Source organism: Camelus ferus, chromosome 28 (assembly GCF_009834535.1).
Source record: "Camelus ferus isolate YT-003-E chromosome 28, BCGSAC_Cfer_1.0, whole genome shotgun sequence".
Taxonomy (NCBI): Eukaryota; Metazoa; Chordata; class Mammalia; order Artiodactyla; family Camelidae; genus Camelus; species Camelus ferus.
Window position 1 is genome coordinate 3,713,627 of NC_045723.1, and position 110,975 is coordinate 3,824,601.

The following is a 110,975-nucleotide window of genomic DNA, read 5'->3' on the forward strand; positions in this document are numbered from 1 at the left end:
GACATTTTGCCTTCCGGGTGCCCTCCCACCCCGGACTTGTATTTCCCCAAAGCAAAGACTGTGGCTCGTCCACCGTGGTCTCCCCACGTTGCCGCCCACGCCCGGTAGGTGGAAGCTGTTTACTAAATGTAGACTGACACCTCCCTTCTTGTGGACCTGGGCACTCGGAACTTGGAGGAGGATCATGGGGGTGTCACTGCCTGAGGGGAAGGAGGAGGCAGAAATCCCACCCAAAGCAGACACGCAATGACTAGAAGCCCTCGGAGAGCAAACAGCTCTTGGGAGCCTCTGAGGTAGCGGGGATCTTGGAAGGGCAAACAGTGTTGATGCCATTAGTGAGGGCTCCAGGCCGCCGAGTCGGAGACAGGATTGTTCCGGGAGATTGCAACAAGACGTGCGTCCTCAGGAGTGCAGAGGGGAGGGCGTGGTGATTTTACAGTTTGGTTCTGTGAGGCTCACGTCTCAGCTGTTTGAAGCCTGCTCTGCACACGCCTCCTTCCCAGAGGGTCTCCCACGGCCCAGGTGGCTGTCTGCTGTCTGGCCCTCTGGTCCCTACAGGGGCCTGGGAAGGATGTGTGTGGGGTTTTCAAGCTTTTTTTTTTTTCCGTTTTAGGATTTTCAAAAGCCTAATAGATAAGGCTAGGCCCTGTGAAACCAAACATGCACTTTATTTGCTTCAGGCTGGAATTAAGTCAGCCTTGTGTGGTAACAGCTGTGTCGTCTGATGACAGTTATGTGTGTCCTAGTTAACAAAATACAGCTGACAGTGTGGCCTCTCTGCCAGCGCCCAGCTCAGTGGACCCTGGGCGTGCCTGTGGAATTGTTACTTGATAAATGCAGTTTTCTGAGGGAAAGCCATGTGGAAAATGAGGCAGAAATATGAAAATGTCTTTGGGGCCGTGAAAGAAATAAGTAGCTTTGCTTCCAAGTAACTTCCTCGGGGACCTAAGGGCAGGAAATTGATGAGGAGGCCGGTGTGTGGTGCAGTCGCCCCCTGGTGGCCTTTGAGGAGCACAGCACCTAGAACCAATAGAACCTCAGGTGAAGAAGGAAGAGGAACCACGGACCTTCTAAATCGTAGACTTTGCTCTGGAAAGCTGTGCAGCAGAGCAGGGTGGGGAAGGGTACAGTTGCCTTACCCAATGTTTCTGGCCCTCACTTTTCCCAAACCCCTGCTAAAAAGGTAACAAGGGGCCTCCTCCATAGGTTGTGAGAGGGGAGGAGTCAAGCCAGGCCCCCGTGACGCTCAGCGCTTGCTCCAGGCCCCAGGCAGGTCAGCGTGGCCGCGCAGTGAAGGGTGGCAGGTGGGTGGGGTGTGTGGGCAGGAAGAGAAGATGTCTTCAGGCAAATTCTGCTTCTGCCCTGTGACCTTCACCCTCCAGCCAAGGGGAAACACAGAAATGACTTCCTGGAACTGGCAGAGAAAAATGATCTGGGAATGAAACACAAATGGCACCTCGAGGAGTCCCCCTACCTTGCAGATCTGTTCAGAGGCTGCCGGGCTGGCGCATCTCACAAAGGCTTCCCAACCATGGGAACCACGCATCTGAAAATTGGCAAATGCTACAATTCGGGGAATGTTAGACAGTTACCAGCACAGCACTGGGCAGCAGCCACGGTTAATAGCAGCGGGGATGGGAGGGGCTGGAAAACCAGAGTCGGGACAAAGCCAACAAGAGTCCCCCTCCTTTTGTCAAGTTTATTTTATTAAAATATACAGGACCGAATATTGGTGGGCGCTGAGAATAGAAACCACCCTCCCAGGCCGCACCCAAGGGAGACACTTCTGCCATGCAGACATGCGGCCAGTCCGTGTCCCAGCGCGGGAGACAGACCCCTCCTTGTTGGACGTACAGCCAGTCTGGCCCAAGGCCAAGGAGGGCAGGGCCATGATGGTGACCCTCTCTCCTTTGACCTTGGCCCCTTAGAAGCAAAGCCACACCAGCTGGGAGGGGGGAGAAGATCCCTGAGCCAGGGAAAGCTGATGCCCTCCTGGAGGAGGGGAGAGGGAGCCCCCAGTCAGACTGGACATGGGTGTCAGTGCAACTCCAAGGGGCAGGCCCACCTGTGTGTGGGTGCCAAGAGGTCCCCACCGCGGCCGAGCCAGGCTAATCTCCATGGCCTCTGCCACCCCCCTCTTCCTCTGAGGGCCCTGCTCACCCTTGGGCCAGGCCTGAGCAGAGGTGGGGCGGCGGCCGATGGAATGTATGGTTTGGGAATGTTCCTCGGAAGGGCCTGTGCTGCCGGGGACAGGGGTTCCATCTCAGGCGGCCTGGCGGTGGGACAGCCCCTCTCTCTCTCTGCAGAAGGTTTCTGTAGACCTGCCATCCAGCCGCAGGCCCCTCGGCCCTCACTGTTGGCGCTGGCTTCAAGCTGACATCAGCCTCCATCCCCAGAGCAGAACCCAGCCAAGCAGAATCCCCGGGGTTTGTGCTTTTGAATGTTAGTGAGATGGGCTGGGCCAGGGATTGGGGGGGGATGGGCTTTGAGCCCCCACGACTCTGAGGCACAGAACCGACCCCCATGCTTCTTCCCCAGGGCCACCAGATGGGGGTTGGTAGGACCCAGGCCTCAGCCCGCCAGGAGGGCCTTGCCTTGAGAAGCAGTGTCCTAGGCATCCCCCGGGGGCTGCAGCCTGAGCTGGTGGGGCCCTTGTGCTTTTTGTATGGGGTTGGGGTGAGCCTGCGTGGAGGGGCGGCCACATGGCTTCCAGACCCTAACCGGGAAGAGTGGGGCTCATCCAAGCTGCTGGGCAGAGGGAGATGGGCCCACAGCAAAGAGGGAGGGAGAAGCCCCTTCCCAGGCCTGCTCTGCCCCCCACACTCCCTGGCTGTGGGCCCTGAGTTGTGTGACCTCTTTTCAGGACCTAGGAAGGTATGGATGCTTGAGGGGGTGTGGGCAGCCCTACCCGCTGCACCCCACCGAGCCAGCCCTAGCAAGGGAAGGCTCCTCCGGTCCCAGTGAAGTTGGCAGAGAGTTCCCCTCAGGTTGTCCACCAAGAAACCCAGTCCCCTGCCTGAAGGGCCCTCTTCTGGGGATGGAGGAGACGGGAGCCCACTGGCCCCGCAGCAGCGGGGCTCACCAGCTCAGTGGGCTGGCAGGCGTCCTGGGACCCAGGGCAGCGCTTCCAGGAAGCAGCGGGCTTGTCTAATCACCACGTCTTTCCTGGGCTGAACTCCCCCGACCCCCAGCTGCCCTTCTGGGGTCCTAAGGTGAGGGCCATTCTGGAACTGTAGTCAGTGGGCGGGGAGTGGCTGGGGGGGACAGGAAGGCTGGAGCAGCCCCAAAACAGCCCAATGTGGTGGGAAAGGCTTGCAGATGGGAGGGGCCTTTGCTTTGGAGACTGGAACCTCCTCTGTAGGGGAGGCAACACTCAGAGGCCAGCGGCCTGAAGACACTGCCGTTTCAGCTGCCCGCCCAGAGGCGGCCTCACCCACTGGCCTGGGAGGGGGCTGGCTGGGGTGTGTGGCTCTCACCACCTGGACCCAGCCCCTCCCTCACCTCTGCCCCCCAACCTGCCAGCCCAGAGGAAGGGTGTTTGAGAGTGTGTGTGTGTGTGTGTGTGTGTGTGTGTGTGTGTGTGTGTGTCTGTCTGGAGCAAACTATTCACTTTTTGCAAATATATTAGAAAAAAGTTTCTCATGGAGGTGGCTCCTGGCAGGATTGAGGTTTCTATGGGGCAGAGGTGGCAACAGCCACTCAGGGACCCCTCCCCTCGCCCTCCCCAACAACACGTGCCCTAGATGACGTTCTCGAATAGCTGCATGGAGCTCATGATGTCCTTGTCCTGCGAGGAGAGAGGACGAGAGGCCTGGTCAGCCCTGGTGGGCAGTGCCTGAATCCGACCTCGCCCTGAGCAGAGTCTCGTCAGGGACTTGGAACCCCCCAGTCACTGGCCAGTCCCTCCGGGCGAAGGGGGAGCTGGTCAGGCACAGCCTGTCTCCAGCCCCACGGCCGGACTGCTGGCCCGTCCGGGAGCTGCTAACTCACTGATGGACAAACCCCCCACCCCGACTGGCTGTGCACTTGGATGGAGGTCGGGAGCAACCAAGGGGCCGCTCGGGGACTGAGGCAGGTGACCGAGGCCCATATCCTGCCCCCTGAAGGGCGCTCTGCAGAGGAGGGTCAGCAGCAAGGCTGGGGGGTGCTCCAGCCTCCTTCTCACTGCGTGACCCCGTCCCGAGGGCCCCAGGTCTCCCCACTGATGCGAGGCACTGAGGGACAGCGCGCTGGGCTGGGCTGGGCGGGGGGCTGGCAGGAGCGGGTTGGGGGGTGGGCTCAGGTGAAAGGGGGCAAGTGGAGACTGGAGGTGAGGAGGGGACGGGCAGGGGCAGGACATGAGGTGTCTTCAAGCCCTGATGTTGCCTACCTTCTGACAGGTTTCCAGGAACTCATCAATGGTCACCACCCCGTCCTGATTCCGGTCCATTTTCTGCAACCCAAGCCATGCCTTCAGTAAGGCTGTGGCCCACCAGGGCCGGCCCCTGCCCCCGGCTTGAGGACATGGCATTGAGTGGGTGGGTGGGCTCCCTCCGTCCCAGCCTGTCCCCTGCCCTGGATCCAGGCCGCGTAAAGTGCCCTCCTCAGCCACCCCCACCGCACAGTCTACCTCTCTGGCATCTCCCTAGTCGGCCCCTGACCTGCAGCCACTTCCCGGCAGCTTTCCTGGGCTCACGCCCCCCAGAACGCATCCCCGCTCGTTGGACCCCTGCACCTCCCTGACGGGCAGCCTGGCAGGTGGAGCGGCTGAGGCACAGGTGGCCGCATGTCTACAGGGCCCCCAGCAAGTGGGAGGAGGAGGCTTCAGCCCTGTCAGTCCCCATGGACACAGAGCAGTCACCCCAACCCACTCCTCTCGCAGGGAGGTCCCTCGTAGGACTGGGAGAGCTCTCGGAAGGCACCGGAACACTGGCCCAGGGTGTCAGCTGCCTCGGAATCCAGGCACCCCCACCTGCTCTGAGATGTGGTTCACAGACTGGGCAGTGGGGATGGTTGTGAATGGCTTCTCAGGATCCTGACCACCAGCAAGGTGAGTCTCCTTGTGGGAGGGGGAGGCTCAGAGGGGAATGGCAGGCCCAGGGCTGCCCGAAGGGCAGCAGCCCCTTCCCTGTGCAGCCGGGCTGCAGCGCTCACCCGGAAGAACCTCTCCACGTGCTCCAGGGGCGCGTCCTCCCGCAGGATGGGGTAGGTGTGGCGGCCCATCATGTCATAGATGGACTTTATGATGGCCAGCATCTCCTGCAGGGGGCCAGAGGGGCTGGCATGAGCCTGGCTGCAAAGAGGTGGGGTGGTGGGGACTGAAGGTCTGAGGGGCGGGGGTGGCATTAAAGGGGGGCACCTCCAGGGCAGTGGTGGGTAAGCAAGTGGGGCTGTGTGAGCTGGAAAGAGACAAGCTCTCCCCCATCCAGTCTGCCCAGCTAAGCTTCTGACTCTCCAAGAAGCTGGAGATAGATTCTTATGCGCAATCTCCAGAATTGGAAACAGTAGCAACCATTTCATGTACCAAAGTGTTTGGGCCAAACAAAATCAGACTGGGCCCGTGGGTGAGTGCCCCACACCCCCGTTTCACCCTGCCTTAAGGGACCACACTGCTCACCCGTAATTGGTGGGAGCCAAGACCAGCTCCACAACCCCTGCCCTCAGCTTCTCCACTGGTGTCTCCCCAAGGACCTCCCCGTGAGGAAGGATGAGCAGGGACACTGGTTGGATGGGACAGAGACATGTGGCGAGGAGCACACAAATTCCAGGCCCCCCGCACCCAGGAATGTAGGTCTGAGAGCCCAGGAGAGGAGGAGAGCCCCCTGGCCGGCTGCCCCTCCAGGCATCTCTGGATGGGGAGGGGAGGCAGGGAGCCAGGGCAGCAGGAGAGGGGAGGAGAGAGGTGGTGGGGGGCAGACAGGCGCCGGCCAACCCTCTACCTCTTTGGTGATGTAACCATCCTTGTTAATGTCGTAGAGGTTAAAGGCCCACTTGAGTTTCTCGTGGACTGTTCCTCGCAGGAGGATGGAGAGGCCGACCACAAAGTCCTGTGGAAAAAGAGGAGGGGGAGGAGTGACAATCCGGCGCCCAGAGTCTATTTCCAGTTCGCTGTGTGGCTTCCACTGAAATTCACACCTGTACAGGGGAGGCACCTCCATCACAGTGGGCGGATGGTGTCTGCCAGGTCGATGTTGCGTGAGTCTGCGGTGTGTCTGCATGTCTGTGCGTGTGCGAGCGTGTGTGTGTGGCGGGGATGGCATGGTGGCTGGTACTGATCTGCTCAAAGACATTCAGACATAATGCTGTCTTAGACCCACGTGTGTTGCCGCTGACAGAGGAGCCCGGGGCTGCTCTTTTATTGAAGGGGCGCTCTATTTTCAGTTTATCAAGTGTCTACATGTCAAGGTGCCTGAAAAGTTATAGCTTAAAAACTAACAGTGCTCAGCTCTGGAGTCACGCCGTACCTGGGTGTAATCCCCTCTGAGGTGTGACAGATAGTTTATCACTCATGTGACAAGACGTGAATGGTCAAATGGCTTCTGTGTGAAAACCTCAACTGTTGTAACAGTTGGTGGGAGGTTTGTAGGGTAAGCCCTCCCTGCCCCATGGGGTCCCCCCAGGCTGCTCTGACAGAAGAGAAGAGAAGGGGGTCTGGAAGTGGGGGTGGAGGGTGGCAGACGGTGGAGGGACAGGACCAAAGCATCAAGGGGCTTGGTCCCCACTCAAATTTTAGATTTTCTGGATCAGAGGAAGCCTGTATCAGAGAAAGATTAAGGGAAAGAGAGAAAAGCTGTTTTGGAAGAAACAAAAATTATTCCAGGAGGGGAAAAAAAAAAACTTAACCAAAACTCTTCAATTCAGAGGGTAGAAATCTGGCACCCCCCACACTAAGAATTGGATGCAATAAAAAAGGAATAATTGGGTACAAGACAGCGCTCCTGGGAATGAAAAATAAGAAAGCAAAATAACAGACTCAGAAGGGTTGGAAAAGCACGTAGAATCTTCCATCAAATAGTGCGAGAAGGCAGAGCTGGAAAATAGGAGACAAAAGCGGGTAACGAGAGGTCCACCCAAGAAGGACCAGCTGTTGGCCAGCAGGAGTTTCAGGAAGAGCCAGAGGGCAGGGAGGGGCGCGTGTCCAAGAGGGAATGAAGACTTTCCTGGAACAGAAGGCTGTGAGTACCCCAGTCCCATAAGGCCTAACAATGCGTGGAGATAGCCTGCAGTGTGGACTGCAGGCACATTATCATGATGACAGTTCAGAAAATTGGCTGCAAAGACAGGATCCTACAAGCTCCCAGAGAGAAAAGCAAAACCAAACAGAAAAAAAAAATCAGGTTCTGGACACAGGGTCGGGAATCAGGAGGCTTTGCCTTTTGATGGCAACACTGGGGGCAAGAGGCCAGTGGAGCGATGCGGCCAACGCTCTGAAGGAGAACAGCTTCCCACCGTAGCTCTGGTCCACACGACAGATCAAGCAAGAGTGAGGACAGAACGAAGGCACTCCCAGGCATCTGAAGACCCAGAAGTTACCCCATGTACTCATTCCTAGGAAACTCCAGGAAGACGTACTCCTGAAAAGAGAGAGTAAAGCAAGGAAGAAGAAGATGAAGGCCTGCAGGACCAGGAGACCCAACCCAGGAGAGAGGAGAAGAGGTCCCCAGAGGGCACGCAGTTCTGATGGATGATGGAGCCGGTCGGAGGCTGGAGAGGCGTCCTTAGGGAGATGCCCGTTCACACGACTGGAGAAGCGCCGGGGCTGAATTAACGATGAGGCCACAGACTGCAGGCAGATGACAACTCAGGACCACTGTTCACCGCAGGCAAAACAAAAACATGTGCAGGAAATGGAAACGTAATCATAGTTCCCTACCAGGCTCAGCTGGGGATCAAATTCACATCATGATAGTAAACCGAGAGTGCTTATCTAATCTGAATCCTTTAGTTCTGGAAAGCCAGGGGATGGGAAAAGTGTGTGTGTGCGCGGGACACTCAACTCCCGGCACCCACGCAGAGAGACAACAGGCAGCATCTAAAACTGGGCCATCGAGAAGGAGCAATAAATGGATGCTATTAGGTGACAAGGAGAAAAACAGTGACAATCGGCTAAAACAAGGATGTGGTTGCTTCCTCGGGCGTGTCTGGGGGCTGGTAACTCTGTTTTCCCAAAGCACACCCTGTAAGTCTCCTGGAGCCTTAAAATTGTGTGTGTGTCTTTATAAGTAAAGAAGATGAAGACACACAGAAGGAGAAACAGTGTGATAGTTCTTACGTGCCTGCATCTGGGGAGTGCTAACCACTGCGGCTCGCGTATGATTTATAGAGATAGTGGAGAGTCAGAGCATCCTTGAAGTCACGTCATGCCCTCTTCCCTGGGGTCTGATTTGGGCTTTCCCAGGGGGAAGAAAAGATGCAGGCTCCGACTCGGCACAGCAGGGAATGGTGGGTCCCAAACACCCTTCCTGTGTGGGCATGGGAGGGACCTGGCATCACTGTCCTCCCATCCAGCCTTCTCAGATGCTGCATAGAAGCCCTCGTGGTCAGCCACAATGGAGGAATGTCCCTACTCAGTGTCCTTTAGCATGTGTGTGTAGCATAGTAGTGACGGTGCTAGGAGAGGTGGGTGGGAATGTCCCCGCGAGGCCACTGGCCCGTCCTCAATAACTCACAGGTGACCCCAAGTCCAGCCAGCCCATGTCTGGGTGCTTGCTGTTTCTAAATATCCAGCCACTCGCTGGCTTTAAATTTCCAGGCGCACACGGCAGTTTCATGTGGGACCGTTGCTAGTTGGAGCTCCTTGCGCTCACTGCCGGGGGGTATGAAACCCATCATGCCCACAGCCCTGCTCTGCACTGTCCCTAAGGCAAGGCCCAGGGAGGATGCGGGGCTCCCCAGGGACACAGTGGCACTGGCTGGGACACCCCAGAGTGTACATGAGGGGCGCCCCGTAGAGTGCAGAGCAGGAGGTTGTGGGGGGTGGCAAGTGTGATTAGATCCGGAGCTGCAGGCCCTCGCTTGGGTCCTGAGGTCACCAGCTTGGCCAGGGGCACAGGGGGCGAGTCACTGTAGGAGGAGAGGGCAGCCAGCAGCGCGGAGGTTTGCTCGGTTTGCCATTTACTCTTCTAGGTGCAGGCAGGGAAGTTACAACGTTTCACCATATCAATAAACTCTAATTAATACATGTCTTATCTCAAGGATATACAGAAAGGAGGGCGATCATTGTAAGTATCAATAAGGTGACCTGACTCTGCTTTTAGGGCAGGCTGAGAGGTTCGGTCTGAGGCAGTGGGGAGGGCTGAGTGTCTCCCCAACACCCCCATCCTTCCTGGGAGATACATGCCCTCCTCCCTTCTTGTAAGTCTTCCCAGAGAGGAGCACTGATATCAAGGAGAGCTGAAGGCCTGAGATCCTGTAAGAGATTCACAGCCCCTGGGAAGGCGCCTGGCAGAGAGGCGACAGCACCTCCCCCTGCAAACCCTCTGCTGACCACCTTAAAGGGGCCACCAGACCCTCCCTTGGGGAGTGAGAACGATGACCACAGGAGAGTGACAGAGACCATCTGACACCTGCCACTGTGCAGGGAAGGGCCCTGCTAAGCCGATTGACCATCTGGTTTCTGAACAACAGACACCACCATCAGAGCCCTGGCTGGGCCCATCACACAACTGCTTCTCACTCACAGAGGCCTCAGGTGCCTCTTAAAGGACACCCAAGGAACTGGCCACAGGGGTGAGACCAGGGGAGGACGATGGATTTTCCCTGTTTACTCCTTCGTACTGACTGGCATTACTGAAAATAAAAAAGCTAAAAACACGGTAGGTTTACATACTCACACACACACTAGCCCTAAGAATGTGGCCCGGGGAGGGCGGGGACCCGGTGGTCCCAGAGCGAGGTGGCCTTGGGCTGCTCCCCCCGAGCCCCAGGCCCAGGTGTCAGTGAGCTGGGCTGGCTGGAGGCACAAGAAGTTAAGCATCTCACAGCATCGTGAGTTATTATTACCCCGGCGGGTCCAGGCAGGGGCTTTCTGAGCTGGCTGCCACCTCTGCCGATTTCCTGTCAGCCGCCCTTGGCCTTGGAAGCCAAGCTGGGCGGTTATCGATCAAGCCCGGCTATGAGCAAGGTTTTCCTCTCCGAAGAGGTTTCAGCTTTTCGCCTGCAGCTATTTTTAGGGGCCTGGGCTCCACAGCTGGGGCCTCTCTTCAAACGATCCCATGTGGCTGGCCCTCGGTGGAGCCCAGACGAGGCCCTGGTGTCGGTGGAGGTGGGGCCAGGCTTCTCTTTCCCGACAGCGGGGAGCACCAGGCTGGCTCACAGTGCCCGCTGGGAGGACCTGGCAGGCTGCGCAGGCCGGGCTGCTCTGCCTGTGTTCTGGCAAGGGGGTAAGTTCCGGGGCGGGCTGCCCAGATCCCATCAGCACAGACCTGTCGTTAAACCTTGCCTCCTTCTCAAATGCAAATTCACGCTGGGTCACTACCAGCCTCAATGTGCCTGAATAGCTCCCTTGGCTTGGCGGGGCTGGAATGGAAGGAAAGGCTGAGAATAGGGTGGCCAGACAGCAAAACCAAAGTTCGGTGATTTCAGTCAGGCCCAGGGCCAGCCAAGCACAGTCCACTCGTCTTGTTCCCTGGGTGACACGCTGGACCATTTAACCCAGGGTCATGTCTGAGCCTCTGGATGGCCCTGAGAGGGTGGCACCAGGGCCGAGAGATGCCCCTCACCCCACCCCCACAAGTTGCAGGACCAGGGGACATGGGAGGGGTCAACAGGGACCTACCTCAAAGTGGATGGCCCCATTCCCATCTGCGTCGAAGGCGTTGAAGAGGAAGTGCGCGTAGGTGGTGGCATCTGGGGAGACCAAGGGTGCGGGCTGGGAGGGTTGGGGCTGCCTGGCGCCTGAGCTCCAACCCCAAGCAGCCCCACTGGACATCCCAGCTGCATCCTGGGCTGGATTCCCCACTTCCTACTGGACAGAGGCAGCATCAGGCAAGGGGTGGTGGGGAGGATGGGGGGGTGAGGGTCCCCTCCCATAAAAGGGATGCCCACCCTCTGCAGGGCTGCCCCAGGGAAGCAGGAACTTTGGGGAGAAATGGGGTGGGGGGGAGGGACAGCCTCCGACTCACCTCCCTGAGGAAAGAACTGTGAGTAAATGAGTTTGAACGTATCTTCATCCACCAGGCCCGTGGGGCACTCCTGCAGCAGGAAGGCACCCCTCTCAGCGACCTCAGCCACCCCAGCACCACACCCAGACTCCACAGGGCCGGGCCCCTCTCAGCCCTCTGGGGGACACCTGCTGCCGAGGCACCACTGGCTCCACTGAGCCCCAGGCTGGGGAAATCCTGGTTGGGTGGGCATGGCAGGAGGGGCAGACAGGGGTGGAAATGATGGTAGCAGGTGGCCTCATACCAAGTTCATCCGTCCACATGCTCCTCCCAGCATAGAGACACACAGAAAGGAGCATGGTGCCTTCTGAACACTGATTCTGGGACCTGGCCCACCCCTCAGACAGCTCTCCCACAAAACTTCAGCCCCATAAATATTTACTGCCCCTGGGATATTTACTGTGCCCTGGAAATTTTCCAGAAGGTCTGCCTACACCAAAGTCCCTCCTTCCTGGAGCCAGGGACAGGAGGGCCGGCAGATCGGGGCCTCTCCCAGGGGAATGGGGAGCACTCACGTTCTTGAAGCCCCTGTAGAGGGACTGCAGCTCCTTCTTGGTGAACTTGGTCTGTGCCTGCAGCTGGTCCAGCCTCTCCGGCTGGTGGCGTACTGCGGACAGCTCCAGCTCACTGTCGCTGCTGTCTGGAGGAAGACACAGACCCAGGAAATGGAACATGTGCCCGGGCTCCCCCATCTCACTCCAGTGTGGGTGCTCGGCCATGGGCAGAAGTAGGGGGTGGAGAGACTCTCCTTGCATGACTACCATGTATGGCTGCACAGGCTGTGCACTGTACAAATGCACGGGCTCTAGTGGAACAGCACACTCAGCCATTGTGCCTCAGGGCCTCTCTGCTGCCTGGTTCCTTACACAGAGACCTCCCTATTTGCCTCACCACCCTGTGTGACCACCCTCTCAGCCACACAGATGGGGGTGAGGGTTGGGAGCTGGTCTTGTCCTGGGGAAACACTGAACAAGAAGAGGTGGAAGGGAAAAAAGACAGAAGACAGGCACAGGGGACCCTCAACCTTCAAGACCTAATTCCCGGACCACTCCTCCATGCAGCCCTCCCTGATTTCTCTCAGGAATGGAGAAGGCACTCCCTCTTGGCCCATCCAGCCTAACATGCCGCTGCGGCTACATTTGGTATGGGGGCTTTATTCACATCTGAATAGGAGGTCAAGGGCCTGGAGGGCACGGCCAGGTCTTTTCTTTCATAACATTTCATCAAAATGTTGACTAATCATGGCTAACTTTTCAGAGGTGGGGGAAGTTTCAGATGATCTTTACTTTTTTGCTTATGGTCTACATTTTCCTAACTTACTTTGGTACGGCACACATCAACTTTACAACGTCAAATAAAGCTCTAGGCAAACAGCGTGGAGTCCTACCCTTGCTGAGCAGCAGCCTCACGTTACAGAAATTCCCACTGAGATGGGCAGCACCATCCCCACTGCATTGTCATCACCCTGGCTGCCCTCGTGCCCCTCAGAACTGTGAGTCCATGGTTATCTGCACAGCTGTGTGCTTGCTCCCAGGGCAGGGGAGCCCTGCGGGGCGGCCTCCCTGCACGGCGCACTGTGTCCCTGCAGAGCCTTGCACAGCCGCCCCGAGCCTGCTGAGCCCTGTGCTGGGCCTGCTCGGCACCTGGGCCTTGACCGTGAGCACTGCCTGCTCTCACTAACCTCAAGAGCTCCCTGCAAACTGTCCAGCAATCAGGTTGTATCACCTTTGTCCATGCATGCACCCATTCCACATAACAGCTATTTCCTATCTCCCTTCTCTAAATTCCTAGTACCTCCTCCCCCATCCTCATCTCAAGTTACTTCCTACTTCACTGAGAACACAGAAGCCACAAAAGAAAAATTTCCCAAGCTCCCAACATCACACCTACTCACCCACCTGCATCTGGACCAGACATCCTCCTCCTCTGGGATCAACTGTCCCTGTTTTGGCCTAAGGCAAACACCTCCACTTGCTCAGTGGGTCCCAAGCCCTCTCACCTACTCAAGGATGTGGCTCCAGCAATTCTCCCCACTATTTCTTCATCATCTTTCTTCCCATCCTTCTGGATCGTCCCCATCTTATACAGACATACTGTTAAATCTGGCAACCCTTAATCAAATTAACTATAAGCAAATCTTGCAAGCTAGCAATTCTGCTCTGAGTAAACATCTCAGATAGAATCTTACCCAGCTAAGGGACCTGACAACAGTTGGAAGTTGGAAGCTTCCAGGGGTCCTTCACAGGCAGGACGGGCAGGCACGATACGGGGGATGCCCACCAGGGAGAACTGTGCAGAGGATTACAGAGGCACACAGCAGCATAGATGAGTATTAAAAATAAGGTACTTACTTCAGTTAAGAGGCAGACATTTTAGACTGAATATAAAAGCAGGACCCAACTATACGCTAGGTTACAAAAATGATATTCTTAATGCAAAGACACAGAAAAATTTAAAATAAAAGAGTAGGGGAGGGTGTAGCTCAGTGATGGAGCACATGCTTAGCATGCACGAGATCCTGGGTTCCATCCCCAGTACCTCCATTAAATTTTTAAAAAGTCAGACATAAAAGAGTTCATACTATAGGATTCCATTTATATGAAATTACAGGATGGGCAACACTAATCCAGGGCAATAGAAAGCAGTAGAGCCGGTGGTGGTTAAAAGAGTATACACAATTGTCAAAACTCACTGAACTGAACACTCAACATCTGTGCATTGTGTTGTATGTCAGTCGTACGTCAGTTAAAAAAAAATTCTGCTTAGACTTTTGCCTTTGGTCATGACAGGGTGGTGAGTGTCAGCCTTATCTCCTCACCACAAACAACTTGAAAACTGGAAGAACTATGTGGGACAAGGGTCTGCAGACTTTGGGCTACAGCACAAGACTACAATCTTTGGAAGAAGGGAAATACATCAAGTGAGCTCCACATTCACCCTGGATACTGGCTGGGGACACACTCTGGCCCCCGACATGGCGAAGTGCTGACGAGGTGGAGATCAGAGTTTGGGGCTGCTGAGACAGATTTGCAGAGCAGGGTCCTGGAGAGGAGGGAGCTGCACAGAGGGGTGACCCTGGAAGCCTGTGTGGGGGTTTCCCTTGGGGTCTTGGCCGAGGGCTGGGCCACGCGTGCTCTGAATGAGACTCTGTAAGGACCAGCTGTGCGCAGTTGTTGGGGCTAGTAGGGCAGAGAGCTGAAAAGATGTATCAGACTTCATGCAATGATGAAAAAAGTTGGAGTTCTGGCCCAGCTAGGATGGCTACCTCCCTAAGCACCCCAGGCACTCAGCTGAAACCCCAGAAAGGCCAAGCTTTAGGAGAAAGGACCATGCCCTGGGCTAAGGGCCATGCTCTAGTGCTAAAGCCAAAATCAAAACAAACCCAGTCTAACAAAGTTTAAAATAAAGTCTGTCCAGATCAAGGGATCTGCCAGTAATGTAACTGCATGCCAAACTAAAATCCGATGGCCTTATATTAAGATAATACAGTCCAGATTCCCTACCACATAGCACCCACAATTTCCACCGTATAATAAAGAATGAAAAGCCATGAGAAGGAGGATAATATGACCCATAATCAAGACATAAAGCAGTCAGCAGAATTATTTGTCTTTTATTATTAGAATTATTTTTTTTAAACTTTAAAACAATTACTACCAATTTGTTGAAAGCATAAAGGGAAAGAAAAGAGAAGAAATGGGATTCTCAGCAGAGAAGGAAAAGCATTAGAAAAGAACCAAATGGAACTTCTAAACCTGAAAAAAAAAAAACCTCAATATCTAAAATAAAAAATTCACATGATGAATGTAAGATTAGTTTAGACATTACAGAAAAAGAAGTCTGTGACCTTAAAGACAATTCAATAGAAATTACCCAAGCTGAAAACAAAGAGAAAAAGATCTTAATAAAACCATATAGAGTCTCAATGATAGGTCAAGATTGACAACATCTCATGAAGTTAATAAACAACTAATTTACTCCTCAGCCCCTGGGGGCCAAAAAATAAAATAAGAGAAAAATTCCAAACCAGCAGCTATTTCTTTCATTGAAAAATGAAAACCAAGAAAACAAAACTGTCTTAGCCCTACTTCCCCTTAAGCTGTTCTCTTTCTCTCTCCTTAAATTCACTCTCTCTACTTCCTCTCCTCTTATTCTCCCTTGAGCTCGCTCCCCTGGGGCATGTGCCCTGCTACTCCATACAAATGGCCTTTCAAAGATCACCAGTGATCTCCATACCACTAATCCAGTGATCAAGACAGTCATCTGGATTCCTAAATCACACAGGGCAATACAAGAATGAAAATGACAATGCGGGTAAACCCTGAGGGTATTATGCTAAGTGAGGTAAGTCAGACACAGGAAGACAAACACAGTATGATCTCATGTATATGTGGAATCTAAATAAAAGCCAAACTCATAGAAACAGAAGAGTAGACTGGTGGTTGCCAGGGGTTGGGGAGGTGGGGGAGATGGGGAGAGGTTGGTCAAAGGGTACAAACTTACAGCTGTAAGAAGAATACATTCTGGGGACCTAACGTACAGCGTGGAGATGACCCTTAGCAGTACGTACTGTACACGGGAAAGTTGCTGTGGGAGGAGATCTTAAACGTTCTCACCTCACCACAGTAACAAAAAGATGGTAATTATGTGAGTTGATGGATATTTCAACTCACCTTATTGTGCTGATCATTTCATAAACTTACACAAAGGGTTAATTATCTCAATACAGCTGGAAAAACAAACAAACAAAAAGAAAGAAAATTATATGCCCATTTCGCTTTTGAACATAGATGCAAAATCTTAAACCAAATGTTAAGTAACTGAATCCAATTGTATTTATTTCAAAAAACAAAACAAAAAGGGATACCAGGATCGAGAAGGTTTTATCTGTACGAGTAGGAGAGAAAATCATGAAAATCCTAATTCAGAAGAGAGAAACTTCTAAGTGAAGTAAGCAAGAAAGAGAAAGAAAAATACCATATGAGATCGCTCATATGTGGAATCTAAAAAAAAAAAAAAACAAAACATAAATACAAAACAGAAACAGACTCATAGACATAGAATACAAACTTATGGTTGCCAAGGGGGCGAGGGTTGGGAAGGGACAGACTGGGATTTTAAAATGTAGAATAGATAAACAAGATTATACTGTATAGCACAGGGAAATATACACAAGATCTTGTGGTAGCTCACAGCAAAAAAAATGACAATGAATATATGTACTTTCATGCATAACTGAAAAATTGTGCACTACACTGGAATTTGACACAACATAGTAAAATGACTATTACTCAATAAAACAATGTTAAAAAAAAAGAGAAACATCCACATCTATTTATAATTAAAATAAACAAAAACTCTAAGCAAACTAGGAGTCAAAGGGAACTTTTTAAACTTGATGTAGCTTATATTTGCAAATCAAATATTTATTTGCACAAAATATTAGGTTTAACAGCAAAGGCTCAGACACACTCTCTTTAAGACTTGGGACAAGCCAAGGTTGGCCACAGTTACCACAAACTGATGTCCTGCCAATGCTCTAAGGAAATTTCGAAAAAGAGAAAAAAAGATCAAAAACCAACCCCCCCAAAACAAAAAAAAATCCAAAACACAAAAACAGTGTAAGAGTTAGGAAATATAACTTAAAACTAACACCATTTGTGGATGATATGGTCCCTACAGGGACCAAAAGAATCAATAAACATGAGAGTTCAGACTGCCAGATGCAAGATTAATTTATGAAATCAAAAGCAATTTTCTACACCAGTAATAACCACCTAGAAAATATAATAAAAAAGATAACATTCATAATAGCAATAAAAACTAAAAAGGCATCTAAGTATTAGCCAAAACTCAAAGGATGCCTAATAGAAAGATCATCTGAATAAATGAGGCATTCCATCTTGGACAGGACCATAATAACACTATAAAGATGTTATTTCTCCTGTGATAAATTACAGATTCAATGCCACCTCAATCAAAGATCCAGGTGGATTTTTTGAGGGCCTTGATGAATTTCCTCTGAAATGTATAATGGGGAATAAAAAAAATCCATAAAAATCTAGAAAGGAAGACTGCAGAGGAAGTTTTCCCTATTACATACTAAGACATACAATCACTGTAATAAAAATTGTGTGGTTTGGTCCAAGAACAAACAAACACACAAACTGATAGACCAGAGAGCTCAAAAAGACACCGAGGTACAGAGGGAAGCTCACAGAAGCTTTGTGGAAAGGCCAGATTGTTTAGTAGATGGTGTGAGGGAAACTTGCTCATCACACAGCAAATAAATCTGGACCCCTTCCTTACGCCACAAGCAAAAGTGGGCTCCAGCTGAACTGAAGACCCAAATATGAAAGGTAAGCTGTAGCATAAAAATGAAAGGTAAAAGGGTATCTTGCTAACCTAAGGGTAGGGGAAGACATCTTAAAACCAGAAAGGAAAAAACCTGACGAATGCCATTACATCGAAATTAAGGATTTCTGTTCAACACAGGGTACCATGGCCAGTTAGAGACACTCAACAGAATGGGAGGAGACAGCATGCAGTCTTTACAACTGATGAGAGAAGAATGTCTAGAACTGACAACCATCAGAAAAGTAAACCAGAAAGATGAATAAATACATGAAAGATGGTTCAACCTCATTAATAAACAGGAAAATGCAAATTACAACAAGGATGCAACACCTCCCGGATTGACAGGAAATAATAACAATGAAATAAGAAGGCTGACAATGCCAAGTGCTGGAGAGGACCTAGATCAATGGTCGTTTTCAAACATGCTGGTGAGTGTGCAAACTGGGACAACCACTGTGGAAAACCATTTGCATTTTCATACGAATGACATATGTATACCTGCGTACCCTCGGGCACAGTAATCCTCCCCCAGGTATATACGCCAGAGAAACTCCATGCCCAGGAGTCCCTGCAGCACTCCAGCTTGAACCAATCAAATGTCCCCTGACAGCAGAGCAGATACATAGATTGTGGGGCATCCTCTGGAAGAAATATTAAACAGCTGTGAAAAATGAATGAACTATAGCAACACACAGCAATATGGTGAGTCTTAGAAACATTGCTAGATGAAAAAACAGTCCTAGGAGACCAGTCTGATTCCATTTGTTAAATAAAATTCAAAACCAAGAATAAACAAACAATATATTTATAGGGAGACATAAGGGATAACTATATAAATAAGAACAAAAATCCAGGAGTGACAAGCACAAATCTGGCTGGTGGTCACCTCTAGGGTGAGAGAGGAAAGTCACTCTGAGAGGCAGGCTGGTGACTCTCTGGTTCTGGTAATCATCGCATTATTCTTTGTGACTCACATATCAGATATATATGCATTTATTAGAGATTAACTGAAATGTTTAAAAATAATTAGATTCTCCAGGGCAAGGAGGGGGAGAGAGAACACCTCTGATCGGGATTAAAGATCAGACACTTGGAAAATTATAAAAGGACAGCAATCCTAAGAGAAATGCACAGAAAATTTACAGATAAGGAAACAGAAAAAGCTCATGAGCACAAATAGGGGTGTTCAAAATCATTAGTATGAAAAATGGTATGATGTGAGAACAATGAGAGAAAAAAGTTATACTCATTGAACCTGCAAAATCTGAAAGTTCCTTACAGAGTCAAGCTATCGTGGGATGTGGGCTAACTTCTACCCGAGCTCCAGACTCACCTGCCTGCTTGCCACCTGCACTTGGAGATGTAGGAGCTTCTCAAGTGGAACAAATCCAAACTGAGATCCTGATCTCCCCCCTAAAACCTGCTTCACCCACAGCCTTCCCCAGCTCCGCTGACGGCAGCTCCATCCTACCGGGTGCTTAGGCTAAAACCCTGGGTATAGACCTTCTTCCCAACATTCAATCCCCGTGCAAACCCTGCCTGCTCCACTCTCAGCCTGCACCTGCCTCTCCCACCTCCACTGCCCCCACTAGGGTCCAGGGCTCCATCATCCCTCCTGGGGTGTCTCCCTGCTTCTGCCCTGGATCCTGTGGGTCTATGGCGTGTGCCTATTTCTCTGTTTACTGGTGCTATGGACTTGTGTCCCCCACTTCCCCAGTTCATATGTTTAAGCCCTGACTTCCCAACGTGATAAAGTTTTTAGGAGGTAATTAGGATTAAATGAGATTTAAAGGTGGGGCCCTAACCCAATAGAATTGGTTCCCTTATAAGAGGAAGAGAGATCTCCTGCCCCCATCCCCATGCACACACCAAGGAAAGGCCACGGGAGGACATAGCAAGCAGGTGGCCATCTGCACACCAAGAAGAGGGGCCTCACCAGAAACCAACACCGCTGACACTTTGATCTGGGGCTTCTGGCCTCCAGAATTGTGACAACAGAAATTTCTGTTGTGTGAGTTCCCCAGTCCGTGCTCTTCTGTTATGGCAGCCCGAGCAGAACAATACAAGTGGTCTATGGTCAGTCTCTCCCTCTACCACGGGGACCTTGACAGGTCCTTCTATTGGCTCAGTGCTGCACCCAGCCCTGGAACAATGCCTGCATGTGGGGGCTGCACCATAACACACGCTGGGTGGCTGGCCCCCCCAGCTATGTTTCCTGTTTCAGAAGACCTAAATAGGCATTTCTCCAAAGAAGACATACAGATGACCAATAGGCACATGAAAAGCTGCTCAATATCACTAATTATCAGAGAAATGCAAAAGTACAATGAGGTATCATCTCACACTGGTCAGAATGGCCACCATTTAAAAGTCCACAAATAATAAATCCTGCAGAGGGTGTGGAGAAAAGGGAACCCTCCTACACTGCTGGTGGGAAGGTAATTTGGTGTAGCTACTATGGAAATCAGTATGTATGAAGATTTCTTAAAAAACTAAAAATAGATTTACCCTATGATCCAGCAATCCCACTCCTGGACATACAGCCAAAGAGAACTCTAATTCAAAAAGGTACATGCACCCCAATGTTCATAGCAGCAGTATTTACAATAGCCAAGACATGGAAGCAACTTAAATGTCCATCGACAGATGAATGGTGGTACATATACAATGGAATACTACGTGGCCATAAAAAGGAATGAAATGTCATTTGCAGCAAATGGATGGACCTAGAGATTATCATACTAAGTGAAGTAGGTCAGACAGAGAAAGACAAATATCCTATGATCTCACTTATATGTGGAATCTTAAAGAAATGATACAGATGAACTCATTTACAAAACAGAAAGAGACTCACAGACATAGAAAACAAACTTACAGTTACCAAAGGGGAAGGGGAAGAGGGCTAAATTAGGAATGTGGGATTAGCAGATACCAACTACTATATATAAAATAGATAAACAATAAGGACCTATTGTATAGCACAGGGAACTATATTCAATATCTTGTAATAACCTATAATGAAAAAGAATGTGTACATATTATATGAATAACTGAATTACTGAGCTGTACACCAGAAACTAATACAACACTGTAAATCAACTGTACTTCAATTAAAAAAATAAATTAAAAAAAACGGGAAACATTATTTATAAATGGGAAAATACAAACATCTATGCAGTCCCCCAGGGGAAGGTCATGGACTTCCTTACCCCAAGGCTGTTTTAACACGAAGCTTAGTCTAATTCACTGATGGAGGCTCTACACTCCCTTCATTCTTGGGGCCTCTGAGTCCTCCGTGTGGTCCCCACACTAGTGACCTAACGTCACGCCCCTCCTTAGTGAGTGTGCACCGAGGAGGGAAGCTGCGGTGACTGTGCATAATTCAAATGCGGCCTCTGGGGACCAGGAGGGACGTGGGTCCTAACACCGCCTCAGGGACCTGCCTCTTAGGGATACAAGAACCCAGCCCCTGAGAGACACAGCTGGGCCTGAAATTGTCCAGGGTGCCTGTGGTTGACAGTTCACGTGGGCCTGGGGAGAGGAAGCTGGGCCTCGAGCACACAGTGAAACGGGGCTCCCACCCTAACCTGCTGTGGCTGAGGGGCGCTTTTTGGCCTACCCCAAAGCATGAAGCTGGTATGAACTCCCTGGGCTGGCCCTGAAACCTTTGCAAGGCTCCCTTGTGGGCTGCAGGATCTTCTCTTGAGCCGACTTCACCTCCAGCCATCACCCATCTTTGCTCTCATTCACAGCAAAACCCCAAGTGCTGTTCCCACTCGCAGGCTCCCACCCCTCTTGAACCCGGCTGGTGGATCTCACTCCTCACTTACTCTCTGCTGGTCAAGTGACATCTAGACTTTGGGGTCCCACAGAGGAGCCCCGGGGATTGCCGTGCGGTAAGGGGAGGCCGGTGGGGCAGGACTCCCTTCACAATCCAAGCAATATGTTGGGAGGGCAGGCTTCTAAGTAAAGCTTCATTTGAGGTTCTGTGGCTAAGTGGCCTTGAAACCTCTGACTGTGTCTGGATGTGCGGCAGTCAGGCGCTGACTTGGGGTGGGAGGGAGGGGGCCTTGCGCAAGTCTCCCAGCCTGCAGCCACATCAGGCCTGGGCTCCAGCCCATCTACCTGTCCTGCGGAAGCCTCCCCACGCAGAGCCCCCCTCTCTCCTGCCCTTTCCCGAGCCTGTCCCAGGGGGCCTGTGGGCAGCAGCTCGAGCCAGTTGGGACTCAGGAGCCCTGGCCGTACAGAGCACGTGGTGCAGGACGCCCACCGTGGTGAATTGCCTAGCAAGTGCCTCCTCCTCTCCCACCAATTTCTAGTCCACAGTTAGTGACCGGTGACCCTGGGGAGCACTCAGGACAGGACATTTTCAGTAAGAAATGACGAGAGCTAATGCATACAGCCCTGACTCCATGCCGGGCCCTGCTTTGTGAGCTTGGCACCCATTTATGCAGCTCTACGAGGGAGACTTTTCCCTCTTTGGATTTGAACCCAGACAGCTGCCTCCACTTTGGGCTCTAGACACCTGCACTGTCAGAGGCTGGGACGCACTGCTGTGTCCAAAGACTCCTGGACACTGTGGAGTTAGAGACGTAGCCAGGAGGGTATACTAGAGTTCAAAAAGGTCCTGGCTCTGCCCCTCCCTGAGCCTCAGTTTCCCCATCTGTAAAATGGGCCTGCTGTTGAGGACAAAATGATGATGTGCACCAAGTGCCTAGTGTAGACAGTGATCACAAGGTGCTGGCCACTGTTATTGGCATCAGTGTCCCAGATCTGGAAACTCTGCCCAGGGGCTGCAGGAGGCCTGAGGGCCTTGCAGTTTACCAAGAGTGGTGGATCCTGCCAGGGAAAAGGGCATCCAGGATGCTCAGAGCATCACCAGGCCCCCAGCAGAGGTAGGAGAGGGTGCTGGGGGAAGAAGAACAGGAGAAGGAGCAGGAGGAGGAACGGTGGACCCGTGGGCCTTCTCCAAGCCAAGAGTTGGCTGCAGACCCACCAGGCTCCCAGGTCACTTTGCAAGGCCAGGCCCCCCCATGGCCGGCTGTGCACAGAGGGCAACTAGGGACAGCTGAGGCGGGGTGGTGGGCCAGGATATCACCGCCTTGGGCACTCCCCATGCTCCCCCTCACACTCTCTTCTCTTTACCCCCCCGAGACTCGGGCCCCTACAATCCAGCCTCCCTGTCCCCACCCCAGCCAGAGGGACCCTCCCCTCAGAGGGCACCTCCCAGGGCTGCCCTAAAGGGAGGGCCAAGACCCTGCACTGCTTGTGTTCCTGGCAGCCTCACACTGCCTGGCATACACTGGGTGCCCAATAAGTGGCTGACAATGGCATATGATTTACACTGACTCAACACCTGCTGTTTGCCAGACAGTGCTGGGCACTCTGGGACCACAGCGTATGGACACAAGTCCTTGCTGCCCTCAGAGAGCTGATCACATTGGGTGGGGACAGGGACACAGAAGATTTCAGGACAGTATCTTCTCTAATACACCCAGAGGGGCAGGGAGCCAGAGGGGTCAGGGAAAGTTCCTTACAGATGAGGAAGCAGTCAGAGAGGAAAGTGACTTGCCCAAGTTAATGACAGCTTGTTAGTGGCCACGTGAGAGCTGAAAGATGGCTCTCCTCGCCCCTGGCCAGTGCTCCTCCTAGAACAAGGTTTCTCAACCTCACCACAGACATTTGGGCCTGACCATTCTTGGTGGTGAGGGGCTGCCTGCGCCTTGCAGGCTGTTTATTTAGCCACATCCCCGGCCTCTACCCACTCAATGCCAGTAGCACCCACCTCACCCCCAACAACTGTGACAGTCCAAAATGCTTCCAGACATCACTGAACATCCACTAAGCACCCAAACTGCTCAGTTGAGAGCCACTAGTCTTGAACTTGGGAAATGTGAACTGAGACAGCAGAGGCAGCAGCCAAAGCCAAGCCCTGGGCCACAGTTATGGACAAGAAGTCTGTGGCAGGGCTGTGGCAGGCCTGCGAACCAGCACCAGCTCACCAGTCCAGGCTCACTTTTTACCAGTGTGCCCGCCCTTGAGTCTCTTAGGCTGGAGTCTCACTGTAACTTTTTCAAAGTGCTTGAAGTTCACCACGCGCCTGTGGGGTGTACGGGGGAACAATTTTATTATTATTCTCATTCTACAGAGGAATTTGAGGCTTGAGGGGCTTAGATGCAACAAAGTCACCCAGTAAGCTAGTGGCCAGCCCAGGCTGGAGCTCCCCCTGACAGAGTCGCCCAGGGACAGAGAGCGACAGGCAGAGAAAGGAAGGCCTTTCAACTTCCGCATCTACTTCTAGAAGCCTGCATCCTTAGAACCCAAATCCATTAGTTCTTAACAATCCCCAGGGACACCCTAACTCTGGTCTCTTACAGAGGAGAACTACGGAGGCTCAGAGGGGACAAGAGACACACCCCACTGCACATGTGCATGCTTGGAGGGCAGCTGGGCACCAGCACTCTTCCCTCGGTGCCAGCTCACATCCAGGCTGGGGCTGAAGGCCCTGGGCTCCTCACAGCCCATGACAGTACCCTAGACACTGGCCAATTGGCCTTCCCAGGCACTTAGCGGGTACCAGTCCTCAGCAACACGGAACTGGAACGTAAAACTCCCTCCCTCTGATGCAAGCAGGGGAGGCCTGTCTAAGTGAGAAAATGTTTTCAACTGTGAATCAATTCTGCTATTAAGAGTAATCATTCTGTCGTTAATTATTAGTGATAGCAATGGTTCACAAAGTTAGTGCATTTATTACACTACCAAAAATGATTCTGGGGGCCATTAAAGCCCTACTGACTGGTTAAAAGTCTGCTACTGCCCTATGGGGCAGGAATTATTATTGGTCCCACTTTACAGAACAGCCAAACTGAGGCTCAGAAAGGTTAAGGGAATTTTATAGCCAGTATGTGTGGGTGACAGGATCCCAGCTCAGACCAGGCTGACTCTGAGGCTCTGCGCTCCTCCCCCTGCAGCCAGGCCCCAGAATGCCAAGGGGCACAAGTGGGCAAATATACCAGAAAAGACAAACTCATTAGAGCCTAAGGTGGGCTTTTCAGCAAGTTGAATAAAGCATCTGTAGTGTGCATCCAATTACCTTGTAAAGAAATCCCTTGTCCTTAGAAATCACAAAGGTAAACTTCAGGCGGCCAGACCCGTGAGCACATCGGACTCAGTTAAGAAGGGTTTATAGTACTTAAGTAGAGAGAGGCTGGCTCGTGCTCCCGGCCCCTGGTGGTCCCAGGAGGGCCCAGGAAATGACAAAGAGCAGTGTAGGGGCCATGGCTTCCCAGGTACCAAACACTCCCATTCCCACCACAGGCTCCAGGTAGAGAAAGGATAGGGGATGGGGGTGGGCTGGTGCCCCACAGGAGGCATGTTCCTCAGGGCACAGCAGCGTGGGATGCCCACCCACCCCCACCCCTATTTCCTAGTAAGTCCCCTAGATTCCCCCTGCCGGGGTCAGTATCCATCCAGCCAAGTGCAGGCCCAGTTTGGGTAATTTTCTTCCCCAACTAAAATGTAAAGTTCAAGGTGGCACCTCTCAGAACTGCCTTGAGCAAGTCCCTTCTCTCTGGGCCTCCTGAACTCACCTAGAAAAGGTGTGATGGAGCCCAATGGCTTCTGAGGGGCCCAGGTAAAGAGCCAGCCCTGGGCTCTGAAGGCAGAATAGAGCCTGGGCCTTGCTTCCTGGCCCTGTGCCCCTTCCTGCTCTCAGCAGCCCTTTGAAGGGGTTTGGGGGCACATCCCCAGGCTGGAGGGGCTGCCTGGGCTGTTCAGAGGCAACCTCGAGTTCTCCCTCCTCCCCTCTGGCTTCTGGGTTTCAGTCCCAGGAGCTGGAGCCTGGCAAGGTCAGCAGAGTGCTGAGGTAGGCAGGAGGCCCATCCTCCTCTAAGAGGACAGCAGGGGCAGACAGGTGACAGGCATGGGACAGGATGGACCCTTCTCCACAGGCCAGGTACAGAGCTGTAGAGGATAAGTTACAGCCCTGGTGGGTCAAGGTCCCCTTCACAAGGGGTGTGTCCTGGAGCAGTTCCTTCTCCTAACCCGCCCAGAAGTGGGAAGGAGGTACCAAGTGGGGAAGCAGCTCCAAGGGTACTTGTCGGGGGTATCTGTTGGGGATCCCAGGGAGGCCGTCAACGTCTGCTTTTAGAGTAGGTCTGTCTCCTCAGCTAATGTTTTATTGAGACAGTGGCGCCTCAGGGTTTGGTTACTGATGCCGTGGGCCTGAGCCTTGCCTGGGGAAGGGGAACTGGATGTGGGCTGGGGGCGGAAGGGACGGCCCCATCACGCGCAGAGGTTTTATATTACTCGCCGCTGTAGTCAGACGCCCTGGGCTGAGGGTCCTTCCTGTAATCTTCACCCTGTGCCACCTCCCACCGCCGGGCGGCCAAGCCGGCTGTGATCACCGGGGGCCGCTCGGACTGGCAGGCCTAGGACAGTCAGGGATGCCCGCTCAAGGTGTCACCGGCATCCTCGCTCACACCCACCCCAAGCGCCGCGACCCCATCCCCTCGGAGCCCGAGCCTTCTCTGCCCCCTTAGTCCCAGTCACAGCCCTCCGGAGTCAGGAGCGGGCGGCGGCCGAGGCGGCCAGCGCGGCGGAGGGCAGCGTCCCCGAGGGCCGCTCCTCGCCGGACCCAGATACCCGCGCCCCGGAGCGCATGTGCTGCTCCCTCCCCACAGACCCCTGGCCCCCTGGGGAGGGCAGCGGAGGGGCGGGTGGCCACGCTTTACCTTCCATGGACATGGGCTCCAGGATGCCGAACTGCTTGAGGACGGCGATGAACAGCAGCACCACCACGGCCATGGCGCACAACTCCATGCCCTGGATGCCCATGGCGGCCCGGGCTGCCTGGGGCCGGGGCGTGCCCCTTGCCCGCGCGCTGCCTCGGGAGCACCGGGGCCGGTGCAGCCCGCCCGGTCTCTAGGGGAGGCCGCGGCTCACATGCCCCCCGGCAGGCGGGGCTGCGGATGTCGACCCGGCCGGGGCCCCGCGGAGGGCGGCGGCGGCGGCGAGCTGGGGCCCGCAGAGAGGTTGGACGCGGCGCGGCAGCGGAGCCCGAGCGCAACTTTGCGAGTCAGCCGGCAAACTTCGAGGCGCGGCGGCGGCGCGGAGCGCAGCTCGGGTGGCGGGAGCGGGCCAGAGGCGCCTCCATGCCCGGCGCGGGCGCCGCGCCTCTTTCGCCAACCCCCCCTCCAGCCCCACGGGCTCCGGGGCGCGGGGGAGCGGCGGCGGCGGGAGTCCCCGGCGCTCCCGGGGGCACCAGCCTCCATCGCGGCTCCCCGCGCGCTCATTGGCCTAGGCGCGGCGACCACCCGGGGAGGAGTCCCCTGCGGCCCCCCCTCGCGAGCCCAGGAAGGGGCGGAGGGAGGCAGCCCCGCCCCGCACGGTCCAGCCCCTGGACGGAACCTGGCGCACAGCCACCGCTCCCCGGCCAGCCCCCGGGAGGCCGCGCGGTCGGTAGTTTCACCGAAATGCCCGTGCAGGTGGGGGCCGAGTGGCTGGGGAGGGGGCTGGAGAGGAAGGGAGCCGCAGCGTCGCTCTCCGTGGAGAGTCGGGGTTCCACTCTCCTGGCTGAGAGGAGCTTGAGCCTGGCCGCCGCCGCTTTCCGCCCCGCGGGCCAGCGCCGAGGTGGCTTTAGGAGGATCCGGGAAGCCCTCTTGCCCCAGGGTATTTCCCACAACCATCAGCCCTCGGCCGGAGATTGAACTTGGCCCCCGTTGAAAATGGAAAAGTTGGTATCCAAAGTTCTCCGGTTTTGGAAACCCGCATGCGCTCGAGGCTTTAGCAGGGAGTTGGGCCTCGGCATTAGCGTCTACGGAGATGAGTTCAAGTCCTGACTTTGCTGCGTGACCTTGGTTGAGTTACGGACTTGCAGCCTCCTCGTCCTCCGTAAAGAGGGGCTGGTGCCTGCCTTTCCGGCTGTGGGAAAGAGCTGAGCGGATGCCAAATGCTATGCGCGGGCAGTTCAAGAGAGTGCTAATTCGTTTGTGGATCGCTTTCTTCCTGCCCGGGGACACTGAGCAGGAAAGAAAAGCCACGAAAAGGAAGGAGAAAGGAAGGGGAGAGGAGACAGCGTGGCAGAGCGAAGCCCAGAATCCTCCAAGCCCCCAAACTCCGGGACTTGAGGGAGTGACTCTCTGCTGCCCTCCAGCGGGCGCTGCGCACCGCGGTGTCCTCATCAGCCCGGGACTCCAGAGCTCTGGAAGCGCGAGCGGCGGTGAACACCGAGTTCTTCTGTTTTCTGGCGTCTTAGTGGAGGGGGATATCCAGCCCCGCACCAAGCCTGTGAGCGTGAGCCCTGTTTGGACCTATATCCTGAACAGTAGCAGCTTCCATTTGTGGAGCCTCTGCTAGCCGCTCTGTCATTCATTCAACAATACTAAGCGTGTACTGCGATCCAGGCGCAGAGGTCAATTACCACGGTGCGGTGGGAAACCGCAGCGTACGCGGCTGAGGGCCCCTGCTGGAGCTGGCGTACGGGAGCCAAGCTTTTAGGTTTACTTGCAGTCCTTAAGGGCTCCCCAGTGGGCATTCCTCTTCCCCTATTTTACAGGTCAGGAAACCGAGACCTAGAAAGTGGATTATGGAAGGGGACACAGGTACAGCCCAAGCCCGCTGGATTCCGGAGCAGGCGCTGTCCCAGGACACTGCACTGCTTCCAGGGGACAGCCAAGCGGAGAGAGGCTGCGGCGTTTCCTTCAGCCTGCACAACTCAACCTCGCTGTTTAACACACCTGGTGGAAGACTGAGTTATTGGAGGTTTTTTTTTTTAAAAAAAAACACTGTAAATGCACAGCTTTCGATTCCATTTAAGTGGGCCTGCGGTGAGTCTCTGCTGACCAAAGGCAAGAGTTCTAAGTAGAGATGCTAACGGTTGCCGGAGAACGTGGCTCTGTTGGAGCCCACGAGTTGCTTGTGTATAAAATCTAGAAAGGTTAAGAAACCTCCCGCCATCTCGTTTACACATAAGTGCTGTGCAAAGTCTAGCCCGTGACCAAGCTAGTTCTCACCAATCCTCACTCAACAGCCCCGTTAAGAGCCCCGTGGTACATAACCTCTCTGAGTCTGTTCCTCATCCATAACGTGGGGGTGATAATCCAGCCTTTCCAGGGGCTTGTAAAGGATTGAAGACAAGGGCTGGGATGTGTCACATGATGGCCCCTGTTCGCGGAGCGGGGTGTGTACAGGGTACAAGACCTAAGATAGACAGGAGGTCAGAGATAAGAGCAAGCAAAGAAAGCCATCTTGGGGGTCCTCCTGAGCTGCCCCACCCCTGCTCCCCTGCCTCAGTTTCCCCGGTGCTCCTAAGCATCTCCCCCAAGCAAGCTTCAATGACTGCTTATAAACAAATACTGAGCTAGAAACGAGACATTGATCCCTTGGCTATGCAGCGTAAAATATTAACGATGTCTAAGTGGATACTAGAGCTGAGAGCAGAATGTCCGCTCGGCATCAGCAGCCCGGGCCAGGGGCCTAATGGATGGGAAGCTGACTCTCCTGCTCGCTCACTAGCCTGGGGCCTGCCAGCTCTGGGGCCAACCCAGGTCCACTGAGGCTGGGCCGACAGCCCAGTCACACACCCCAGGACCTGGAGAGGGGAGCTTAGACAATCCCCCAAGCCCTGTATTTCCTCCCACAGCATAAGGTGCCAGGCCAGGCCTTTCCCGCCTGCCGCTAGCTCCCCTCCCCAGTGGGGCGGGGTGGGGGGTTGTTTGCCCTGGCATTCATTCTCCCCTTTCCCCCCCTCCCCATGCCTCCTGGAGCAGGGAACCAGCTGGGTGTTGGCCGTGTTCCCTGCCAGCTCCCTTCCCTGGGGGAGGCCCAGGCTGAGGGGAGGGGCACAGACAGAGAAATCTCTGCAGGGCTGGGGGCTGAGGGCTGCCGCAGAGGTAGGGAAATGAGGAGCAGAGTGGAGGGAAGAGCTGGCTCTTCCTCAGATGACAGGGGAAGCCTGGGGGACCCTGAGCCCTGGCTTGAGACCTCAGGAGATGTGGGAAGCCCTGGGGGCACTGGCGTCCTGGTCTAATTTAGAAAGTCTGAGAGCCCCAGCTGCTTTGGGGCAGAGCAGGGTGCACTCCAAACCTGAGGTCATCCTTCTGCCTGGAATATTTTTTTCCATTCTTACCTGGAATATTTTTTATGCCACTTGAGTTCTGCCTCCAGGAAGCCAACTTGGATTATTCCAGCCCTACATTAACCCTCTCTCTGAACCCCCATGGCCTCTGGGCTGCATGAGCCACGCCTTCCATGTGGTCTTTCGGGTATCGGCCCAGACAGCTTCCACACAGCCCGTGTTCCTGTTTTCTCACCACGGCTGCCAGGCAGGCTCCCGGGGGCTGGACCCCGGCGGTTTGTCCAGCATTCATTGGATGCCCCCAGCCTAGTGTTCCTGACTGCCTAGCTGCTCAAGGAATTCAAGAGTTCTTTTGCCTCTTAAGGGAGGGACCAGGACGGACCCTGGCTGTTTTAGGAACACATTCCCTGCAAACAGCCCAGCAAGCTGTTCCTGTCCCAGCTCCCCCGGAGGGCAGGCTTCTCTTGGTTCTAGTGCATTCTACTGGGTAGAGCAGGCATTATGCAGTTTATTCATCCTTCTCATATTTCATAACAACCAGACCAGAGTGGAATTCCACTGCCAAAGAAACCCCTCTAGGACTCCTCCCCGTGGTGTCCCAGGGCTCCTCGCGTGCAGCGCAGCCAAAGCTGAACTCTCATTCTTACCCCAAACCAGTGCCTCCTCAAGCTCCCTGTCTCAGCTGCTCAGGTTAAAACCCTGGCTCTTAGACTGGGCTCTGCCTGTCCTCACTCCTGCCCAGTCTGTCACCAAGCCCTGGCATTGTGCCCCTTTCTCATCCATCTCTGCTCCTGGTAGCAACCACCCTGGCCACACCATTGTCCCTCTCTCCTGGACTCCTGACACCATCCCCCAATTTCTCTCCCCACCTCCTCTCTGCCCACTTCTCCGTTCAGCAACCAGAGTAGTCATCTCAACATGAACATCAGAGCCTGTCCTTCCCTTGCTTAAAACCACCAGTGGCTCTGACTCAACACTGGTTGTGTTTGCCTGGTTGGTATTCCTCTCCCTGACCTGGTAACAGTGCCCCGATTTCCTTTGCAGAATCTGCTGCCCCTGCCAGCCTCGGGGCAGGGATTTCAGAGGTTTGGGGACATGATTGGTCGATCAGCATCAATTCCTCTTCTTCCACTCTACTCCACCCCTCTACTGCCATGGGATTGGCTCAGGGATGGGCACCAGATGGGAGCCAGGATGGTGGGCGACCTCCATGGCAATCAGGAGAGAGGCATTCTCTTTCACTATGGCAGCTAAGTGGCCTCCCTGCCACCATGTGAGAACAGAGAGCCTGAGAATGTAGTCACCTCATGAGAAAGCAGAGCAAAAGGTGGAGAGAAAGGCTGGGTCCAGTAGACAGTGCTATGTGCCTGGATCCAGCTGTGCCTGATGGCAGATCCAAACCTTTATCTTTCAGTTATATGAGCCAATAAATCCCCCTATTGTCGCTTAAGCGAGTGTGAGTTGGGTTGCTGTCCCTTGCAACCAAGATGGTCCTGATTCATGCATTCTCCATTACTGACAGAACAAAGACCGAAATCCATAACAAGCCCCTTAAGAGCAGCTGACATCTACTGAGCACTTACTGTGTACCAGGCACTGGAACACAGCTCATCTCCCTGACTCCTCCCAGATCCTGATAAGGTCGGGACTTGATAAGAAAGAGGAAGACACCGAAGCACAGAGTGGTTAATGCTTCGTTTCAGGCCGTGAGGCTGATAAACCATAGCATCAGGATGTGAACCCAAGCAGTCCAGCTCCAGAGGTGATTTTCATTCAGCACCACCTGTGTGGTCAGGCTCCTCCTCTCCTTTGCTCTCACGACCCCAGCCACGCATGCAGCTACCTCCGTGAGCCCGGACTGTCCCACCCCAGGTCTCTGTGTGGGCTCTTCCCTGAGCCGCGGTGCTGTCCCTCCTCCTCCTCTTCACCCACCCTACTCGTCCTTTGGGTCTCAGCTTACTGTTATGTCTGCAGGGGTGTCTCCCCTGCCTCCCCTTATTAGTCTCTACATGGCCCCCATCATATCCCCTTTCTGCAGTTACTGCGATGTGAATTTAGATATTTACTTGCTCATTTATTTGTTTCTGCTCTCCCACCAGAGTACAAGCTTCCTGAAGATCCGGGTGTTAACTGCCTTGTATAAGTGTTTATGAAATTTCAGATGATGCCTTTTCTCCAATTATTTTGGCAGAGAGTGTCCTGTGTCACTAGCAAGAGCACTGGACCGGGAGTGCAGGAGAACCAGGGCCAAGTCAATAGTTCCAGCCCTACGAAGACTTGGCCAAAGCACAGCACTTCTCCCAGCCTTCTTTTCCTTCTTGTAAAATGGGGTGCCTTGGTGATATTTACCTGCCTGTCACACCGTGAGCTATGAGCATCTGACAAGCTGATGGATGTGAAAGCATCCCAAGACACAACTGAAGAACCTTGTTCCTGGAGAAGCCTGCCTTATCAGGGCCAGGACCACCTAGGAAGTGACAGCAAGGGGGTCCAGTTATCTTTGCCTTATGGCATCACCCAAGCCCTCAATCAAACAGACCTGTAGGGTCACACAGAACCCATTCTCACAATCTCTGTTCCTGTCCAACTACAGATGAAATGTGAGAGATTTATGGTAGCGGGTAATAGAAAACCTCCATTCATTAGTTTAAATTGTAGGGAATTGCTCCATGTCACACATAAGAAGTCCAGCAGGAGGCTGACTCCAGGGACAGTCATCTCAGATCCAGCAGTATCATTAAGGACTGAGTTCTTGTATCTACCCACAGTGCCAGCCTCAGAGCATCTACCTTATTCACAGCCTGCTGACCTCATGATCACAAGAGAGATGCCTAGTTCCAGACATCACATCCTGACAAGACAACGTCCTGGGAGAGAAGGGACCAACTCTTCTGATGTTTCTTTCTTATATTGAGGGAGACTTTTCTGTTAAGCTTCTCATGAACAATCCTTCATATTTCATTGGCTTGAATTGTTTCACACACCATCCCTAAACCAGTTGCTGGCAAAAAGAGTGAGACCATCACTGTAGCAGAGACTGCTAGCCCTCCACAAAAACTCATTCTCTTCTCTTCTATAGTAAAAAAAAAAAAAAAAAAAAAAAAAAGTCTTACAGCATCACCCAAGTCCTCAAACAGACCCAGTAAGGTAGGGACTTGACTCTCTGGCACATGGCTGCCTGATGGTGGTAGCATTTCTCAGACCCCTTTGCAATTTGGTGTGGCCATGTGACTAAGTTCTTGCCAGTGGAAGTGATGGGTGCTGCTCTGGGCACAGAGGTCTTAAGACAAGTCTGCTACTCATCATCTCTTCTTTTTTCCCACCGGCTGGAGCCCAGACATGTTGATGACCAGCCTCAGCCATGCAGACCATGACAAACCAGGGAGGGGCCGGGGGGTTGAGGGCAGGGGATGGAGCCACAAGACGGAAGGGCCCTGACTCCCTGAATGACCACATGGAGCAGAGCCTCCCACCAATCCTGACCACTCGTTGTGAGCTGTTAAGGGATAAAGAAAGAAACTTTAAAAAATTCCTTAAGGAAAGAGATGAGATCAGTTGAGAGCTGGCTATTTTGAAAGCAGAAATGGAAGGGAAGAGGGAGGTATCAGATATTGGAGGCTTCACGGTGTTGGAAGAGGAAACCGCTTTTGGACCAAAGAGAAGAGAAAAATGCAAAAAGCATCTTTCAAAGTTCCTCTAAGTGTTCTCAGCCAAACAAAGGTGGCCTCAAGAGACAGAGAGTGATGGGTAAGACAAGGGAGCCAAGAAATAAAGAAGCTCTCAGAACTATATTCAGAAAAGAACTGTGATAATGGTTACTGACCAAGGAACCGACTGGAAACAAATGGACCAGAAACTGACCAAGTCTTTGAGGCAATCATATTGTGGTCAGAAGCCTGGCTCCCAAAAGCCTGTGACTGATTAAGATTTACAGTACCTCTCCCAACTTACACTAGCAGCAAACTTGGGCAGCTCTACAACCTCAAAGGAGGGCACACCTCCCAACACCTCCTACTTCCAATGTGGCTAAGGGGGAAATTGACAGGGAAGGTCCTCCTGGAGGGCAAAGCTGGGTCGGGGGAGGACGGGGACGAAGCGTGGTTCCAGACAGCGAAACTGAGGTGGCCAGTTGACTTTCTCATTTCACTGCCAGGACAGGTAGCCCAGGAATCCTCACTCTCCAAATCCATGTGCTTCCTGAATTCAGATAGTGAGAGTTATGTCTAGTGCGTTCAGGTTATGAGTAGTGTAATGCATTATCCAAATGTATCTGATCCCTGAGTTTTGGATAACATCCATGAGAGTCCACGAAGAAAAGATATCTCAAAAAATTATCTGAATCTGCTCCATTCCTGAGTTTGGACAGGGAGAGTTCTGACAGCAGTGATACTGGTATTTGTCATTTCTGTCTAGCAAGATTTAATCATTGCAATGGATCACTGTCTACTGTGTGTTTCCTATTCTTACCTCATCTCCTTTTAGGGAGGGACGAAGTGTGTTATATACATGGAAAAGGATGGTCATGGGTGTTTGCTGGTGAACAGGGACAGAGACCACCAAAGTCCATTCTACCCTTTTGTGGTGATAGATAGAGTTGTTACTGAACACATGTAGCTTGGAACTGCCTTTCCAAAACCCCCACAGCCTGGAAACGTGATTAAGTTTCCTCCAGCAGAATGTGAGCAGAGGTGAAGAGCGCCCCTTCTGGCTGGAGCCCTTACTGCACTGGGCATTGCTTCCTGCCCCATTCCTACAGCTGGAGCCCAAACGTGGCAGGGACCAGCCTTAATCATGTAATAGTGACACAGCCCTAGGGGTTGGCAGAGCCACAAGGTGAACGGCATCTGGGCCCTGAATGTCTTTGTAGGGCAAAGTCTCCCACCAACCTGAACACAGACCTCAAGAAGGTCACAGAGAGAGAAATAAACTTTGTTCTTAAGCTACAGGCTTTTGGGCATCTCATTGTTACAGCACCAGATCCACCTTAATTAATGCCAACATGATGGCTCAGATCAGTCAGACCCGCCCCCCTGGGGCGAGTAGGAAGGCCCAGCTCTTTTTGGGGCTGAAGAGGGAAGGGAGACACCAGAATCTGGGGCTGAAACCAGAACTCTCTAAAGAGGGAGAAGATCAGCGGTAGATTGGGGCAGACAATTAGTACCCCTCTCATTGCAGCCTCTGGGCCCGAGGCCCAAGGTCTCACCCCTCCCCTACTGAGTGGGGCTATTAAGGGTCAACTTCCTCCAATGGAGGGTTTTAAAAAGGCTTCAGACTGTGTCTCACTTACCTCTACTGATAGGTCTGTCCTTGGGTGGGGTTTAGACAAGTCCATGCCACTAGCAATTATTGAGCCCTTGCTCTGGGTGGGTGGTCCTGGTGAGGGTTTTGCAGAGTCAGCCTCTTGTGAAGACATTTCTCAGATGGGCCATTAGCAAAGCTCAAGGTCAAGAATACCCACTGCCACTAACTGAGCCAGGTATCTGCTAGGTGCTTTACAAGAACTACCTGGTTTCATCCTCACGTCAACTCTATTGATGGAGGAAATTATGCCATTTACCCCTGTGGCAGAGACTTCTGGTTACATAGACTTAGTATCTGTACTTCCTTTCTGTCTAACAGAATCATAATTTTGTTGGAGGCAATAACGTGCTCTGCTAAAAGAAAGAAAAGAAAAAAACTACATTTCCCAGCTTCCTTTGTGGCTGGAGATGGCCATGTGACCCAGTTTGGACCAATGAGATATAATGAGAAGGCACTGGGTGGGGCTCCTAGGAAACCATCCTAAAAAGAGGGGGATGGACTTTTTTTGCACTTCTCTGCCCTTCTTTCTGGAATGGGGTTATGATGGCTGTACCTGGAGCCATGAGAGAAAAATACAAGTTCCTGGATGCTGATGCCTTGAGCTGCCAACTAAACCTAACAACTACCTGCCTCTCAATTTCTTATTACTTGAGAAAATGAAACCCCTGTCTCATTTAAGTCATCATTACTTAGGTTTTCTTTTCCACGAAGCCTCAATTTCTTTGCCCCAAGTGCTCACAGCTGGTAAGGGGCAGAGCTGTGGTTTGGATTCATCCTGAAGGCAGTGCCACAGAGAGATGGCTGGTGTGCCCTCAAACTCCTGCCTCCCCATCCTGCCCTTGAGGTGTGCCTTGCCAGTTGCCAGTCTTGGGGCTGGGAACTTCCTGCTGCTTCTCACCACCTCCAGGTTGCCCCACCTCCTAGCCTGATGGTTGGCCTGGTTTTCGTGGCCTCAGTCCTCATCAGCACCCCCCAGCCTAGCTCTGTCCCTGCTGCTCAGAGGACAAGCCTGGAGGCAGAGAAGCCCACGATGAGGACAGAGGAGAGCTTGGGTGGAAGATGAGTGTGGCCTGGACTGAGGTGGAGGCAGAAGGTCTGGACAGGGGGGAACCTCACTGACAGTGAAGCCGGCAGATTCCACACATCCCACCCAAATGCAGCTAGGGCGGAAAACCTGTACCTTTAAGGGCTATGCTGATACTGTGATTTTTTTTTTCTTGTAACTTATAACAAAATTGTAAAAAAAAAATTGAGATAGTTTTTAAGTGGCAATGTAGTGTAATGGTTAATAGTGCAGGCTTTGTATTCAGGCTGCATGGGGTCAAATCCTGGCTTTCCCCACTTATTAATTATGTGATCTGAGGCAAGTCACTTAGCCTTAACATGACTCAGTTTCCACAACTATAAGTGGAAATGGTGATAACTATATCACAGAGTGAGTGTGAGGGTCAAAAGTTAGTTCATCTAAAACACTTAAAGCAGTGTGTCCTTTGCCCATATAAGGTTCTCAGTAAGGGCTGTAGCTTCTGTTGTTATTACAGAGAAAGGACTTACTGTATATCCCAGTGATGCTCAGAGACCAAGCAGGAGTTTGGGTGAGTTTGAATACATCTGTGTTTTTAACCAAACAGATGCCATTACCTCTCTCAGCCTCTTGGGTGCAGAAAAGGAAGTTCCAATCATGGTGGAGTAACTAGTGTCAGACTTACCTTACCCCTGAAAACAACTATAAAATCTGGACAAACTATTTAAAGCAACCCCACGCGGACATTGGACAGCAATTAACATAGGGCGGTGATCCTCACGAGAAGGACTCACACTCACCGATTCCCAAGTTCATTTCATCTTTATCCCTGAGCGTGTCTCCCAAAACACTAGTGCTGGTGGTCACACCGGATGGAGGAAAAAGAGATCAGCGTGCAGAACCGCTAAAGTGGCCATGATTTCAGGGGGAAAAGGGGGAAAGGAGAAGCCAAAGAGAAAGATCAGTCCCAAAAATCAACATGAAAATATACCGTGGGTCCTTGGCCAATTCTCAGGCTGTATGTGAGCAGGGAGAGACTCCAGGAGGGCTTGCAGAGAATAACCGCTCCGGGAGCTGATTGCTGAACAGACATTTCAGACATCTACAGCCCCGAGGAAGCACTGAGGTTCAGGCCCAGCCAAAACAGGGGACACTGATGAACCCCTGCACCTTCTGCTTCTCTCATCCAGAAAGGTCACATTTTAGGATTAAGGCCATGCCTTAAGAGAAGAGCTACATTCTATAAATAAGGAAAAATCTGAAACAGATCTGCCTACATAAAGCCTAAAAGCAAACTTTGACAGAAGTCGTGTGATTTGCCAGGATTTTAACTGTCTGCTGAAACAAAGCTTAACACTCTTTACAGGGAGAGAAGCTGATCCAGAGGCTCTTCAGCATATCATTTGTAATTTTCAGCTTGCAATAAAAAAAAACTGCTAGACATGAGAAGAAGGAAAAAGTGGCTGATCACGGAGTTAATAGAAACAGAACCCAGAGATGACCCAGATGTTGGAATTAGCAGATAAAGACTTCAAAATAACTATAATATAAATGTTTATGTTAATATTAATGTTTTTTAAAATGGAAAAAGAAGTGGATAAGATGAATGAAAAGATGAAGTTTAAATTTTAACAGAGAATTGGGATCTTGTATCGGTTAGGGTTTGGTAAGGGCCGCAGAACTACCACGAGGGGTATGGAATAAGGCTTTATCATAAGAATGAGCCCTGGGGAAGGGTATAGCTCAAGTGGTAGAGCACATGCTTAGCATGCACGAGGTCCTGGGTTCAATCCCTAGTCCCTCCTGTAAAAATAAGTAAACCTAATTACCTCCCCACCCCCAAATAAAAAATAAGTAATACAATAATAAATAAATAAAAATATATTTTAAAGAAATAAGAATGAGTCCTTACACAACTGTGGCAGCCGGGGAAGAAGTCTCTGGAAGGCTGTTCCCTCTGCACATCCCGGAAGTGGCTGTAGGTCAGCAGCACCAGAAGAAAGGGGAAAAAACTGACACGAAGTGCAAGCCAGAACAAACTGGAGCCTACATCTGTCTCTGACTGCCTCCAACCTTCACAACACAGGTGACCCACAGAAGCTGATACCACCTGCCACACAGAGCTGCACTTGCTGCCTGACCCAGTCTTCAACAGAAAATTAAAAGTGATGCCAAGAAACGAGAAAATTTAGCTCACACTCAGGAAAAAAAGGCAGACAATAGACAATGTCTCTAAGAATCACTAGATGCTGGGTTTAGCAGACAAAGACTTCAAAGTAGCTATTAAAAATATATTTAAAAAACTATAGGAGGGGAGGGTGTAGCTCAGTGACATGGCACATGCCTAGCATGCATGAGGTCCTCGGTTCAATCCCCAGTACCTCCAAATAAATAAGCAAATAGATAAATGAAAACCTAATTACCCCTACCACCCAAAAAAAGCCTATATATAAAATAGAAAAATAAGGACCTACTGTATAGCACAGGGAACTATATTTAATTTCTTGTAATAGCATATAATGGAAAAGAATCTGAACAGAAAAAATACATATGTATGTGAATGTATAAGTGAGTCACTTTGCTGCATACCTGAAACTAACATTGTAAATCAACTACACTTCAATAAAATACAAAACAAAATAAAATATATGTATTCAAAAAACTTAAGGAAACCATATTTTAAAAATTAAAGGAAAATATGACCTGTGATTTAGTGGATGGAGAATCTAAATAAAGCAATAGAAAATATGGGGGGAGGGTATAGCTCAGTGGTAGAGTGTGTGCTTAGCATGCACAAGGTCCTGGGTTCAATCCCCAGTACCTCCATTAAAGAAAAAAAAAAGAAAATATGAAAGAACCAAATGGAAATTCTGGAAACGAAAAGTGAAATAACCAAAATTTTAAAAATTCATTAGAGGGGCTCAATAGCAGATTGGAGCTGGCAGAAGAATCAGTGAACCAGAAGATAGATTAATAGGAATCATCAAACCTGAAGAACAGAGAGAAAAAACACTGAAGAAAGATGAAAAGAGTCTCAGATACTTGTGGGCAAATATTAAACATACCAACGTATCTGTGATGAGAGTCGCAGAGGAATAAGAGAGAGAGAGAAAGGAGCAGATAAAATATTTGAAGAAATAATAGCCCCCAATTCCCCAGTTTGAATGAAAAACATAAATCCACAGTTCCAGGAAGCACAAATAATCCAAAATAGGATCATGAAGGTATCTAAACCTATACATATCACAGTCAAAGTCATTTGTATTTGCAATACAAAGACAAAGAGAAAACCTTGAAAGCAGAGAGAACCCTTGAAAGCAAGAGAAAAATGACATATCACAATCAGACAACAATATGAATTTAAGCTGACTTCTTATCAGAAATTATAGAGGCTGGAAAGCAGTGGAATGACATAATCAAGGCACTGAAAGAAAAGGTAAACTATCATCCAAGAATTCTTTATTCAGCAAAAACTATTCTTCAAAAATGAAGATAAAGATATTGCCAGATAAACAAAGAATGAGAGAATTCACTGCTATCAGACCTGCCTTATAAGACATACTAAAGAAGTCCTTCAGACTGAAAGGAAATAAATCAAATCTGCAGGAAAAAAATTAAAGTTACCACAAGTTGTAATTATGTGGATGCATTTAAAAGACTACAGAAATATTTTTATGATTTCTACTCTTGAGTTTTTTAAAAGATACAAGTTTGCATAAACTAATAATTGTAACACTGTATGTTTTGGCTTATAACATATATAGTGATATATGTGATGTAATATATTTGAAGATAATATTGGTGATGATAATAGCATACAGGAGGAGAGAGAAAAAGAAAATACACTGGAGGAAAGTTTTCATATTTTACCGGAATTAAGTTAATATTTTGAAGTAAATTGTAATAAATTAAAATGTATATTGTAATCCCAAGAAGATCCAGTAAGCAAGTAACTCAAAATAATAGTTTTAAAAATCAACAGAATTTAAATGGTACACTGAAAAAAAATTTGTTTAACGCAACAGACGGCAGTAAAGAAAGAACAGAGAACAAAGAATAGACAAGTAGTAAAATGGCAGATGTAAATTCAACCATGTCGATAATCACAGTAAATAATTCCAGTAAATGCAGATGGGCTAAAAATGAAAGAAAAAAATGGAAAAGAATATAAGGAAGATGTGAGACAAAGAACAAAGTTTAAGAAGCCTAGCAAATGTGTAATTAGAGTCCCAGAAGAAGAGGAGAGAGAAAGGGATGGAATTAGAATTTGAAGAAATAATGGAAGAAAAATTTCCAAAACTGAAGAAAGCTATCAAACCACAGTTTCAATAACCTCAACAAAACCCAGGCAAAATAAACACAAAGAAAACCACAGCTCAGCACATCTTGGTCAAACTGCTGGAAACCAAAGGTAAAGAGAAAACTTTGAATGTATCCAGAGGAAAAAAGACATTCAGGGGAATGACAGTACAAATGATGGTAGAGTTAGGGACCAAGACCATAAAAGCCAGAATTCAATGGAATAACATTTTGCTCTAAGAGGAATAACCAGCCATCCTATAATTCTATACCCAGCAAAAACATCCTTCAAAAAAATAAAGGACAAATTAAGACATTCAGAGTTTAAAACTGAGAGAATTTGTCATCCATAGACAATGTTCCACAAGAAGTACTAAAGAGATGAAGTTCCCCATGTTGGAACCAGCTTCTAGGAATAAGTCTTTGCCCATCATAGGAATCATGGGATCTCTCAGCATCTTGGACCAGAATCAGGGCCAGCGGTCTCTGGAAGGAAAGGAACTTCATGCTTCTTAATTAAGCAATTCTAGGTTCCATGGTTCTCATGGTCTGGAAAGACTTGGCAGGCATGAGAGAACTGAGCTACTTGACCATGTGGACACTTCTCCAAGTGTCACTGTGGTGGTGGACCCCTCACTGACTACTTATGGGAAAACTCTCTTTTGATTACCCAGTGATCTGATTCCCCCTTAGTGAGGACCTCTCTTCATACCTCCATCCGGATACAAGGCATATTCAAATCCTCGTTTATTGTCCCAGGGGTTTACAAGAGTCTAGTAATACTGATAGGGTGATGGAATGAGGGATGTTTGAGGGTACCGTGTCCTCAGAGCCCCTCCTACTTACTCCCTCATCCAATGTGATGGGAAATTCCTGTTCCCTCTTGCACTTGGAGGATGTCTCAGCTCTTCTTGTGTCTTTTCTTATCCTTACTCCGCTCCAGCCCAGGGCAACCAACTAGCCCCAGAATGACAGGACCGGATAAGGCCGGCCGCAGCAACCTCACTTCAGACCCTTAGAGTTTATACAACGTCCACCATGTTGATTTGTGAGTTTCTCTGGGTAAATTATATTTCTTGGCTGAACTTGTCTTTCCCACCTCTCTGTGTTGGCAAAAGGACTGGGTAATGATGAGTCAGGAGATCTAGGGTTGTGTAACCTAAGCTACGTTACTTCTCTCCTCCTTGGGCCTCAGCTCTTCATCTCCAAAGTGGGAGAAATAATCCTTAATCCCAGGTCTGCCCCCTCAGATTGCTGTCATGAGTCTCAGGTGCACCAGTGCACATGTGAATGCTCTGTGCACGGAGGGGCTCCATTAAATAGTGCTGGGTTATCTTAATATCGTGTTGAATCAAGGCTAGGGCCCTATGCACAAAAGGTACATGGGGAGCATCACTGGCTTCCCTGAGCATCACTCAGATAATGCTTGCTCCCCCTGGCATTCACCCCAGTCACACAGGGTCATCAATCCTCATGCTTTATGACACTGATGCTAAGTGCTCTCAAGTCACATCCTTGCTGCTGATCTGTGAAGATGTCTGGACATAAGCATTTCTTTGTTTGAACTCGAGCCAAGGGCCCAAGGGTGTCTTGGGGAATTTCCATCCGGGACGCCTGGTGCCAGTTTCTCGGCTTCTGCGGTCGCCTCTGGCAGCTCAGGGAGGTATGTTTATTACAGATGCCCTGCGTCAGCTGGATGCGGATGAGTTACTTGGGAATCAAGACCTTGGGATCTGAGGTGAAAAAGCCAGAGCCCAGGACTGGGAGCTGGAGGTCCTGGATCTGAGTCCCACCTTTGCCTCCCAGTCTGTCCATTCTTCTCTCTGAAGGAATTGGATCATCATGGTAAGAGTAGCAGCTTCACTTACTGAGTGCTTACCACGTGCCAGGCCCTCTCCTGGGCATCTACATATGTAATAGCATTTAACCCTCACAACACCCCTAGTAGACCCCCCAGTCACAACTGCAGAGAACAGAGGGTGCAGGACTTGCCCTGCGCGCTGCTCTCCAGAAGCGCGGGGATTCCAGCCCGGGCATGTGCTCTGCGAAGCTCCTTGGAAATGCTCAAGCAGTCTCCCTTCTTGGAAGGCTGGATCGGCACAGGGAGGGGACCCGTGAGGCCATTCTGGAGGAGAGTTCAGGGCCCAGAGGAGTCTCTTAGCTAGACCCAGAGAAGGAAATACGGTTTTTGATTCTTCTTTCAATCTGAAGAGATGCACAAGTTCAGAGTTAGAAGTGCCCTAGGTTCATTCACGCATTTACCCGTTCAACAGATAATTTACTGAGTGTGTGCTCAGTGCCTGGCAGACACAGCATTAAACATGCAGACACACCACTGGCCGCAAGGAGCTTAGGTTCCCGAGGGGAGGCAGCCAGCGGAACAGTTGTAACAGGGCATGGCAGAGACCTGCGATGGGAGAAATACATCAGGGGGGCTCCCCGGCCAGACCCTGGGTCCAGAGCAGGTTTCCCACAGGAGGCTTGGATGTTCCCAGGCCAAGGTCTGAGGGTAGAGAAGGGTGTGCGGAGGATCTGGGGCCGGGCTGGGGCGCCCCAGGATGGGAGAGTGCACAGCGGTGTGAGCAGGGGTGGGCGGGGCACTGAAAGTGAGCCAGTGTCACGGCCATAGGGGCGAGGCAGGGCCTGGCAGGGGCCCAAGGTCCAGCCTGAGTTGGGACAGGGCTTTACCCCCAGGGCAATGGAGCATTTGGTTTGTTTTGGTTTCCTTCATAGCGACCACTCCAGCGGGCGGGCGGCAAGACTAGATTAGGGGAGGGAGAGGCTGCAGTGACGTCCTCCCAACTCCCATTTCACAGATGAGACAAGTGAGGCCCGGCCAGGAGCTGTGAAGTCACGCACTGCCCAGTGGGGACAAGAGCCCAGGCTCCTCAATTCCTTGGCCGAGGGTCATTCCTCGGCCTTTCCCTTGCCTGGACTTGAACATCTAGAAGCTACCTGGCAGCAGCTTGAGGGGGTGGGAGGGGCAGGCACAGCTTACTGCCACCCCAGCAGTGGGAGGGACAGGCCTCTGGCTGCCCCATGCTGTACCCGAGCATCCAGGGCACAAAGACGGGGCTCAGTGCTGCCCCGGGGTTCCCTGAAGCAAGCATCCTAGTCTCGTCTCATGCCTCACACGTTTACCAAAAGAACAGATGCTAGAGTCCAGATTTCTAAATCGTGTGTGAAAAGTTGTGTGTGTACAGCTGCCCACCCTAGCTGAAGCAGCAGGTAGAGGAGTCAGTGACAGAATTCACGGGAGACAGGACACTTCACGTTACACGTCAGGAGCAGTTTCGCAGCTATCATTTCCCCAGGCCCCTAAAACCTGGGAGGCAGCCAGAAATGTCAGGGATGTAATTACGATTCCCTCTTAACAGATGAGAAGAGCAAGGCCTGGCTGGGCTGGGGTTGGGGTTGGGGGGGTGCAAAATGTCTTCCCAAACATCCCAAAAAGAGAACCGAGATCTGCCTGAGTCCAAAGCCAGCCAGGGCTCTTAACCACCACGTGGTCCTCAAAACAGAGTGAGTCAGTTCATTAAACCGCCTCTGACTAGCACTTCTCAAACGTGTTTGCAACAGAACCTCTTTTCACAGGACACGTCTTAACATCCCGGGGCCCCCACCCGGAGAAACTGTTCGACCTGTTTGCTTCTAGGGACTAGACAGCGTGTCTTAGCGTGAGTCCAGCTCTAGAGTCAGGCAGACCCTCCTCCTGGCTGTGGGGCCCTGGAGAAGCTCATTTCCCGTCTCCCCTGGGTCCCTCACTGCGTGGGTGGGAAGAGAAAATCAAATGACACTCAGAATTTTTCTATTAATATTCCCTTTTCTCTGTCCCCCCAGTACCTGCTTTCTGGAACTCCTTTTAGATGAAAATTGAAACTACTCAACTCTCCTCCAGGACCCTTAATTCTGTTTCATATTTTCATCTCTTTATCTTTTAGGGTAATCATTCTGTTCAACCCATCTACAACATTTTCTACATTTCAGCAATTAAAGTTCCAAGACAGTTGATTCTGACTGTATACATATGACGTCCTCTGGGATCTCTGAGAATATTAAATACACTCATTCTGTTCTATGCTTTTTCTTTTGTCTCAGTCACTCTGTTGATTTGTGTGTTAAGTCTTCACTTCATCGAGCTTAGTGCCTCTATCTGCTGTTGTTGGTTTTCCTCAAATGTTGGCTGGCTCTCCACAAGGGATTTTTAGGGCAATGAAATTATTCTGTATGATACTACAGTGGCGGCTACATGTCATTAGGCATTTGTCAAAACCCATAGAATGTACAACATCAAGAGTGAACCCTAATGTAAACTATGGACTTCGGCCGATAAAAATGTGTCCACGCTGGTTCATTAACTATACCTAATATGCCACACTGATGAGGGATGTTGAGGGTTGGGGAGTATATACGTGTGGGTGGGGAGGGCTATGTGCAAACTCTCTTTATTTTCTGCTCAGTTCTGCTGTGAACCTGAAACTGCTCTAAAAGAATAAAGTCTATTAAAAAAAAAAAAAGTTGGGTGGCTCTGGAGCCTGTGTTCACATCTGCATGTGAAGTGTGTGTGGACCCATCTCTGCAGGGAGGGTGGGGTGGGTGCTGTATGGCGTGGACCCCCCACTCGCCCCCTGGACTAGGCTCCCCATGCTTCTTGGGCATTGCCAGCCTCCCTGGAAACTGACCTACCTCTTGGGTCCACGTGCCCACACTTAGCCCTGGGCTGCTGTGGGCACCTCTGTGCACAGACGGGTGGTGGGGGCGGTCCCTCACCTGGATACTGCTACTTCTATACCTCTTCTGTCTTTGATGCCCCCACCCAAGTCCAAAGGCTGCGACACTCTCTAGGCCCCTTTGCACAGTGATTTCTTTCTTTGGTGTGAGCCCACCTGCCTTCTGCTTTTTGGTGATTCTTCCTAATTTCTGGCTCACTGAGGGTACCCCATCTTCATTCTTTTCTGCCTTTTCTGGAAGCAGATGTGCAGTGTGCTGTCTTGGCCCAGTCTCCCTCACCTAACACGGAAAGCACTAGCAGGGGCTGGACCTCAGTAACTCCCTCCTCTCTCAGGTTTTTGAGAAATACTCATGAAGGAGCCACTTCCTGAGCCCCGGTGCATGCTGGGCCCTGAGCAGAGACGCTCGCCCTGATCCTGCTCTACACTTGCCTGCAGTCTGGTTTATCCACTGGTAGGGATGCTACTCAGCACCATACAAGGGACCTTGTAAAGGCCTCAACCCAGACTACGATGGGAAGGAGAACCCCTGAGCCTTCAACCCCAAACCACCCCCACTGGCTGCACAGTGAACCTAACCTATCCCATATGTTCACTGTTTCCCTGAGATTCTTAGTGGAGGAAATCGACAAACAAGGAAACAGTCAGACCTCCGTTAGAAACCCACATGAGCCAAAATAGGCCTTATGCGTGTATCTTTTTTTTTTTCCCGCAAGGGCCACATTCACCAGCGTCCACGTCCCCCGCCACACGTGCTGGCGCGACAGAGGTCCCAGACGCAGGCACTTACACATATTTTTAAACAGTGGACTCAGAGTAGACTCAAATCACCAGTACGTTCCCCCAGGGAGTGCTGCATCTGGCCCTGGCCTCAGCAACCACTGATGTGTCGCATGCTCCTCATAGGCTTGGTTCTGGGTGATTCATCCAGAGCTTAGGGGGTCAGTCCTTCCCTTGTGTTCCCCTGTCCAAGCCTCCTCTTGTCATCTGAAGGCTGAGATGCGGTTTTAGGGCTCCCTTCATTAAACTTACTCAGGCAAAGGGATTTATTGGCCCTTAAACCAAACTGCAGGAAGAGAAGAAAAGAAACATGGGCTCAAACTGTGACTCACGTTCCAGCTCTGCACGTCAGCCTCACTCTCCCCAGATGGCTTCTTCCATGTGGCTTCATACTCAGCTACTAGAAGCCACCAGGCCTGTGTGTTATGGCCTCTGTGTTCCAACTTGGGGCCACTCATGTCAAAAGACCTGGGAAAGGCTCTCCAGGCACCTGCCCTGGCCAGTGGGTTCTCCCGCTATGACTGGCTGGCTGAGTCAGGGGTTCACCTCTATACGCATGTGAAAATCTGGGGGCCCTCATCCCAATCAATGAGTAGAAAAAAATGAAGGTCTGGAACGTGAACAAGTGCTTTTCTGGATAGAATAAACAACAGAAGAAGCGTTCTGCAGACACCAGGGGCCAAGCTCAGGGTGTGCGTGCAGGAGTCAGAGATCTTTAAATGTCAGCATGCATGTCTGGCTTGGCCCTGGACCACTTCTGTCCAGTCTTTGGACTTTAAATCCATCCCGTGTTTGTGCTAATGACTCCCAATTTAATCTTTCCAGTCCCAACCTCTCTCCTATCCAACCTGCCGAATGCCCCCACAATACCTGCAGGAGGGTGTTTTTGGATGCTTCAAACTTACCACGCTATACAGCTGAGCTATTGCCACCCCCCACTGCCCCCGATGCCAGGCCCGCTGGAGGGCAAACGGAGGGTTTTCCAACCACGATGAATAATCTCAGATCTCCAGACGCTCAGGACAAAAACCTTGACCTATCCGTTATCCTGGGCTCCCCCTCTTTCTCTTACACCTTACAAGTCGTCCATCAGTAAATCTTTTTGGCTCCACCTTCAAAATGCCTCCAGGACCCGCCTGCTTCTCACACCTCTGTCACCAGCCCCTGGTACCTGATGACCAAACAGCCCAGCCACCCTCCCAGCCCTGAGGCTTATTCTCCATCAGCAGCGGGAGGAGGGGCAGCTCCCAGCACTGCACCACTCAGATCCCTGGGTTCCGCCTCACTCCCACGACCAGCGAGGCCCCCGCAGGGATGCACAGGCCCCTCTCAGTCTGCCCTCAGGCCCTCTGAACATCTTCATGCCAGCCACCTCCCTGTTCCACAGACACGCCAGCTCGCCCCCACTCCTGGGCTCTGGCTTTTGCCATGTCTCTGCCTGGAAAGCGCTCCCTTTTGCTCATCTTTCACCCCTCAGGTCTGTATTCAAATGCCATGGTTCCTCAAAGCCCTTCCCTAGGCGCCCCTATCTGTCTTTCCTGCCCCATGTAATTTCTGTAGCCCTACTCCTTTCTAACTATAATTTATTTATCAATCTCATTTTACATCCTATAAACTCTAGAGGGATTTTGATCTGTCTGGTTCCCCGCAGTGGTCCCAGGGCCCAGGGTAGCACCTGGTGGACAAACTCACGATTTGCTGAGTGAAACCGGATGCTCTCAGCCTGGCCTGGGGCTGGAGGGCAGGGACTCCCAGAAGTTTACACTGGATGGGCACCAGCCCAGAGACCTCAGGGATGGGGACCCTGGCCTAGTGGTTCCTCTAGGACAGGCCACCACACTGGTTCCTTCCTTGGGGCTCCTGCCACGGGGTCCGCCCCAGCCAGGCCTGGCCCAAGTGGCCATGAAGATTTCACTGGGCGGATGCTCTGCTTGAGGGGGTCAGGCGACTCTCCCCTAGTACCCCGTGTCACCCTGCCTGGGCCCTGAGGAAGAAGGGAAGTGGAGATATTAGGTGCAGATATTAGGAGATCAGAGTGGTGCTCTGGTCACCCAGCCAGGCATGGGGGGGACACAGCGCAGTCTCCCAGCCCCCCTTAATGGAGATGGCCCCTAGAGGGCGCTGGGGAGCGCCCACAGCCAGGAAGCCCCAACACGGGAGACCTCGCGTCCAAGAGACGCTCCGCTATTGATCTGGCTCCACCCCCAACCCTCAGCGCAGGCAGGAGCAGCTTCCAGCCTGAGGCCTGTCCAGGGACCCATTCAGGATGGCCTTCCCTGTCGCCTCAAGATGCCTCAAGATGTCCTCACCCCTCCCCTCCCATTCTTCAGGGCTGCAGGGCTCCCTGGGGGCCGTGGCCGCACCTTCCTGCCTCCTCTCAGCTGCTCCAGCCTCTTGTCCTTGAGGACGCTGCAGCCAGAAAGGGAGACCCGGGAACCCAGCCCCCGGGCCCTCCCGGAAGCGGTCACAGGCCGGGCCAGGGGGCCAGCGTCTGCAGCAGAAACGGGGTGAGGCGTCCCCGGCAGGGAGGACGCGAGGAGGAGGCCCCTGAGTAGGCATTTTCAGGTTTGCGTTTGGAGACAATTAGGAGCTGAATTATTAAAGACTCGTGAGAGAAGAGAAAGCATGAGTAAGCAGGACTCACAGCAGGACACAGGATCGAAGGCGATCAATCCCATAATGGCTGTAAATATTTACTCGGCTTCATTGTGAATGTGTGCGCCAGCTGCGCTAGTTTAACACAGGGGTCCCTGCCCCGCAGGCCCCCATCAGGCCGCCCAGAGGGGTGCAGCTTCAGCCCCACTCCCTGAGCCAGGCCTGCCCTGGGTGAGGGGCCCCCATGCCCCAGGCTCCCTGGGCTGAGTGCTGTATCTTATTTAATCTTTACGGCAGCCCAGAAAGGAGGGTTCTCCTATCTTTCCTCCCCGTATTACGGATGAGAAAACAGGCTCAGACAGGTGGAGTGACTTGCCTAAGGTCACACAGCTGGTAAGTGGCAGAGCCAGGACTGGAGTCCAGGCCCCTCCCACCCTTTCTAGGAACCCCTGGGTTACACTGAGACCTACCCATTCTCTGCTCTCTTCTCCTCCTCCATGGCATCATCTCTTCCTTCCACAGGCCACTAAGATGTGCCCTGTCCCAGCCAGAAGCCCACATGCCTGAGGCATGTCTAAAGACCACAGCCGAAAGGGAGCCCGGCTTCTGTTTACTCCTCTGCAGGTGCGCTCTGCCCAGCAGCCCCTCCACCCTGACGTCCTGGCTGTAAGGGCCTGCACGGCAGGCTGTCCCAGGGGTCACTCAGCTGATCTCTAAGGACCAAGGATGTTGCTGCAAGAACAGCATCTGCTCTCCTTCCCAAAACACAGGCAGTCTTGAAGCCCACATGGATCACAGAGGATGTGTGGGTGAACATGTGTGCGCACACACACTCAGACACGCATACACGTGCGCGCACACACAGCTGAGACAGCACACAGCAGTTCCCAGCCTCCCCTCAGACTCACCTCAGCCACCTCCCTTGTGAGTTCTGTGCTTGGAAAGAGCTCGGCTGCCCCTCCCCCCGCACACCCCACACACCTCCTCGAGGTGCTGAGACAGGGCCCTAGCCTCTCTGGGTCCCTCATACTTCCCCGAGCAGGGACACTGAGGCTGAGGTAGCTGCATGGAGGAGAGGACCAAGCACTGTCCTGGGAGTTCCCAGACCTAGACCTTGGACAGCCCACATTCTCTTCCCAGGCCTCAGTTTTCCCATTTGTACCAAGAGAACTCAGTAGGTCAGAGAGGAAGGCCACAGGAGCTGGGGGAGGGCGGAGTCTGCCACTGTATTTGGTGCATCTTCTCAGGCCCAGGGAAGATGGGGGAGGGGTGATTTTTAGATCCCCATGGTGGGGGGGAACAAGGATAAACTGCACCCAGACCCTTGCTTCTGCTCCCATCTCCCCAGAGGGCGCAGACCACCTGGAGCTCCAGATTTGCCCAGCACAAGGCATCAGGTCCCAAAATATTTCCAACTCAGGCTTGGCCCTAACAGCCCAACCACAGCGGGTTCCCAGGTGTGCTGCAGGGAGAGGTTAGATGGGGCACTGCAGGGTGGGGGGAGGGTAGAGGGGCCGGCTTCCGGGGCTTCTCTCCCCTCCCTGCTGGCCTCAAGCCCTGTTCTGTGCCAGGCACAGGGGGTGCTTCATAGATGTGAGTTGGATGGATGGACAAATCCTTCCCTCTGTCGACCTCAGGTACCTCGGACGGCCCCTTGCTCGGGCCACAGCAGGTGCCCAGAAGCCTCACAGATTGTGACTGGACATGAAACAGTGACCCTGCTTCCAGGCGTACTGGGTGTGTGAGTGTGTATATGTTGGAGTGTGTGCGTGTGCGTGTGCAGGTGTGCCTGTCACCTCAGAGCCATTGAACTGGGATCCCTGAATGCAGTGGGGCTCCTGGGATGCAGCGTGGCAGAGCCAATGGCCAGAGACGAGGTGGGCCTGGTTAGCATAGTCTGCTGGCAAGACCTCTGGCCTTGGCTCACTGACCCTGGGTCCCTAGACCTGAAATGGATGGGTGGCCTCCTGAAGTCTTACTGCTTTACATACAAGGAAAAGCTCTAGGTCTGGGGAACAGCATCTGGCTTGAATTCCCAAAAAAGACAGTGATCTTTGCAAACACCATTTGATCAGGCACTTGGTACGTGCAGGGCATGGTGGAGACTGATAGAGTGAGTCCTGGGAGGAGCTGACATTTGAGGGGGAGAAAGACTAAGAGGACAGGACGGGATGTGCTCATATCCTCTCCGGGAAGAGCAGGGCTGCGGGGCCAGAACCTACTCCAGGTTCAGAGGAAACCACCAGGGGATTTTGACTTATTTCAGTTTGCAAAGCTGCCGCAGGCTGCTCTTTGTGTGGAACATGCCTGCAAGGGCCACCTGTAGGGAAAGACCTGTGGCAGGAGAGGCGGGACTGAGAAAAGGAAATGAGGAAAGAGCTATAAAGAGCAGGTACCCTCTGGAGTTTCCCACCACCCTTACAAGTGTGGCCAGAGGCTCACAGAAGTGAACTGACCTGCCCGGTTACTGGCTGATGGGGCAGAGCTGCCAGGGGACCTGACCTCCCAAAGCCCTCACACCCCAGCTCAAGGCTCCTGGTGTCTCCAGCCACCCCTGACCTGCCCCTGCCCAAGCTCCTCGCTCCCCTCTGGGGGCAGCCCCTCTGTTTCAAGGGTGGTGGATGATGGTGGCCTTGCCCTGTGAGCCCCTCACCTAGCTGGGGGGCCCTCCTCATGCAATCACGCCGCTGTCAGCCAGACCCCAGGCTGCCCATGGCTTCCAGGTTTCTCCTGACCCTCTCACTGCTCTTTCTTTTTTCTTTTGAAAACTTAGAGGTGGTGTGAGGCTTCCCTTGGCTCTTCCCTCCTGCCGGGCTGTGCTGGGTCAACACTCTGGACGATTCCTTCCCTGGTTTCTCCTTTCTTCCTTCCCTCCCTCCTTCACTCACCTACTCTTGGCTGAGCTCTGTTCCAAGGCTTGTGTGGTCTCTGTCACCTCCCACTCCAGTCCTAGGGTTCTGGTCACTGCTCAGGCCCAATCCTTCGCTTGTCCTTCTCTGGACAGGACAGCTCTCAGCCTGGGGGGACCCAGATCTGTTGATCCACCAACATGTCTGCACCCTGCTCTGCAGGGAAGCAGGGGACAATGTCCTCCATGGAGCCCAGCCAGGACACCTGCCCTCCCCATCTTGTCCCTGGCCTCCACCTGTCACACCTATCACTGGAGTCCTCTTTCAGCCTCCCAGCTCAGCCTCAGCCAGGCAGGGGTCTGCTACTGTGGTCCCCAGGCTTTTATAGACCCCTCAAATTTCCCTTCAAATTTGGAAGAGTCCATAAAAGTGTCATCTTCTATTTTGCAATGCAACGGCATTAAAAACAAACATATTAAAAAAAAAAAAAACCCACTACTCTCTACCTTCAGCATTATTTCAAAAGAGGATGAAGATGTGAGCCATTGGAAGGGGAAACCTCCAGTTTACTGACAATTCAGTGCCGGTCTTTCCGCATTTCACTGCAGAGCCTGTCTGAGCCTGGTTCCTCATCCACAGGAGAAGGACAGCTTAGAAGAGCTCCTTTGTAACACCCTAGGATTCACCCTGCCCTGCTGAGGCCTCTGGAAGTGACCTGAGGAGGCACACTGCCACCCGGGTGCGCTGAGCCCTAGTGACTGGGGCAGGCACTTCACGGGCCGCAGAGGGGCGGGGAGGCCTGCTGGGGAGAGGGTTCCAGCCTGTCCCGGCTTAGCTCAGGGCATGAAGAGACAGGATGTATCCTGGAAGAGAGGTGGTAGCCCAGGAACCTCAGATCCCTGTGTCCCTAAGCCTCAAAGCTGTGAAGGCCCCAAAGTGTGAAGATGCCACAGCGGTGAAGGAGGGTTGGTGTCCGAAAATACAGAGCTAGTGATTTAAGATTAAAATAGTCCCGCGTGGAGGACCCGTTGGCCCCTGCTGCCCCCTGGTGGGCAGATGAGGGAATGCCTGTCAGGAGCGCGCAGGCAAGGAGGGAAGCAGGCAGGCAGAGCGGGAGGCGGGGCCCATGGGTACCAGGCTCGCCAGCCTGTAAGCTCTGTCCGGGAGTCCCAGTCGCCCGGTCACCAGGGTTCTGCCTTTTCCCTGGGCCACCCCAAGTGCAACACAAACATTTCCTCCCACCCTGGAGAGTCTGGAAGCTACTCCTGTTTTCCTTCCCCGCCATTCCAAATAACCCCCAGTCCCCCTCCACCCCAGAGGGCAGGGAATTGGACCCCACAGCAACAGGGGACCCCCCCCCCCAAACACACACACCATGCTGGGGTAGGGGTCTGGCACAGGACCAAGGGGCCCCTGTGTCTGGGCAGGTGACTCCCAAACACCTTTCTGGGGGTCTCCCTGCCCCAACTTTCCAGTCAGTGCCCAATGAGCCCTTCCCACTCACCCTACCTCTGTGTCCCCATCCACCTCCTCCTACCCATTCTGGTATGGCCATTTGGAGGCAGGCAGTGGGGGAGGCCAGGTAGGCCAGAGCAGAGGCAAGAACCACAGCTGCCCATTATACCTGGAGAAACCCAATCCCCCTGCTAATGCTGAGGAAGAGCACCAGGATGCTCAAGGTTGGCTTTAAATGAGATTTACTGCATTAGCAAGGCCCTAGGGAGAAGTTTGGGAGGTCCTCTGAGTTCTGGAAGAGCACAGGACCCAGAAAGAGCATCCAAGGAGAAGCCAGGAAGAGGCAGGAGTGGGCAATGGCCCTAAAGGCAGGAGCCACAGACACACCCTCAAGCTCACAGGCCCCTGTGCCTGGGCAAGGGGTACGGGGGGAAAATACAGAATTTAGAGCTGGTCCTTGACCTTGAAAATTGCCCTCTCTAGTTCTAACTTTGCAGATAAGGAAACTGAGGCCCAGGAAGGTGGAAACCCCAGCTCAGAGTCACACAGTAAGTTCCCATTATCACCAGCCATGCCACTAAAACCACACGGGGTAGCATTACCCTAGCCCTTTCTGGTAGAATCCTCAAAACCACCCTCCGTTGTACCTGTTCAATGAATGAGGAAATCGAGGCTCAGAGAGACCAAGTAACTTGCCCAAAGTCACACACCAACAAAAAGGAAGCCAACACAGGAGACCACCATGGTAGCAAGGTGGAGAAGGTAAAAGGCCGTGCCACAGGTGCAGAGGTTTTCGTGTACAGATGACAACAACCTTCTTAATGACCTCATTATTCTTGTGACCCTTTTACAGATGAGGGAGGAAACAGGCTCGGAGAGGTTAGGAGCAATTTGCTTCATGCCGAGCTCTGTTACGTATTTAAGTAAAGGAGGCCACTGGACTGAGGTTCCTCTCTAACGCCTTGGTAGCCTCCGGAAGAGCCTCAACCTCAGCCAGAGTCAGTGTCCTCAGACCCGAGAAGATAAAAGTTGAGAACAAGCAATCACAAACAGCATACTAGGCTTCCCCAAATAAGACAACCAGTTGAGCTACCACCAATCAAATAATGTCCTTGTCTCACTTCTGCATCTCCTTTATAAAACCCCTCCCCTAGCTCCTGTTGGTGGAGGGCTCCTGACCATCTTCGGTCTGGCACTACCTGATTCAAATCAGCATATGCTCGAATAAACTCTTGAAAATGATAGTTTGCCTTTGTTTACCTTTTAACAGCTCTTGTGTCTGGAGCAGGATGTGAAGGCGACGCCCCACGCGCCTTGGCTAACGGCCCCCAGGAGCAACAAGCAGCAAGCACCTGCTGGGCCCTTTTCACTTGCTGATTTCTCACTGCACCTGAAGGTCATGGGTGGGTCCCTCTTGGATAACTGAGCTCCACAGCTTTTGCATTATGAGCTCCCCAACTTCATTTGAGCATTTCTTTTACCAGACTGGGACTCAGAGTTGGACTGGGTCCAACTTAAACATTTTGAACTCGCTGACTTAAACTGGAATGGGTTGAACTTAAACTGAACTGAGGCCTCAGGTAAGTAAAATTTTGTTTCAAGGAAAGGAGAGGAAGGAGAAAATGGGTTTCCCTGAGTCCAAAGAATCTGGGACTCCTCCAACCGGGCTAACTGTGTGTAGAAATGTTACAGGCCCAGAATTTGTGTGTGTCTGTGGGTTAACCTCACCAAAGATAATCTTGAATTACAGTGGCTTGCAGTGAGGAAATTTTAACCTAGATAAACTTATCCATTTACAAGATGCCCTAGAGAAAAATGGGTCCCCAAACTTCGACTGAGTGGGGGTCAAAAGATTGCATATATGAGACTGCCTTTCCCAACAATTTTCAAATAAGATAAAATACTGAAACATTAATCACTGAACATACGTTTATCTAAAAACAATGGGATGCATTTTTGATTGGTATGAAGAATCTTCCAAGACTAAATGAATCAAAATTGTCTCTTTTAAAGAGTTCCGTACTGCCAGAAATATTTACTGTTTGTCCCAGCTAAAACCTGATAAAATATTGGAAAAGATTTTTTCTTTAAGAGAAGCTCTGTGGTCAGAAATTGGCTGAATTGGAGACATATTCAGAGCCTGTTAGGAAGTTTTTTGAAACGTTCTTTCCTAAGCTAAAATAGAACTATGTATCCAGAGGGAAAGGCAACATTCTGAAGCCTTTGTGGAACAATTTATTAAAACATTCCAAAGATACACAGCTCTAAAACTAGAACATAGAAATCTTTTGATTTCCGTCTTAGATGGAAATCTACTTCCTGACATGAAGCAAATTGGATGGGTGGATCCAGCTCCTTGATACCATCCAGGGGACAACCCCATTCTTTGAGGAATTGAAAACAACTTCGCGTCTTTCAAATCAAGTCTTCAGAAGAACAGAAATGCAGATTTAGAATCAATTCAAAGCCCACCTGTTCTTTTTAGCAATTCCAAGAGAGAAGAGCACAGAGTGCTGGTTACCAAACCCGGGGGGGGGGGGGGGGGAGACCTCTGAACTCTTTTGCCCACTGCATCTTGATATTGGCATCTTCAAGGAGAACAGCACAGTCAAGCATTGGGTGAAATGCTTTACTTACAAAGGGAAGGCACAGAGCAAGGCTGATTCTGATAATGGGCTCTGGTCCCCCATGGCCAGCAGGTGTCTCCCAGCAGCTGACACAGGGCAACTGACCTATGAACACCCCTTTCGTGACACAATGGAAGAACCCTGTCCCCTCCCTGCAGAGGACAGGTACAACAATGGGTTGGCCAGTCACCATAGGATGCACACACTTTAAGCAGAGACAAAGGAATATTCCGAATTAAACAAGGAGAGATATTCCCACACAAGGAACTAAGCCCAACACAAGATGTGAGGACTCTATGTTTTGGTAAATTGTTCTAGGCCCAAACCTTATTCTTACGTGACTGAGTGGGGATCAAAAGACTGCATATATGAGACTGCCTTTCCCAACAATTTTTGAATAAGATAAAATACCAAAACACTAATTACTGAACATAGGTTTACCTACTTTTGGCTTCTTACTACAGAGGGACTAAAGATATTTGGGTCTGTTAATAAATATGTTTGGTGCCATATTGGAAATTTTACTATGAGGAAGAATATGCTTCTAGAAATTATGAAATGTGTCAGTAAGTTTACCAACCTACAGAGTGCTGGTGTAACAGTTTGCAATTGCTCATTTCTTATTCTCACTGGAAATTAAGGTTTCTAAGAGTTAAGAAGTCTAATCAATATTAAAACCATGAGAAATAATACGAGAAATAAGTCTGCATACAAGAAGAGTAGGATGCTTTTTGGTAAGAAAAGGTATGCAATATGGAAATGCATTTTTTTAAGGGAAAAGAGAGCTATTTTGTTTTAAAGTAGAAGAATTTGTTGTTTTAGAATGGTAAATTGTACAAAATTTCTAGAGATCTGATATGTCCTGATATGATGTTACCATAATTCTAGTTACTATCTTAAAATGTTGTGTCACAGAAATAATAAAAATTCCTTGTTAACTACCTGCATTATAGTGAACTCTCATCAGACATTTAGCTATAACCACTTTTAAGTCTTTTGACATTTATAGACAGTTATGGTTTGAATCTGACGCTTTTCCTCTTCCAAGAGATTCATGGAAAGAATTCTTACAAGTTCAGATTTCTGATAACTTTAAGATCATACCGCCGAATTGAGTCAGAATTTTCAGAACTCAAAGGGAGAACCTGATGGATTCACAAAACTACTGACCGGAGATCAAGCATTAATCGAGAATTAATGACATGGGACTGAATGCAGTGATGAGGATCATTATGTTTTATGAGTCTGTTTGAAACATTGCTGATGTTTCAATGGTTTGTTTTCCAGATTTGATTTCCCCTTTCTCCTTTCTTTTAAGTTACCAATATCACAGCAATCTGGTAAAGTATACTTTTGAAACAAAAACAGAATGTATTTACCTTTTTCTCTCTACTTGATTGCTCCAGAATTTGGAAACTCTTATTGAATATTCTTGTTCTTTACGACAATATAGGTATTTGCATAAATCAATAAGAATCTGTTCTCCTTGCAACAGATTTTTGTCTTGGACAAGTTGTTGACTTGGCTTCTTAGACGAAAGAGGCTTTTAAAAAATTTAGTACACTACGGTTGACTTTGGAGCCAGTGAAGTCCCTAGGCAGCACCAAGCTTTAAATAGAATATCATACTTAAGAATGGACATAAAATTACTACTCTTGCTGCTCTTGTGTAAATAATCAGGCCAGGTTTAATGAGACCAGACTTATTTTGCAAACAGGTTCATTGTACTGTGGTTATCTTTGCTAGAAATTGGGGTAATTGTAGGGAGAAAAATTATGTTCCTGTGGAAAACTACACAACACAGCCTTGTGGAGATCAGATTCTAGTCCTGTTCGTTGTCTTGAGGTTTTGTTATCTACCTGTGAGCTGGACTGGATCCTAAATTCTTCTAGTTTCCTCCAATGTCTGGCTACAACTCTCCAAACACTGACCTTTTTTTTCCCCCCAATCCCTGCAAACTGAAGCTGGACGATTTGATATGAACTTCAGAGAAACCACCACGACGGCTCCCATGTGGATGCGCTTTGTGCCTGTTGCTATGTGGACCACTCAGAACATTCCTAGAATAGCCGGTGACACCACCAGAGACATTTAAACTACAAAAGATGCTTCGAACTCAACGTCTACGAGCCCAGCATCTAGAGATCTTCTCGGCTGGTCACCCTCTGGACTCAGAAACTGATTTATAATCTGTCCCAACCATTATCCTTTGTTTTCCTTTTGTTTCCATTGCAATGGAAACAAACACATAAATACACGATTGCTTGCACCTCTTATGCCTGACTTTGAGAGCTCACCGGCAACACCTCTTCCTGAAATGAGACTCAACTGTTGAACTGAACTGAGCTATTCTTAGGACTAAGAGACTGGTCCAGTGAAATGGAGCTGTCTACCAACTCAAACCCTCGATTATGCAAGTTCTTGGAGAAATTTCAAAGGCGAGGAATGAAGAGTTGAAAAATGTACCACCCCTAAATAGGCCTCTCTGGGTCAGGGATTATTTCAGAGGACAGGGTGGTCTTGGATAATAGAATAGTTGTAGACTGCTTGCTGGCTAGACAAGGAGGAGCTTGGGCTGTAACAATGGTCTCCTTCTGAATCCGGACCAACAACTCTGGTAAAGCAAAGTTAAATACAAGAAATTAACAAACAAGACATTTGGCTAAAAAGGGTTGATGCCTCCTCAGGTGCATTCTTTGATTTATTTGACATCAGCTGGTTTGGTTCATGGGGACCCTCACTAAGCAGTGTACTTAGTCTCTTGTTTCTGCCCTCCTAAGAGTCACCCCTTGCGGTCTCCCTGGTGGACTATGTTCTCTCAAGGGTCTTAAATACATGTTTGATGCCATCAGCCGTACGTCAGATGGTCTCACTGCGCTTAGAGAAACAGAAACAAGGTGGACAACGAGATGAAGGACAAAAGCAATTCTTCCATGGCCCGACATCACACCCTGTGAGTTTCACCAGGAGACAAGTCACGTGAGCGCGACGGAGAGCGGCAGGAATACCAAATTGTTGGCCTGCCTCTTGTGTATCTGAAGATGACCAAGGAGAGGGATTGTTAAAGTAATTACCCATGGGACTGAGGTGGCTCCAAGGCCTTGGTCGCTTATGCAAGCAAACCGAAACCTAAACCAGAATCGATGCCCTCGAATCCGAGAAAATGAAATTTATGACCAATCAACAGCCAACTAGGCTTTCCCAGCTAACACAGCCGCCTGCTCTACGACCAGCCGATCTCCTTTCTTTCCTTCGGCGTCTTCTCCGTTAAGACCTCCCCACTCGCCCCTGTCACTGGAACCTCCTAACTCCCTGTGGTTTGGTGCTGCCCAGTTCAAATAAACTCTTGAAAATTTTAATGTGCCATTTCCTTTTACCTTTTAACAGCTATGAGTGGCAGAGTAAACATTCTTTGTTGTTTAAAAATTGTTTTTAAATTGTGGAAATAAAGCCCAAGAGCGCTGGGTGACCTTCCCGGCCCCGGTGGGGCCCTGTCCAGTCCTGCCCTGGGGCATCTGACTGTCCAGGGGAGCAGGACTAAGCAGTGCATTTGGTCAGGGCCCACGCGTTTTACATGACCATAAAGCTGATAAGGTGATGATTTCCTCTTCTCTCTGGCAGAGATGATAACCCCCCAGGGGGTGGCTTCACTGCCCTGGATCTTTCTTAGATTCCGTAGCTGAGCAGTGACATCTCGGCGTTCCTTTTTTCCCCACCCTCTCTAAAAATCCCTGTGTGTCTTTGCCTTTTGCACTGGCTTTTTCGCTCTGTTGGTTCCCTTATTAAGAACTTCAACAGAACCTGACACACACTCACTGTCTATTGGCAGGAGAATGATATTTTTAACACATCGAGAATGATGCTTTGACAATTCAAGCCAGCTGTGCCCAACTTTGTCTGCAACCTTGGGTCTCTGCTGCCTCCATCTGGAGCCTGAGCCCTATTTCCTGGATCCTGGCCCCTTCCTGCCTCTGCCCAACACCTGCCTTGCCTCTGCGAGTCCTGGCCTGGGCACCTGTTGCAGGGTGCGGTAAGAGTCAAGCTCTCCCCCATCTTGATGTGGACTCCATGTCTCATATCCAGGTAGTAAATGTGATTTTTTCCTGTTAGGTTGGGGCAGAGGTCTCAAAGGCCAAGACCAGCCATGCAGGTCATACTAAGGGACTGGGAAACTGACTCTTTGATTCACCCCTCCTCACCCCGCCGGAGGGCAGAGGAGGGCTGGTGAGGCGAGGACGGGAATGAATGTCTTTGGAAAAGCTGGTTGGTGTGCTGGGTTGTTTTCCCTCCTCCTCGCACCCAGAGGGCTTCAGTCCTCTGTCCAGGTGAGGGGCTTCTGGGAAGCCAGTGGGGACCTGGGCGTGTGTTCCTTGAGTTTGGGGGATGCAGGGCCAGGTGGGTCTGACCCACACCTGGAGGAGGTCCGGGTCACTGGCCAGGGGCCTCCAGGGTGAAGGGAGGGACCTGGACACCCACCCAGGGATGATCATGAGGCAGAGGGTGCATATCTGCAGGGCTTCCTCGGACCCTGTGCAAGAGAGCTGGGGATCCATCCTCCTCCAAAAAAGGCTGCCTGGAGAGGAGAGTCTCTACAGCTGGGAGACGAGGCTAGAGGGCACCATCAACATCGCTGGGCAGTGGCATCAGCCTGGCCCCAGCACCACGCTGGTAGCAAAGTGGAGGAGTGGAGGTGCCTGGGACCTGCCCACACCCTGCCTTCCCTTAGGCCTGAGATGAGTCGGCGGGAGGGGATCCCAGAGTGAATGAGGGTCTGGAGCTCTGAGGCTTCCCTGAGCACCAGCTCGCCCTTGAAAGATGACCACCAGATCTGCACAAAATGTATCTGAAGGGCTGGGTCAGAGGTGACAGTCACACCTCCTCCAGCTTGTCCCACAGGTGATGGTGAGCATTTGTGTCTTTAGCAGCCACCACGTCGCTTTCAGCCTTGTCTCGGGTTCACACCCAGCCTGCTCTGACCTCCCAGCTCCCTGCTCCCAGGCAGCTCCTCCCACCCCCACCCCCATCCTGTGAATCCCTGAACCAGCATCCCCTGGAGCTGGAAGGGGCTCAGAGGTAGACCAGCGAGCCCAGGCTTTTGTGATCATTGTCAGCTGAGGGACTGGAAGGCAGGCTCTGTACTAGGCACTGGGAATACCGCAGAGAACAAACAGGCGACAAAGCCTAGCCTCTGGAGAGGGGACAAAAGTCAGGCTTACACGCCCAGCCCCGCGGGCCCTCAGCACTTTGTCCCTCAGAGTCTACGTGCATCGTTGAGCAGCAGACGCAGCTTTTAGCTTGTCACGTGTCACATGTCTACACTGATTCGTGTTTATGTTTTAGGGATTTTGTTTGATTTCTCTTTAGGGAATCATGTGATTTCTTTAGCCTCTTCCCCCCCCCCCCCCCAATAACAGGACAGGACAAAAGGGCCGGCAAGCCCCAAGCTGCTGAGGGTCTCTCCTTCCAGGGTCTGAAGGTCCTGACACCATCGCTCCCCCAGGCTTCCTGCCAAGGAAACTCCAGGTCCCCACACGCAGGAGCCCCTTTCCCAGTGCCTGCCTCCTGGTCCACGTGGCCCAGCATTGGATCTGCTCAGCCTCTGAGCATCTGCCCCAGAGGGGAGCGGGGAGGCAAGGGAGGCAGAGCGGAAGTGGGACACGGCCTGCGTAGACTCCCCCTTGGGCTCCTCCCTGGGCCTGGGTCTGAGAGTGCAGGCTCCTGGAGAGCCCCCTTGTGTCCCTGCTAGAAACTGCAGGTTGGTGGATTTTCTAGATTTTGAAAGAAGGCTGTCACTGACTGAGCAGCTGCTACACACTTTGCTCATTTTTTTAATCCTCGCTGCAGATGTCATTTCTGTCTTTGATGAGGGATGAGGGAAGCGGACAGGGCAGTGAGGTTGGTGTGTGAAGGCAGGTAGGCTGGCCCCAGAGATGCAGCCAGCTCCCTCCCAGCCTGGGCTGTGAGCCCTGGAGAAGGAAACTCCCTCCCCACCTCCTCTCCCACCTCAGGCCCAGGAGTGGGGGAGGCCAGGCTTGGCACCCACTGCCCACAGGTCATGGGGCAGGACTCTAATGCTGAGAGTCCCTTCCAGGCCTGCTCCCATGGCCACTGCCCCCCAGTCATCCCTGCCCTATTCAAGGTGGGCACAGTCCTGAGCCCCTGACCTGACCCTTCCTGCACCTTTGTCCCCGGTCCTGCCAGAGCAGCCCTCACCTCGAGCCAGGTTCCCGGAGATGAAGCGGAAGAAGAAGGTGACGATGTGGCCCAGGTGCTGCTTGCAGCCATGCTGGCACTCCCGGAGCCTCAGTGCAGGTCCCTGGGCCGCGCCAGGGGCCTTGCTGCGCTCTGCCATCCCCCAGCCGCCGGGCCCAGGAGCCCCTCTCCTGCGCTCCCTCTGCCCAATCAGCCACAGTGCAGGCCCCCAGCCTGTGCTGCCCCTCCTCTGCCTGCTTCTCTCCAACCAGGCACTCAGAGCCTTTCTTCTAGAACTCTCTCTCTCCTCGACGTGTGGTCTGTCTCTGTGTCTCTCAATCTCAGTATCAATCCTGTGGATCTCAGCCTGTCCCTCAGTGTCTCGGCCTCTCTGGCCTGTCCTTCCCCTCCTTTGTGCTCTGTCCCCACCTCCTGCTCTCTCCCAGGACCACCTGCCCCTCAGCCCAGCCCAGAGACCCGGGGGGCCGGCCAGTGTCCTGCTCCCCCCACTGCGGGGGTCAGCCATACTCCTGCCCCAGGGCCAGCCCTTCACCTTGCACCCGGCTCTGGCTCCTCAAGGCCCGGGTGCTCACTCTTCCCAGAGCTGGAAGGGCCCCTGCAGCTTCCAGGGCTGGGAGGGTGTGAGGGCGGGGGTGGGCATCGCTCCTGAGCTCCCTGCACCAACGGGGGAGGTGCCATTGGTGTGATTTTCAGCTGAAGGTGTGATCTCACTGCAAAGGGGCCTCATCCAGGTCCCAGGGCTTCTGCACAGCCAGAAAGGGAGCAGCCCTGTTCCCCTCCAGCCCCCTACCCAGGAGTCGCAGGGGCCAGGGACCCTGGGCAGGGCTGGGGGATGGGTGGGGCCCTGGCCCTTGGCTAGCTCTTCACCTCTGACCTCTGCTCACTGACCCCATCCCCCAGCCCTGCTGGTGTCTCTGTAGAGTGGAGAAAGGGGAGATGGGAAGGGGTCCCTCTGATGAGGGAAGTAAGGGGAAACCAGGTGTGTGACTGAAGTAGGCATTGCTGATGACCCCCCCCACCCCCACATTCGCTGAGCACCCAGTGTGTACAGGCAACTCCCTAAGGCCCTTCTGGGCACCAGTGCGTTCAGTCATCAAAACAACCCCACGGGCTACGTGTGGCAGAGAACCCCCTTCGGCATTCATTCTCCTCTGTTTTTTCACGTAGAGAATTCAGATTTGGTTGGGGGTGGATATGTACCCAGTTTTTTAAAACGCCACCCCCCACCTTCCTTGCAGTCAGAGTGACTCAGTTCTGGCCAGTGAAATGTAGGCATACATCTTCCAGAGATTTCTGTGACAGTTGCTTTCCTGACACAGGCTCTATCACTTCCTCCTTTCACTCGATTCCTCTTTCCTCTTGCCTGGAACAAAGCCGTGATGGCTGGAGCCAAAGCAACTACATTGCAACTGTGAGGGAAAGCACCAAAACCCCAAAGACCTTGACTCAGATATCCCGAAGCTGCTAACCCAGTGCCAGCCACTGCCTAGCCCAGATTTCTCATATGGGAGATAACATACTTCTGTTTAAATCAAGCCCCTGTTGTTTGGGGTTTCTGTTACAAGCAAGGCCGGCCAAGTTAAAATATCCCCTCCAGAGTGAAAGGCAAACTGCTGCCTCTGTACTCCCAGCCATGAAAGCAAGTGCAGGGTTCGATGGGCCTTCTTGTGCAGGCCTGGCCACCAGACAGGGAAGTGTGCAGCTCCAGACTGTCCCTGAGCACAGGCAAAGGCCGTGCAGCAGGCCCAGGCCATGAACAAGCAGCTCTGCCCATTGGGCCTGCTGACCCAGCACACTCCATGGCGCACAGTGTGTCTAAGGCAAGTTAGGAGGCTCTGCAGGGCCCAGGGCAGGCCCCAATGGGAGCCTCTGGTTTCGAGCGAAGCCATGTTTTCTTTGGCAAAAATCTCTTCTTTCAGCATACAGCTAGTGGCTCACTACTGGGCTCCCAGGGAGATGGAACGCCTGACTGTGGGACGCCAGGTGGTCCTGAGACCTGAGCTGCCCATCAGGAACCGAGTGTCAACCTCTCCCCTAGCTCTAACGGCGCACTGCGTGCACAGCACTCCAGCATCACATGCAGGTGCTGTGTGTGATATTAGGGTCGGGGGTCCAGAAAGCTCTGGGAGGTGTATGCTTATGCCTGGGACTCAGACCCCCATGGTAACAGCTGCATTGTCACCTTGCCCTCAACTCACATCTGTGGCTCTGTGGAGAGCTCCCAAGACCACCTGAAGAGGAAAAGCATGCATGTGTAATTTATAGACAGAGCTGCAGGAAATGATGGCACCCAACACGTCTAAGTGGACACGGTGGTCCACTCAGTGGGAAGGGCAGTGGAGAAAGGAAATCTTCCTGGTGGGCAGAATATTGAGTGTATCTTCTTGCCCAAGTCGCCTGGAAGGAGAGGTGACCTGAGGTAGATTTACGTTACTCAGGGGTGGTTACTCACCACGTGTGCAGGGGTCAGGGAGCTGGAGGGAAGACTGGAGGAGTGGCGATTGGGAGGCGTGAAAATTTCTCCAAAGGCGGAGATGTTCTCCAAAGGGCAACCGGGCTGAGGAGGCGCTGAGAGTCTGGTACACAAGATGGCCTGTGTGTGCACATCAGTTAGCCTGTGTTCCTAGACGCTCAGCACTGCCCATGAACAAAGGGCCGGGATGGACTAGGCTTACTCACAGATTCAATAAAAGAACTTCCCTCACCGGGCTGATTTGGATACAGCTGTTGTCAAGTTCCCAGCCAGCCGGCAGGATGACAAGCCAGCCACTAGGTGGCAGGTCAGTGACACTGTTTCCCCTCCGGCCATTCATTCTTTGTGAAATTGACATGTATTTGAATATGAACCTTCCTTCCTGCTCACCTTGTTTTTGCCAACATCACCCATCACAGTGTCTCGCAGATCATTACTACTGACCCAAAGTCTCATTTTACAGCGAAGAATTGTGGCCAAAGGCCAGTGCTTACAAGACCCACTGGCCTCACCCTATTTCCATGCCCAGAAGCAGCTGGCCTTACAGACGAGTGGAAAAGCCTACTGCACACTGGTTCCAGCACCGTCTCCTTCTCTGGTCCTCTAGAGTTTCTGTGAACTTCCCGAGAGCCTAGAGTAAATGCCTCTCTGCTTAAACCAGCCTGGATTCAGCTGTCTTTCACCAAGATTCCAGGTTATTCTGTGTGTGACATTATTATTCCAGTTTTACAGTTAAAGGCCCTCAATCCTACAGTCCTCGTGGGAGCCAGACTTGAGAAGCAGGTCTGTCTGGTTGGTGGCTCAGCTGTGCCCCTAGAGAGACGGCCCAGCATCCTGCCAGGAAGGACTTTTAGATGCTGGGGAGACAAGCAGAGCAGCTCAGAGTCCGGCCTCTGGGGCACTGAGGATGTCCCCCCAGTGCTGGGGAAGGACACACACCTCAGTGGCGGATGGGGGAGCCACGACACCTGCTCTGTGCTGCCTGGTCCTGGGCCCACCTGTCTTAGAGGCCACCACTGCTGACTGGCTCCCGACTCCATGCTGGGGACTTCACAGCCCAGGAGTGACCGCTGGGGCACAGCCACAGCTGGCCTGGCCCATCTGGTGCATACCAGCCCCTGACTCCCACCTCTTCCTTGCCGAAGCTCAGGGACACTATGCGTTTCTCTGGGCCTGGGCCTTGGCTTCCGTTCCAGGATGTCCCAGAAATCTGTCTCTGGCCACTTCTGCTGAATGGAAAAGCCCTGACAACAAGGGCATAGTGTCTGGGCCACCTGCCCGCCTTCTGCAGGCGCCCGCCCAGGACACCCAGCTGGGCCTGGCCAGTGTAGGGACAGCTACACTGAATGGCACAATTGTTCTCTGCACCCAGAGCTGGGGGTGGGGGTGGGGGGGTCCTGAAGGAGCAGAGGCACCTCGTCTGTGCACAGCTGAGCGTTTCACAAGCACACAGAGCCCTCGGTGTGACCACGCCAGCATTGGGTCCTCAAGGGACACGCATGGGACGTGTTTGGGCTGTGGAGCTGAGGCCCTGGAGCGATGCCCAGTCTCAGAGACAGGGGTGCGCTGGGGTCCCGGCTCCTCGGCCGGGAAGGGTGGCTGTTGCCTCCGCAGACCCTGAGGCTCCCCCTTCCCACAGCTCCCGAGAGAAAAGACCAGGAGGACACACGTGAGGGTGGGCGCCCTGCCCGCAGCGCATGGAGGGCGCTCCAGGTTAGTGCCCTCGCTGGGCCCCTGGCCCGTGTGACCCGCTGACTTGTGTGACCTCCCGTGCGTCAGTCTCCTCTTTAGTTTTAGTGAAACAGAGTGACCCTCCATGCCTGCCTTGTACAACTGAGGATCTCGTTTTCCATGCCCCACATGTCCCCTCGGGGCCTCAGGTGCCTGGTAAACGTGTCACCAGGGGAACAGGCAGGGCTGGACAAAGCTGGTGATGGTGTCCTGGGCCCTGCATCCCTTCCCCGGCTGCACTGCTGCAGGGCTGGACCAGCCATTCAGCAAAGGCTTCCAGACAGCTCGAGAAGGAGCTGAAGAGAAAAGACCCTCCCATCTAGGAACCCATCTAAGCTAAAGGTGGGGCCTGGGGCAGGTCCCCTCAGCCCCCTCTCTTCGTGACCCTGACCACACCAAGCCTGCCCCTGGCTTGCTCTCCTCCACACTCAGCTGTGCAAAAGGCCTCAGCGAGGGGTGACCCACCACACCCAGCCGTCCTGAAGCACCACTGTTGCCAGATGTTTCTCCTAGAAGTTGGAAGCTGGAGACGGAGCTCAGCAGGAAAGAGGCCTGAGGGTGGGGATAGGGGATGCTGGGAGGAGAGGACCAGGGAGGGAGAGACAGGCACTGGGGTAGCCGAGGGGCTGCAAGAGCCACAGGAGGAAAGGGGGAGCCTGTGCTGCTTCCAAGAAAATCCTGGAGACGCAGGTGGGGAGGAATTTGAGCCTCGAGCTGTGTCCCCAGAGCAGATACTAGACCACCAGGCATACACAGCCCACCACACGGGGGCGCCATGCACCCCCTGCTCCCTGTTTCTACCCCAGTGGAAAATTGAATTGCTTTTCCCCTGCTGCAGAGAAACATCGCCCTGACAACGTGGGCTTCCCGGTTAAGCTGGTGCATGCACTTTTGGTGACTTCACGTTTCTGCCCTGTCCGGAGAACTGGGGAGCACACATGGACCCCAGAGGCATTCACAGGCACCAGCACCTCCGTGGGGGCCGTTGTGGGAAAGGGACGGGTGGAGAGCAACAAGGGTGACAGCAGCACAGATGGGCAGGGGCCGGGATGAGGCTGGGAGTGCCCTGGAGTTGGGGTGCAGGTAAGGCGCGGGGCGGCATGCACACGCTGCTGGCCACACCCCAATCAACCTGGGAGGCCGGGGCCATGAATATCCCCATTCTCCAGCTGAGGGGACTGAGGCTGCCTGGAAATCACAGCAAGTGTCTGAGACAACAAACAAGACGCAGCTGTCAGGGGCCAAATCTGCACCTTTTCCTTCAAGTCTAAGAGGCAGACCTTCTGCAGGCCTGTGTGTGTGGTCACAGGAGCGCGTGTGGTGCGTGGGCCAGCGTGTGGCGTGCACGCCCGTGTGTGAAGTGTGTACACCCACATGTGATTGGTGGGTGTGCACGGGTATGAGGTGCACGGGTGCACGTGTGTGAGAGTACAGAGCTTACACAAGGTCCCCTCTGCGTCTCCTGCTCCATCACAAGCACCGAATACCCACAACAGCAAGTGCGGACAGCGGTTCCTGCCAGTTCCCTGACGAGCTCCCGGGACAGAGCCTGAGGTAAAGAGCCAACATCAGCCCCTGGGGCGCCCTGGGCAGGACTGAGGAGGGGCGGGAGCCAGGGCTTTCTCCTCACTAGGCCCCTCATGCGTGATTGCTCGCAGGTTGGTATCAGCCCCTCTTTTCACAGAAAAGGATGAGTGTGCCACTCAAGCTTCCCCAGCCGGCGAGGCTCTGAAGCCCAGCTCCATCCTCCCAGCTGGGAAGACTCCATCGAGGTCCTAGTCCTCTGTCCCCACCTCCCTGGCTCCCGCCTTGAGCTCAGTGCCCTTCACGGAGCAGGCACCAATGGATGGGGACAGGTGTGAATGAATAGACACTTCTCCCAGCAGAGACGGAGGTGGTGTGGCCCAGGCTGGGGTCCCCCAGTGGTCTCTGAGTCCTTGGAGCTCAGAACAGATCCCCGCCCTCTTCCCAGCCAGCCCAGCCCCTACCTGAGCCCTGCGGGGCTGCACTGGACAGGATCCACTTGACCAGGCAGCACCGCATCAGGGCCTGGCGGGTGAGCCTCGGCCGCTGCCACTTGACGCCCTCCTTCTTGCTCAGCGGTGTGCGCCCTGGGTCGCCCAGGAGACTGCCATCCGACGCCTTCATCACCTCCTGCAGCAGGAACAGGCAGAGCTGCCCTGAGCCCTTGCTCAGCACACAGAGGGGCCCTCCAGATCATCCTCAGGCCAGTCCCAAGGCCATCCTTAACTCCACCCAGGGTCTTGCCTTCCCGGGATTCGTGCCAGGAGCCCCCAGGCCAGCTGGAGAACTCCCAGGACTCTGGTGTTGCCGGCACTGCCCACCTCCTGCCCAGTCTCTCAGCAGCCCCACCCTCTCTCCCCAAGAGCCCTCGGTCAGTACGTGGTAAGGCCACCTTGCAGGCACAGTGTCCGCTAGAGAAAGCAGCAAAGAAGTCACGCACGTGCACACAGACACACACACACACACACACGTGCACACAGGCCCTGCCCAGGCTGTGTAAGAGGGAGAACTGCTGCATGATTAATGGTCTTATTCAGGAGAGAAATGAATAAAGTTTTTATTTTGGACCGGGAGTGGGGAGGGGAAGATGGGCAGCTGATGCTTCATTATTTCATGATTTCTTTGCTGTGGGCTCTGCACGTGGAGTTAGTGGAGAACGTCAGAGAGAGAAACTGAGGTGGGCCCAGAGCCTCGGGCAGGAGGGGTCCCCGTGGTGATGGAACTGTTCTGTATCCTGACTGGGGGGCTGGAAACACAAACCGACATAACGTGATAGAAGCGCACAGCCCTAACCCATGCACACACACGAGTGCTCATAAAACTGGGTAAATGGTAGGCAGGGGCTGTTTTATTTTTTACAACTGCGTGCGAGTCTGCAATGATCTCAAAGTTTCAGTTTAAAACCACTCTCATACGTCCTGCCAAGCCCGTGGGTCTGTGGGGAGCAAGGGAGGGACAGAAAGGGCACCCACCATGCAGCAGGCAGAGTTAGGTGCTTGGAGAGGGGCCTTATTTAATGCTCAAACCAACCTTTTGAGGTTCCTGAGGCCCTCCTCCAAATTAACCAAATTCTGTGACAGGTCTTTCTCATCCCCTCGCACCACGCTCACCAGGTTCCCCAGGCTGGGCCCGAGTGTTCTCTGTCGCCCAAGGTCAATGAGGAGTCAACCCAATTTGCTCAGCTTCAGGTGCGTCGGGGCTTTGGCTGGAGGTCCCTGGCTCCAGGGAGAGGAGCACCTGGGAGAACCTCCAGCCTGGTGCAGGGGATGGTGACTTCGACTCTGGGCGCCCAGAGCACCCCTCTAGCTCCAGAGAAGGATAACTGTCCGCTTTGACAAAGACGGTGTGGCCTCAGCTCAGAGCCCAGCAGGCCACGTGGCGGGGGAGAGGCAGGAATTTAACGCTGTGGTTTTGTTTTAGGCATTGTTATGGTTACTTCGGCGACTTATGGTTACAGTTATGACTTAAAAGATAAGTGATTCTCTTTTATATGAATTTATTGCAATTTAAAATGTGAGTTCCTTTAAAGAAAAAATAAGAAGCAACAGCAGACAAGGCAAAATCTGTGGAGGCGGAGTACAAAAGGCTAGGAAACCTGGGAGGCCGAGGGGCCGCTCGGCTCAGGGGGCTGGACCCCGCTGGGGCGGGGCTGACCCCGCACGGCGGCCACTCGCTGCACGTGGCTACTGAACGCTTGAAGTGAGGCTAGTCCAGGTTTGGACGTGCCATCCGTGCAAATACACGCCGGGTTTCAAATTCTTCCTAGCAGAACGTAAACCAGCTCACTACTAATTTTTATCTGATTACACACTGAAATGATATTTACATTGGGTTAAATAAAATATATTATTAAAAATATTTTTTAAACCTTTCTTTAATGTGCCTGCCTGACCATTTGAAATGACACCTGTGGCCTGTAATACCTTTCTATTGGCCAGCACTGTGCTGGATGGTTCTCAGATGGTTCGGATGGTTTGGGGCAGCCTCCTGTTGCTAGGACACCCAGCTCCTCTCTCCAACCCAAGTCCAGGATAGGGTCAGTCAGAGTTGCTTCAGAAAGGTGGTCTGGTGGATGTGGAGGAGAACTGGGGACAATGAGGCAGGAGGCCAACTTGGGGGGCTGCCCAAGTTGAGGGGGATATGGTGGGGGTCTGAGCCAGGCCCAGGCAGTGGGTTTGGTGGCAGAAGTATTCATGTGATGAGTATTCGGATTCGCTGTAGATGTGGGTATTGATGGGAGTCAAGGTGACTCCCCAATAATTGTGATACCATCACAGGAAGCAAAACAACTCCTCATGCCTCACAGCTCCCCCCAAATGTGGTCCAGACCCTTCACAAGAAGCATCCACTCTCAACCAACCTCTGAGAGTTTCCAGACCATAGAGAGAGGCCAGATCATTTTAGATAAACCACGGGGACTTGGACCGGGACATCCCACCTTGTGGCTCCCCACTCCCCACAGGCCCCCAGAAAGACCAGTAGCCCACAGGGTGGCTACCCATGCTCACTGCCCCCTGCCCAGGGTGCACAGCTCTGTCCTGTGGAGGTCCACGGAGGCTGGATCTGCGAGCCGCTGGCTCAGTCTCTGTGGTTCTCATCAGCGGGGCTCCAGAGAGTCCCCAGAAAGCATCTCAGAGAAGGCTTGGCAGAGGTACTTATGGGCACGTGGCAACCTCTAGGGTGAAAACATCCAGGCTCCCTTTCCCAGAGGTAATATCATTGAGCTAATGCATATGCAGAAGGCACAGCTAACTTCTCCCTAATGTTTACAGGTGTTTTTACGTGCAATATAGCATGAATGGCTTTGCGAGGGCCACCAGGACCCCTTGGATGCTGGTTCAGAAGACACACTCAGCTGGGGAGGGGGGATTTCAAGCAGCTTGATGTTATGTCAGTCAGTCAAGTACAGTAGGAAGAGGTCTATGCAGCCAGCCAGAGACTCAAATCCCTGGCCCTCATCTCCTGACTGGGTGACCTTGGACAAAGTACTTGACCACTCTGAGCCTCAGTTGGCTCATCTGTAAAATGGGGATAATATGCCTTCACAGGACGAGGGGTAAGGTTAAATGAGGTGACAGGTACAAAGCCCCCAGGAGGAGTGATTAGCGCTATTCTTCACACTTCTGCTGCTGAGGGAGGGCCCGGCTGCCCAGTGCAAGGGGCAGGCCAAGCCCACTGCCCAAGCTGTCGCTCTGCTCCGCTGGCTGAGCATCAAAATCACCTGGGAGATTTCCCCTCCTCCGCCTGCCCGGGGGCTGCTTTATTTGACTGAGTGGGGCCTGCGCTGCTCTATTTTTAATAAAGCTCCACAGTCGATCTGAAAGTGCAGCTAAGGTTTAGAGTGTATATCCCACCAGATAGGAAATTCTGAGCCTTGTCTGTGGGAGGAAGGGGGTCTCAGGTTCTCAGCCTCCCTCCCCGCTGGGGGGCTGCCTCCAGGTCAGAGCCTGGGCCAGCGGGGACACGCAGGCCTGCTCAGATGTGGGGCTGCCTGGCACCCTGACCCCATCCATGGGGACGGCTGCAGGCAGGCTCCCAGAGCGCCCACTTGTCTTCGCTTGCTCTATTTCCATCACTAGGGACAGATGGCAGGAAGTGGCCGTGGGCGTTGTGTCGTGCGGGCCCCAAGGATTTGGGATGGGAAGGCTTTGGGGAGCCTTGAATCTCCACCCACCCCTGGGCATGGACAGATGCAGGCCAGGCAGCTTGCCTCCCAAGGGGGGAGCTGAGATTGTCATGAGTCCCTGCAGAACTCACACGTGCACATGTGCACACGTGCACACGTGCACACAAGCCTGGGCGCCGCCCCTCCCAGAGCACTGGAGCAGGGAGGGGAGGACTGAGTTGCCCTGCCTCCTGATGGTTGTCACCTTGCCAGGACACAAGCTCCTCCCCTGTCCCTCACTGCCCAGGCAATGAGAGTTTCTCACCGACCCAGGGTGGACTCGAGATGCTCATTGACAACATTCTCCTGTCTGGGTGCCCTTCCCGGGCTCTACTCAGTAATCAAAAAATAATGACATTGACACTCCTGTCATTTATGGAGCTCTGGCTGTGCGCCAGGGGCCGCACTAAGCGGGCTGGTGTAGGATCTTATTCATCTAGGAGGCTTCTGATATTTCCTCCAGGAAAACGAGGAGACCATGGAACAGAGGGGCTAAGTAACTTGTCAGAGGACACACAGCTACTGTGTGAGGGGGCTGGGACTGAGCCCAGATCTGCTGCTGCAGAGCCAGATAGCAGCTGACAAGGTGCGGCTGCGTTACCTCCGCAGCCACCCCTGCACCTGGCTGGGCCCGTCAATTCCAGGTGGTGGGGATGGGCTCTGTGATAGGCCAGGGGGCATATACGTGGGGCAGAGGATCTGCATCACAGCATCACGGCGCTTTTTGCGGTGGCCCCCACCTCTGCCCTCCGCCCTGACTGCTCAGCCCAGGACCCGACCTCGGGTGGGAGCCCAGCAGAGGTTATGAGCATATCTGAGGCCCAGGTGGGGAGACTGAGGCCCAGGGAGGGGATGGACCCTGCCCAAGCACACAGAGTCACCTGGGCAGAGTTGGGACTGGAACTGGCTCTCTGAGGTCACTGCCCATTTTGAAGAGAGGATCTTAAAACAGGGCCAGCATGGGCTGGGCACAGTGCATGACACCAGCAGGAGGAACTGGAATTTACCCCTTGCCTGCCCTAGAGGCATGTGCTGGAGGCAGAGGGCAGGGGGTGGAGGGTAGAGCTGGAGAGGAGGCCGGCAAGGACCAGCAGCTGCTCGGTCTAGCTGAGCCCAGCACAGGTACGGCGGCCTGATGGAGGGGAGGGCTGGGCAGAGACTTCAGGCAACAGATCAGAGTGGCGAGGCTGGGCCACCTGGGAGGTGGGACAGGCCCCCTCTCTGCTCTCCTGCTCAGCTCAGCTCAGATCCCCTCTCCAATTTTGGCAACTACAGGTCCTCTTGGTTCTCTCCCTGTCATGTGGCTGCCCTGTGCTGTTCTAGAACGTGGGTTGACCACAGCTGACAGATGCACCTGTTCCGGGGAAACATCCCTCAGCTGGCGATGGGGTGATGGGGGGGTGGGCAGCACAGTGACTCACTCCACACTGTGTCCTCCTTCCTGCTCTGTCTCCTTCCTGCCCAGGGCCGGACGAACCAGCAAAGGAAGACTTGCCAAGTTCTTTCCCTTCTCCTTTCTTTGCCTTGGAAACCAAGGTTGCCTCTCTCCCTCACAGAGGCCACATTCAGGGCTCTGCAGCTGCTCTTGGGCATCACCAGAGATGCCCTGGGGTGAGGTGGGAGAGCCGATGGGCCCCAAGCCAGCCAGAGTCAGCAAAGTAGCTCCTACTCTCGCAGAAGATTTTGATAGGAAAGGGATCCTGATTTCAAAATACTGGGGTCTTTTCCTTTGCAGCTATGGATCCCCAGCCCAGAAAAGGGCTATGGCTGGCTCAAGGTCACATGACTAATCCAGGGGACAGGGCCAGGGGTGGGGTCTGACTTGGGTGCACTCACTAAAGGGTTCAGAGGGTGCAACGGGCCACAAGCCAATGGAGCCAGCCCCTAGCTGGCCTGCGGCACCTCCTCAGCTGCCTGGTTACAGACACGCCCCTCTCTCCCTGTAGTCTTTTCCCATGACCTCCCCATCCTTCCACCCGCTAAGCCCTAGGGAACTGAGTTTTGGAGTAAGACAGAGCAGGCTTCAAATTACAGCTGTAACATTTCTTAGCTTGCAATCTAGAATAGGGCCTCAGTTTCCTCATCTGTAAAGTGGGTACAATACCAAGATCTGCCTGGGGAGCTGCATGGGGGTCCAGGGAGATGATGCAGGTGCAGGGCCTGTTGAGAAGACCATGGAGGGAGGAGTTGCTACCTCAGGGCTCCTGCCCCTTCAGCCCTGACCTTGTCCCAGGCTCCACCTACAGAGCTATTAGAGCCCCTTCACTCCCCATCCCAACTCCCGGGCTTTGATTACTATCTTTGGAAATAGGGGAGAAAACTAGGGCCCACCTCCCAAAAGTGCCCTGCAAGAAGGCAGGAACCTGGGCAGGTAGATGGTCCCGGGGAACATGCTGGGCCGTGAAGACGTCCCTCCCTGAAGTCCTGGGAGCAGAGCAAGGGTTCTGTTGGCTCCTTTCTCCTAGGAGCTCAGGGAGTTCAAATCCCGGTGCTGTGCTGGATGAGCCGCTCCCCTTCTCCGAGCCTCTTGTTTGTAGAAGGGGAAGTGGCAATACTTGCCCCCACCCTGGGACATTGTGAGGATCTGCAAACGACAGTGACAGACATCTGGGGGTGGAAGAGTTGGACCAACTCCCAGCCTGTGCTCTAAATTGTAGTCCCTGCTGTCACCAGGAAGGAAGGTGGTTTTCACAGCCCTCTGCTGACCTTGGTAAGGGACACAGTGGTGGCTTTCCTAGGACTACTGCCCTGCCTGGCCCAGCAGCAGATGTGGGACCCCCCTAGTCTCTGGCCAGGCCAGCCACAGGAAAGCCCCCGGCAGGCACAGCGAGATCCACTGGTTGTGGGGGAGGGTGGAGGCCAGTGTGGGGTCACAGTGGCCAAGATGCACCTGCAGGACTTGGGTCACTCACTCCACCCAGCTGGCAGGGACAGGGAGTGACCTCCTGGCAGGTAGGGACAGCAGAGGAAAGGCAAGAGAAGGAGGACTGTCCCCTGCCTGGTGGACAGAGCAGGCTGCGGGCACATCTGTATGCAGTCTGACTCAGGAGAAATCCCCTCCTCTGTGTGCACGCAACTCACGCAGCGTGGGTAGTGTGGGCACAGTCACAGGGCACAGGTGTGCACTGCATGCTCATACCGACGCCTGCGGATGCACGTGAACTATGCTGGCTGGGGCTCGTGTGTGCAGGGAGCACATAGTGTGTGAGCCTGTGACAAGTGCTAAGTTTCTCTACTTCTGCCCTGTCTGCCTGGAGGTTGCTGGGGAGACTTAAGGTGAGAAAGAGAGTACTTTTTTAACATGCCCTCTCCCACGCTCAGAGGGTTTCACGTCATCACCTCTGCCAATCCTCCTAGCACCCCTGAGAGATGGAGCAGACAGAGAAGGGGTGGGCTGGGGCTCTGGGGCAGTTGCCTGGAGCCAGCAACCACAAGCCCACTCTGGGCTGCTTTTCCTCATGGGTGACAGAGACACAGGAAGCCATCTCTGGAGGTGGGAGTTGGGGAGAAACTCAGATGCCAGCCCAGTAAACATTCTTCATTCTTCACAAAACCCTGATTTTATCTGAGGTGTCTTTTTGTGTTGTGTTTTGTTTTCTTTCCTTTTTTTTTTTGCCATTCCTTCTTTCTACTTCCTGCTGCCTGTGTGTGCTGGCTGGAGCTCTGGCAGCCATTTTGGACCTTAAGGTAACCTCAAGAATGGAAGCCAGTGAGACAGATGGAGCCTGAGTCCCTGCTGACCGTAGGGCCTCCATGCCAACCCTCTAGTGCCTCCCTCCGGGACTTCTGCATGAGAGAGAAATGCAACCAACCTTGTTCAAACCACTGCTATTTGGGCTGCTCTGTTACAAGCAGCCAGATCTAATCCTGGTGGTTTTTTTTCTTCCTTTCAATGTAAAACTGTCTCAAATATGTGGGGAGCTGGCAAGGTATCAGGACAGATTCTCTGGGAGTTGAGTATATTCCTGGGGTTGGCTTATTTTCCTGTCCCTTGTTATTCTTCATTTAACTATTCTTTATCCTTCCCAACACCCCACCACCATTTCTTGTCCTCTATCCCAGGTATTTTCCCTGCACTCTCTGCCTCCAACCTCCCAGCAGCCCCACAGAGTGGGAACCACCTGCATGTGTCCTTGTCAGGGCTCTCATAGCCCTTTAGGAAGTGGACATTCATTAATTACTTGAATAATTAAAAGATGCACTCATCCACCAGCCTTCAAGCATAAGATACCCCAGCACTCAACTTTTCCCCAACCCTAAGAGCTGTGGGCCCAGGCTCAGGGTCAGGGTCAGCACCTGGGCACCTGCTCAGGGGGCTTAACTGAACCACGTGGGTGACCCCAAGCTCCTGCTCCATCCAGCTTCGTTCCATAAACACCTAAATCCTCTGCCGTACAAAGGGGACCCCAGGAGTCCAGCCTCCCAGCCAAGACACCCCAACACTTACTTTTCCGAAAAGCGACCCTACAGGGGAAAGTAGGGAAACGGGGTCAAAGGAAAAGGCACAACAAGGTCCCCTGGTCCAGGGCAACCCCCAGAAGCCCGAACTCCCCGTCCTGGTGCAGCCCCCAGCACCCCCACCCCAGCACCTACCTTGGCCCGCTGCATCCTGGGCACCGGAGGAAACTGTTGCCGGCCTCCCCTCTTTGCAGCGGAGGCGAACAGGACTGCCAGGTCGGGCTGGCAGCTGCCTCATGTTTGCTTGGACCCAGACGTAATTGTCACTGGCGGCTCCTCGCCCGCCCCCTACCCACCCGCCCTCCCTGCACGCTTCTGCCCTAGGCTCCACCCCTTCTGCTCTGCCTCCTTCCTCGCTCAGCCTCTCTCCGTGTGTGTCTCTCTCATATTTTCCATCTCTCCCCGGCTCCCTGTCCCACGCCCTCTGATGGATGCTTTTTCTAACCCTGCGTGTCAGCCTGTTGAAGTCCCGCTCTCTGGGTCTCCCCTCTCCCCCTCTGCCCTTGTTGCTGGCCGTCTCTCTCTGTGCGCCACCCCCACTGTCTGTCTCTTTCTCTAACGCACACACTTGGGACAGGGACGGGGACGGGTGGAGGGTGCAGAGAGCCTGGACTGGGGGAGGGGAACTACGACACAACTTCCTGTCCCAACAGGGGGAGGGGGCAGCACTGGAGCCCTGGAGAGCCTCTCAAAGCATTTTCCAGAACAGGGCAGCCCCGCCCCTCCTTGCTGCCCCCTCCCTCATCCTACTGGCCCCTCCTTTTGGACACCAGGTGAAGTAACCCCAGATGACCTCGGGCATTGCCATCAAGGAGAGCCGTCTCCCTGGTATCCTGCCAGCCGCTCTGCAGGTGACCTCTAGACACCCCTTGTGTCTGGAGCATCCTCCCGGTGGGGACATCTTTCTGGGCTCAATGGCCCCACCGATGGGGGCTCATCACCCAGAGATGGCGACTGCTACCAAGGTTGCATCACAAGGGTCACAGGCCGGGGTCCTTCAGTCTCTTTCATCTGTGCCCCACCCTTACCTGTCTCCTTTGCCCCACACAGGGCCTTGCAGTGGGGCAGCCCTCCCCAAACCTGAGCTCCTTATGCTCTCCAGCCAGCCTGTCCTCTGTCCTTGTTATCTGTGTCCGAGGCTGGGACCACATCAGGGCAGCTGGGACCATATGAGGCACCAGGCCAGACCTCCTGGGGGTGGTGGTGGAGTAAATGGGTGAGGGCCCCTGGGCGTCATGGAGAGGGGGAATCCTTCCTGCCCCTCAGGAGGGCAACCCCTGGGTATTTGCTTAGCCCCTGGGGAAACCGCCCAGGAGCCAGGTGCCCAAAACCTCAGCCAAGTTTCTCTTTTCTGCACCCCAGGAAGGAGCCAGCCTGTGCCACTGGTTCCCATGGAAACAGAGCCCTGAGACACCCCCTCCTCTGCAGGCACAAGAGCACTTGCAGGCCCTTCTCCATTTGCGTGTGTGTATGCGCGTGCGTGTGTGTGTGTGTGTGTGTGTTTGAGCCGGCCGATCAGCTCCAACTTTCAGATCCTAGGAGTAAAAAATTAGCCTGGAGCTGTTGACCCACCAAGGGAGGAGGAGTATTTCTAGAGTAGGAGGTGGTCCAGGTGTCTGGCCTGGCTGGACTTCCAGGACCGCCCGGGCCTCATACTCAGTGAACTCTGGAGCTGCCCCCAACCGCTGCACCCTGGGGAGAGGTGCGGGCAAGCCCCCTGCAGCTGTCAGGTCAGGGTCAGAGGCTGAGCTCCATGAGAGCCAGGGAGGCCTTTTACCTAGTGACCTTGGCTCTGAGCAAGCAGGGACACCCTGATCATGATGGGTCCTCAAAGTGGCCTTGGGAAGGGAAGTGCGGTCATCTCTGCTGATGACAAAAGTGAGACCCAGAAAAGTTAAATGATTTCCCCAAGGTCACAGGCTAGAAAGTGACAAAGCAGGTACAGAAAGCCTGTTCCTTTCATCCCGAAGTGAGCACGTAGCTAAGACACTGCCAAACCTCCCATGCTCCATACATCAGCCTGGAAACTTGCCAGCATGCCGCCCAGGACAGGCCTGGCCTTAATTATGTCCTGGTCTGCGGAGGTAGAACCAGAGAAGCACCCCCCACGCCCCCCACCTTGGTGCACTGGCTGAACTTCCACCACCCAGAGATGCATTTTTCCAAATTAACAAGTTAATTCAAGCTTAAAGCTGCAACAAATCAGGAATTACTGCCTACCTCTCCAGACCTGGGGAATCTTCTACTGCAGTTGCCATCAAGGGGGTGCCACGCATAAAACACACATGGAGGGATGTGCCCCGCCATGACCTCTTCCTCCCCTGGCACCTGCAGGGGCTTTTCTAGAGCACTTCCGGCTTGTCCGCACAGGGCCGTGGGGAATGCAGGACTGAGAAAGGCCAGGAGAGCATGGAGGTCAAGGACATTCCAGAGCCCGGCTCCTCACGTGGGCCCCAGCGGGCCCAACAGCAGTGTGGGCACGTGGGCAGAGTCTAACTCTCCCTGAGAATGGGAGTTTCCGGAGATTCTTTGGCAAGTGCATCAGACCCAAAAAAGGCTGCAGGAGGACCTTGCCCTGTCGGCCACGAGCTCGTCAGCCTGATGGGTTTCAGCTGTGGTTTTCCTCACGGTGGGAAGCCCGAGGATGAGGGAGTTTGGAAGGGGGAAGGGATGATGTCAAGCCTGGAGGAAGGTTGAGTTTCCTTATGTCACAACATGTGAGTGGCCTGCATTTGAGAGCAGGCAGTGACAAGCAGCTTAGCTGGGGGGCTTCACTCTAATCCCATCTTGGTGAGGGCTCACGCCAGCCCCACCCCCAAGTCTCGGGGTCTTCTGGAGCTTCCTCAACTGCTTTTCACAATCCTCTCCACTCTAGACCCAAGTTCAAATCCTTCCTCCTCAGGCACTTTTGTAAACATGAAAGACGTTTTCACATATTGAGGCATAGGGAAGTCATTCTGGCTCATACATGTGTTCACTTGAATTTGATGCTAATCAAACAGGCTGTTTGTGGCCTATCAAACAGACTTTGCACATCTGCTTTTATTACTAAAGAAAAGGGCTCATGAACCAGAAGTAAAGAATGTTCATGTTAAAAATAAAGATTAAATGCCCCTCCTCCTGGGATGCCAATGCTGGTCCTCCTTTGATGATAAGACTCCCTTCCCAGGTGCCAAGGCCGCACTGTACATGCTGGTCTGTTTTTTGAAACCTTGAAGAAAGTTATTCCTGACTCGTGTCATATTCTTTGCCCTGACGAGATATAAAACTGTGCTGAAAACCTTGCTTCTTCAGAGCAGTTTCCTGAAGTCATCTGGGAAGCGGACTTCTGGGCTGGTCCTCAATTTGGCTCAAATAAAACTCTTTTCTGTTCTTATTACTGATTGTTTATTGATTCTTTTCAACGACATATCCCAAACCTGGCTCCATGGAGTCCCCAGTCTGTATCTTTTCTCCAGACCCTTTTGGGCCCCGGTTCTGCCTGCCCCTGGCCAAGGGGTTAGAGACAGACAGACAGACAGACAGACAGACAGACAGACAGAGACAGAGATGCTTAGCACAGTTTCAGTGCTGGTCTCTTAGTCAGGTCATGTGAAGGGCCTAGCACACTTCCTGGTTTATACTCAGAGCTCAGTAAATCAAACGCTCTTTGTTTGCCCCCTCAGGTAGCCTGAGCCAGCCTCTAGCCATGTGGCCCTTCCTTTGCACACCCAGAGCCAGCCAGAACTACCCTGGCCAGCCACCTGGGACCTGATGCCCTGGCCCATGTGGCATTTGGCAGAATCTGCCACTCACGGCTCATAGCCTTTGCTCTGGGATGGCCAGGCTGGCAGAACTCCCAGGCCCTCCAATCTGTCACCCCTGCTGCCACAGGGACAGCAAGGACACTCGGATCACACCTCCTTGGAGACGGAGCCTCCCTCCCACACTCCCACGGGGAGTGTGGACTGGCAGTGTGCCCAGGAGGACACCTCCACGGCCACCGCGTTAGGGCATCTGAATCCAAGGCCTGGCAGTGCTTCCACTTGGGGCTTTATCTGCCCAACCATGAGACAAGGATGACAATCCCACCCTCTTCAGGGAATGTCACGAGAACAGATGACACTGTGACCACGAAGGGGCTTTGCTTCACACATAAAGTAGGATGAGCATCTTAGGATCTCAGCATTTTAAAACTGGGAAAATATGTAATATATTTCTCTTTGTGGCTATTTCTGTCACCTGCAGAGCGCCAGCCCCACCCCCAGGTTACCAGAGCCTACAGTGATGCTTTCCACGCTAAGCTCCTTTGAAACGTCCATGTTCAAGATAAACAACAAGTTTCTACTGTGTAGCACAGGGAACTATATTCAAGATCTTGTAGTAACCTACAATGAAAAAGAATATGAAAACGAATACATGTATGTATATGTGTGACTGAACTGTTATGCTGTACACCAGAAATCTACACATTGTAAACTGACTACACTTCAATTAAAAAAAAAAATATATATATATATATATATGAAAGTCTATGTTCAACTGGCTGGGCCAAGGTTTCTTAATATTAAATTCAATGAGTGGCAGCCTTTCCCAAGTCACAGGGGAAAAAATCAGTTAATGATTTAGGATTATTACTTCTGATCATGGTGGCCAGGTAATTTGGACTAAATTCCCAACTGAGGACAACTAAAAGCTGCTCAAAAAATATATATATATTTAGGGGGGAGTAGGTATAGCTCAGTGGTAGAGTGCACAGTTAGCATGCAGGAGGTGCTGGGTTCAATCCCCAGGACCTCCAGTAAGAAAATAATAATAAAATTAAAAATTTAAATAAACAAACACACACACACACATTTAAGTTTGATTTGGGAGTGTCAGGGAGCAAACAAGGCAGTAAAATCACCAGGCCAAGACCTAGGAAAAGAAAGAAACCCAGTGACATGTGCCTGGCATCTGGGGCAACTTTCTCCCTTCTGCTGATCCCAGAAGACAAGGCAAAGATGCTCAGCAGAGCTGTTTACAGCCTCTGGGACTAAGGAGGTCAAAACTAGGCCCACCAAGAGCAGAGGGTGCCTGGCAAACCCTTCATGCTTTGGATTGGGTCCACAGAAGTTTTTACCCCCCCAGAATATGAATGAACTGGAAACAGACAAGTGCTCCAAGGGACTGCAAATCACTCAGTCCCTGAAAGTAAATTAAAACAACCCGGTTTGAAGGATCCCCAGCCATTTGTCAGATGTAAACATTATTCTCACAGAACAAGATAACTTCATCCTCAGCCTCAAATTATTTTTATAGGTTTTCAGATAAAATGGGTGGTACTCAATTTTGCCAAGTGTGCAAGGAGACAAGACAAAACTAACAAAAATCAAGAGAAAAAACAGACACTAGAAACAGACTCACAGAGGCTCCATATTAGGGAGTTATTGAACTTAAAATAACACAGAATACACTCAAATATATAAAAGATAAGATAGGCAATTCTGATACAGAACTGGAAATGATTTTTTAATGGTTTTCTGTTTTTAATCCCACTGATTTCATTCTTCAGATGCAGGGTGCTATAGTTCCCCACACAGGGCATCAGATCAAAAGCAAGTCAAAATTTCTCTGGGAAAAGCCAAAAAGAGGCGACTGTACTACGTTCAAGGATGCCTGTCTGAGAGTACTTGCAATGGTGACAATACATTGTGTAGGCACCATCCTAATTTTAGCAGCAAATTTGTTGCTGGTTTGTAAGATGCAATTAAACACAGATACCCCCTGAAATTCAGCAGACTATAACCTTAAAAGGCTTTGTGCCTTTGAACAGGGATCTGTCTCCTTCTTCCCCTGTATCTGCCCAGACCCAGCTCTGCTCAGAACAGTCATGGAGGAAATAAAAAGAGCGGCATCTGAGCATTTGTTTTGTGCCGGCCCCTGCCAAAGGATTTCCAAACACTGTCACATTTTTCACAACCCTCTGATGTGGCTATAACTATTCTCCCTATTTTATAGATGAAGAGGTCTAGGGGACCCAAGAAACTGTTCAAGGTGCCCTGGTTACCAAGCATTAGAGCCAGGATGTGAACCCCAGTCTTCCTTCTCCCAGAGTAGGCCCCACTCCCCACCTGCAGGTTGCTGGGGTGTCACTGGGTGCCTGTGGTCAGAGGACACCTGGGATTCTCCTCTCCCCAAACACTCATTAAACGCCAACCACATCCAGGGCCCTAGCCTGGAAGAGCTGAAAGACCCAAGGCCAAGACTTAGCCAAGTGAGAACACTTTAATGGATGCGAGGTCCTTCCGTCTCCTCTCTCTCCTCCTCTTTCCCATTTCTGGAATTCAGGGTCCAGCACAGAGACAGAGCACAGGGATGGACCAGGGATGACCCTAGGCCACGCACATAGGATAGGAGTGAGGGCCACAGTGCAAAATCCTGTTGTGGCCACTGGATCTCTCCTGGGAAAGCTGGGTGGCGCTGTTGAAGAGGCTTGCTTCTGGGGAGCTGAGGGGGACACCCTGCTCCAGCCCATGCCCCAGGTCCCTTCCTAGGGAGCCAGGGCTCAGAGAGGAGCTGAGGGGCAGCGGTGTGGTTTCCAACCCAAGGTGCAGGCGGGGGCTCAGCCTTCACTCAGGCCTCCCTCACCCACCAGGGACCAGAAGTCTAGACCCGGGCCTGTGGAGGGTCCCGGTCCCCGAGCAGTGGAGGGCTTGGGGTGCATGAGGCAGAGCCTGCAGCCAGCCCAGGCCCAGGCCACAATGGCCCCTGGCCTGTTTAGTGGCTTCACATGATTAGTTTGGTTGGGCAGAAGGGCTCTGTGGGGGCCAGCAGGTAGTGGGATAAGGTAAAGAGGGGACAAAGAGGGACAAGGGACTTCCCCAGGGGAAGATGTAAGGGCTGGGGAGGCCAAGATGAGGAAAAGGGGCAAGGAGGTTAGAGAGGTGCGGGGGAGGTGTGGGCACGGGGTGGGCAGATGGGACAGAGTGGGGCTGGGCAGGGCCTCTGTTCCACCTAAGGGGCTGAGGGTTCCAGTAGGTGGAGAACAGGCTCTACCTGGTGCTGACAGACTACAGCAAGGAGGATAAGGGATAGACACCTAGCAGAATCTGTTGGCTCTGCAGTTCAGCAGAAGTGTGTTTTTGAGAATGAATGGCGGTCAGGAGCAGAAAGGGGGTGCAAAGGGAGCAGCAGGATGGGGTCAGGTCACTGGAGTTGGGGACAATCCAGGCCTGGATGCCAGCCTGGGCTCTGACAGCAAAAGCGACAGAAGTCTTTTGGTCCAGGTCAAGTCAGTGGGGGAGGCAGGCAGCCCCAGGCATCACTTTGCAGCAAATATCCCTGTTCTGGATCAAGAACCAAATGGGGGAAGGAGGGAGGAGCCGAGCTCAGACCTGTCGGTCTTGGCCAAGTCTCAGAACCTTCCTGCCCTCCTGCGCCCTGGAGACCCCAGATCCCAAACCCTTTCCTTCCCATCTCCACCCCTGGCACCCAGGAATTAAAGAGGGTGGGGAAACTCACCCACTGGGGTCCTACAGCTTCAGGGAGGTGACCCGGGGGATGTGGAAGAGCTGAGTCTCCTCAGAGCTGGTGGAGCTGCGGCATCACAGGAAGTGAGTGAGTGAGCCCCTGGGCACAGACCCTCAGCCCTGACACAGGAACAAACCCAGAGCCTGGGATTTCTTGCCTCAGAAGCTCTCCAGGGGTAGGAAGTTTCCCAAAGCTACGTCTGGTGGATGTGTTGCAGCAAGAAGGATTTGGGGCAGACAAGTGGATGAACTTTCAGGGTTAGGCATAATCCTCCCCTGCCTAGAGGTCTCTGGAGGGGTTGTAGCAGGGTGCCAGGACTCCTTCTGGGGCCCCTACTGCCCCCTGCAGTCCTGGCAGCCTCCTCACCTGAGGCGTTTCCGGATGGGACGGAAGTATTTGGAGGTCTTGACAGCAAAGATGATGCTGGGGATCAGGAAGAAGGTGCAGCCCGCGAGGCAGAACCAGAAGGCATTCTGGAACAAAGGGTGCGAGATCAGCGCACCGTGGTGGGGCAGCAGCATCTTCCCGCCCCGCCCCGCCCCCCCAGGTCTCCCCATTGACCCAGAGGGACAAGGGGAGGCATTCTCAGAGCTGAGGGGAAGGATTAGGGTGCAGCCCCCATGCCCTGTCCACACTACCCCTCCCATGGGAGCCCTGATGTCCATGAGCCCTGATGAGCTGGGGGGCACTCACCCAGGGGTCAGCCACCATGTCACACAAGATCACTCGGCCATTGTCCAGGGCTCCAGAGAGGGGCTGGCAGGTGGCAATGTGCTGGGTCACCTGTCATGTCAAATGATGTAGGTACAGGCAGAGACACTCAGACCCACAGCTGTAAACCCCTTATGCAGAGAGAGGTTGACAGGGATGTGGATAGGCCCAAGGACATAGTGGGGAGCCACTGCACAGGGGTATGCAGAGACGTGGATGTGGGAACACAGAGAGGTGAGGATGCACTGACTCGGCTCATGGCTTACCTCCTCCCCTTCCCACCCAACTCACCAGCCTGTATGAAGCCCCTACTGTGGGCCCAGAGCTGTCCTCTAAGTCACACTCTCACTGGGAGGCAACACATGTGTGTGCACGTACACATAATGCATTGTACACACGTGTGCACACACACTCAGGGTTAAGCAAGACCCCTGCCATCCTAATGTGGGTGACATACAGTCCACAGGGTCTGTAAGGGCCCACAGGAGGGGGTGAACTTTGAGGGCTGGGGTGGCCTCAGACAGGCCGGGCAAGGGGACCAGCATAAGGAAGGGCAGGGGGCAAGGTGTGGACAGCGCATTGTTAGAGAGCCACGGCCAGCCCAGCCCCACCTCGGGCCTCAGAGATGGGCTGTGGCAGAAGTCGGATGGGCAGAACCCAGCCAGCGAATAGGGTCACAGATGCTGGGTTTGGGAGTTGGGGTTCAATCCTGAAGGCCCAGGGCACCTCCCAGGGGTTCTAGGGAGCAGAGGAGGGTGAACAGCTGGTGCCCTAGGCGCCTGCCTGCGGCCCAGAGGGCCTGAGCCCCCACTCACCTCCTCTCTCACCCAGGCCACGTACTGGGAGAAGTAGTCCATCTCCCGGGTCAGGAAACACTCACTCTCCTGCAGGAAGAGAGGGGCCCTGGGCTGGTAGGAGCCCCAGGACCAGCACCCCTGCCCCCCCATGCCAGGCACCACCAGGACCAGCCGAGCTGGCATTCCTGGGAGCCACAGTGATGGGGCAGGGCTGGAGAAGCCTGGAGTGGGAGCCCCGTGTGCCTCGACCTCTCAACTCACCTCTGGCTCTGAGGCAGTCCCCTGCCCCCTGCCCTATCCCCCCCACTCACATTCTTCAGGATGCTGGTGGCCCAGGCAGGCAGCTCTCCTTTCAGGTGAGTGACATTGTCCAGGACACCTGAAGTCTCCAGCTAGGGGAGAGGGGAGGGGCTCAGTCAGGGATCGGCCACTCATTCACTCATCCATTCATTAACTCGACAGACTACGCACAACCTGCTCACCTTGGGGTGGAGGGTGACAGGCCCTAAGGACACAGAAGCCAAAGATGGTGGTCCTCAAGGATCTGCCCACCCACCCTCATTTCTCCCCACCCCAGCCTCAACCTCCAGTGGGACCAGGCAGAGCAGGTGTGGTCCCAAGCCAATTGGGCCCGCCCTTCCTTCCTCCCTCTGCTGTGCACCTGCTCCACCCCACCCACCCCATCCACCCCAAGCGGCCACCTGGAGATATGGGGCAGAGGATGCCAGGGCCCTGACACTGAAGTTGAGCTTGGCCTGTAAAAAAGAGATAAGGGCTGGTTAGGGAAGGGGATGGTTAGAGAGGGTTCCGAGTGCCTCTGTCTGCTTCCAGGCCCCCTCCCTGCCTTTCCTCCCTAGGCCCAGGCTTCCTGGGCCTCCAAACTTACCACGAGGCTCTGCTGGGGGAGGACCTTCTCCTGATGGAGGCTTCTGAGCCCTTGGGCCTCCTTCTGCAGTTGCTGCCTCAGCATAGAATTGCCCTGAGGGGAGACAGATCAGAATGGTACCAGTCCGGGCCAGGCAGTTTCTGCCAATGTGTCTTCTACCAAACTGTTCAACCAGACATACTGCTGGGAAGTGGGAAATGGGCTCAGAGGCAGAAACCCAAGGCCTCCTGTAGTCCTGAGCCAGATCTGGGTTTGGGGGCCTGAGCCCAAGTTCCAGGTCCAGCCCTGGCTTGCTAGGTGCCCCTATGTCAGCCAAGCAGTCGCTGAAACCAAGGAATTTTCCTTGCTCCGCCCTTCTTGGGGGGTTGGGGGGGTATCTATGAGACATCTTGAGAGAACTTTTTAAACTCTCAATATTTATAAATACAAAATGCTATTTCTTCCAGCAGAGCGTAAGCTTCCAGAGGGCAACTGTCACGATATCTGATCCACCAGGCTGTCCTCACAGCATCTGGCCCGGTGGATCCTACAAGCGGTCGGTGTACAAGCTGAGAAGTACTTGCCCAGCTGGGTGATGTCAGACCCGTTACCGCACCTGATCTGAGGTGGAGGATAATCCACTTTACAGATGAAGGTACCAAGGCCCAGAGATGTGGAACCAAGGCCACACAGCCAATGGTAGAGCTTGAGTCAGAACCGGTGCTGTAAAACCCTTCATCCCATCCAGGGGTCCAGAGCCTCAGCCCTCACTGTGGGGGCCCTCAGTCCCCCGTCTTTGCCCTCACCCCTCCCCAATCCAGGCACCCCTACCCTCTCCCCTCTCCCAGGCCTCTGACTCCTGCCTGCCCAGTGGGGTCTCCGCTCCCTTCTCACCTGGGTCTGGGACAGTCCTTCTAGCTCCTGCGCCAGCTTCTCCATGCTGGTGTTCACCACAGGCTTCTGGATCTAGAGACGGACAGAAGAGGCCAAGAGGGGCTGATCCCTGGTCCCTCCAGCCCCTGATTCTCAGTCTTTTCTAAAGTACCCACACCAGCTAAGTCTATTGTGACACATCAGTCACACTGGGTTTGACCTGAAATTGTGAAATATGAAACATTTTCCATTAGGAAAAAAAAATGAGGCGCCCTCTGGTGTAACCCAAAGAGAGGCCACTTCCCACCAGTATTCGCCACAGCACTGGATTCAGGACCATGAACAGTGACACATGCTGTTGGGTTGGGGCACCCTGGGGCCCAAGATCTGGGGACACCCCCAACAGAAGAGGCCCCACGGACATGCGGAGGAGTTGAGGGAAGGCGGAGGGCCGAGACAAGGCAAGACACCCCCACCCCCTCTGCGGGCCCCTCTGTTCTCTGATCTGGCCTGAGGTGCCCACTGCTGACCTCGACAAGGAAACCAGGGTAGGGGATGTTCTCAAGCCCACTGCTCTGCAGGGCCTCCAGGTCCTGGCGGGCAGCTGGGCTCAGCAGGTCCAGATTCTTCACGTCCACTTTGATTTTCTGCAGCTCCTGCTGCAGCTTGGTGGTGTACTGGGAAAGAAAGGGCAGGGTAGGGGCGCACTCCGTGTCTGAGCCAGGCCCCCAGAGCTGCTATCCCAGGTGAGGGGTCACCAGGCCCTCAGGGCCCTCCTCCTGGATACCCAGGGCCCCTCCCCTGGACAGTCCCAACCCCAGAGAGGTTCCCAGCAGGCCTCTGCTCCCAACCCACCATCCCCAACTCCAACTCCCCCTACCAAGACCCAGCTCTCCTCTGGCTACTGGACAGCAACGCAGACTTTCCCTGGGAGGATACAAAATAGCTTCCTGGCCCGTCTTTATCACATCACCAATAGTACAGTCTCCACCTGTATGCTATTTACTTATTTGGGTACTTGTTTATTGCCATCAGCTCCCTGAGAGTGGCACCTTGTCTGCCCACTCTGTACCCGACCTGCAACGTCTGGAGCAGAGGCTCACACATGGCGGGTACAATACAAGTTTGCTGAATGTGTAAAAATAAATGACTGGATGAATGAATGGACACACTCACATTTCTAAGACAGAGCACAGTTTAAAAAGGGACTCCACATTTCCAACCATTGCTGGGAGAGATTTGAAGGGCATGAAATTCAGCCTAATATTTAGTGGACAAGAGGCTGAAGCCAGAGAGGAGCACTGGAGGATGGAGCCCTGCTCTGCTCACCTCCCCCATCCACCACACCGCCTTCCCCAGGGGGAGAAAAGGCTTATCTTCTCAGAGGTGGGGATTTCAGGGCAGCGTTTCAAGCACCAGGTACAGGAGATGTCTGAAGGTGGGCAGAGTCCTCCTGGTGCCTTGGAAAGCACACACTTTGTCTTCCTTATCTCTGCACCATCAGCTCATTATTATCTCCTTTGAGGACAAGTTCTCCTAAAGTCACATTTAGTATGTTGCCAGATGGCCCAGTGCCTCTGGACCTGAAGCCCTATCTCTTCAGACCCCACTCCTCCCTGGACCAGGGCGGAGAGCTCTCCCCTTCCAGCTACCAGGGCACAGGGCCTCCTCTGCCCAGGCCCGCTGTCGCAGCCCTCCCTGGCCCACCTTCACCCTGTGGCCTCCACCAGGATACTGCCTGCTCAGTGGATCTCACACCTGATTAGAGACACTGAAAGAGACGGTGGCTAAGGCATTATGGAAGCTGTCCCAGGTTAGACAATTTAAGGCATGGAGTTGGGATTGAAATCTGGACTACCTGGCCATGCTATCCTGTGGGCTAGGAATGGGTGGTGGACTCAAAGGAGTTGGAAGGATCCTGGAGAGGATACAGAATCAGGAGTTAGCACTGTAGGAGGGGATGGGGGAGAGGCAGATGGGAGAAATGTGAGTTCTCCCAGGATATACTTGGAGAGGGCTCCCCGGGAACCCTCAGAGTCAAGGCAGCTCTCCTCCCGCCTCACTTAGGAGTGGAGAGAGGAAAGAAGGGGCGTTTTACAGCTTCTGTACACCATTAAGAGACCCACATTTCAAAGTACATCTCCTCTTTTGAAGTAGCTCTTCATTTTCTTTGTCCTAGAACTGTTTCTTGCCAGCATGGGTAAGTTTCTCCAATTCTACATACCAAGTTCTGGCAAAGCCCAGAGATGAGGGAACAGGCTGGTGGTGGTGGTCGAGGGGAGGTGGAAATCCTGACACCACTTACTGGCACTGTGAGCTCAGAAGGGGCTGTGGTGAGCCCTCCTCCAGTGGTACCCAACTTCACCACCATCGTTTTCACTGTCACATCCCTCCCCATCCTCCCCGTTCTCAACTGGAGCATCCCAACCAATGCCTGTCCTCAGTCAGGACACACACACCCTAGCCCTCTCACTGTCACCATCCTGTCCTCATCTGTGTTCCATTTCTCCAGGAGCATGGTGCTCAGAGCTGGCCATAGCCTCCAGGCACTCATGCACCCACCCACACACCCTGGAACCTTCCCAGGGCTCTAGCCTTGGGCCAGGCCCTGAGCTTGCACCTGGGTCCCCTGCCCCTGAGGCACCTCAGTCGCTCTTGCAGACTTCTTAGGTTCAAGGAGACGGTCCCTCCACAAAGGCAAGACCAAGAGGGGGGATCTACAGGAGGGGTCCCCACAGTATTCCAGAAGGTTCTCTCACCTGGCTGATATCCAGGTGCTTCTCCAGGTCGTAGGAGTCATTGAGCTGCAGGACCTTCCAGAGTGCAGCCCCTTGCTTGCACTGTCTGGAGGAGAACAACGGGCATCGAAGATGAGAGAAAAGGAGGGCAGGTGGGGGCTGCCATCGCCCTAGTGGGACACTCCCCTCAGCTCCCCCTCACCACTCCCAGCCCAGGCTTCCTGCTCACTGATAGGCCAGGAGGATGCTGATGTTCTTCTTCAGGCCAAGAAGCTGGGACAAGTTCATGGACGAGGGCAAGTTCCCTGGGGTGTCTGCAAACTAGAGATGGGGCAAGGGAGGAATGGGCCCAGAGCGGGGAGTCTGGGGGCAAGGCCACCCCAGCTCCGCAGGGCCTAGTCCCACACTATTGTCACGGCAGAGACCACAGCCCTGTGACTCCAGCCCAAATCTGCCTCTAACTCAAATCACTCCTGGGTCCTAACTCCTGGCAGGGACTTGCCCCACAAATTTCTGGGAAGGTGGCCTGGATCCTCTGGTCTTCAGCAGAGGATCCATGCCAGCAACTTGGCTCACTTCCTTGATGCAATAGGGGACCAGGATCCCCAGCTCCCAGACTCAGTGTTAGGAGAGCAGAGGGGCTCAGGTCTGGGTACCATCCCACCGGGTCCCTGTTCCAGGGCCTGGGCAGCACCCCAGGGGCTCACTGGCTCTTTTCTCTCACCCCTTATTTATCATTGGTTTTGTCTCTTTCCTTAGCCGACTCCACCATTCTTCCTGCCCCTCTCTCCCTCTTGCCCCCTCCGGCTCCCACTTCCTTCTAAACCTCTTGCTCTGCCCACGTCTCTCTCCACATCCCTCTGGGCCCTGGAGTAAGGCAGGCCCACCTCGTAGAGCTTTCCACTCTCCCAGCTCCGGCACACCAGTGTCTGCATGTTGCCGCCCACCAGGAAGGTGGTGAAGACGAGGAGGATGAGGGGTGTGGCGAAGAGGAAGCTGAAACCCACACCCCTGGGGAAGGCAGAGGGACAGGGTTGAGATGGGAGAGAGGAGGCAAGATGCTCTGTCCCCACCCATACCCCAGGGCAAGCATGGTCAGTGAGTTGGCCCCAGGGCTGAGCCCTTTGGGGAGAGAAGCTCAGAGGACTCAGCCTCCAGGACAGAAGAGAGGACTCAGAACTGCTGACTGTCCCCAACTCATCCTCTCCTCGTGCCCACTGGTGGATATGGTGCCCTGGCAGCCCTGGGAGCCTGAAGGGGAGGGCAGCCGTTTTACTCAAGGAGCCAGGACTGCCGGACTCTGGGCCCAAGGCACACGGAAGTGATCAGCTCCAGAGCCCAGCCTCAGCAGACCACCTAGCACAGCCAGCCGTGATCCACCAACAGGGGCACCAACCTAGAGAACCTGAGAAGGACCTGTGTCGCTGACCAGGGCTTCCTTGTGAGACAGGCACAGCCCCAGGTCAGGGGAGCCCTGAAGAGTGAAACATGGGCTGGGTTTCACTCACCTCTTTGGCTAGGCACCCTTATGCAGTGATCAGCCTGCACAACTGAATGCGGCAGCCCTGGCCTTAGACACTGTCTAGTCCAAGGATGGTAAACAGATTCTACCTCTGGTGCCCCCTCCTATTAGTGCTGCTGCCTAGAAGCTGGGTTAAGAAGGATTCTGAGGCTGTATCTGGGTTCAGTGGGAAAGGGTGCCATTGATTACTGTAGTTGCCACCGGTGTGGGAAGGGGAAATGCTTCTTATTTGCCATTCCTGCTCTAGGCCAACCCTTTCATACAAATGAGGACACTGAGGATTATAATTTGCCTGGGGCCACCCAGCAAGTTAGTTCAGAGCCAGAACTAAAACTGGCCCTTCATTCCCAGGACTTGCTCCCACAGCCACACCAGGAGCTGTCCAGGGCATGAGAGAAAGTTACCAGCTTGGGGGAGGGACCCTTCCCTCTCCCCAGAGCTTCTCACATCATGAGGAAGCGGGCTCCAGCCTCGCCCTTGGCTTCTGAGTGGCCGGGGTCCTCCCTGGCAGAGAGCCCCCAGATCCCCAGGTTGAGGCCCAGCAGGTTACAGACCACCACAAGCAGGACCACGGAGCACAGCACGCAGCCCACAGTCCACCTGCCGCAGAGAAGGTGGGGCGTCAGTGAAAGGGAGTCAGGACGGGCTGGTGGACCTAGAGGCTGGGTGGGACCACTCACCCCAATGCTGGGGCTTTAGAAGTGTGGGTGCAGACACTTCCTGAGGCCCCACCGTTCCAGTGGGGTCCCCAGGTTTAGATCCCAAGGGCACACAGCCAAGGTGGGGACATGGAGGCCCAAGGAGTATGGGGTCTTGGTTTCAATGGAGGCAGGGACTCAGTACTAGCAGGGTTGATAAGGGCTGGAAACTGGGCCCCGGGTGGCTGAGAAGCTGAGGTGCCCATCCCACCCCACCCCCACGCATTCCCAGGCACCTGTATTTCTCGTATCTCTGCACCTCCTTCAGGTAGGGGCGGCTGCCCTGTTCCGCCTCCTCCAGTGCCTGGCTCCAGCGAGAAGCTGCCTCCCAGCCCGGGAATGCTTCGACCAGCGTCCTCAGCCCTCTAGGCTGCTGGGCCACCACCTTCTTCAGCTCTGCCCAAAGCAGCAGGGGCTTATGGGATGGGGAAGACATCCCGGGGCCCAGGGAGGAGACGGATGGGCAGGAAGAATAGCTGGGACACGCAGAGCTGGCCCACTCTCTGTCCAGGCCCGGCCGAGATGGCCTTCACCCTCCCCCACCCCACTGCCCCATGCCTCTCTCAACAAGCCTCTTTGGGAGGAGTGGGATGGGGGGCATCCTGGGCAGCCAGCCGGGCCCCTGGGCTCGCCCTTACCTCTGACCACGTCGGCCATCTGCAAGGCAGCCAGGAGCGGGAGGGCATTGAAGGTACTGTTCTCCTGTGGGGACCAAATGTGGCTGTGCCTCCTGCTCTCCACCCGAGGGGTCCCAGCTAGGTCCACAGGGAGAGAATCCTGCCTCGTGCTCCCAGCCCAGGAAATCAGGAAACAGGCTTCCCTTTGCTCTCTTGGTCAATGCCTTCTCCCCTCCCTCGGCCCAGCCTGACTCAGCCCTCTAGACATTGCTCCTTTCTGTCCCTGCCCCTCCTGCCTAGACTCGTGAGTGCGGTAGATTCCCAGCCATCCTGCCTATGGCCGTCAGGACTGTTTTCCTGAAGTCCAGCTCCAACCTATTCGTCCAGCCTCAGCTCCCACTTTCTTTCTCCTGGAACCTCTGCTCCAGTCACCAGCTCAGCTGACTCACCGCTTCCCCAACCCCGGCATTTTCCAGGCCCTGGGTTACAGGTGTTGACTCACACTGCACCCTCCCCCACAGCCTATCTCCACCCAGGAGAGCCTGCCTGTCCTCTGCGGCTCAGTTTGTGCGCTCGTTCCCTTGCCACCCCCAGCCCCGCACCCCGTGAGGGTCCTAGCTCTTCCTTCTGAGCTCCAGGCCTGCCTCCCCCACCAGACCGTGTGCACTCAAGGACCAACATCACGAGCCTCCAGCCCGGGGCACCATGTGGTAGGTGAGGCCCTGCTTTGACCCGAGTCTTGGGTTCAACTGGGCTCCCACCCCAAAAGGGGGAAACCGAGGCCTCTCAATTTTGAATTCCCAGGCAAGTGGGGGAGGAGTCAGGTAGACCAGGGCAGGACTCACCTCCTGGACCATGCTGGAGAAGTTAGCCTCTGGGACATCTTTTAGCCGATGCAGGACGTTGTCCACTGGGGGCACCTGAAATGGTTTGGGGGGGGTGTTATGACAAAGTCCATGGAGAGGACTGTGAGGAGTCCCTGGGGGAGGATGGAGGAAAGAGGTCTTTGAACCCTCAGTGTCCTTGTGTGCAAGATGGGGACCACCACAGGACCTGACAGCCCTGGGTGGCAGGGAGAACTCAAGAACCTAATCCTTGTGAGGCTCACGGCACAGCATGTGGCCCAGGAAAGCTGTTGCCCCACTGCCAGGGTGACCATCATTAACCCTGGGTGCATGGAGACTGGAGGGGCAGCCCTGGGAAAGAGGTCAGGAGTCCAGAATACAGGCTGCCCAGGGGTTCCTGGAGCAGCAGGCAGAGCAGCCCGCTTTGCTCCAAGAGGCCTCCGTCCTGGCCCTGCACCTGGCTGAAGTCGGCTCCCAGCTTCAGCGCACGGGTTCTGTTGAGGGCCTCTGCGCAGCCCTGGCAGCTGGACTCCTGCAGCAGGGCCAGGAGGCGCTCCTGGTGCCCCTGGACAGCCGGCCCCAAGGCCTGCTGCCCCTTCCGCAGTTCCACGGAGGTGGCATTCAGGGCTCGGAGGTGGTCCACGGAGACCTGCAGGGCTGAGAGATGGACACCTGGATTGAGCAGTCTCCACTGCTACCAACATCCTTGGAGGCCTTGTGGGAAACAAAACATTTCCCCCCACCCCCAACCTAAGGGACAAGCAGTTGTTAACCTCATGTAGTTATAATGGAAACTGCCCCAGGGCACGTTAAGCCAGGAGTGGGAAGGGATGCCAGAAGGGATCCTAGGATAAAGGTGTGGGAAAGTCGGGGTGGGGCCTACTGAGGTGGCATCGGAAATGCAGGGCTGGGCGGGGGTGGGGCCTGCCCCCCAGAGACACTCACCTTGGCCCAGGCTGAGCACTGAGGCCAGCACCTCATACACCGTGCTCTTGAGCTGGGTGTGGATCGTGTTCCCAATGCTCATGCCGACACCTGGAGAGCACAGGGCAGTCTGCAGAGCTGGCCCCCAGAAGCCTAGGGCCCCCAACCCGGCCAGCCAGCCCGCCCCGGGCTCCACAGGGGGGTCCTGCAGCAGAGTGGCTGCTGTGCTGCTCGGCTGGGCCCGACCTCCGCCTCTGTAAGGGTGTTCGCAGGTGGAGCCTGGGAGGAGGGGATGAGGGGGCCCCTGGGGCTGGCCAACCTGCTAGCTGGAACCCTCACCATCCAGTTCCTCCAAGACTCGCTTCTGAGGAAGGGAAAACTGCTGTGCCACAGGCCTGCAGCTCCTAGGCAAACACAGGGCCGTGTGGCTGCTCTTCCCGTCACCCGACAGCCCCAGCCCCATCCCTTCCCCAGCCTTTCCTGATCCCCGAAACCACTGGGCATCCATCCTCAGGGTACCATGGGTGCATTTATGGATTACAGTGACTCTCCAGTAGAGGGCAGTCAGGTGCGTGCTGGAAGGGGCATCCTTTCTCACTTGCAGGCTATGGGCTTACTTGCAGGACCCACCCTGCTCTGTCCTGCCTAGGCCTGGTGCTTAGTGGGGCACGAGGGGTTAGTTGGTGCTCACCTGAGGGACATCAGAGACCAGTCCCTGGAGGCTGAGCAGAGTTTCTGGCACAGCCTCGGCACTGGGGCCCATCTGCTCATGCGTGCGCTGGTTGGTGACGAAGGCGCAGACCATGCCGATCCTGTGGGGATGGGGGAGGAAGATGGGGCTGGCTGGATGCCCGTGGGCATCTCGGGCCTCGGCCCACACCTCCCACCTGATGTGGGTGCCCCTCACAGCAGCACGAGGGTAGTCAACAGCAGGAAGACCATGAGGATGCCTCGCTGGCAGGCCATGGCCTTGTGCTCCATCTTCACTCGGCCTCCACAGCGCCGGCGACAGCGGCAACAACAGAAACAGAGCCCAGTGATGGGCACCACCAGGAGGTAGAGGCCGGCGATCACAGCACACACCACGTAGCCCGCCTCGTACCGCACCACCTGGCAGGGCAGCAAGGCATGAGGGGCTGTCCTGACTCCAGAGGGAAACCAGAAAGGGAGGGGTGCGCACTCGGGGGTTGGGGGGCACTTTGCACGTGTATCCTTGAACCCTTGCGAGGTGCATGGTGTCCTTACTGTTCTTTACCATCTTACAAGCAAGGAAACTGAAGTACAAGGAGGCCGGGGCTCACTGCAAACCCCACAGTTAAGGGCAAAGCTGTGGTTTGAAATCAGGTCTGCAGTGCTCACAGAAGAGGGGAAGGGATGCCTGTGCCTGAGACCCCACCCTGGGAACACCCAGCAATGTGGGCTGAGCTGAGGCGGCCTTTCTCCTTCTGCCCCTCGGGCTCACCTCGGACCTCCCTCCCCCGGCAGGGCCCTGTGCTCACCTCATCCACCTTCATGGAGGACGGATCATTCAGCAGGGCCTTTACCAACTCTAGGGAAAGAGTCAAGCTGAGTCTGGGGCAGCACCTGCCCTGTCCCTGTGTCCGTCCCCACTGGAAGGGGAGGTAGGCTCTCCAGAGGAGGTCCTCCCACCACCACAGAACCCTTGGAGAAGGCAGTGTCACCAGAGCCCCAGGCAGTCCAGCCCAGGCCTCAGCAGGGCTACAGGAGGGTGTGGCTGAAGGGAGGCCTGGCCCACCCCTCCTCCTGGACCCTCCAGGTTGGTCCTGTGGCTGGAAGCCAGCAGCCTGGTTAAAAGCAGAGAAGGGGCCTGGCCTAGCAGACCTTCCCCTAAAAGGCAGGGCGGCTGGGAAAGGTCCTGCTCCCCCTCCTGACCTCCCAAATCCTGGCACCACTAGAACCAGAGAAAGTCTCAGCCAGCTCTTTGAGAATTTCGAATGTAACTTCCTCTACTTGAGGACAGAGAAACTGCGGCTCAGAGAGGAAAAGGGGCTTGTCCAAGGTCACAAAGGAAGGTGATGCCCTGGGTGCCCGCGCTTCTGGGGAGGAAGATGGGGGTGGGAAGTGCTGAGGACCTGCCCTCCTAGCACCTGCAGACCGGGTGGGCGCGCCCCGCGGTGGAGGGGGGACAAGGGTTCAGGGTGGCGACCCCAATAGCGAGGCCCGCCTAGGGGAGAGGCGCACTCACCGGCGGGAAAGGGGTTGAGCTGCACCACGGAGAGGAAGCGGCGCACGGTGCCGTAGAGAGGGTCCAGGGGCCCCGGTGCGCGGACGAGAGGGGCCATCCAGCGGGCCCTGGCCGCCGGGGCGAACGCCAGGCGCTCCGCCCGGCCGAGGGTCCCCGCAGTCCCCCGCAGCCGCCCCCAGCGGGCTCAGGGCCAGCCCCAGGCCTAGGCCCAGCAGGGGCGCCAGGAGGCCGGGCGCGCGCACCATGGGGTCGGCTGGTGGGCTGCGGGCCGGGCGGCACCGGGCTCAGGGGGCCGAGAGTGCGAGCGGCGCACGGGGCAGGCCGTGCATCCTTCACCAGCCTCCGGCCCGCTCTCGAAACCGGCCCAACAGGTTTGGGCTACCTGGGCACCCGCCCGGAGCGCAGCAGGGAGGGGCGGGGCGGGGGGTGTTCGGCCCCGCCCCCAGCCGTCTGGGGTGGGAGCCTGCGTCCCTTCTCCGGTCCCCAGATGCTCTGGGAGGGCTGCCTCCGAGCTGGGAGGAGGAAGTACCTCAGCACCTCTGGACTTGTCTAGGGTGGCACACTGTCAACTGGTATATTCCGTGTTCAGACTCAACACTCAAATCTGGGGCCTTGGAAAAGAGCCACCCCTTGAAGTCTGGCCCAAGGGTGGCAGGACCAGCACCCGCGCAGGCCTCAGAACCAGGCTCCTGGTTCTCCCAGCTTCCTCTGCGGTCTGCTCTGTCCCCTCGGGTCATGCGTGTGCCCACTGCCAGTCCAATCTGGAGCAGAGGCCTCCAGAGCGGTTCTCTGAGGGGCCACAGTCCTTTGTTGGGGGCGGGGGGAGGGGAGGTGAATCCCAGCAAGTAGCGTCCTTTGGCCTAGCAGTGGCCCATCCAGTTGTCAGCTGAAGAACTATCAGGAATATGCCCAGAGATGTGTCTGCACAGGCCTCTGTTTTGTCAGTGGCTGTAAGCCCAGAGCCCAGAGGGTGCCTGTAGCCGAACAGGTCATGGGGAAATATTGCTAAATGGATGGAGGGTGTTCCTGGCAGCATTATTCACGATGCCGGAAACAGTTCCCACGGCACCACCACGAAGGAATTGGTAAAATGAGCGTTTTACACAACACACTGAGCAGTCATTAAAGAAAAATGATGTAGACATGGCTCTTTTGACCCGAAAGATACAGTCACAGTGCATTAACAGGTGTGAATAGCTGATTACAAAATAGTACATGGGGTGAAGGCATAAACCGATCATCTCCAGGTGGAATCACGGGTAATTTTTAATTCTCTTCTCATCTGTACTTCCGAATTTGTGCGCAACAAACATGCATTACCTGCGTTCAGAGAAGTATTAGAAGTTTGTGAGTTTCCATAGCAGCCCCCATGGGAGCCCTGGAGGGAGAGGCTGGGTCTGTCCCTGCAACCCCCCACCTTGGATTGCAAGGTGAGTGAGGGGCATAGGGGGTTGGGGCTGCTCATGGGGGTCAGCAGTAGAGAAGTGACTTCAGTTTGAACCAGAGTCCACACCCTTCCCACTGCTGCCCCCGCAGTTTTCTCAGAGGGGCGGTGGGGGTGGGCGGCAAGAGTACCCAGTTGTAGAAGGAATAGCCCAGTTAATAACGGGGTGCAGACAGGAAACGGAATCTCATCAAAGGGTGACTCAGAGATGAGGATCAGGGCTGCAGCAGTGGAGGGGGGCTCCTCAGATCCCGGTGGAGGTTCCTGGGCCAGCACTGCTCCCTGGAGCCCAACTCTAGTTGTGGAGGGAGGCCTCTGACCACTCCACCCCAAGACTGCCGAAAAGCTAAACGCAGGCTGGGCCCATCCCTCACCCTTCTCCTCTGACTCACCTGAGCTCTGCACCTGCTCTGGGGGCACCTGGCCCCCTGGAGGCTACCCACCTGCTCCTCCTCTCTCTCCTCCAATGTGAGCTGTTGAAAGGAATTACTCCTCTGGCCAAATCACTTTCTAACTTTAGTCCTGCCACCCGCAGGATGGAAATGGCCCTTTCCCAGCTCGATATAACCCACCTACGGTGCAATTAATAACTGCCATTTATGCTTTTTTGTATTTTCTGACTTGGGTGCATTTGTTGGCAGGAGAGTTGAGGTCCCAGCTTCCTGGGGGAGGATTAAAAATGCTTGGAACTTTGGGAAATAAGCAGCCTAGGCCCCCAGGTCCTGTCTCCCCACCACCCGCAACTGTTGTAACTAAGCCAATCAGTTTCTAGTGCTCTTGTTTTCATGTGTCCATAATAGAAGCACCATACTTTGAACATAAGAGTTCACCTAAGAAAAAACAAAACATACCAAGCCTCCTTCTCAGCCTAAGCAGGAGGGTTGATGAAAATATTGAATCTGCCTATTTGATGGGTGGGCAAAATGAAGGGATTTTCCTGAGTCAGTGGCTAAGCCCGGAGTCTCCTTCCTGAGCTGGATCCTGGTGGAACAATCTATCATCAGCCTGTCTGGTTGGCCCCAGCCTCCTCCCCTCCCCCAGCCCACCAGGGAGAATGAGTGGAGCGCCGGGGTCAGCCCTGGGTGCTGGGCAGAGGAGGCGATGAAATTGCTGTTGTGACTGAATTCCTTGGAGGTGCAGACCAAGCGGGCTCTGTGGGGGCTGGGCCAGCCCAGACGCTCCTGCAACAGCCTCTCAGGGCGTGGGGCTGCCAGGCAGCAGGGCTGGTGGGCTTCTAGAAGTAGGGAAGGGGGTCCAAGGGTGGTCCTGTCCAGCCCCCTCCTTTTATTCACCTCTTTCTGGGCACACCTGCACGTCCCTTCCTCCTGTTATCTTCAGGACCCTCTGCCATCCATCTTTGGTTGATCTGGGGTAAGCTGGTCCTTGTTACCTTGGGAACACTTCCTGGGGCCAGTTTCCTACCCCTGACTCACATCCTCAGAAGTTTGACGGTCCCTAAGCCCCACAGCCCTGAGGTCGGAAAGGGGAGTGTGGAGCCGGGGAGACCTGGGTGAGGGGTGGGACTCTGCCCTGATTTATTAAGCAGTAGGGCCCAAGGACACCAGGTGTGGCCCTCCAGCTCCCTTGTGCCACCTCCCTGGATAGATACCCAGGTAGAGATACTCAGCAGTTCTCAAGGAAGCAGCAGGGCGAGGGCTGGTTCCTCTTCCTTCTGGCCTTAGGTGTTCACGCTATGTCTTGAGAACAGGTTGTAAATCAACCCGAGGGGTCAGATCACTGAGGCCAGAGCACAGCATTGCCTTAGTCAACACTCTTTTGATGGCAAGAATCAGAGATCCACTTAGGCGCTGAAGGATTTTAAAAGTGAGCATTTATAATAGGGATACAGGGCATAAGCCTGAGTAGGGGAGGTGGGCGGGGGGGGTGCTCAGGGGCTGGAGCAGGAAACCCACTGAGTGCCCACCGCCCACCGCTCTGTCTCAGACCTCTCTCAAGGCTTCTCCCCACTGCACACTGGCCAGCATCCTCTGCAGACTGGCCTCTCTGCGTCCAACAGGGCAGAGAAGGCTGCCTGCTGGTCTGAGTCTACCTGTTCTTCCAGGTCTACTGGTGCCAGAACCCACAGAACCACAAGCCACATCCTGAATCCCAGCAGGAAGAAATGATGATGCCAACCTGAGACAGCATCTCCCAGGCCACCGCAGCCTAGCCCATGGCGACAGCCTTGTGTGGTCCAGGCATGGCTGCTTGGTCCACCGTGGTGGGTGGTGGGTATGTGGGGACAGTCCTCTGAGCAGGAGGTAACATCCAAAAGATACTGGTTATAATCGTGGGAGCAGGACTCTGGTTCCAAAAAGCCACCAAAGTATATCATTCTGAAAAGCTTTGGGTTGAGAATTTAGTGAGAGGAGAAGGGATAACTTTGTGGGACTGTTCTGGAGAATTTCCACCATCATGAATCCTGAGCCTGAAAACCATCCTGATATCTTGTCCCTCAATCCTGCATCCAGCCACTCAGCTGTATCCTGCCAGTGCCAGCACCTGAGCATCTCCCCAGAATGGACCTTCAGAAATGCAGATCGGGCCACGTGACTCCTTGGTTCGAACCTCCAATGCCTCCTGCACCAGCCTCAGGATAGAAATGAATTCCTTTGCTTGTCTCACCAGGCCCTTGGCCACTGGAGGCCCCTCAGTGCCACTGGCAATTTCCTTCAACGCTCTGCCCTTTCTGTGACATGCCCTTTTGTCCTGTCCCCGCCCCACGAGCCACTCTTCTTTACTCCCATGCCCCTCTTTCACCCCATTTCTGTGCCTCCCGAAGAAGGCTCAGTAGTGAAAGTATTTAAAGATCAAACTATATGGTACTGAAGAAAACATAAATGTCCCTAAATTGTATCAAAATAGAATCTTGTGCTCGTCAGACCTAAGCCACATCATTTCCATCTTCCTTTTACCCCTTCACTCATGTCTGGCTGCTGGTGCTCAGCTGTGGGACAGCACCCATGTGCTGGTACGGCAGCTCCAGGGAAAACCCTCAAGGTGCAGGGGAGCTGCAGGTCCTGCACTGGGGCCCAGCCTACCAGCTGCATCCCTGGGACTGGACACACCAGCAGGGACTTCTTGCCTTGGGGCAAAGGAGGACTGTGTCGTGGCCCCTGCTCACCTTGTTGCTGGTCACCACCTGATATTTGGGGAGCTGGCCCTTCTTCATCCCTGACTCATCACCAAAGGAATTATGTAAGGATCTCTGACTAATGGCCAAGGGGTAAAGGAAGGTGACTGCCGCAGAGGAAGGAAAAGACTTCAAATTGAAGTGTCAGTCATCACAGTCCTAGCAACCTGCTCCTGGCAATCTCGCCAGCGGGAGTTTCTCCTGGGCTCTGTCTGTCCTCAGGCCCTTCCTCCCACGTGTTGTCTGGTCTTCCTCCTGTCTCAGGTCCTGGTATGGGAAACCCCAGCTTGTAACCTGATGGTACTGTGGTCGAGGGATTCTGTTTGAGACTGGGATTTGGGCGCCCTCTGTGTGCACAGCAGGTGACGTTTCAAGGACACATCACACTCAGAAAGGACAGTGTTGGGTTCCGGCCCCTCGCTTCAGACTCATTAACCTCTAAGAACTTCAGTCTCCTTAAATGCAAAAGGGAAGTTCGGTCTTGCTGGCCCCTGAGGTGGACCCCTCATCCCCACAAAGTGACAGCTGATTTCCCCTGACGCAGCAGGGTGAGTTCTGCCCGGAGAGCAATGTTCCTGCAGATGAGGCAGGCCTGGGACAAGGGAGGCAAGGGCACCTGTATCAGGGCCACGGAGTCAGGGTCAGGGTCTTCCTGGCCCAGAGGGAGGGAGGCTGAAAACCCAAGGGCCTGAGAATATCCGGGCTTTGAGGGAGGCGTAACTGGGGTGAATGCTGATGCCCCGTGGGGTGACTGGTGGGACAGAGGGCTGCAATCTGGGAAGCGGATGCCTCTGGGACAGCCAGGCCAGGAGCATGCTTTGGAGGTGAGGGCACCGCACCCCAAAGCAGACCTGGCCCTTTGAAAGGAGGCGTGACAAAGGGGAGATGGGTGTCAGCAGGATAGCGCCAGGAGGGGAAGAGCTGGGGGTATGCCGGAGCCAAGGACCTAGGCTAAATCAGGGGCCAGGCAGGATGTAGGGAGGCCAGACGCCCACTGCAGAGTTGGTGTGAGGTAGTGAGGTGGCAACCCAGCAGGGATGGAAGTTTGGCATCAAGAGGAAGCAGCGGGCTGAGGAACTAGACACACATAGGTGGGACCTGCGCAAATACAGATACCAGGGCACCCGGCAGGTGCCGGCAGCCAGGGGCAGGAAAGCCGGCCCAGGGCTGCAGGTGAAGGAGGCCTCAGCTCTGTAGTCTGTTGCGAGGCCTCCAGGGTCAGCTCAAGGACTCCGGTTTCCACCAAACCCAAGTTCTCACAAGAAGCCACAAGTCAATCATTAAAAAGTCTGCAAACGATAAATGCTGGAGAGGGTGTGGAGCACAGAGAACCCTCCTACACTGCCGGTGGGAGTGTAGTTTGGTGCAACCATGATAGAAAACAGTATGGAGATTCCTTAAAAAACTAAAAATAGACTTACCTTATGATCCAGCAATCCCACTCCTGGGCATATATCTGGAGAAAACTCCAATTTGAAAAGATACATGCACCCCAATATTCATGAAAGCAACCTAAACGTCCATTGACAGATGACTGGATAAAGAAGATGCTGTATTCAGGAATACTATTCAGCCATTAAAAAGAATGAAATAATGCCACTTCCATCCAACATGGATGGACCTAGAGATTACCATACTAACTGAAGTCAGACAGAGAAAGAAAAATACCATATAGTATCACTTATATGTGGAACCTTAAAAAATGACACAAATGAACTTACTTACAAAACAGAAACAGACTGACAGACATAGAAAATAAACTTACGGTTACCAAAGGGGAAAGTGGGGGAAGGATAAATTAGGAGTTTAGGATTAGCAGATACAACCTACTATGTACAGAATAGAACAACAAGGAATTACACACAGGGAATTATATTCAATAGCTTGTAATAACCTATGATGAAAAAGAATATATATATGTTTAACTGAATCAATATGCTGTACATCAGAAAATAACACAATATTGTAAATCAACTACACTTCAATTAAAAAAAAACAGAAGAAGCCTCAGGTCAAACGTGCCTCCGCTTGGGTAGATGTCAGAAAACCAGGAGCACCTGGAAACTTCCAGGGAGAAGTGGCCTTTGCTCAGGTCAGGGAAGTAGGCATGGAGGGAGTCCTGTCTCCTGATTCCCTGGCTGATGAAAATCCTTGAGATTCAGCAGCACCTGCCACACCGCGGAGCCTCCGCAATTCCCCTCGGCGGAAGGCGGCGGGGCGCCTGTCCCGGAGAACGGCCCACAGGTCACCCCATCTGGTCACAACAGTCCCCGACGTGCAATGCTTCCGGGCTCCTCGAGCCCCTAATAAAGTTCTGTCCCCAGCGTTGCTCAGCTGCTGCGGCAAGAACAGTGTCCACGTTCACCAGCCCCGTTTCAGCATCCTCTCCCGGAGGCCGAGGAAGACTCCGCTTCCCAGCCTCCCTTGTAGTTGGCTGAGGCCATGTGACTGATTAATCCTGGTGAACAGGCCGGAGGCAGAAGTAAAGGGAGTTACTTTCTGGCTACAGCACAGCAGAGCAGGTGTGAGATCTCCTGACTCTCTCTCTCCCTCTGCGTGGGGCCCCTGAAGCCGTACGTCAAGATGGGCTGTCATGGGATAGTAGAGCATCCATCAGCCTGTATCCCGGGGACTTGGCAGAGCTGCCAACATCCACCACCCCCGCCCACACACCCCAATTCCAGCCACCAGAATGAAAACTAAATCCTTATTGGATTAGGCACTGAGATCTGGAGTTAATCTGTTACTGAAGCATGGCCTAGGCCATCCTACCTAACTACAGCTGCCTGTGGACCAGGTGTCTCCCGGCATCTTCATGTGCTCACAACCAGCTGTCATCTCCTGCCACGCCCCTCCGTCCCCAGACACAGCCACACTGAAGTTGTCTCTGCCCCCAACCTGCCAGCGCTCATGCCTCTATCTGTGCCATTGAACAGGCTGTGTCCCCACCCAAATGCCCTCCTGAAGTTCTTGGTGGCTAAGCCTGCGACTGCACCACCAGTGGGGCCGAGGTCCGAGTACCTGTCTCCAGGGCCACACCTCTCCTCTGATAGTGTAGTCATGTGTCTGTTTATCTCCCCACTGGAGTTTCTGAGAAATGAGTCTACATCACTGTTAGAACAGGCTCACCAGGACCCTTGGATGGGTTTCCTTGTGAAGGCCTTGCTTGGGACTGAACCACACAAGGGCACATCTCCCAGCAAGGCCTCACCTCCATGCACAGCCAGGATCCCCAACTCAAAGCCGTAGGACCCTCCTTCCTCCCAGCTGAGGAGCCCAGGTCAGAGGCATCTCCCCACGGCAGGCTGTGTTCTGCTCCGCATCCTGAGGCCTCTGGTCATTTCTATGGCTGCAACTTTATAGACCTAACTCTGCAAGAGACTGGGTGACTGGTCCTGTGGGGCTGCAGGAGCGCAAAGAAGCAGACGGTGTCAGCCAAGAACAGCCTGCCCAAGCTGAGCAAATGTGTGTATTGAAAAGGGAAAGGACCATTTAAAACGTTTGTGTGTGTGTGTGTGTGTGTGTGTGTGTGTGTGTGTGTAGTTATAACAAAGAGCTAGAATTTGGAGTTCTTATAAAAAAAAACCCTGGACAAAGGTGTGCTTCCAAAATTTAAAACCACGTCACTTGAAGTCATTCCCAGGGAAAGTACATCTTTCAAAAACAATTAGTCCAGCAGAGAACAGGACACCCCACATAATGAGGCAAACTAGAATTAGAGAGCTAAAAATAATTTCAGGTGTGTTTTGCCAAGAATTCAAAAGGCCATTCAGTCCACACACTTTCACTGAGTGCCCTCTGTGGACCCACTGCCATGCTGGGTGCTGGGAGCACGGGTGAATGGAGGGATATTTCTGCAACTCTGTTTCCTGAAAACAAAAAAGGAGCAGCCTAAATCAGTAGGAGCCATGGAAGGGATCAGGGTACGGAGATGCTCTAAGAAATGACAAGAAAATAAAATCATTTTCCTTTTGTTGTTTCTCCATAGACATGGCTTCTAAAGAGACCAATCACCTTACTCTTTTTTGAAGCAGACACGCTAGAAGTCCTGAGTCCAAAGCTGGCAAGTTCATGGGATGTGCTAAGGACCAGCACTGAACAGGTGAGCCACTCCAGAGTTTTAAAGGGATGAAAAGCAAAATACCCTCATGGAAACATCAGCCAAAACCTGTCTTCTGTTGTTTTGCTCAGCGAGGAGACCAGGAGAGTCCCAGGTCCACTGCCTTGACTGCGGCCCTGATGTCCGATTGCTGGGGGGTCATCTTACTGAGGTGGAAAGCCCCATAAAAAAGACCAGCAAGACCCCCAGGCAGGGCCACTACTCTCCTGCCATCAGGTTCCCTGGCCCAGCGGCTCTATCTCACCTTTTGCCTCAGAAACCGCTTATTTCCAGGCAAGTGGAACTTATCCCTAAAATTCTATTGGTTCCCTGAGCTAACTCCCGATTGGTCCATTTGTAGTACTTCATTTGCATAGAGCTCACTCCTGATTGGTCCATTTCTCTCCCTCCTGATTGATCCATTTCTACAAAGCTTGTTCCTAATTAGTCAACTTTTATTATACCTTATTTGCATATGATGTTGCAAAGTATAGACTGGCAGCCTATAAAAGCCTGTGTAAACCCACAGATGGGATCCAGGGCTTGAAGTGTTAACTCCTCTGGGGCCTGCTGGTGTAAATAAACCTGAGTTCTCCAGCTCTCCAAATGCTGCTTCTCTCTGCCAGGATCCAGGTTGCTGTCACAACTGAGCTGTAACACCGAGCTGTAACACACTTTTCTGCAACACTACCATCAGGGGGACATCACAGAACCCCTTTGATCTGTGTCTTCACGTGAAAGTTTAGTTTATGAATAGGCCCTGCCTCCTAAAGCAGAAAGGATAGAATGTGTATTCAGCACTTACACAGTACCTGCCACGTGGCAGGTGCTCAACAAATGGTAGTAATTGTCAGTGAAGCCTGGGGCTCAGTAATTGAAAATTGCGGGGGTGTGGCTCTGTGAAGGTAAATCATTTTCCAAAATCCTCCATGGGCTGGAAGAAGATCAAAGTCTTTTTCAGCTGAGGCTGGTGAACTAAACAGGTAATGAAGATGAGTAATACTGTCTGGATTATGATAAGGACAGAATGAAACCAGCTCTCTTTAGGGGCTTCCGCTCGGCACAGGTATCTCTGGTGATCTGACGGGGCCTCGGCCCCTGAATGACTGGTACAACACTGCCACCTGGTGAAGCTAAAGAGAACTACAGGACAGTGTTAAAAGGACAATAAACCCCTGAAAAGGGCAAAACCAAAGTGAGCTCCAGGACAGCAGAGCCGAGGTCCTGCTTACCCCCTTTCACCTAACGTTAAATGAACGTGATCTACTCAGCTAACTCTGCGTCTTTGCCAGGCAGTTAATATTTCCCTCCTCCCCTTTTTCTTTTTAAACTCTGAAACGTGAAAACACACACATACATATTACGTACACTTACACAAGTTTAAGAAAAATGTTGCATGCACTGCATACTTAAATCTTAACTGTACAGTTTTGGCAGACAGAGACGCATCTGTGGAACCCACACCCAATCAAGATAAGGAAGATCTGTCATCGCCCTAGAAATTTCTCTGTGTCCCTTCCCTTCAGTCCTCCCCCAAGAAGCAGTGGCTCTTTACTTTTGGTCACTATATATCAGTTTTATTCTTCCTAGTGTTTCGTATAAATGGAATCGTATAGTACGCACTGTATGTTCTAACTCCTTTCACTCACGTGGTGTTTTTGAAATTCGTATGCGCGTCAGTAGCTTTATTGTTGAGCAGCCTGTCCATTGTGTGAATATGCCATAATTTACTTTTCTATTATACTGCAGATGGATATTTGGGCTGTTTCCAGTTTTGGCTAAGAATAGCACTTCTAGGAACAATCTTGTAGAAGTGTTTTTGTGAACAAGTGTTTTCCTTTCTCTTGAGTAAATACTCAGGAGTCAGATTTCTGGGTCACGGGGTAGGTAAATGTTTACCTTTCTAAGAAACTGCTAAACCACTTTCCAAAGTGGGGTAGTATTTTTACCTCCCCACCAGCAGTGTATGAGTTTCCTTTTATTTCTAAAATCTGGAGAAGTCCAATTCTATCTGAGCAGCAAAGCAAGGAAAATAAGCATCCAAATGAACTGTTACGTCAGCATTGAGGCAGATGTTCTAAAATTCCCAACAGAAGTGGAGATGCTGCATTAAAACGTCCTATGTCTGCTCATAAAAACATAAATCTACCTTCAGACAAAAGAATCACTTCTCACTAAAAGGAACCAAGGATCCTTGGAGAATGGCTGATTCCAGATTTGGTCCAAGGAAAGAGAAGAGTGAGCCTGGAATCTCCTCTCAGAAAACAAGGACAGAGCAGCCAGCACAAAGGGTTCCCACTTCCCACGTTTCATCATAACGAAGCGAAGGGCGGTAGCATCCCCAATGCAGATACCTAATGAAGAACTTGTATCAGGAATAGACATAAAGAACTTCCACAAATGAATCAGAGACCTGCTGGCCTGAGTAGAGCAGAGTGCCCTCCCCAGTGTGGGTGCAGCATCCAATCTGCTGAGGGCATGAATGGGACATGAACAGAACAGAAAGGCAGAGGACCCGTGAACTGGCTCTCGCTGCCTGACTGCTGCGCTGGGTTTCTCTTCTCCTGCCCTCCACACCCCTGGTTCTCAGGTCTTCAGACTCGGACTGGAATCTACATTATTATTCTCCAGTCTCAGGCTTTTTTAACTACATACCAGCTTTCCTGGGTCCTCAGCTTGCAGACAACAGGTCCTAGGACTTCTCAGCCTCCATAAATGCATGAGCCAATTCCTTGCAATAAATACCTTTATCTAATAGGAAATACAGATACAGATGTATAGACACATGCAGATATCAATTATAGATTTACTGCTTTACTTAGTCCACCAATTCAAATGCTAATTTCTTCAAAGAGCACAGACACAATGTTTTCCCAGCTATCTGGTAGCCCTGCCAAATTAATACATAAAATTGGCCATCACACTCATTTATTTTTACCATTTAGTCTTTTTTTTTTTTTAAATGAGCTTCCTCAGGCCAGAGTCCTAGCAGGTAAGAGATCGTTGGTCGTTTTGTAGCTGCACTGAAATCTTGAGGTGGAAATAAGGTGTGGGTCGGAGAAATGTGTCTTTGTCTCCACCTTCACTAGCAGCCTTCCATGAATCTTCCAATAGTGATAAGCACTTGACAGCTTACAAATCACTTTGCATCTGTTATCTACCTTGTCTGGCTACTCTCAAGTGGGCATTACCTTTAAAATATATATATAAATGAGGAAACAGACTTAAAAGGATGAAGTGATTTGTCCCAAATCCCAATTACTTTCCCTCTTTATTTTGTTGGCCCTCTATGATATTCTGTGTTATATATCAAATTAAATGGGCGAGCATATAGCTCAGTGGTAGAGCCCAAGCTTAGCCTGCACAATGTCCTGGGTTCAATCCCCAGTACCTCCATTAAAACAAATAAATAAACCTAATTACCTCCCCTCCCCAAACAAACAAACAAAAAACCCAAAATTAAAATGAACAGATATATACATATAGGTAATACATAATAGGAAAAAACCCAACCAAAATTCTGAATCTAATTCTCCGGTGATACTCACATGCTCTTGGGAAAAAGATACAAATAACCACGTTTAACCCCATAGTTTATATTCTTAGTCATATCTATGCTTCTTTCTCAAATGTGTAGCCTACAGTTAAATACTGGTGTTTCCTCAGTTTAAAAACTACAGTTCCAGCTCATACGACTCAATAAGAAGAAAATAAACAACCCAATCCAAAAATGGGAAGAAGACCTAAACAAGCAATTCTCCAAGGAAGACATACAAATGATCAATAGGCACATGAAAAAAATGCTCAATATCACTAATTATCAGAGAAATGCAAATCAAAACTACAATGAGGTATCACCTCACACCAGTCAGAATGGCCGTCATTCAAAAATCCACAAATGACAAATGCTGGAGAGGGTGTGGAGAAAAGGGAACCCTCCTACACTGCTGGTGGGAATGTAGTTTGGTGCAGCCACTGTGGAAAACAGGATGGAGAGTCCTCAAAAGACTAGGAATAAATTTACCATACGATCCAGGAATCCCACTCCTGGGCTTATATCCAGAAGGAGCCCTACTTCAGGATGACACCTGCACCCAAATGTTCATAGCAGCATTATTTACAATACCCAAGACATGGAAACAGCCTAAATGTCCATCAACAGGTGACTGGATAAAGAAGATGTGGTATATTTATACAATGGAATACTATTCAGCCATAAAAACCGACAACATAACGCCATTTGCAGCAACATGGATGCTCCTGGAGAATGTCATTCTAAGTGAAGTAAGCCAGAAAGGGAAAGAAAAATACCACATGAGATCGCTCATATGTGGAATCTAAGAAACAAACAAACAAAGCATAAATACAGAACAGAAATAGACTCATAGACATAGAATACAGACTTGTGGTTGCCAAGGGGGTGGGGAGTGGGAAGGGATAGATGGGATTTCAAAATTGTAGAACAGATAAACAAGATTATACTGTACAGCACAGGGAAATATACACAAGATCTTATGGTAGCTCACAGAGAAAGGAATGTGACAATTAATATATATATATGTTCATGTATAATTGAAAAATTGAACTCTACACTGGAATTTGACACAACATTGTAAAATGATTATAAATCAATAAAAAATGTTAAAAAATAATAAAAAACATAAAACTACAGTTCCTTCAAAGCTAGATGAAGCTTGCAGCCTGGTAGTTTCTACCCACCAACTTGGCAACGTATCTCCAGGGAACAGTGAGCATCCCTCTGGGTACCTACCTGGTTACAAATGACCTGTGTAAGCCACAAACTTCCGACACAACTTGACCCACCATTTCAGTGTCAGATGGGAGGATGGGAAAGGCGGCGCAGTGACTTTCCCTATTTCTCTTCGTACAGCTAAAAACCCTGGACACACTTTAGAAAACAACATGAGAAGATTCTAAAAGATGGAGAGAATACAGGCTGACTGGGGACCTTGGGACCTGAAGCACGATGCTGCACTGATTCCTTGGGTTTCCTTTTGCCTCATTTGTCTTAGACCGAGCAGGTAATCCAGAAACACCACCAACAAAAAGCCCAAGGAATGTCTGCTCTTTCTTGCCAAAGGACTAGGTAAAGAACAGCCTAGTAAGACAGAAAATTTTTAGACAGTAATGACCGTACTTCAACCAAAGGCCATGGGAAAACACTGTGGTCTTATCCACACCACCAAAGGCCAAGTTGGGAGCCTAAATGTCCACCCTCACTGGGCTGTAACAAGGCTCCTTGATGTCCCACACCCCTGGTGGGGTCAGAGAAGGTCAAGTGGGGGATTTTCAAAGCCAATCCCTCCCCACATTCCCATTCCGGCAGCATCACTGGGGACCATGTAGGGAGGCGAGGCTTCCTACCCCACTCAGGGACAAGACATTGCTCCCCTTCCTTACCGGTGTGGTATCAGCAGAGGCCACATGGGGAGCAGGGACTCCCCACCCCAGCCCAGCAGTACTGAGGACCCCTGTCCCACATGTCAGTAGAGGCCAATGATGGACCTGGACTTCCAACACCGGCTTGTAGTGATGAGGGAGTGTCCCTCCAACCCTTTCTCTGTCAGAGCAGTGTCAGAGGAATCCTGCCCAAACAGAAGCTCCTGGCAGAATTCAGAGCCTCATAATATGCAAAATGTCTAGATTTCAACTGAAAATCCCTCATCACACCAAGAACCAGGAAAATCTGCACCTGAGTGAGAGAAGATGATTCACGGATGCCAACACTGACATGGCGCGGGTGTAAGAATCACCTGACAAGGACTTTTAAAACCGTCATGAGAACAAAGCCCCACTGAGCAATTACAAACATGCATGATACACATTTTAAAAATAACAGAAAGTCTCAGCAGAGGAACAGAATACACAGAGAATCCAATGCCATCGAAAACCACAATAACTGAAATAAAACCCAGTAATGGGCTCAAACAGCAGAACGGAAGGGACAGAGGAATCAGTGAACTTCAAGACAGAACAACAGAAAATACCCAATCGGAACAAAGAGAAAATCGCTGTGAACTGAACTGTCCCCCAAATTCATATGCTGAAGTCCTAACCCCAATGTAACTGAATTCAGAGGTAGGGCTTTTAGGAGTAATCAGGTTAAATGAGGTTGTAAGTATAGGGTCTTAATCGGATAAGATTGGTAGACTTCTAAGCAGAGGAAGAGAGAATTCTCTCTCTATACCTATGT

At 52.9% G+C, this 110,975-nt stretch overlaps 2 protein-coding genes across 3 annotated transcripts; both read right to left on the reverse strand.

The window, feature by feature from the left end:
- Positions 1-1,685: 1,685 nt before the first annotated feature.
- On the reverse strand, positions 1,686-76,073 carry KCNIP3 (potassium voltage-gated channel interacting protein 3). Of its 2 annotated transcripts, XM_014553204.2 has the most exons (9): positions 75,934-76,073; positions 67,640-67,805; positions 11,657-11,781; positions 11,103-11,172; positions 10,757-10,827; positions 5,919-6,026; positions 5,134-5,238; positions 4,370-4,432; positions 1,686-3,787 (listed from the first exon to the last, which is right to left on the reverse strand). In XM_014553204.2, the coding sequence occupies exons 1-9, from the start codon at positions 75,946-75,948 to the stop codon at positions 3,740-3,742; spliced, it is 771 nt and encodes a 256-aa protein (XP_014408690.1). In that variant the 5' UTR covers positions 75,949-76,073; the 3' UTR covers positions 1,686-3,739. The 2 variants fall into 2 exon arrangements, with proteins under 2 accessions (XP_014408690.1, XP_032325728.1); XM_032469837.1 differs by lacking the exons at positions 67,640-67,805; positions 75,934-76,073 and adding an exon at positions 26,231-26,358 and having other exon boundaries at positions 3,711-3,787.
- Positions 76,074-81,261: 5,188 nt separating this feature from the next.
- On the reverse strand, positions 81,262-96,444 carry PROM2 (prominin 2). The gene is given in 26 exon segments (XM_032469540.1): positions 81,262-83,105; positions 83,281-83,355; positions 83,656-83,762; positions 83,983-84,072; positions 84,816-84,884; positions 85,109-85,189; positions 85,499-85,552; positions 85,684-85,776; positions 86,557-86,628; positions 87,066-87,212; positions 89,295-89,379; positions 89,503-89,594; positions 90,161-90,284; positions 91,243-91,395; positions 91,730-91,889; positions 92,132-92,195; positions 92,956-93,030; positions 93,413-93,612; positions 93,901-93,990; positions 94,219-94,270; positions 94,272-94,283; positions 94,571-94,691; positions 94,787-94,989; positions 95,379-95,428; positions 96,086-96,239; positions 96,241-96,444. Coding segments are annotated over 25 exon segments (2,502 nt in total). The 5' UTR covers positions 96,331-96,444; the 3' UTR covers positions 81,262-83,105; positions 83,281-83,291.
- Between the last annotated feature and the right edge of the window lie 14,531 nt (positions 96,445-110,975).

Coding starts and splice junctions, on each gene's coding strand:
- KCNIP3 (XM_014553204.2), bottom strand. Junction 11,173..11,656: donor TCTACAGGGGCTTCAAGAAC/GTGAGTGCTCCC, acceptor TTCCTGCTGCAG/GAGTGCCCCACGGGCCTGGT. Junction 6,027..10,756: donor ATGGGGCCATCCACTTTGAG/GTAGGTCCCTGT, acceptor CTTTTTCCACAG/GACTTTGTGGTCGGCCTCTC.